Below are 140405 nucleotides of genomic sequence, written 5' to 3'. Positions count from 1 at the left end.
TATGAGTGGTAAACTCAACGGCTATTTCTTCTTTGTCTTTTTAACTTCTTATGGCTGGGGGGCAGTATTGAGTAGCTTGGATGAATAAGGTGCCAAGAGTAAACTGCCTGCTACTCAGGCCCAGAAGCTAAGATATGCATATTATTGGTAGATTTGGGTAGAAAACACACTGAAGTTTCTAAAACTGTTTGAATGATGTCTGTGAGTATAACAGAACTCATATGGCAGGCAAAAACCTGAGAAAAAATCCAACCAGGAAGTGGGAAATCTGAGGTTTGTAGTTTTTCAACTCTTTGCCTATCCAAGATACAGTGTAAATTTGGTCCGATTGCACTTCCTAATGCTTCCACTAGATGCCAACAGTCTTTAGAACCTTGTTTCAGGCTTCTACTGTGAAGGGGGAGCGAATGAGAGCTGTTTCAATCAGGTGTTTGGCAGAAGGCCATGAGCTGGTCACGCGTGTGGCCGTGAGAGCGACCTGCGTTCCAATGCATTTCTAAAGACAAAGGAATTGTCCGGTTGGAACATTATTGAAGATTTATGTTAAAAACATCCTAAAGATTGATTCTATACATCGTTTGACATGTTTCTACGAACTGTAACGGAACTTTTTGAATTTTTGTCTGGACCTAGTGCGCCTCATGAATTTGGATTTGTGAACTAAACGCGCCAACAAAAAGGAGGTATTTGGACATAAATGACGGACTTTATCGAACAAAACAAACATTTATTGTGGAACTGGGATTCCTGGGAGTGCATTCTGATGAAGATCATCAAAGGTAAGTGAATATTTATAATGCTATTTCTGACTTCTGTTGACTCCACAACATAGCGGGTATCTGTATGGCTTGTTTTGGTGCCTGAGCGCTGTACTCAGATTATTGCATGGTGTGCTTTTTCCGTAAAGGTTTTTGGAAATCTGACACAGCGGTTGCATTAAGGAGACGTATATCTATAATACCATTCATAACACTTGTTTCTTTTATCAATGTTTATTATGAGTATTTCTGTAAATTGATGTGGCTCTCTGCAAAATCACTGGATGTTTTGGAAGCAAAACATTACTGAACATAATGCGCCAATGTAAACTGAGATTTTTGGATATAAATATGAACGTTATTGAACAAAACATAAATGTATTGTGTAACATGAAGTCCTATAAGTGTCATCTGATGAAGATCATCAAAGGTTAGTGATTCATTTTATCTCTATTTCTGATTTTTGTGACTCCTCTCTTTGGCTGGAAAAATGGCTGTTTTTCTGTGACTAGGTGCTGACCTAACATAATCACATGGTATGCTTTCGTCGTAAAGCTTTTTTGAAATCGGACACTGTGGTGGGATTAACAACAAGTTTATCTTTAAAATGGTGTAAAATACTTGTATGTTTGAGGAATTTTAATTATGAGATTTCTGTTGTTTGAAGATGGCGCCCTGCACTTTCACTGGCTGTTGTCATATCTATCCCGTTAACGGGATTTCAGCTGTAAGAAGTTTGTAAACTAACAAAGTAGTCTACAAGACAAAACACTATTTATGACTCTGTGTAACACAAAGCAATGAACACTAACTGTCTGTCTCTATTCACTCACCTGTTACCATCCTATCGAACCACAGCTATACATGCATATCTACATACATATCTATGAATGTATGGATCTATGTAAAACATACCCATACCTCACACACCACAATAATATGGCAATCTGTGATTCAAACAGCAACAAATGGATATACCAAATCCCAGATTGCCCCTTTAACTCCCTAGAGTCGATTGAGGTACCGGTGCGTCAATCTAAGTAACATAATAAAAAAATACCCATTAAAACCTGTCGGTTTAAGCAATATCTGTTTATATCTGAATCCGCCGATATCACCCTTCCGCATCTGCGGTGAAAGCTGACAGAGCTAGAGCGGTGTTTGTCAGACCATGAGACATCCACGAAAAGCGATCTTCTCACGAAAACGTCTGTAGCGTCTGAACGGTTTAGCCTATAAAATATGGAAAGATGAGACTCTCACGAACACGTTGGATCCCACTGTGGAAAGGGGAGATTCTCAAGAAAGCAGTATGTGTTTTTCTCTACGACCCACACTAGTGTCACGGGAGTCACCTGAAGGTAACCGGTATCAGTTTAAAATGTCTTATGGAAGTATGGAGGTCATTTTGTGCCTACCAAAAAAAAGGGGTTAAATATACTACCGTCAAAGTTTTAGAACACCTTCAAGGGTTTTTCTTTATTTTTACTATTTTCTATATTGTAGAATAATAGTGAATACATCAAAATTATGAAATAACACATATGGAATCATGTAGTAACCAAAAAAGTGTTAAACTAATCAACATTTTATAATTGAGATTCTTCAAAGTAGCCACCCTTTGCCTTGATGACAGCTTTGCACAATCTTGGCATTCTCTCAACCAGCTTCATGAGGCAGTTACTTGGAATGCATTTCAATTAAGAGGTGTGCCTTGTTAAAAGTTAATTTGTGGAATTTCTTTCCTTCTTAGTGTGTTTGAGCCAATCAGTTGTGTTGTAACAAGGTAGTGATGGTATACAGAAAATAGACCTACTTGGTAAAAGACTAAGTCCATATTATGGCAAGAACAGCTCAAATAAGCAAAGAGAAATGACAGTCCATCATTACTTTAAGACATGAAGGTCAGTCAATATGGAACATTTCAATAACTTTCAACGTTTCTTTAAGTGCAGTTGCAAAAACCATCAAGCTCTATGATGAAACTGGCTCTCATGAGGACAGCCAAAGGAAAGGAAGACCCAGAGTTACCTCTGCTGCAGAGGATAAGTTCATTAGAGTTTCCAGCCTCAGAAATTGCAGGCCAAATAAATGCTTCACAGAGTTCAAGTAACAGACACTTCTCAACATCAACTGTTCAGAGGAGACTGAGTGAATCAGGTCTTCATGGTTGAATTGCTTCAACGAAACCACTACTAAAGGACACCAATAATAAGAAGATACTTGCTTGGGCCAAGAAACACAAGCAATGGTGGAAATTTGTCTGGAGTCCAAATTGGAGATTTTTGGTTCCAACCGCCGTGTCTTTGTGAGACGCGGTGTGGGTGAACGGATGATCTCTGCATGTGTATTTCCCACCGTAAAGCATGGAAGAGGAGGTGTTATGGTGTGGGGGTGCTTTGCTGGTGACACTGTCTGTGATTACTTTAGAATTCAAGGTACACTTAACCAGCATGTTTACCACAGCATTCTGCAGTGATACGCCATCCCATCTGGTTTGGGTTTAGTGGGACTATCATTTGTTTCTCAACAGGAAAATTACCCAACACACCTCCAGGGTGTGTAAGGACTTTTTGACCAAGAAGGAGAGTGATGGAGTGCTGCATCAGATGACCTGGCTTCCGCAATCCCCCAACCTCAACCAACTTGAGATGCTTTGGGATGAGTCGGACCGCAGAGGGAAAGAAAAGCAGCCAACAAGTGCTCAGCATATGTGAGAACTCCTTCAAGACTGTTGGAAAAGCATTCCAGGTGAAGTTGGTTGAGAGAATGCCAAGAGTGTGCAAAGCTGTCATCAAGGCTAAGGGGGGCTATTTGAAGAATCTCAAATATAAAATATATTTTGATTAGTTTAACACTTTTTTGGTTACTACATGATTCCATATGTGTTATTCATAGTTTTGATGTATTCACTATTATTCCACAATGTAGAAAATAGTGAAAATAAAGAAAAACCCTTGAATGAGTAGGTGTTCTAAAACTTTTGACCCCCCTATTCTAGTGACTTTCTCAATCCTGGTTGGGAGATTACCATCTTGGCTTCCTCCAACCAGGATTTCTGGATAACCAGGGAATTTTGGGAAAATTACAAGACTTTTCCAAACCTGGACCTTGGTGAAATGTTTTCATAGCTCAGCTCTGAGCTTCTTTCACTGGCATGTAGCCGCCACTAGAGGGCTCTATTGCCATTGAAGAAGACAGCAGAGACATCTCCTCGATCAGCCTGCCTGGATGACTGGTTCTCATACTCAGGGATGGAGCCAACCCCAACCCAGAGAAGGGGAAGTGTAAACTGGTCAGTGGAATAGGTAAGGGAGTGGAACTGAATGGAAATATATTGTTAGTGGTAATAAGAGGGATATGGTTACAGGGGGTCACAGTTGGCCTGACCTCATCCCCCACGCTCTCCTGGCTTTCCTGATCCTCTCCCCCACTGCCAATGCCTGAATCTGGGCTCTGAGGGGCCAAGAGTTGGGCCTGGAGCTGCAGATTATCCACACGTTCATAGGAGGAAGACATTGTGAGAGAACCTCCTCCAACCCCCATCTCCGTACCCTTTGCCCCTACACTATCCAACCCAGGTAGGGTGAAGGGAAGCTGGGGGAAAGCGGACAGGGAAATGGGTAAGGGGGTGGAGCAGAATGTAAAGTTATTGTTATTGATAAGAGGAAGAAGCGGAACAAGATGGAAGTCCTGAGAGACAAAATGGGGGGTGGATGCAATAGGCCCGACCGCATCCTCCACGCTCTCCTGACTTTCCTGATCCTCTGCCCCACTGCCGATGCCTGAATCTGGGCTTATGAGGGCCCGACGCTCGGCCTGGAGCTTCTCAACACGCCCGTAAGAAGAAACCTGGAGGATATCTTCACCTGCACTGATGCCTTCAAGTACACCTCCATCCCCCATCTCTCCATCCTTCCCTCCACCCAACATCTCTCTATCCTTCCCTCCACCCCCTATCTCTCCCTCCTTCCCTCCACCCCCCATCTCTCCATCCTTCCCTCCACCCAACATCTCTCCATCTTTCCCTCCACCCCCGATATCTTCGTCCTTCCCCCCTACACCTCTACTACTATCCATCATATCTCCTCTGTTCTCCTCCTTCCACTCATCTATCATTTCAGTAGTGCCACCTACTGGTCCGTAAGGGGAGTGTACAGAGCAGGGTTCCAGCTTGATGGAGGTGGATCCAGGCTGGGAGCATTGAGATAAGAAGTAGCTGGAGTTGGAGAAGCCAGAGCAGAAGGAGTGGCCACTGTTGTCCCATCTCTTCTCTTGTGGTGGTGTCGTCCTCAATGGGGTGACGTTGTCCAGGCTGTCGGTGATCTCTACCTGGGAGATGTCTTCACGGTGCGAGGCAGAGTTGATGGATTCAAGGGCAAACAAAGGACCCAGCCAAGCCTGTAGGCACGGACACACACACACACACACGCACACACACACACACACACACAGAGAGAAAGAGAGACATATAGAGGAGAGGTAAATGAAAGGATTATTATTTTTATTTTTCTATTGCAGAGGAGGCTTGTAAGGTGAGGACTGCACTGTCTTCCGACAGGTGGCTTCAATCATACATGATGCTAATTCTTAGACAATGGTGAGGACAGCTCATAATAATGTCTGGTAATAAATATATGGAAACTATGTGTTTTATCTGTTTGATACCATTCCATTCATTAGGCTCCAGCCATTATAACCTAACTACAGCCATTATAACCTAACTACAGCCATTATAACCTAAATACAGCCATTATAACCTAACTACCGCCATTATAACCTAAATACAGCCATTATAACCTAACTACAGTCATAATAACCTAATTACCGCCATAATAAACTAACTACCACCATTATAACCTAACTACAGCCATTATAACCTAACTACCGTCATTATAACCTAACTACCACCATTATAACCTAACTACAGCCATTATAACCTAACTACCGCCATTATAACCTAACTACAGCCATTATAACCTAACTACAGTCATAATAACCTAATTACCGCAATAATAAACTAACTACCACCATTATAACCTAACTACCACCATTATAACCTAACTACAGCCATTATAACCTAACTACAGTCATAATAACCTAATTACCGCCATAATAAACTAACTACCACCAATATAACCTAACTACAGCCATTATAACCTAACTACCACCATTATAACCTAACTACAACTATTATAACCTAACTACCGCCATTATAATCTAACTACCGTCATTATAACCTAACTACAACTATTATAACCTAACTACAACTATTATAACCTAACTACCACCATTATAATCTAACTACCGCCATTATAATCTAACTACCGTCATTATAACCTAACTACAACTATTATAACCTAACTACCGCCATTATAATCTAACTACCACCATTATAACCTAACTACAACTATTATAACCTAACTACCACCATTATAACCTAACTACCGTCATTATAACCTAACTACCACCATTATAACCTAACTACAGCCATTATAACCTAACTACAGCCATTATAACCTAACTACCACCATTATAACCTAACTACAGCCATTATAACCTAACTACCGCCATTATAACCTAACTACAGCCATTATAACCTAACTACAGCCATTATAGCCTAACTACCGCCATTATAACCTAACTACCACCATTACAACCTAACTACAGCCATTATAACCTAACTACCACCATTATAACCTAACTACAGCCATTATAACCTAACTACTGCCATAACAAGGTAGTGCAGAATACAGGGAATAGGGTCCCTTTTGGCACGTAACTTCAGTCAAAAGTAGAACTGACCTTGAAGTTTCCATCGTGCTGGAGGTTGAGGCCCTCAAAGTACCTGGAGGGATCTGGTATAGGAGGATTCAGAATCTTCTTGACCCTGTCAGCAATGAACGGAAATGTAAGGAAGTTGCACTTAACCAACTATAAAACATTACATCTAAAACATGATGTTTACTTTGCAGTCCGTTGGTGTTAAAATACATCACATTTACAATGGACCCCAACCCTTCCACACACACACACACACACACACACACACACACACACACACACACAACACACACAACACACACACACCCACACACACACACAGAGAGACAGTACTCACTTTCCTTTGCAGAGCAGCATGGAGACCAGCAGGACCAGTACAACAACAGCTCCCACCACGGTGACCACCACAAAGTCCTGGTCTAGAACATCAGGACTACCTGAGAACAGGATCAGAGGAACAACATAGAACATATTTAGAACGTACATAACAACACCACTGTTTTACTAAAAGATTGGCATAGAAAACCCTTCATTTACATTTCTGTCTGTAAGTTTGTTTTGAGCATGTGTCTGCCTGTCTAAGAACGAAAGAAAGAAATAGGGAAGAAAGAAGAAGGAACTATTTTTCAAGATTCATATGGAAACACACTACTATGCCTGCCTTCCAAATGGCAACATATTCCCTGTTTAGTGCAGTGCTTTTGGCCCATAGTGCTCTGGACTATGTAGGGAACTATAGGGCCATTTGGGACACAGCCCAAGTATATACAGGCCCACATTCAAATGTGTACTAATAACCAATGACATCACTGATGCTCTATTTACCTGTTGGCTTCATCTGGCCCAGAGTGGAGACCCATGATGCACTGGGGCTCCAGTCGCTCCACTGACAGTCTGGGTAATCGGCTCGAACCCGGACTCTGACCTGGTACCTCCTTCCTCTCTCCAGCATCTCAGGGTCCAGGTCAAAATACATCTGTTTGTTTGATATGTTCACCTCCACAGCATCCTGCAGTAGCACAACATACAGTAGGTCTACTTTTAGATAGTGTACAAAGAGAGAGACACAGTTGTTATTATCTGTCCTCTGTCTCTCGTCCTCCCCCTCTCTCTCTCTCTCTCTATCACCTCCCAGTGATGTAGTTCCTGTTTCCACTGTAGTTGGAAGTCATAGTTGAATATCATTTCTGAAATGGGAGCTCCTGGTGTCCAGGCGATTGAGGCATTGATGATGGTCGGCTTGCCAGGGGGATGCATTTTAACTGCCAAACACAAAACAACACAGTTAATGTCCTCATAGTAGTACTAATATATTACTAATATCACTGTAACAGAACTACTAGTACTAAGTTGAATTAGAAATGTTAGCATCAGGTATGAATTAGTATTAAGTTGTGTACAATGCGTTCAGAAAGTATTCAGACCCCTTCCCTTTTTCCACAATTTGTTACGTTACAGCCTTATTCTAAAATTGATTTAAAAAAATAATTCCCCATCAATCTACACACAACACCCCATAATGACAAAGCGAAAACTGTTTTTTTGAAATGTTTGCAAATTTATTATAAGTAAAAAACAGAAATACCTTATTTACATAAGTATTCAGACCCTTTCCTATGAGAATCGAAATTGAGCTCAGGTGCATCCTGTTTCCATTGATCATCCTTGAGATGGTTCTCCAACTTCATTGGAGTCCACCGGTGCTAAATTAAATTGATTGGACATGATTTGGAAAGGAACACACCTGTCTTCATAAGGTCCCACAGTTGACCGTGCATGTCAGAGCAAAAACCAAGCCATTAGGTCGAAGGAATTGTCCGTAGAGCTCCGAGACAGGATTGTGTCGAGGCACAGATCCGGGGAAGGTTACCAAAAAATGTCTGCAGCATTGAAGGTCGCCAAGAACACAGTGGCCTCCATCTTTTTTAAATGGAAGAAGTTTGGAACCACCAAGACTCTTCCTAGATCTGGCCTCCCAGCCAAACTCAGCTATCGGGGGAGGTGACCAAGAACCCGATGGTCAACCCGATGACAGAGCTCCAGAGTTTCTCTATGGAAATGGGAAAACCTTCCAGAAGGACAATCATCTATGCAATTATCTATACAAATCAGGCCTTTATGGTAGAGTAACCAGGCGGAAGCCACTCCTCAAAAAAAGGCACGACAGCCCGCTTGGTGTTTACCAAAAGGCACATAAAAGACTCACACCATGAGAAACAAGATTCTCTGGTCTGATGAAACCAAGATTAAACTCCTTGGCCAGAATGCCAAGCGTCACGTCTGGAGGAAACCTGGCACTATCCCTACGGTGAAGCATAGTAGTGGCAGCATCATGTGGGGGTGTTTTTCAGCAGCAGGGACTGGGAGACTAGTCAAGATTGAGGGAAGGGTGTAAGGAGAGAAGAACAGAGAGATCCTTGATGAAAACCTGCTCCAGAGCGCTCAGTACCTCTGACTGGGGCTAAGGTTCACCTTCCAGCATGACCTGAAGCACACAGCCAAGACAACGCAGGAGTGGCTTCAGGACATGTCTCTGAATGTCCTTGAGTGGCCCGGACTTGAACCCGATCTAACATTTATTTCACCTTTATTTAACCAGGTAGGCAAGTTCTCTGGAGAGACGTGAAAATAGCTGTGCAGCAACTCTCCCCGCCCACTCTGACAGAACTTGAGAGGATATGCAGAGAAGAATGGGAGAAATTCCCCAAATACATCTGTGCCAAGTTTGTAGCGACATACCCAAGAAGACCCGAGGCTGCAATCGCTACCAAATGTGTCTCAACAAAGTACTGAGTTAAAGGGTCTGAATACTTATGTCAATTTTTTTATATTTTTATACATTTGCAAAAATGTATAAAAACCTGTTTTTGCTTTGTCATTATGGGGTATTGTGATGTCATTATGGGGTATTGTGATGTCATTTTGGGGTATTGTGATGTCATTATGGGGTAGTGTGATGTCATTATGGGGTAGTGTGATGTCATTATGGGGTAGTGTGATGTCATTATGGGGTAGTGTGATGTCATTTTGGGGTATTGTGATGTCATTATGGGGTATTGTGATGTCATTATGGGGTATTGTGATGTCATTTTGGGGTATTGTGATGTCATTATGGGGTAGTGTGATGTCATTATGGGGTAGTGTGTGTAGATTATGAGGGGAAAAGGATTTTATACATTTTAGAATAAGGCTGTAACATAACAAAATGTGGAAAAAGTGAAGTGGTCTGAAGACCTCCTGAATGCACTGTATATTAATAAGCTTTCCAGCATGATTGTATTGCATTTTGTTGTATCATAGTGTATTGATTTTGTGTATTTTGTATGCTGACTTCACAAAACCTCATAAAGTTATGGTATTGTATCATTGTAGTTGGTGTACAATTAATGTAGTAGATTAGTAATAGATGACACATCGTACATAATATCACTCAAATTACTGTACACTTACTGTGGTTAAATGGTTGATACAGGTATTCAATCTGTATCACATAATCTTCTGCTTGTCCACACCGTACACCAATGGATATTTCATCCTCTTCCCAAAAGAACTGAAAGATCATTTACAGAGGCTCAGTTATCCAGGGTTGTTTGCCTATTGGTCTATATATATGCTGTCATTGTTTTATTAATATTATTATTAGAAAAACGTCATAAAAAAATTATTAAAAATATATAAATTCCTGGTTAATTTATTCATCCAGATTAATGTGTTACAAATTCTAGTTTTGATCTATAATAATGCACATATATAACCAAGCATTGGTTTAAACTTGATGTAGTTTTATAAAAACTCACTGGATTGCCCTCAAAGACCAGACTGCCGCCTCTCAAGGTTGTGTTGAAACCGGCCAAGGACTTCATCTCACATTGCCTGTAGTTACAACAGTGAACCATTGTTTCAGTTAGCATCCCAAATGGCACCCTATTCCCTATATAGTGCACTACTTTAGACCAGGACTCTATGAGAATAGGGTTCCAGTGAGGCTGCATCCTTAGTCTTCTTTACCTTTTAAACCCGGGGTATTCACCATGCAGAGTGCACGGCATGTCTGGGGGTATGCATGTGTTGTTCAACACACACGTGATGTTACTGATGAAGTCATTGACACACTTTAGATCTTTGAGAAACAGAGACAGAGAGGAGTGAGAGAGAGGCAGAGAGATAGAGAGAGAGAGAGTGAGAGAGGAGAGAGAGAGAGAGAGGAGAGAGAGAGGCAGAGATAGAGAGAGAGAGGAGAGAGGAGAGAGAGGAGAGAGAGAGGCAGAGATAGAGAGAGAGAGGAGAGAGGAGAGAGAGAGAGAGAGATAGAGAGGCAGAGAGAGAGAGAGAGAGAGTGAGAGAGGAGAGAGAGAGAGAGAGGCAGAGAGAGAGAAAGAGGCAGAGAGAGAGGGAAACAGAGAGAAATAAAAAAATAACAACAGTTTTAATATAAGGCTCTATATCATGTTTTATAAGGCTCTATATCATGTTTTACAAGACACTGTCATGTTTTTTAAGGCTCTATGTCATATTTTTAAGGATCTATGTCATGTTTTTAAGGATCTATGTCATGTTTTTAAGGATCTATGTCATGTTTTACAAGGCTCTATATCATGTTTAATCATACACACTCAAAAGTTTGGGGTCACTTAGAAATGTTCTTGTTTTTGAAAGAAAAGCATTTTTTGTCCATTAAAATAACATCAGATTGATCAGAAATACAGTGTAGACATTGTTAATGTTGTAAATGACTATTGTAGCTGGAAATGGCAGATTATTTATGGAATATCTACATAGGCGTACAGAGGCCCATTATCAGCAACCATCACTCCTGTGTTCCAATGGCATGTTGTGTTAGCTAATCCAAGTTTATCATTATAGAAGGCTAATTGATCATTAGAAACCCCTTTTGCCATTATGTTAGCACAGCTGAAAACTGCTGTTCTGATTAAAGAAGCAATAAAACTGGCCTCCTTTAGACTAGTTGAGTATCTGGAGCATCAGCATTTGTGGTTTCAATTATAGGCTCAAAATGGCCAGAAACAAATAACTTTCTTCTGAAACTCATCAGTCTATTCTTGTTCTGAGAAATGAAGGCTATTCCATGTGAGAAATTGCCAAGAAACGTAAGATCTCGTACAACGCTCTGTGTACTACTCCCTTCAAAGAACAGTGCAAACTGGCTCTAACCAGAATAGAAAGAGGAGTGGGAGGCCCCGGTGCACAACTGAGCAAGAGGACAAGTACATTAGAGTGTCTAGTTTGAGACACAGATGCCTCACAAGTCCTCAACTGGCAGCTTCATTAAATAGTACCAACAAAACACCAGTCTCAATGTCAACAGTGAAGAGGCGACTCCGGGATGCTGGCCTTCTGAAAAACAGCTTCTATCTCAAGGCCATCAGGCTGTTAAACAGCCATCACTAGCACAGAGAGGCTGCTGCCTACATACAGACTTGAAATCATTGGCCACTTTAATAATTGGAATACTAGTCACTTTAATAATGTTTCATATCTTGCATTACTCATCTCATATGTACAGCATATACTGTATTCTATACTATCTATTGCATCTTGCCAATGCAGCTCTGTCGTTGCTCATCCATATATTTATATGTATATATTCTTATTCCATTCCTTTACTTAGATTTGTGTGTATTAGGTATCTGTTGTGGAATTGTTAGATATTACTTGTTTGCTGCACTGTCAGAACTAGAAGCACAAGCATTTTGCTACACTCCCAATAACATCTGCTAACCATCTGTATGTGACCAATACAATTTGATTTGATTTGAGTTACTGCAAGTCATAAAGAGGAGCTGCCTCCACTATTCCAGCACCATTTCAACTTCCACATCATCAAATCACCTCTGCTTCGTCTAATAAAGTGACAACTAAAATATAACCCCCCCAAAAATGTGTCCAATCAACATAAGCTAAATATGTGGCTGTCCATGGTTCTGATTTATGTGTGCATGCATGTGCGTTCGTACAAGTAGAAAAACATGTTGACTCACTCTACTTGTAGAGAAACACCAATGCCATCCTCCTCTCTTTCACGTTGAAACAGTACAAGCTTATTTACAGTACAAGCTTATTTTTTTGTTCTAGGCTACCTGGCTAAAATGCTTGCTTGAACTTCCATCCTCTCAGGCCAGGGGCACAACAACGTATGAATTAATGGTTGGATCGGAATTGCTTTTGGCCAATACAGAGAATTAAGTAAATCCACAAGTCCAAATCCCTACCTCCATCAATGGCTAATTTAGGAAAGGGACACTGGAGGACAACAACAACACACACAACAATTCAGTTGTTTCTGTTAATGATGTTTACTCTCAACGTGTTTTGATAGGAGAGACGCCAAATCCAAGCTGATATCCAAGCTGATATGACACCATACATTATTTACCATTCATTTCTATTAGGCACAAAATAATCACACGTTTGTAGAGTCACAAGCTTGATGTAATCATTGCATGCTATGAATATGGGACCAAATACTAAACTTTTTACTACTTTAACACACATTAAAGAACTTTTGGTCCCCTAAAATGGGTAGACTATGCACAAAAAGTGCTGTCATTTCTAAAAAGGTTCACCCGATATGGATGTAAATACACTCAAAATAAAGCTGACAGTCTGCACTTTAACCTCAAAGTCATTCTACATGTGTTGTAATGCATTGTGAAGGGTATTGATGACTTACAGGACTGTGGTTGGCTGGAGCAGGTTAGTAGGGGGAGGAGCAGGATGACATAGAGACACCATAGAACCTTCATTATGACTTCTTCCTGGTCCTTTTTCTCATTCTAGAACACAGTAGGAGACATGACCTTAGCAACAGGTGACACAGGTGGCTTAGTGTTCCAAATGGTACCCTATTTCTTATATAGGGCACTACTTTTGACCAGGGCTCATTTAACTCTGGTCAAAAGTAGTGAACAATGTAGGGAATGGGGTGACATTTGGGATGGAAGAAAGCCTGAAGCATGAGAAGAAAAAGTGCAACTTTCTATGTCTGTCTGCGTGGTGTGATTTTTCCATGAAAGTAGATCAAGTGTTATCAGTTTAAGCGTAGCCACACACGCATACACACACACAGTGAAAGCCACAGAAACTGAACAGGTGTGCAAGTGGGAGAGGGATCCATACATCCTCATTTACAGAATAGAAACTTATTAGGTCACATAAGGTGAAATACATGTCAGATATAATTAACATCTGGTGAATAGAAGTAACATCTGTTTTACTGTTGCATATCAGTAGACATGAAGGTTATTTGTGTAAAACATATCAGGTGACATGAAGGTTATTTGTGTAAAACATATCAGGTGACATGAAGGTTATTTGTGTAAAACATATCACTAGACATGAAGGTTATTTGTGTAAAACATATCACTAGACATGAAGGTTATTTGTATAAAACATATCACTAGACATGAAGGTTATTTGTATAAAACATATCACTAGACATGAAGGTTATTTGTGTAAAACATATCACTAGACATGAAGGTTATTTGTATAAAACATATCACTAGACATGAAGGTTATTTGTATAAAACATATCACTAGACATGAAGGTTATTTGTGTAAAACATATCAGGTGACATGAAGGTTATTTGTGTAAAACATATCACTAGACATGAAGGTTATTTGTGTAAAACATATCACTAGACATGAAGGTTATTTATGTAAAACAAATCAGGTGACATGAAGGTTATTTGTGTAAAACATATCACTAGACATGAAGGTTATTTGTGTAAAACATATCACTAGACATGAAGGTTATTTGTGTAAAACATATCAGTAGACATGAAGGTTATTTGCGTAAAACATCTTATTAACAAAGTTGCATTTGTTTAAACCAACCGTTCTTACACACTGGTATGCCAGAAACAAGCCAAGCACACACTTAAACACTGTAAACCCATTTAGTAGGTTATTCAAATTTGCATAGCATTTTAGGGGCATTTCAAACATTTACATGTTTTTAATATTGCAGATATTTTGTCTCTTACCTTCAGATATTGAACGGCCCAAGCTGGGTAGCTGGATGAGTTGTGATGGAACTAATTAAAAAACATGGAAAGGGTTGGATGAAGGATGATAGCTCTACTGATGGTGTTACTAACTATGGCATTACTCCAACTCTAGTGAGTCTGTCTGTCTGTCTGTCTGACCATCTCTCTCTCTCTCTCTCTCTCTCTCTCTCTCTCTCTCTCTCTCTCTCTCTCTCTCCCTCTCTCCCTCTCTCCCTCTCTCCCTCTCTCCCTCTCTCCCTCTCTCCCTCTCTCCCTCTCTCCCTCCCTCCCTCCCTCCCTCCCTCCCAATTTCAGTGTGTCAATCATAATCAAGATGATCATCCTACCAACGACCAGCGTCTCTCTGTGACACGTTCTAACACACTCAGGTTCTAGAAATATACACTTAGCCACACACTATACTATCACCTAAAGACGTTTCCAGAACCATGCTAATCATCTGAGACACTGTTGTCCTTTGACAGTCACTATTGCTATTATTGATATCTCTGTATATTATTTTCAGGGCCTGTATTCATAAAGCATTTCAGAGTAGAAGTACCGATCTAGGATCAGTTTAGCCTTTTAGATCATAATATATAAGATTACATGGACAAGGGGACCTGATCCCAGATCAATAAAGCATCTCAGAGTAGAAGTGCTGATCTAGGATCAGTTTTGCCTTTTAGATCAGATATATATATATATATATATATATACAGTAGTTCCGATAGCTGTACATGGGCAGTGTGCTGTTTGCTACCATTCTCTCATGTGTTTTTTTTTAGTAAAAGGTCACTGTGGTTAGAGAGACATGTTATGTTCAGTCTGAGGTGTGAAGTTTCCACTCCTTTAAAAAAAAAAACCCCACCTAAAAACAACCATCTAACAGGTATAAGATGTGTTGACTGGGTGAAGAAGAAGAAGGCTCATAATAATGCCTGGAATGGAGTTCAAGGAATCAGTGTGTTAGATGTGTTTGATACCCTTCCATTAATTCTGTTCCAGCCATTACTAGGAGTCCGTCCTCCAATTTAAAGTGCCACCAGCCACCACTGGTTTCTGTACATTGTTAGCTGTGAAGCCTTGTGATGTCGTGTTCACTGTCGTGTTCACTGTTCACTTTCCAGCCCTAACCTGGTAGCCTGGTCCCAGATCAAAGCTTTCCAGCCTTAACCTGGTAGCCTGGTCCCAGATTAAAGCTTTCCTGTCTTAACCTGGTAGCCTGGTCCCAGATCAGGGCTTTTCCTGTCTTAACCTGATATTCTGGTCCCAGATCAGGGCTTTTCCTGTCTTAACCTGGTAGCCTGGTCCCAGATCAAAGCTTTCCTGCCTTAACCTGATATCCTGGTCCCAGATCAGGGCTTTTCCTGTCTTAACCTGGTAGCCTGGTCCCAGATCAAAGCTTTCCTGCCTTAACCTGGTAGCCTGGTCCCAGATCAGGGCTTTTCCTGTCTTAACCTGGTAGCCTGGTCCCAGATCAAAGCTTTCCTGCCTTAACCTGATATCCTGGTCCCAGAGCAGGGCTTTTCCTGTCTTAACCTGGTAGCCTGGTCCCAGATCAGGGCTTTTCCTGTCTTAACCTGATATCCTGGTCCCAGATCAGGGCTTTTCCTGTCTTAACCTGATAGCCTGATCCCGGATCAGGGCATTCCTGCTATAACATGTTAGCCTGATCCCAGATCAGGGCTTTCCAGCCGTAACCTAAAAGCAGAGAACATACACACACACACATGCATTGCCCACGCAAGCTCGAACACAAGTGCAGTCTTCATGCAAGCTAACACACACACACATATTGTGCATGCACACACACACACACACACGGGCTACAGGTAAGAAAACCACAACGTCCTCGTTTCCCAGAATGTTTACAAGCTGTTTCCAATAACAAACAAACCTCAAACCACTAACACCCCCGTCCCCTGCTCCTCTCTTCTCTACCTCTCTTCTCATCCTCTCCCAAACTAAACCTCACACTAAAACCCCCTCCCTTCTTCTTCTTATGTACACCTCTCACCTCACCCTCCCTATCACTCTCTGACTTCCTTTCTACCAACGCTCACTCCCTGACTCTCCCCTCCTCCCCCTCCCTATCTTCTTTCTGACTTCCCCCTCCCTATCTTCTCTCTGATTCCCCCCTCCCTATCTTCTCTCTGATTCGCCCCTCCCTATCTTCTCTCTGACTCCCCTCTCCCTATCTTCTTTCTGACTCCGCCCTCCCTATCTTCTCTCTGACTCCCCTCTCCCTATCTTCTTTCTGACTCCGCCCTCCCTATCTTCTCTCTGACTCCCCCCTCCCTATCTTCTCTCTGATTCCCCCCTCCCTATCTTCTCTCTGATTCCCCCCTCCCTATCTTCTCTCTGATTCCCCCCTCCCTATCTTCTCTCTGACTCCCCTCTCCCTATCTTCTTTCTGACTCCGCCCTCCCTATCTTCTCTCTGACTCCCCCCTCCCTATCTTCTCTCTGACTCCCCCCTCCCTATCTTCTCTCTGACTCCCCCCTCCCTATCTTCTCTCTGACTCCCCCCTCCCTATCTTCTTTCTGACTCCCCCCTCCCTATCTTCTCTCTGACTCCCCCCTCCCTATCTTCTCTCTGACCTCCCCTCCCTATCTTCTCTCCGACTCCCCCCTCCCTATCTTCTCTCTGACTCCCCCCTCCCTATCTTCTCTCTGACACCCCCCTCCCTATCTTCTCTCTGATTCCCCCCTTCCTATCTTCTTTCTGACTCCCCCCTCCCTATCTTCTCTCTGACTTCTTTTCCACCAACGCTCACTCCCTGACTCTCCCCTCCCCCTCTTCTCTGACTTCCTTTCCACCAACGCTCACTCCCTGACTCTCCCCTCCTCCCCCTCACCCTCCCCATCTTCTCTCTGACTCTCCCCTCCTCCCCCTCACCCTCCCTATCTTCTCTCTGACGTCCTTTCCACCAACGCTCACTCCCTGACTCTCCCCTCCTCCCCCTCACCCTCCCCATCTTCTCTCTGACTCTCCCCTCCTCCCCATCTTCTCTCTGACTTCCTTTCCACCAACACTCTCTCCCCGCCTCCCCCTTCACCTCCCCCTCTTGTCTTTGACTTCCTCTGTACCTGTGGCTGGGTGTGTACATCCTGTCCTACTTAAACACTGGACCAAATCAACCCCTAGGCTACATTTTAACTGGCACCCTTATTCCCTATATAGTGCACTATATACCCTAGAGGCCCTGGTTAAAAGTAGTACACAATATAAGGAATAGGGTGCCATTAGGAACACACTCCAAAGCCCCTCCACAATGAGGACAACGGTCTCCAGTTCAACTCTACTGGAAGCCCACAAGGTGTGCAGGGTTTTGCTCCATTTCTATTTGAACATCCTGTCCTAGTAAACCCAGGCCCAGATCAGCTCCTAGTCCTCTACATAATAAAGCCATAATCAACCCATAGCCCACTCTATAATAAAGCCCTAATCAACCCATAGCCCACTCTATAATAAAGCCCTAATCAACCCATAGCCCATTCTATAATAAAGCCCTAATCAACCCATAGCCCACTCTATAATAAAGCCCTAATCAACCCATAGCTCACTCTATAATAAAGCCCTAATCAACCCATAGCCCACTCTATAATAAAGCCCTAATCAACACATAGCCCACTCTATAATGAAGCCCTAATCAACCCATAGCCCACTCTATAATAAAGCCCTAATCAACCCATAGCCCACTCTATAATAAAGCCCTAATCAACCCATAGCCCCCTCTATAATAAAGCCCTAATCAACCCATAGCCCACTCTATAATAAAGCCCTAATCAACCCATAGCCCACTCTATAATAAAGCCCTAATCAACCCATAGCCCACTCTATAATAAAGCCCTAATCAACCCATAGCCCACTCTATAATAAAGCCCTAATCAACCCATAGCCTACTCTATAATAAAGCCCTAATCAAAACCTAGCCCACTCCGTAATGAAGCCCTAATCAACCCCTAACACAATGAAGATTGAATCAGCTCCTAGCCCCCTCCATAATGAAGTCCTAGTCAGCTCCTAGCCCCCTCCATAATGAAGCCCTAATCAGCTCCTAGCCCCCTCCATAATGAAGCCATAATCAGCTCCTAACCCCCTCCATAATGAACATCTAATCAGCTCCTAGCCCCCTCCATAATGAAGCCCTAATCAGCTCCTAGCCCCCTCCATAATGAACATCTAATCAGCTCCTAGCCCCCTCCATAATGAAGCCCTAATCAGCTCCTAGCCCCTCCATAATGAACATCTAATCAGCTCCTAACCCCCTCCATAATGAAGCCCTAATCAGCTCCTAGCCCCCTCCATAATGAACATCTAATCAGCTCCTAGCCCCCTCCATAATGAAGCCCTAATCAGCTCCTAGCCCCTCCATAATGAACATCTAATCAGCTCCTAGCCCCCTACATAATGAAGCCCTAATTAGCTCCTAGCCCCCTCCATAATGAAACTTGAATCAGCTCCTAGCCCCCTCCATAATGAAGCCCTAATCAGCTCCTAGCCCCCTCCATAATGAAACCCTAATCAGCTCCTAGCCCCCTACATAATGTGAAGCCCTAATTAGCTCCTAGCCCCCTACATAATGAAGCCATATTCAGCCACTAGTCACCTACATAATGAAGCCCTAATCAGCTCCTAGCCCCCTACATAATGAAGCCCTAATTAGCTCCTAGCCCCCTCCATAATGAAAATTGAACCAGCTCCTAGCCCTCTCCATAATGAAGATTGAATCAGCTCCTAGCCCCCTCCATAATGAAGATTGAATCAGCTCCTAGCCCCCTCCATAATGAAGATTGAATCAACTCCTAGCCCCCTCCATAATGAAGCCCTAATCAGCTCCTAGCCCCCTCCATAATGAAGCCCTAATCAGCTCCTAGCCCCCTCCATAATGAAGCCCTAATCAGCTCCTAGCCCCCTCCATAATGAAGCCCTAATCAGCTCCTAGCCCCCTACATAATGTGAAGCCATAATTAGCTCCTAGCCCCCTACATAATGAAGCCATATTCAGCCACTAGTCACCTACATAATGAAGCCCTAATCAGCTCCTAGCCCCCTACATAATGAAGCCCTAATTAGCTCCTAGCCCCCTCCATAATGAAAATTGAACCAGCTCCTAGCCCTCTCCATAATGAAGATTGAATCAGCTCCTAGCCCCCTCCATAATGAAGTCCTAGTCAGCTCGTAGCCCCCTCCATAATGAAGCCCTAATCAGCTCCTAGCCCCCTCCATAATGAAGCCCTAATCAGCTCCTAGCCCCCTCCATAATGAAGCCCTAATCAGCTCCTAGCCCCCTCCATAATGAAACTTGAATCAGCTCCTAGCCCCCTCCATAATGAAGCCCTAATCAGCTCCTAGCCCCCTCCATAATGAAGCCCTAATCAGCTCCTAGCCCCCTACATAATGTGAAGCCCTAATTAGCTCCTAGCCCCCTCCATAATGAAAATTGAACCAGCTCCTAGCCCTCTCCATAATGAAGATTGAATCAGCTCCTAGCCCCCTCCATAATGAAGATTGAATCAGCTCCTAGCCCCCTCCATAATGAAGATTGAATCAACTCCTAGCCCTCGCCATAATGAAGTCCTTATCAGCTCCTAGCCCCCTCCATAATGAAGTCCTAATCAGCTCCTAGCCCCCTCCATAATGAAGCCCTAATCAGCTCCTAGCCCCCTCCATAAGAAATCCTAATCAGCTCCTAGCCCTCTCCATAATGAAGTCCTAGTCAGCTCCTAGCCCCCTCCATAATGAAGTCCTAGTCAGCTCCTAGCCCCCTCCATAATGAAGTCCTAATCAGCTCCTAGCCCCCTCCATAATGAAGCCATAATCAGCTCCTAGCCCCCTCCATAATGAACATCTAATCAGCTCCTAGCCCCCTCCATAATGAAGCCATAATCAGCTCCTAGCCCCCTCCACAATGAAGCTCTAATCAGCTCCTAGCCCCCTCCATAATGAAGATTGAATCAGCTCCTAGTCCCCTCCATAATGAAAATCTAATTAGCTCCTAGCCCCCTCCATAATGAAGATTGAATCAGCTCCTAGCCCCCTCTATAATGAAACTCTAATTAGCTCCTAGCCCCCTACACAAAGACTCCCTAATCAGCCCCTAACCTCTTCCACAATGAGGACAGTGGTCTTCAACCTTGATTCTAGAGATCTAAAGGGTGTGCAGGGTTTTGGTGCAGCCCAGCACTAACACAGAACAAAGCCTGGGCTTCTCTGGGCCCAGGATGGAAGAATCCTTTCCTAGCACATAGCCTAGACACATTTCATCAGCCCCAAGGGATGGGAGAGGTGTGTGCAATATTGTAACAGCTTCGTTCTCTGTGAGTCTCTCAAGTGATAATAGTCATCCTCATCATCATCATCATCATCACTACCGTGATCATGACCTTAACGGTGTAATACTGTGTCTTCCAAATGATCACACTCAGACCCACACATGGCCACACACACAGGCAGAGGAGCTTTTCTTAATTGAACAACACATGGAATCCATAACCAATACATCATAGATGTAGGATCTTCATTTGAGACAGTTTTCTATAGCAGGAAAATGATCCTGCAGCAACTGGAAATGTGAATTATTATGTGGATTATAGTTATAGTTATGTGGATTATGGATATTTGTTGTAGGGGCTGATATATTTTTCGATAGGGCAAATCAAGTCTGACATTTTCAATTGGAAATTACAAGCGTTAGAAGCCTTATTGAGCCTTGATTACACTACAAGTTTGGATTTTCTACTGTGCAGGAAAATTCTAAGCAACAAAAGAGTGATCAAATTAAGATCCTACATCTGTATATGAGTATTCAAAGAGACTCTTACCTTACTGTATAGTGGACCTTCTTGTAGTCTCAGAAACACCGGCTTCTCAATGCTCTACGGTTGAGTTACGTTTCACTCTGAACTGAAGGACAAGTGCTTAATGATGAATCAGTTTCTTGTCTCTCAGTTGGGTCACCACCAGATGATTCAAACCCATTAATGACGAGAAAAACATCTGCCTGCCTTCTCTGAAAAGTAAAGGAGTGAACAGAAAAGAGATTACTGACAGAAAAGGGATTTCTGTGGCTTCAGTTAGTTTCAACTGAAACCACACACACACACACACACACACACACACACACACACACACACACACACACACACACACACACACACACACACACACACACACGTCATCAACGCTGCTATCTGTACTTTTCAGAATCGGGGGTTAAATCAAAAATATTAAATTTTTCAGTTGTTCTTCTTTCGGTCTCTGTTCTTGTTCCCTTTTTGTAAAGAATATGACTCTGGTTACTGTGAAATGTTGAGATGATGCAAAGTGTCACATTAGAACATGTTCTGTTTTTATTCCTTTCTGGAAATAACAGGAGCAAAACCTTTGAAAGTGCCGTGTGGCGAGGGAGGTAGTGAAAGAGAGAGACAGAGACCAAATACGATGTGTTGCTGCCCTCAGCTGGACAAAGTGTGACTAGAGTATGGTCTTGGTGTAACAAGCAGTTGATTTTCACAGCCGCTTTTCACCTCCACAAGCAGCTACGAAAGGAGACTATTTAGCATGTACTGAACAGTCTTCTTTCAACCGTGTCCAGGTGCTTTATTCATATAGAAAAAGGATAAAGAGGTATAATAGTTATTAGATACAAACAAAAACTCAGCCATGTTCTTAACCAATTAAAGATCACTGATTACAATACACACCATCAGGAAGAGGTTTTTAGGGGTGGGGGTATTTTCCTCCCTGTTCTGCTGACTAGTATTTTTCTCTGCTCATAAAGGACTAAGGCACTAATTTGGTGGTAAAAAAAACTAATAATCCTAAATGTTTTATTTTTACGAGTATTATTTTTTAAAATGTGATTCATCAGGGGGCGCTGAAGCACACCCAGCATCCTTACTTCCTGCTGCTATGCATACCATGAGTTTATTCCACATGAAGTACATTCCTATCACTACGGAATGTCTTCCGGTTTAAAGTGTGTGTGTGTGTGTGTGTGTGTGTTTCCGTGTGTGTCTGTGTGACCGGTGGGTGGGTCCACTCGGCCATCCTGTATCTCTGCTGAACAGTGGGTGGGTCTGGTCCAAACGTAGAGACAGATAACAGACTGAACCCGTTCATCTGATGATCATAAACACACAGACACACAGATTCAACAAAGAAATGAGGATGAGTCAACTATTATTTCACAAGGATATGATTTTCCTTGGAGAACTCTGAATGCAGACATGGAAGAACTTCCTGAAATGACTATGTCCATTTACAGGACAAGTTTCGTAGGTGGGAACAGGAGCACAAACTGGTCAAACTGTAACGTTACACTTACTAAAATACACTATTTACAGTTTAAATTCAGCTATTTTAGTGATGCCTATTGCTGACAGGTATATAAAATCGAGCACACAGACATGCAATCTCCATGCCCAGGATTTTGGAATGAGATGTTTGAATGATAAGGCTAATGACTAACTGATGTGAATTCAAACTCCAACTGATCATCACCAACCCCCTCTAGTCCAAACAGTACCCCCCAGACACTGACCTAAAGACAGTTTCTAACTATTGTCCAATCACTCTGTCTCATCCAAACAAACACTATTCTTTTAGTCAGTTAAGAACAAATTCTTATTTTCAATGACGGCCTAGTGCCTGTTCAGAACGACAGATTTGTACCTTGTCAGCTTGGGGATTTGAACTTACAACCTTTCGGTTACTAGTCCAACGCTCTAACCACTAGGCTACCCTGCCTCCCCAATGTTGGAGCTTCCTTTAGTTCAGCAGGTACCTCTACATTGATGTAGATACAGTATCTATGTTGGCCTGAATCTGGATCTGGTTTCACCAACCCAAACACTTCAGTGGAGTTGAAGTAGTGAGATATTGTAGATCTGAGCCATTCACTCTCCTTCAAACCTGAGACAGACAGAGTAAAAAGAGAGATAGGGGGGGGCGGCAGAGAGAGAGGAAGGGGGGAGTGGGAGAGAGAGAGAGACACATGTATATTCTGTAGTTTGATTGTCAGTATTTAAATTGTAAAGAAAAAACAATACGACAATACAGCAAAACAACAAAACAATACAGAGACTGCAATGCATGTGTGTGTGTGTGTGTGTGTGTGTGTGTGTGTGTGTGCGCACAACTAGCTCTCACAGTCTCACGTCAGAATTAGACGTTCATGCATTTTTCTTGAATGTCAAATTTCAAAGTGTTTAAGGTTAAGGCTAGGCATTAACTCCGTAATGGTTATGGGTTGGGTAAAGGGTTGGGATAGGCGTAAAACAAAAATAGGCTCCAGTACCCACATCCTGTACCCTGGTGGGAGGGGGAGAGACTTACAGGCATGTTACATATCAGATAGCCAATCGTAGCTTGTGTGTGTGTGTGTGTGTGTGTGTGTGTGTGTGAGTGGTCTGGGCTGCTCGCAAGCGTGTCTGTGTCCCACATTATTATTCCACAATCCCCTGCTCACCCAGGAAGTACCAGACCAGAGTGCTTCCTCCAGCAAGGATGATGATGGTGACGATAGTGAGGCTAGGAGTGGTGAGGCTAGGAGTGGTGAGGCTAGGAGTGGTGAGGCTAGGAGTGGTGAGGCTAGGAGTGGTGAGGCTAGGAGTGGTGAGTCTAGGAGTGGTGAGGCTAGGGGTGGTGAGGCTAGGGGTGGTGAGGCTAGGGGTGGTGAGTCTAGGAGTGGTGAGGCTAGGGGTGGTGAGGCTAGGGGTGGTGAGGCTAGGATTGGTGAGGCTAGGGGTGGTGAGGCTAGGAGTGGTGAGGCTAGGGGTGGTGAGGCTAGGAGTGGTGAGGCTAGGAGTGGTGAGGCTAGGGGTGATGAGGCTAGGGGTGGTGAGGCTAGGAGTGGTGAGGCTAGGGGTGGTGAGGCTAGGAGTGGTGAGGCTAGGAGTGGTGAGGCTAGGGGTGGTGAGGCTAGGAGTGGTGAGGCTAGGAGTGGTGAGGCTAGGAGTGGTGAGGCTAGGAGTGGTGAGGCTAGGGGTGGTGAGGCTAGGAGTGGTGAGGCTAGGAGACACCTATAGGGTCATCTAGAAGTTTTAGAGGACGTCACAGAGGTCTCGTTACCAGCCTGAAAGGAACATCAACAACACTAACACCACCACACAACCCCCCACACACACAAAATGCTCCCTAACTGTAAACAACATCAACAACAACACCACCACACAACCCCCCCCCCACACACAATGCTCCCTAACTGTAAACAACATCAACAACAACACCACCACACAACCCCCCACACACACAATGCTCCCTAACTGTAAACAACATCAACAACAACAACACCACCACCACACAACCCCCACACACACAATGCTCCCTAACTGTAAACAACATCAACAACAACACCACCACACAACCCCCCACACACACAATGCTCCCTAACTGTAAAGAACATCAACAACAACAACCTCACCACCACCACACAACCCCCCACACACACAATGCTCCCTAACTGTAAAGAACATCAACAACAACAACACCACACAACCCCCCCCCCCCCCCCCCACACACACACACACAATGCTCCCTAACTGTAAAGAACATCAACACCACTACACAAACCCACACACAATGCTCCCTAACTGTAAAGAACATCATCAACAACAACAACACCACACAAACCCCCCCCCACACACAATGCTCCCTAACTGTAAAGAACATAAACAACAACAACACCACCACCACCACACAAACCCCTCACACACACAATGCTCCCTAACTGTAAAGAACATCATCAACAACAACACCACACAAACCCCCACACACACACAATGCTCCCTAACTGTAAAGAACATCAACACCACTACACAAACCCACACACAATGCTCCCTAACAGCTGGCATCAGAGTTTAGAGTTCTACATGAGTAGGATTCTGCACACAGACACAGGTATTCTTTCATCCTAATGGTGATGATTGGGGTAGAGTATGCAAATCTGACTCTAGATCTGTTCTTATGGACAAGGCTTCTGTTTCTGATCTAATCAAGCATTAGGCTACACGATAACTGAAATACTCGAATGTTTCTAGGGAGCTATTATAAATGAGAAAATATTTGTTATTTACTTTATATGGTAGCTAAATCATGTGCCTATTGCCAATCACTACTTCTGCTGACCCATTCTAATGGCAGGTCCACAAGAGCGCGACTTTTTGAAGCCTTGCCCGAGGGCGATCAAACTTCACAAAACCGTTGTTCCGCGCGAGACATTCTTCGTCAAAAAAATACCGGTGGCGTATAGTTGGAGCGCTTAATTTCTACATGTGTCTTGGTTGAACCCCCGTCCAGGGTCAGACATGTCGGTAACGACCACTAGAACGGCAGGAGGAAACAACTCTACCTTTTATTCTTTAAATCCAAAGGTAGGCTAGAGCCCTCGGTCAATATTTCCTAAAGCGCATTGTACCTTCCGAATTCCCATTGGACCAGATAAGCTAGTAGCCTAAACTTGAACCAATAATAACAACAGCCTAAAAGCTCAACTGAATTTATCCTGCACGTAAAAAGTAATTGATTGCGAGACATTTGTTGTCTCTGTCTGGTAACTGTCAAAGCATTAAACATTTAAGATTAGTTCCGTTCTCGTTATTGTAATTATTTCGCCTCTATGGCCTATTTATTGCCTTACCTTCCTACTCTTCTACATTTGCACACACTGTGCATAGATTTTTCTATTGTGTTATTGACTGTATATTTGTTTATGTGTAACTCTGGGTTGTTGTTTTTGTCGCACTGCTTTACTTTATCTTGGCCAGGTCGCAGTTGTAAGTGAGAACTTGTTATCTACTGGCCTACCTGGTTAAATAAAGGTGAAATTAAACAATAAAAAAATGTTAAAAAGCCATCGCCTGTAGCACCGTACATCCTCTCGGGGCATGTAACAAGTAGGTTCTATTGACATCAGCAGTCGACGCCTAACAACAGCAGCACCTGCACCATCATCCGGGCAGCCCGGCCCCGCATCCAACAGAGTCTGTGCTATCTGGTATTGTTGGGACGGCTCTACCCCATTGAAGTCGAAAATCAAATGAGTTAAAGTAAGGGTTAGTGTTAGGGTTTAGGGTATGGACGTCCTAAGGATCCCGGATAACCCTGACCTAATGGTACATTTCAATGTGTCCAAAGGAAGTGTTTGTAGAATTTGTAACGCACACACACAGAGAGAGACAGTTGATTCTTTATTAATTGGCTGAAATATTCTTTTTTTTTTTGTTAAACAACTTTCAGCTATGTTAAACAATACATCCCTTTACCAATGACTATCAATAAGATTGTAATGAAAATTAAGCTGCCTTATAAAAATGCATTTAAAAAAAACTTACAATAATGACAATTTGCAAAATCCCAAACTATTTCATCTGCAACATTTTTAATATAATTTTTTATATAATATTTAAAACATACAATATACTGGCAGTGAAGCCGCTCAACAACTACATCACATTAGTCATCTAACAGACATCCAGAGAGACACACAGAAGCAACCAGGGTCAACGCCCTGCTCAAGGGCACGTCGACAGATCTCCCACAAGGTCAAAAACATGGCCCCGAACCAGCGATCCATCAGCCCCCGGGCCCAAGCTCCCAACCACCAGCCATCCGTGACCCCCCCCCCCCCCCCCCCCCCCCCCCCCCTCATTCCCCACCCCAAAGCCCCCAATGTACCAACAACCAACAAAATGAACAAAAGACAAAACAAGACAAAGGAAAACAGAAAACAACAATGCAAAAAACAAAAGACATCAAGGACAACTAAAATCATAAGAGCGAGGTCAACTGAATATGTTTGGATATGTTTGAGTGCACGTTGAGTTTACGTATGGCACTATTTCCATGTGTGTGTCCGTGTATATGCCTGTGTACAAACACCTGCACAGCATCAGCCTCAGGCAAACTGGCATTAGCTGTAACAACACTGTTAGCTGTAACAACACCGTTAGCTGTAACAACACTGTTAGCTGTAACAACACTGTTAGCTGTAACAACACCGTTATCTGTAACAACACCGTTAGCTGTAACAACACCGTTAGCTGTAACAACACCGTTAGCTGTAACAACACCGTTAGCTGTAACAACACCGTTAGCTGTAACAACACTGTTAGCTGTAACAACACTGTTAGCTGTAACAACACTGTTAGCTGCAACAACACTGTTAGCTGCAACAACACTGTTAGCTGCAACAACACTGTTAGCTGCAACAACACTGTTAACTGCAACAACACCGTTAGCTGCAACAACACCGTTAGCTGCAACAACACCGTTAGCTGTAACAACACCGTTAGCTGCAACAACACCGTTAGCTGCAACAACACCGTTAGCTGTAACAACACCGTTAGCTGTAACAACACCGTTAGCTGTAACAACACTGTTAGCTGTAACAACACCGTTATCTGTAACAACACCGTTAGCTGTAACAACACCGTTAGCTGTAACAACACCGTTAGCTGTAACAACACCGTTAGCTGTAACAACACCGTTAGCTGTAACAACACCGTTAGCTGTAACAACACCGTTAGCTGTAACAACACTGTTAGCTGCAACAACACTGTTAGCTGCAACAACACTGTTAGCTGCAACAACACTGTTAGCTGCAACAACACTGTTAGCTGCAACAACACTGTTAACTGCAACAACACCGTTAGCTGCAACAACACCGTTAGCTGCAACAACACCGTTAGCTGTAACAACACCGTTAGCTGCAACAACACCGTTAGCTGCAACAACACCGTTAGCTGTAACAACACCGTTAGCTGTAACAACACCGTTAGCTGTAACAACACCGTTAGCTGTAACAACACCGTTAGCTGTAACAACACCGTTAGCTGTAACAACACCGTTAGCTGTAACAACACTGTTAGCTGTAACAACACTGTTAGCTGTAACAACACCGTTAGCTGTAACAACACCGTTAGCTGTAACAACACCGTTAGCTGTAACAACACCGTTAGCTGTAACAACACTGTTAGCTGTAACAACACTGTTAGCTGTAACAACACTCTTAGCTGTTAGCTGTAACAACACTGTTAGCTGTAACAACACTGTTAGCTGTAACAACACTCTTAGCTGTTAGCTGTAACAACACCGTTAGCTGTAACAACACCGTTAGCTGTAACAACACTGTTAGCTGTAACAACACTGTTAGCTGTAACAACACCCTTAGCTGTAACAACACTGTTAGCTGTAACAACACTGTTAGCTGTAACAACACCGTTAGCTGTAACAACACCGTTATCTGTAACAACACTGTTAGCTGTAACAACACTGTTAGCTGTAACAACACTGTTAGCTGTAACAACACCGTTAGCTGTAACAACACCGTTAGCTGTAACAACACCGTTAGCTGTAACAACACCGTTAGCTGTAACAACACTGTTAGCTGTAACAACACTCTTAGCTGTTAGCTGTAACAACACTGTTAGCTGTAACAACACTGTTAGCTGTAACAACACTTTTAGCTGTAACAACACTGCCCCTCAGTGTTTGTTTAGTTTTATTTGGACTTTATTTGTTTTACTTTGATCTTTGACCATCATTCTATCCCCCACCAAACGACTCCAATCCCACTTGTCTCCAATTCCACATCCCAACCCTCAGCTTCCCTCAGCCCACCCCATCACTGCTGGCCACCCTCTTCAGCTTTCTATGCACCATATATCTTCCAACTATGCTGTGATGTTTAACATACAACAGTGTTATTTAAATATACAAAAATAATATCATTTTTCAAAAGAGACATTACATTCAAGATGGCCATGTTATACACAACATAATAATACATTCTTCATTTCTACTGAGAGATTTATCAGTATCAGATCAGTATTTACTGTGAGCACAATCATAGTATCATATTGATATCAATAATAGATGTGGTACTGTCATGAGATAGAAAAGTGTTTAGAAGTGGTATGAAAAAAACAACAAGGCCCGGGGGGGTGTGGTATGTACCAATATACCACAGCTAAGGGCTGTTCTTAGGCACGATGCAACGTGGAGTAAATTAGCCAAGGTGCCTTATTGTTATTATAAACTGGTTACCAAAGTCATTAGAGCAGTAAAAATAAATGTTTTGTCATATCCGTGGTATACGGTCTGATATACCATGTATTTCAGCCAATCAGCATTCAGAGCTCGGACCACCCAGTTTATAAAAGCTTATAGACAATTTTCTGAGTATTCAACAGAAAATATATGACTTGAGTGGTAAACTCAACTGCTATTTCTTCTTTGTTTTTTAAACGAACAAAGTAGCCTACAAGACAAAACACTGTTTATGACTAACACAAAGCAATCAATACCAACTGTCTTTATCCTCCCGTTACCATCCTATAGAACCACATTAACTGTCTCTATCCTCCTGTTACCATCCTATAGAACCACATTAACTGTCTCTATCCTCCTGTTACCATCCTATAGAACCACATTAACTGTCTCTATCCACCTGTTACCATCCTATAGAACCACATTAACTGTCTCTATCCACCTGTTACCATCCTATAGAACCACATTAACTGTCTCTATCCTCCTGTTACCATCCTATAGAACCACATTAACTGTCTCTATCCTCCTGTTACCATCCTATAGAACCACATTAACTGTCTCTATCCTCCTGTTACCATCCTATAGAACCACATTAACTGTCTCTATCCACCTGTTACCATCCTATAGAACCACATTAACTGTCTCTATCCACCTGTTACCATCCTATGGAACTGATGATATGAATGTGTATCTATATAATGTACAGCAGGGCTATTCAACTATCTTCTTACAGAGGCCAGATGAAAAAAGGTTTAATTGCAGGACATTTTCCACATGTGATTATTCTTCGAAGAACTGTATAAAACAAGTGACCCACAACCACCAATAAAGCAGTTAAATAATTATTAAAAGCTTCTTAAAAGTAATTAGGTCATTTTAAAAGCATCTGAAAACTAAGCATCTCAGTAAATAAGACAAAGATATGTCAAATCAGATCATGTCAAATTCCAGTCTGAAGGAAGGATGTTTTGAATGAATTTCCCTCAGTCATTAGGTGTGTTGTTTGTCTCTCACTTCTAACGAGTCTTTGTGAGCATCAGAGAGGACAACAGAAGGCATGTATGTGTTCCTTAGAGGTGTAGCTTTCATCATATTTTGAAGCTTAAACTGTTCAAACTCTACTGCCAAATCCATATGAAGAAAACCCATTGACATTCTACATAGGCACCAGACTATAGACAACCACCATAGGGCTTGTCATTTTGGCACTGAACGGCGGGGCGGATATTGGTGGAATTTTTTTTTTTTTTACAGAACTTTTATTAATGTTCAGGGTTTAAATTCCTAAACGGGCCGGATCTGGCGCGTTAGTTGAATAGCCCTGATGTACAGTATCTACTGGAAAAGCATATCTATGAACCTATCTAAAACATTCCCATACCTCAACCACATCCCATTAAAAGGGAAATCTGGGATTCAAACAGCAAAAAAATGAATGTACCAATCCCCAGATTTCCCCTTTTTTCTCTATCCACCTGGAAGCACTGTATCCCTCCCAATGACGTATATAAACCCTGGATTGCTGATGCTACTGTATGTTACTGTCGGCCATATTGGCACTCCTCAGAAAAGCAGTCCTCCATAGACTACGAGTATGAGTCATAATACAGATAAAATTTAGCAGTCAAACAGGGAAATGGTTTCATTTTTCCCACAGGGGATTTTAGAAACACTTCAAATAAGGGCTGTGTTTCCTGTAGTCTTACCCTGATTTAATGTTTTGATAATCCTGTAAATCTCTCTCGGACAAGGTGACTTTTATCAATGTATTCGCCTGTATTTACACCCCCCAAAATGTGATGCTAATTAGCTGCTAATGTGGCTATCATAAAGAACTACAAATACCATGAGGGAAAGGGAATAATAAAAAAATAAATGTTTTTTAAAATGTAACCTTTATTTAACTAAGCAAGTCGGTTAAGAACAAATTCTTATTGACAATGACGGCCTACCGGGGAACAGAGGCTCTAACCACTAGACTACCTGCTGCCCCAAATCTCTGGATTAAGTGTCTAATGTTAGCTAAATGGAGTAATGAATGAATTGGCAGAATCTTTTTAAATGTACAATTCTGGAAACTGTCTTGTGCAAGTTTTAAATTGACACAATACCTGCTAGCAAAAGGTGTCAGCGATGACACCAGAGATGATGTGCAGGACTTGCATGATGTCTATGTTGATGCAAATTAGTATTTTCGAATCGGAGAGTAAATAGAACCGAATATACAGCACCAGTCAAAAGTTTGGACACACCTACTCATTCAAGGGTTTTTCTTTATTTTTACTCTTTTCTACTTTGTAGGATAATAGTGAAGACACCAACACTATGAAATAACACATATGGAATTAAAGTATATTTTTATATTTGAGATTCTTCAAAGTAGCTACCCTTTGCCTTGACAGCTTTGCACACTCTTGGCATTCTCTCAACCAGCTTCATGAGGTAGTCACCTGGAATGAATTTCAATTAACAGGTGTGCCTTTTTAAAAGTTCACTTGTGTCAATTATTTCCCTTCTTAATGCATTCGAGCCAATCAATTGTGTTGTGACAAGGTAGGGTGGTGTACAGAAGATAGCCCTATTTGGTAAAAGACCAAGTCCATATTATGTCAAGAACAGCTCAAATAAGCAAAGCGAACAACAGTACATCATTAATTTAAGACAAGGTCAGTCAATACGGAAAATTTCAATAACTTTGAAAGTTCTTCAAGTGCAGTCGCAAAAACCATCAAGCGCTATGATGAAACTGGCTCTCATGAGGACCCCCACAGGAAAGGAAGACCCAGAGTTACCTCTGCTGCAGAGGATAAGTTCATTACAGTTACCACCTCAGAAATTGCAGCCCAATTAAATGCTTCACAGAGTTTAAATAACAGACACATCTCAACATCACCAGTTCAGAGGAGACGGTGTGAATCATGGCTGAATTGCTGCAAAGAAACCACTATTAAAGGACACCAATAATAAGAAGAGACTTGCTTGGGACAAGATACACAAGCAATGGAAATTAGAAAGGTGGAAATCTGTCCCTTGGTCTGATGAGTCGAAATTTTAGATTTCTGGTTCCAACCGCCATGTCTTTGTGAGATGCAGAGTAGGTGAACAGATTATCTGCATGTGTCTCTGCACCTCCAAGCTGTGATGATCTCTGCACCTCCAAGCTGTGATGATCTCTGCACCTCCAAGCTGTGATGATCTCTGCACCTCCAAGCTGTGATGATCTCTGCACCTCCAAGCTGTGATGATCTCTGCACCTCCAAGCTGTGATGATCTCTGCACCTCCAAGCTGTGATGATCTCTGCACCTCCAAGCTGTGATGATCTCTGCACCTCCAAGCTGTGATGATCTCTGCACCTCCAAGCTATGATGATCTCTGCACCTCCAAGCTATGATGATCTCTGCACCTCCAAGCTGTGATGATCTCTGCACCTCCAAGCTGTGATGATATCTGCACCTCCAAGCTGTGATGATCTATGCACCTCCAAGCTGTGATGATCTCTGCACCTCCAAACTGTGATAATCTCTGCACTTCAAAACTGTGATAATCTCTGCACCTCCAAACTGTGATAATCTCTGCACCTCCAAACTGTGATAATCTATGCACCTCCAAACTGTGATAATCTCTGCACCTCCAAACTGTGATAATCTCTGCACCTCCAAACTGTGATAATCTCTGCACCTCCAAACTGTGATAATCTCTGCACCTCCAAACTGTGATAATCTATGCACCTCCAAACTGTGATAATCTCTGCACCTCCAAACTGTGATAATCTCTGCACCTCCAAGCTGTGATAATCTCTGCACCTCCAAACTGTGATAATCTATGCACCTCCAAACTGTGATAATCTCTGCACCTCCAAACTGTGATAATCTCTGCACCTCCAAACTGTGATAATCTCTGCACCTCCAAACTGTGATAATCTCTGCACCTCCAAACTGTGATAATCTCTGCACCTCCAAACTGTGATAATCTATGCACCTCCAAACTGTGATAATCTCTGCACCTCCAAGCTGTGATAATCTCTGCACCTCCAAACTGTGATAATCTATGCACCTCCAAACTGTGATAATCTATGCACCTCCAAACTGTGATAATCTCTGCACCTCCAAGCTGTGATAATCTATGCACCTCCAAACTGTGATAATCTATGCACCTCCAAACTGTGATAATCTCTGCACCTCCAAACTGTGATAATCTATGCACCTCCAAACTGTGATAATCTATGCACCTCCAAACTGTGATAATCTCTGCACCTCCAAGCTGTGATAATCTCTGCACCTCCAAACTGTGAGTGCTGCATCAAATGACCTGGATTCCACAATTACCCGACCTCAACCCAATTGAGAGGGTTTGGGATGAGTTGGACCACAGCCAACAAGTGCTCATCATATGTGGAAACTCCTTCAAGACAGTTGGAAAAGCATTCCAGGTGAAACTGGTTGAGAGAACACAGAGTGTGCAAAGCTGTCATCAAGGCAAAAGGTGGCAACTTTGAAGAATCTACAATATATTTTGATTTGTTTAACACTTTAACACTGCCACAAGGAGTCGTTAGAGTGCGATGAGCCTAGGAAAGCCCCCCGGCCAAACCCTGGGCCAATTGTGTGTCGCCCTATGGGGCTCCCGCTCACAGCCGGGCTCTGACACAGCTTGCGATGCAGAGTTTTAGACCACTGTGTCACTCAGGAGGCCACAGGCCTTATTTTAAGTGTTTCTAAAATCCATTAAGGGAAAAATGAATGGTGGAAAAACAATTGGAACCGTTTCCCTGTTTGAACGCTAGGTTTTATGGGTATTATAGCACCTCCACTGTGGAGCTCTATTGGAATGGATGGAATTCTACAGTATGTCATTGAAACGTTTCAACGACCAAATGACGTATTTGTAAGTCTTTTTTTGTTGTTGTAGTGGGGACAGTTACATTAGTTCTTTAAAAAAAGTGTGTCTGTAATAGAATACATGTGGTAAAAACAAATGTAGACATTAGTAAATGCATTTCTATAGCTTCCAAAGTATTTTTTACAATGGAGGGGGAGTGCCAAGATGGAGGAGTGGTGGCTTCAAAACAGCCTGTCAGGCATCTAGTGTATATATAAATCATTAGTCCCTCCCTAGTCAAATGTTTTCATAGTTCAGTTCTGAGCTTCTTTCACTGGCATGTAGCCTCCACTAGAGGGCTCTATTGCCATTGAAGAAGACAGGAGAGATATCTCCAACAGCCTGTCTTGATGACTGGTACTAGTACTGGGTCCCAGGGATGGAACCATCCCAAACCCAGAGAAGGTGAGGGGTAGTTGGGGTAAAACATCCAGCGGGATTGGTAAGGGGGTGGAACAGAATGGAAATATATTGTTAGTGGTAATAAGAGGGATATGGTTACAGGGGGTCACAGTTAGCCTGACCTCATCCCCCACGCTCTCCTGGCTTTCCTGATCCTCTCCCCCACTGCCAATGTCTGAATCTGGTCTCTGAGGGGCCAAGAGTTGGGCATGGAGCTGCAGATTATCCACACGTTCATAGGAGGAAGACATTGTGAGAGAACCTCCTCCAACCCCCATCTCCGTACCCTTTCCCCCAACACTATCCAACCCAGGTAGGGTGAAGGGATGCTGGGGGAAAGCGGACAGGGAAATGGGTAAGGGGGTGGAGCAGAATGTAAAGTTATTGTTATTGATAAGAGGAAGAAGCGGAACAAGATGGAAGTCCTGAGAGACAAAATGGGGGGTGGATGCAATAGGCCCGACCGCATCCTCCACGCTCTCCTGACTTTCCTGATCCTCTGCCCCACTGCCGATGCCTGAATCTGGGCTTATGAGGGCCCGACGCTCGGCCTGGAGCTTCTCAACACGCTCGTAAGAAGAAACCTGGACGATATCTTTACCTCCACTGATGCCTCCAAATATACTTCCACCATACAGCTCTCTATCCTTCCCTCCACCCAACATCTCTCTATCCTTCCCTTCACCACACATCTCTCTCTCCTTCCCTCCACCCCCCAACTCTCTCTCCTTCCCTCCACCCCCCATCTCTCCCTCCTTCCCTCCACCCCTGATATCTTCGTCCTTCCCCCCTACACCTCTATTACTATCCATCCTATCTCCTCTGTTCTCCTCCTTCCACTCATCTATCTCTTCAGTAGTGCCACCTACTGGTCCGTAAGGGGAGTGTACAGAGCAGGGTTCCAACTTGGTGGATGTGGATCCAGGCTGGGAGCATTGAGATAAGAAGTTGCTGAAGCCGGAGCGGCCACTATTGTCCAATCTCTTCTTCAGTAGTAGTGCAGTATCGGTCTCCCTCCTCAGGGGGGCGATGGTGCCAATGTTGTTGGTAATCTCTACCTGGGAGATGTCTTCACGGTGCAAGGCAGAGTCGACGGCTTCAAAGGCGAACAAAGGACCCAGCCAAGCCTGTAGGCACGGACACACACACAGAGACAGAGAGAGAGAGAGAGAGAGAGAGACAGTGAGAGAGAAAGAGATAGAGAGTGACATAGATAGAGAGAGAGAGACACACACACAGAGAGGAAAATAAAATGATAATTATTTAGCTAAATGTTGGAGTGACTTCACTCCAACATGATGCCAATGTAAGACAATGATGAGGACAGCTCATAATAATGTCTGGTAATAAATATATGGAAATGTATTTTATCTGTTTGATACCATTCCATTCATTAGGCTCCAGCCATTATAACCTAACTACAGCCATTATAACCTAACTACAGCCATTATAACCTAACTACCGCCATTATAACCTAACTACAGCCATTATAACCTAACTACAGCCATTATAACCTAACTACCGCCATTATAACCTAACTAGAACCATTACAACCTAACTACAGCCATTACAACCTAACTACAGCCATTATAACCTAACTACAGCCATTATAACCTAACTACAGCCATTATAACCTAACTACTGCCATTATAACCTAAATACCGCCATTATAACCTAACTACAGCCATAATAACCTAACTACAGCCATTATAACCTAACTACAGCCATAATAACCTAACTACAGCCATTATAACCTAACTACAGCCATTATAACCTAACTACAGCCATTGTAACCTAACTAACGCCATTATAACCTAACTACAGCCATTATAACCTAACTACAGCCATTACAACCTAACTACAGCCATTATAGCCTAACTACAGCCATTATAGCCTAACTTACAGCCATTATAGCCTAACTACAGCCATTATAACCTAACTACAGCCATTATAACCTAACTACAGCCATTATAGCCTAACTACAGCCATTATAGCCTAACTACAGCCATTATAGCCTAACTACCGCCATTATAACCTAACCACAGCCATTATAACCTAACTACAGCCATTATAACCTAACTACAGCCATTATAACCTAACTACAGCCATTATAACCTAACTACCGCCATAACAAGGTAGTGCACAATACAGGGAATAGGGTCCCTTTTGGCACATAACTTCAGTCAAAAGTAGAACTGACCTTGAAGTTTCCATCGTGCTGGAGGTTGAGGCCCTCAAAGTACCTGGAGGGATCTGGTATAGGAGGATTCAGAATCTTCTTGACCCTGTCAGCAATGAACGGAAATGAAAGGAAGTTGCACTTAACCAACTACAAAACATTACATCTAAAACATGATGTTTACTTTGCAGTCCGTTGGTGTTAAAATAAATCACATTTACAATGGACCCCACCCCCTTCCACACACACACACACACACACACACACACACACACACACACACACACACACACACACACACACACACACACACACACACAGACAGACAGACAGATAGACAGAGATACAGTACTCACTTTCCTTTGCAGAGCAACATGGAGACCAGCAGGACTAGTACAACAACAGCTCCCACCACGGTGACCATCACAAAGTCCTGGTCTAGAACATCAGGACTACCTGAGAACAGGATCAGAGGAACAACATAGAACATATTTACAACGTACATAACACCACCACTGTTTTACTAAAAGATTGGCATAGAAAAGGCTTCATTTACATTTCTGTCTGTAAGTTTGTTTTGAGCATGTGTCTGCCTGTCTAAGAACGAAAGAAAGAAATAGGGAAGAAGGAAGAAGGAACTATTTTTCAAGATTCATATGGAAACACACTACTATGCCTGCCTTCCAAATGGCAACATATTCCCTGTTTAGTGCAGTGCTTTTGGCCCATAGTGCTCTGGACTATGTAGGGAACTATAGGGCCATTTGGGACACAGCCCAAGTATATACAGGCCCACATTCAAATGTGTACTAATAACCAATGACATCACTGATGCTCTATTTACCTGTTGGCTTCATCTGGCCCAGAGTGGAGACCCATGATGCACTGGGGCTCCAGTCGCTCCACTGACAGTCTGGGTAATCGGCTCGAACCCGGACTCTGACCTGGTACCTCCTTCCTCTCTCCAGCATCTCAGGGTCCAGGTCAAAATACATCTGTTTGTTTGATATGTTCACCTCCACAGCATCCTGCAGTAGCACAACATACAGTAGGTCTACTTTTAGATAGTGTACAAAGAGAGAAACACAGTTGTTATTATCTGTCCTCTGTCTCTCTTCCTCCCTCTCTCTCTCTCTCTCTCTCTCACCTCCCAGTGATGTAGTTTCTGTTTCCACTGTAGTTGGAAGTCATAGTTGAATATCATTTCTGAAATGGGAGCTCCTGGTGTCCAGGCGATTGAGGCATTGATGATGGTCGGCTTGCCAGGGGGATGCATTTTAACTGCCAAACACAAAACAACACAGTTAATGTACTCATAGTAGTACTAATATATTACTAATATCACTGTAACAGAACTACTAGTACTAAGTTGAATTAGAAATGTTAGCATCAGGTATGAATTAGTATTAAGTTGTGTACAATGCGTTCAGAAAGTATTCAGACCCCTTCCCTTTTTCCACAATTTGTTACGTTACAGCCTTATTCTAAAATTGATTAAAAAAAATAATTCCCCATCAATCTACACACAACACCCCATAATGACAAAGCAAAAACTGTTTTTTTGAAATGTTTGCAAATGTATTAAAAGTAAAAAACAGAAATACCTTATTTCCATAAGTATTCAGACCCTTTCCTATGAGAATCGAAATTGAGCTCAGGTGCATCCTGTTTCCATTGATCATCCTTGAGATGGTTCTCCAACTTCATTGGAGTCCACCGGTGCTAAATTAAATTGATTGGACATGATTTGGAAAGGAACACACCTGTCTTTATAAGGTCCCACAGTTGACCGTGCATGTCAGAGCAAAAACCAAGCCATTAGGTCGAAGGAATTGTCCGTAGAGCTCCGAGACAGGATTGTGTCGAGGCACAGATCCGGGAAAGGTTACCAAAAAATGTCTGCAGCATTGAAGGTCGCCAAGAACACAGTTACCTCCATCTTTTTTAAATGGAAGAAGTTTGGAACCACCAAGACTCTTCCTAGATCTGGCCTCCCAGCCAAACTCAGCTATCGGGGGAGGTGACCAAGAACCCGATGGTCAACCCGATGACAGAGCTCCAGAGTTTCTCTATGGAAATGGGAAAACCTTCCAGAAGGACAATCATCTATGCAATCATCTATACAAATCAGGCCTTTATGGTAGAGTAACCAGGCGGAAGCCACTCCTCAAAAAAAGGCACGACAGCCCGCTTGGTGTTTACCAAAAGGCACCTAAAAGACTCATACCATGAGAAACAAGATTCTCTGGTCTGATGAAACCAAGATTAAACTCCTTGGCCAGAATGGAGGAAACCTGGCACCATCCCGACGGTGAAGCATAGTAGTGGCAGCATCATGTTGTGGGGGTGTTTTTCAGCGGCAGGGACTGGGAGACTAGTCAGCTTTGAGGGAAGGGTGTAAGGAGAAAAGAACAGAGAGATCCTTGATGAAAACCTGCTCCAGAGCGCTCAGTACCTCTGACTGGGGCTAAGGTTCACCTTCCAGCATGACCTGAAGCACACAGCCAAGACAACGCAGGAGTGGCTTCAGGACAGGTCTCTGAATGTCCTTGAGTGGCCCGGACTTGAACCCGATCTAACATTTATTTCACCTTTATTTAACCAGGTAGGCAAGTTCTCTGGAGAGACGTGAAAATAGCTGTGCAGCAACTCTCCCCGCCCACTCTGACAGAACTTGAGAGGATATGCAGAGAAGAATGGGAGAAATTCCCCAAATACATCTGTGCCAAGTTTGTAGCGACATACCCAAGAAGACCCGAGGCTGCAATCGCTACCAAATGTGTCTCAACAAAGTACTGAGTTAAAGGGTCTGAATACTTATGTCAATTTTTTAATATTTTTATACATTTGCAAAAATGTATAAAAACCTGTTTTTGCTTTGTCATTATGGGGTATTGTGATGTCATTATGGGGTATTGTGATGTCATTATGGGGTAGTGTGATGTCATTATGGGGTAGTGTGATGTCATTATGGGGTAGTGTGATGTCATTATGGGGTAGTGTGTGCAGATTATGAGGGGGAAATGATTTTATACATTTTAGAATAAGGCTGTAACATAACAAAATGTGGAAAAAGTGAAGTGGTCTGAATACCTCCTGAATGCACTGTATATTAATAAGCTTTCCAGCATGATTGTATTGCATTTTGTTGTATCATAGTGTATTGATTTTGTGTATTTTGTATGCTGACTTCACAAAACCTCATAAAGTTATGGTATTGTATCATTGTAGTTGGTGTACAATTAATGTAGTAGATTAGTAATAGATGACACATCGTACATAATATCACTCAAATTACTGTACACTTACTGTGGTTAAATGGTTGATACAGGTGTTCAATCTGTATCACATAATCTTCTGCTTGTCCACACCGTACACCAATGGATATTTTATCCTCTTCCCAAAAGAACTGAAAGATCATTTACAGAAGTTCAGTTATCCAGGGTTGTTTGCCTATTGGTCTATATATATGCTGTCATTGTTTTATTATTATTATTATTATTATTATTATTATTATTAGGAAAAAATGTTTTATTTTTTTATTTTTTTTATGACAAATTCCTGGTTAATTTATTCATTCAGATTAATGTGTTACATTCATGTTATTACTTTTCAAATAGTTTTTAAATCATTGTTTTGATCTATAATAATGCACATATATAACCAAGCATTGGTTTTAACTTGATGTAGTTTTATAAAACTCACTGGATTGCCCTCAAAGACCAGACTGCCGCCTCTCAAGGTTGTGTTGAAACCGGCCAAGGACTTCATCTCACATTGCCTGTAGTTACAACAGTGAACCATTGTTTCAGTTAGCATCCCAAATGGCACCCTGTTCCCTATATAGTGCACTACTTTAGACCAGGACTCTATGAGAATAGGGTTCCAGTTAGGCTGCATCCTTAGTCTTCTTTACCTTTTAAACCCGGGGTATTCACCATGCAGAGTGCACGGCATGTCTGGGGGTATGCATGTGTTGTTCAACACACACGTGATGTTACTGATGAAGTCATTGACACACTGTAGATCTTTGAGAAACAGAGACAGAGAGAGAGTGAGAGAGAGGCAGAGAGATAGAGAGAGAGAGAGTGAGAGAGGAGAGAGAGAGAGAGAGGCAGAGAGAGAGAAAGAGGCAGAGAGAGAGGGAAACAGAGAGAAATAAAAAAATAACAACAGTTTTAATATAAGGCTCTATATCATGTTTTATAAGGCTCTATATCATGTTTTACAAGACACTGTCATGTTTTTTAAGGCTCTATGTCATATTTTTAAGGATCTATGTCATGTTTTTAAGGATCTATGTCATGTTTTTAAGGATCTATGTCATGTTTTTAAGGATCTATGTCATGTTTTACAAGGCTCTATATCATGTTTAATCATACACACTCAAAAGTTTGGGGTCACTTAGAAATGTTCTTGTTTTTGAAAGAAAAGCATTTTTTGTCCATTAAAATAACATCAAATTGATCAGTAATACAGTGTAGACATTGTTAATGTTGTAAATGACTATTGTAGCTGGAAAGATTATTTATGGAATATCTACATAGGCGTACAGAGGCCCATTATCAGCAACCATCACTCCTGTGTTCCAATGGCATGTTGTGTTAGCTAATCCAAGTTTATCATTATAGAAGGCTAATTGATCATTAGAAACCCCTTTTGCCATTATGTTAGCACAGCTGAAAACTGCTGTTCTGATTAAAGAAGCAATAAAACTGGCCTCCTTTAGACTAGTTGAGTATCTGGAGCATCAGCATTTGGGGTTTCAATTATAGGCTCAAAATGGCCAGAAACAAAGAACTTTCTTCTGAAACTCATCAGTCTATTCTTGTTCTGAGAAATGAAGGCTATTCCATGTGAGAAATTGCCAAGAAACGTAAGATCTCGTACAACGCTCTGTGTACTACTCCCTTCAAAGAACAGTGCAAACTGGCTCTAACCAGAATAGAAAGAGGAGTGGGAGGCCCCGGTGCACAACTGAGCAAGAGGACAAGTACATTAGAGTGTCTAGTTTGAGACACAGATGCCTCACAAGTCCTCAACTGGCAGCTTCATTAAATAGTACCAACAAACCACCAGTCTCAATGTCAACAGTGAAGAGGCGACTCCGGGATGCTGGCCTTCTGAAAAATAGCTTCTATCTCAAGGCCATCAGGCTGTTAAACAGCCATCACTAGCACAGAGAGGCTGCTGCCTACATACATACTTGAAATCATTGGCCACTTTAATAATTGGAATACTAGTCACTTTAATAATGTTTCATATCTTGCATTACTCATCTCATATGTACAGCATATACTGTATTCTATACTATCTATTGCATCTTGCCAATGCAGCTCTGTCGTTGCTCATCCATATATTTATATGTATATATTCTTATTCCATTCCTTTACTTAGATTTGTGTGTATTAGGTATCTGTTGTGGAATTGTTAGATATTACTTGTTTGCTGCACTGTCAGAACTAGAAGCACAAGCATTTTGCTACACTCCCAATAACATCTGCTAACCATCTGTATGTGACCAATACAATTTGATTTGATTTGAGTTACTGCAAGTCATAAAGAGGAGCTGCCTCCACTATTCCAGCACCATTTCAACTTCAACATCATCAAATCACCTCCGCTTCGTCTAATAAAGTGACAACTAAAATATAACCCCCCCAAAAATGTGTCCAATCAACATAAGCTAAATATGTGGCTGTCCATGGTTCTGATTTATGTGTGCATGCATGTGCGTTCGTACAAGTAGAAAAACATGTTGACTCACTCTACTTGTAGAAAAAACACCAATGCCATCCTCCTCTCTTTCACGTTGAAACAGTACAAGCTTATTTACAGTACAAGCTTATTTTTTTGTCCTAGGCTACCTGGCTAAAATGCTTGCTTGAACTTCCATCCTCTCAGGCCAGGGGCACAACAACGTATGAATTAATGGTTGGATCGGAATTGCTTTTGGCCAATACAGAGAATTAAGTAAATCCACAAGTCCAAATCCCTACCTCCATCAATGGCTAATTTAGGAAAGGGACACTGGAGGACAACAACAACACACACAACAATTCAGTTGTTTCTGTTAATGATGTTTACTCTCAACGTGTTTTGATAGGAGAGACGCCAAATCCAAGCTGATATCCAAGCTGATATGACACCATACATTATTTACCATTCATTTCTATTAGGCACAAAATAATCACACGTTTGTAGAGTCACAAGCTTGATGTAATCATTGCATGCTATGAATATGGGACCAAATACTAAACTTTTTACTACTTTAACACACATTAAAGAACTTTTGGTCCCCTAAAATGGGTAGACTATGCACAAAAAGTGCTGTCATTTCTAAAAAGGTTCACCCGATATGGATGTAAATACACTCAAAATAAAGCTGACAGTCTGCACTTTAACCTCAAAGTCATTCTACATGTGTTGTAATGCATTGTGAAGGGTATTGATGACTTACAGGACTGTGGTTGGCTGGAGCAGGTTAGTAGGGGGAGGAGCAGGATGACATAGAGACACCATAGAACCTTCATTATGACTTCTTCCTGGTCCTTTTTCTCATTCTAGAACACAGTAGGAGACATGACCTTAGCAACAGGTGACACAGGTGGCTTAGTGTTCCAAATGGTACCCTATTTCTTATATAGGGCACTACTTTTGACCAGGGCTCATTTAACTCTGGTCAAAAGTAGTGAACTATGTAGGGAATAGGGTGACATTTGGGATGGAAGAAAGCCTGAAGCATGAGAAGAAAAAGTGCAACTTTCTATGTCTGTCTGCGTGGTGTGTTTTTTCCATGAAAGTAGATCAAGTGTTATCAGTTTAAGCGTAGCCACACACGCATACACACACACAGTGAAAGCCACAGAAACTGAACAGGTGTGCAAGTGGGAGAGGGATCCATACATCCTCATTTACAGAATAGAAACTTATTAGGTCACATAAGGTGAAATACATGTCAGATATAATTAACATCTGGTGAATACGAAGTAACATCTGTTTTACTGTTGCATATCACTAGACATGAAGGTTATTTGTATAAAACATATCACTAGACATGAAGGTTATTTGTATAAAACATATCACTAGACATGAAGGTTATTTGTATAAAACATATCACTAGACATGAAGGTTATTTGTATAAAACATATCACTAGACATGAAGGTTATTTGTATAAAACATATCACTAGACATGAAGGTTATTTGTGTAAAACATATCACTAGACATGAAGGTTATTTGTGTAAAACATCTTATTAACAAAGTTGCATTTGTTTAAACCGTTCTTACACTCTGGTATGCCAGAAACAAGCCAAGCACACACTTAAACACTGTAAACCCATTTAGTAGGTTATTCAAATTTGCATAGCATTTTAGGTGCATTTCAAACATTTCCATGTTTTTAATATTGCAGATATTTTGTCTCTTACCTTTAGATATTGAACGGCCCAAGCTGGGTAGCTGGATAAGCTGTGATGGAACTAATTAAAAAACATGGAAAGGGTTGGATGAAGGATGATAGCTCTACTGATGGTGTTACTAACTATGGTATTACTCCAACTCTAGTGAGTCTGTCTGTCTGTCTGTCTGACCATCTCTCTCTCTCTCTCTCTCTCTCTCTCTCCCTCCCTCCCTCTCTCCCTCCCTCTCTCCCTCCCTCTCTCTCTCCCTCCCTCTCTCCCTCCCTCCCTCCCTCCCTCCCTCCCTCCCTCCCTCCCTCCCTCCCAATTTCAGTGTGTCAATCATAATCAAGATGATCATCCTACCAACGACCAGCGTCTCTCTGTGACACGTTCTAACACACTCAGGTTCTAGAAATATACACTTAGCCACACACTATACTATCACCTAAAGACGTTTCCAGAACCATGGCCAGAGATGCAACAGTTGAACCATGCTACTCATCTGAGACACTGTTGTCCTTTGACAGTCACTATTGCTATTATTGATATCTCTGTATATTATTGTCAGGGCCTGTATTCATAAAGCATTTCAGAGTAGAAGTACCGATCTAGGATCAGTTTAGCCTTTTAGATCATAATATATAAGATTACATGGACAAGGGGACCTGATCCCAGATCAATAAAGCATCTCAGAGTAGAAGTGCTGATCTAGGATCAGTTTTGCCTTTTAGATCAGATATATATATATATATACAGTAGTTCCGATAGCTGTACATGGGCAGTGTGCTGTTTGCTACCATTCTCTCATGTGTTTTTTTTTAGTAAAAGGTCACTGTGGTTAGAGAGACATGTTATGTTCAGTCTGAGGTGTGAAGTTTCCACTCCTTTAAAAAAAAAAAAACCCACCTAAAAACAACCATCTAACAGGTATAAGATGTGTTGACTGGGTGAAGAAAAAGAAGGCTCATAATAATGCCTGGAATGGAGTTCAAGGAATCAGTGTGTTAGATGTGTTTGATACCCTTCCATTAATTCTGTTCCAGCCATTACTAGGAGTCCGTCCTCCAATTTAAAGTGCCACCAGCCACCACTGGTTTCTGTACATTGTTAGCTGTGAAGCCTTGTGATGTCGTGTTCACTGTCGTGTTCACTGTTCACTTTCCAGCCCTAACCTGGTAGCCTGGTCCCAGATCAAAGCTTTCCAGCCTTAACCTGGTAGCCTGGTCCCAGATTAAAGCTTTCCTGCCTTAACCTGATATCCTGGTCCCAGATCAGGGCTTTTCCTGTCTTAACCTGATATCCTGGTCCCAGATCAGGGCTTTTCCTGTCTTAACCTGGTAGCCTGGTCCCAGATCAGGGCTTTTCCTGTCTTAACCTGATATTCTGGTCCCAGATCAGGGCTTTTCCTGTCTTAACCTGGTAGCCTGGTCCCAGATCAAAGCTTTCCTGCCTTAACCTGATATCCTGGTCCCAGATCAGGGCTTTTCCTGTCTTAACCTGGTAGCCTGGTCCCAGATCAAAGCTTTCCTGCCTTAACCTGGTAGCCTGGTCCCAGATCAGGGCTTTTCCTGTCTTAACCTGGTAGCCTGGTCCCAGATCAAAGCTTTCCTGCCTTAACCTGATATCCTGGTCCCAGAGCAGGGCTTTTCCTGTCTTAACCTGGTAGCCTGGTCCCAGATCAGGGCTTTTCCTGTCTTAACCTGATATCCTGGTCCCAGATCAGGGCTTTTCCTGTCTTAACTTGATAGCCTGATCCCGGATCAGGGCATTCCTGCTATAACATGTTAGCCTGATCCCAGATCAGGGCTTTCCAGCCGTAACCTGAAAGCAGAGAACATACACACCCACACATGCATTGCCCACGCAAGCTCGAACACAAGTGCAGTCTTCATGCAAGCTAACACACACACACATATTGTGCATGCACACACACACACACACACACACACACGGGCTACAGGTAAGAAAACCACAACGTCCTCGTTTCCCAGAATGTTTACAAGCTGTTTCCAATAACAAACAAACCTCAAACCACTAACACCCCGTCCCCTGCTCCTCTCTTCTCTACCTCTCTTCTCATCCTCTCCCAAACTAAACCTCATTCTAAAACCCCCTCCCTTCTTCTTCTTATGTACACCTCTCACCTCACCCTCCCTATCACTCTCTGACTTCCTTTCTACCAACGCTCACTCCCCGACTCTCCCCTCCTCCCCCTCCCTATCTTCTTTCTGACTTCCCCCTCCCTATCTTCTCTCTGATTCCCCCCTCCCTATCTTCTCTCTGATTCCCCCCTCCCTATCTTCTCTCTGATTCCCCCCTCCCTATCTTCTCTCTGACTCCCCTCTCCCTATCTTCTTTCTGACTCCGCCCTCCCTATCTTCTCTCAGACTCCCCCCTCCCTATCTTCTCTCTGACTCCCCCCTCCCTATCTTCTCTCTGATTCCCCCCTCCCTATCTTCTCTCTGATTCCCCCCTCCCTATCTTCTCTCTGATTCCCCCCTCCCTATCTTCTCTCTGACTCCCCTCTCCCTATCTTCTTTCTGACTCCGCCCTCCCTATCTTCTCTCTGACTCCCCCCTCCCTATCTTCTCTCTGACTCCCCCTCCCTATCTTCTCTCTGACTCCCCCCTCCCTATCTTCTTTCTGACTCCCCCTCCCTATCTTCTCTCTGACTCCCCCCTCCCTATCTTCTCTCTGACTCCCCCCTCCCTATCTTCTCTCTGACTCCCCCCTCCCTATCTTCTCTCTGACTCCCCCCTCCCTATCTTCTCTCTGACTCCCCCCTCCCTATCTTCTCTCTGACTCCCCCCTCCCTATCTTCTCTCTGATTCCCCCCTCCCTATCTTCTTTCTGACTCCCCCCTCCCTATCTTCTCTCTGACTTATTTTCCACCAACGCTCACTCCCTGACTCTCCCCTCCTCCCCCTCTTCTCTGACTTCCTTTCCACCAACGCTCACTCCCTGACTCTCCCCTCCTCCCCCTCACCCTCCCTATCTTCTCTCTGACGTCCTTTCCACCAACGCTCACTCCCTGACTCTCCCCTCCTCCCCCTCACCCTCCCCATCTTCTCTCTGACTCTCCCCTCCTCCCCCTCACCCTCCCTATCTTCTCTCTGACTTCCTTTCCACCAACACTCTCTCCCCGCCTCCCCCTTCACCTCCCCCTCTTGTCTTTGACTTCCTCTGTACCTGTGGCTGGGTGTGTACATCCTGTCCTACTTAAACACTGGACCAAATCAACCCCTAGGCTACATTTTAACTGGCACCCTTATTCCCTATATAGTGCACTATATACCCTAGAGGCCCTGGTTAAAAGTAGTACACAATATAAGGAATAGGGTGCCATTAGGAACACACTCCAAAGCCCCTCCACAATGAGGACAACGGTCTCCAGTTCAACTCTACTGGGAGCCCACAAGGTGTGCAGGGTTTTGCTCCATTTCTATTTGAACATCCTGTCCTAGTAAACCCAGGCCCAGATCAGCTCCTAGCCCCCTCTATAATAAAGCCCTAATCAACCCATAGCCCCCTCTATAATAAAGCCCTAATCAACCTATAGCCCATTCTATAATAAAGCCCTAATCAACCCATAGCCCACTCTATAATAAAGCCCTAATCAACCCATAGCCCACTCTATAATAAAGCCCTAATCAACCCATAGCCCATTCTATAATAAAGCCCTAATCAACCCATAGCCCACTCTATAATAAAGCCCTAATCAACCTATAGCCCATTCTATAATAAAGCCCTAATCAACCCATAGCCCACTCTATAATAAAGCCCTAATCAACCCATAGCCCACTCTATAATAAAGCCCTAATCAACCCATAGCCCATTCTATAATAAAGCCCTAATCAACCCATAGCCCACTCTATAATAAAGCCCTAATCAACCCATAGCCCACTCTATAATAAAGCCCTAATCAACCCATAGCCCACTCTATAATAAAGCCCTAATCAACACATAGCCCACTCTATAATGAAGCCCTAATCAACCCATAGCCCACTCTATAATAAAGCCCTAATCAACCCATAGCCCACTCTATAATAAAGCCCTAATCAACCCATAGCCCCCTCTATAATAAAGCCCTAATCAACCCATAGCCCACTCTATAATAAAGCCCTAATCAACCCATAGCCCACTATAATAAAGCCCTAATCAACCCATAGCCCACTCTATAATAAAGCCCTAATCAACCCATAGCCCACTCTATAATAAAGCCCTAATCAAAACCTAGCCCACTCCGTAATGAAGCCCTAATCAGCTCCTAGCCCCCTCCATAATGAAGTCCTAGTCAGCTCCTAGCCCCCTCCATAATGAAGCTCTAATCAGCTCCTAGCCCCCTCCATAATGAAGCCATAATCAGCTCCTAACCCCCTCCATAATGAAGCCCTAATCAGCTCCTAGCCCCTCCATAATGAACATCTAATCAGCTCCTAGCCCCCTCCATAATGAAGCCCTAATTAGCTCCTAGCCCCCTCCATAATGAAACTTGAATCAGCTCCTAGCCCCCTACATAATGAAGCCCTAATTAGCTCCTAGCCCCCTCCATAATGAAAATTGAACCAGCTCCTAGCCCTCTCCATAATGAAGATTGAATCAGCTCCTAGCCCCCTCCATAATGAAGATTGAATCAGCTCCTAGCCCTCGCCATAATGAAGTCCTTATCAGCTCCTAGCCCCCTCCATAATGAAGTCCTAATCAGCTCCTAGCCCCCTCCATAATGAAGTCCTAATCAGCTCCTAGCCCCCTCCATAATGAAATCCTAATCAGCTCCTAGCCCCCTCCATAATGAAACCCTAATCAGCTCCTAGCCCCCTCCATAATGAAGTCCTAATCAGCTCCTAGCCCCCTCCATAATGAAACCCTAATCAGCTCCTAGCCCCCTCCATAATGAAGTCCTAATCAGCACCTAGCCCCCTCCATAATGAAATCCTAATCAGCTCCTAGCCCCCTCCATAATGAAGTCCTTATCAGCTCCTAGCCCCCTCCATAATGAAGCCCTAATCAGCTCCTAGCCCCCTCCATAATGAAGCCCTAATCAGCTCCTAGCCCCCTCCACAATGAAGCTCTAATCAGCTCCTAGCCCCCTCCATAATGAAGATTGAATCAGCTCCTAGCCCCCTCCACAATGAAGCTCTAATCAGCTCCTAGCCCCCTCCATAATGAAGATTGAATCAGCTCCTAGCCCCCTCCATAATGAAACCCTAATCAGCTTCTAGCCCTCTCCATAATGAAGATTGAATCAGCTCCTAGCCCCCTCCATAATGAAGCTCTAATCAGCTCCTAGCCCCCTCCATAATGAAGATTGAATCAGCTCCTAGCCCCCTCCATAATGAAACCCTAATCAGCTTCTAGCCCCCTCCATAATGAAGATTGAATCAGCTCCTAGCCCCCTCCATAATGAAACCCTAATCAGCTTCTAGCCCTCTCCATAATGAAGCCCTAATCAGCTCCTAGCCCCCTCCACAATGAAGCTCTAATCAGCTCCTAGCCCCCTCCATAATGAAGATTGAATCAGCTCCTAGTCCCCTCCATAATGAAAATCTAATTAGCTCCTAGCCCCCTCCATAATGAAGATTGAATCAGCTCCTAGCCCCCTCCATAATGAAGATTGAATCAGCTCCTAGCCCCCTCTATAATGAAACTCTAATTAGCTCCTAGCCCCCTACACAAAGACTCCCTAATCAGCCCCTAACCTCTTCCACAATGAGGACAGTGGTCTTCAACCTTGATTCTAGAGATCTAAAGGGTGTGCAGGGTTTTGGTGCAGCCCAGCACTAACACAGAACAAAGCCTGGGCTTCTCTGGGCCCAGGATGGAAGAATCCTTTCCTAGCACATAGCCTAGACACATTTCATCAGCCCCAAGGGATGGGAGAGGTGTGTGCAATATTGTAACAGCTTCGTTCTCTGTGAGTCTCTCAAGTGATAATAGTCATCATCATCATCATCACTACCGTGATCATGACCTTAACGGTGTAATACTGTGTCTTCCAAATGATCACACTCAGACCCACACATGGCCACACACAGGCAGAGGAGCTTTTCTTGCTTGAACAACACATGTAATCCATAACCAACACATCATAGATGTAGGATCTTCATTTGAGACAGTTTTCTATAGCAGGAAAATGATCCTGCAGCAACTGGAAATGTGAATTATTATGTGGATTATAGTTATAGTTATGTGGATTATGGATATTTGTTGTAGGGGCTGATACATTTTTCGATAGGGCAAATCAAGTCTGACATTTTAAATTGGAAATGACAAGCGTTACAGCCTTATTGAGCCTTGATTACACTACAAGTTTGCATTTTCTACTGTGCAGGGAAATTCTAAGCAACAAAAGAGTGATCAAATGAAGATCCTACATCTGTATATGAATATTCAAAGAGAGCCTTACCTTACTGTATAGTGGACCTTCTTGTAGTCTCAGAAACACCGGCTTCTCAATGCTCTACGGTTGAGTTACGTTTCACTCTGAACTGAAGGACAAGTGCTTAATGATGAATCAGTTTCTTGTCTCTCATTTGGGTCACCACCAGATGATTCAAACCCATTAATGACGAGAAAAACATCTGCCTGCCTTCTCTGAAAAGTAAAGGAGTGAACAGAAAACAGATTACAGACAGAAAAGGGATTTCTGTGGCTTCAGTTAGTTTCAACTGAAACCACACACACACACACACGTCATCAACGCTGCGATCTGTACTTTTCAGAATCGGGGGTTAAATCAAAAATATTAGATTTTTCAGTTGTTCTTCTTTCGGTCTCTGTTCTTGTTCCCTTTTTGTAAAGAATATGACTCTGGTTACTGTGAAATGTTGAGATGATGCAAAGTGTCACATTAGAACCTGTTCTGTTTTTATTCCTTTCTGGAAATAACAGGAGCAAAACCTTTCAAAGTGCCGTGTGTGGCGAGGGAGGTAGTGAAAGAGAGAGACAGAGACCAAATACGATGTTTTGCTGCCCTCAGCTGGACAAAGTGTGACTAGAGTATGGCCTTGGTGTAACAAGCAGTTGATTTTCACAGCCGCTTTTCACCTCCACAAGCAGCTACGAAAGGAGACTATTTAGCATGTACTGAACAGTCTTCTTTCAACCGTGTCCAGATGCTTTATTCATATAGAAAAAGGATAAAGAGGTATAATAGTTATTAGATACAAACAAAAACTCAGCCATGTTCTTAACCAATTAAAGATCACTGATTACAATACACACCATCAGGAAGAGGTTTTTAGGGGTGGGGGTATTTTCCTCCCTGTTCTGCTGACTAGTATTTGTCTCTGCTCATAAAGGACTAAGGCACTAATTTGGTGGTAAAAAAAACAAATAATCCTAAATGTTTTATTTTTACGAGTATTATTTTTTTAAATGTGATTCATCAGGGGGCGCTGAAGCACACCCAGCATCCTTACTTCCTGCTGCTATGCATACCACGTGTTTATTCCACATGAAGTACATTCCTATCACTACGGAATGTCTTCCGGTTTAAAGTGTGTGTGTGTGTGTTTCCGTCTGTGTCTGTGTGACCGGTGGGTGGGTCCACTCGGCCATCCTGTATCTCTGCTGAACAGTGGGTGGGTCTGGTCCAAACGTAGAGACAGATAACAGACTGAACGCGTTCATCTGATGATCATAAACACACAGACACACAGATTCAACAAAGAAATGAGGATGAGTCAACTATTATTTCACAAGGATATGATTTTCCTTGGAGAACTCTGAATGCAGACATGGAAGAACTTCCTGAAATGACTTTGTCCATTTACTGGACAAGTTTCGTAGGTGGGAACAGGATCCTACAGTTGATGGTCAAACTGTAACGTTACACTTACTAAAATACACTATTTACACCCCTTTAAATGAGTGGATTCAGCTATTTTAGTGATGCCTATTGCTGACAGGTATATAAAATCACAGACATGCAATCTCCATGCCCAGGATTTTGGAATGAGATGTGTGAATGATAAGGCTAATGAAAGAATGACTCCAACTGATCATCACCAACCCCCTCTAGTCCAAACAGTAGGATACAGTAACCCCCAGACACTGGCCAGTTTTACATTGATCCTTTAGAATTTGAGCCTACGGGGGTAAGCCAGTTTCTAACTATTGTCCAATCACTCTGTCTCATCCAAACAAACACTAATTTTTTTAGTTAGTTAAGAACAAATTCTTATTTTCAATGACGGCCTAGGAACAGTGCCTGTTCAGAACGACAGATTTGTACCTTGTCAGCTTGGGGATTTGAACTTACAACCTTTCGGTTACTAGGCCAACGCTCTAGGCTACCCTGCCTCCCCAATGTTCAGCGGGTACCTCTACATTGATGTAGATACAGTATCTATGTTGGCCTGGATCTGGATCTGGTTTCACCAACCCAAACACTTCAGTGGAGTTGAATACTGTTGATCTGAGCCATTCACTCACCTTCAAACCTGAGACAGACAGAGGAAAAAGAGAGAGGGGGGGGGGGGGGGGGGGGGGGGGGGGGCAGAGAGAGAGGAAGGGGGGAGTGAGAGAGACACATGTATATTCTGTAGTTTGATTGTCAGTATTTAAATTGTAAAGAAAAAACAATACGACAATACAGAGACTGCAATGCATGTGTGTGTGTGTGTGTGTGTGTGTGTGTGTGTGCGCACAACTAGCTCTCACAGTCTCACGTCAGAATTAGACGTTCATACATTTTTCTTGAACGTCAAATTTCAAAGTGTTTAAGGTTAAAGTCAGGCATCAACTCCGTAATGGTTATGGGTTGGGTAAAGGGTTGGGATAGGCGTCTCCAGTACCCACATCCTGTACCCTGGTGGGAGGGGGAGAGACTTACAGGCATGTTACATATCAGATAGCCAATCGTAGCTTGTGTGTGTGTGTGTGTGTGTGTGTGTGTGTGTGTGTGTGTGTGTGTGTGTGTGTGTAAGTGGTCTGGGCTGCTCGCAAGCGTGTCTGTGTCCCACATTATTATTCCACAATCCCCTGCTCACCCAGGAAGTACCAGACCAGACGGATGATGATGGTGACGATAGTGAGGCTAGGAGTGGTGAGGCTAGGAGTGGTGAGGCTAGGAGTGGTGAGGCTACGAGTGGTGAGGCTAGGAGTGGTGAGGCTAGGAGTGGTGAGGCTAGGGGTGGTGAGGCTAGGGGTGGTGAGACTAGGAGTGGTGAGGCTAGGGGTGGTGAGGCTAGGAGTGGTGAGGCTAGGGGTGGTGAGGCTAGGGGTGGTGAGGCTAGGGGTGGTGAGGCTAGGAGTGGTGAGGCTAGGAGTGGTGAGGCTAGGAGACACCTATAGGGTCATCTAGAAGTTTTAGAGGACGTCACAGAGGTCTCGTTACCAGCCTGAAAGGAACATCAACAACACTAACACCACCACACAACCCCCCACACACACAATGCTCCCTAACTGTAAACATCAACAACAACACCACCACACAAACCCCCCCCCACACACAATGCTCCCTAACTGTAAACAACATCAACAACACCACCACACAACCCCCCCCCCCCCCCCCCCCCCACACACACACAATGCTCCCTAACTGTAAACAACATCAACAACACCACCACACAAACCCCCCCCACACACAATGCTCCCTAACTGTAAACAACATCAACAACAACAACACCACCACCACACAACCCCCCCCCCCCCCCCCACACACACACAATGCTCCCTAACTGTAAACAACATCAACAACAACACCACCACACAACCCCCCACACACACAATGCTCCCTAACTGTAAACAACATCAACACCACTACACAAACCCACACACACACACAATGCTCCCTAACTGTAAAGAACATAATCAACAACAACAACACCACACAACCCCCCCCCCCACACACACAATGCTCCCTAACTGTAAAGAACATAAACAACAACAACACCACCACCACACAAACCCACACACACACACAATGCTCCCTAACTGTAAAGAACATCATCAACAACAACAACACCACACAACCCCCCCCACACACACAATGCTCCCTAACTGTAAAGAACATAAACAACAACACCACCACTACACAAACCCACACACACACACAATGCTCCCTAACTGTAAAGAACATAAACAACAACACCACCACCACCACACAAACCCACACACACACACAATGCTCCCTAACTGTAAAGAACATAATCAACAACAACACCACACGAACCCACACACACACAATGCTCCCTAACTGTAAAGAACATCAACAACAACAACACCACCACCACACAACCCCCCCACACACACAATGCTCCCTAACTGTAAAGAACATCAACACCACTACAAAAACCCACACACAATGCTCCCTAACAGCTGGCATCAGAGTTTAGAGTTCTACATGAGTAGGATTCTGCATACAGACACAGGTATTCTTTCATCCTAATGGTGATGATTTGGGTAGAGTATGCAAATCTGACTCTAGATCTGTTCTTATGGACAAGGCTTCTGTTTCTGATCTAATCAAGTATTAGGCTACACGATAACTGAAATACTCGAATGTTTCTAGGGAGCTATTATAAATGAGAAAATATTTGTTATTTACTTTATATGGTAGCTAAATCATATGCCTATTGCCAATCACTACTTCTGCTGACCCATTCTAATGGCAGGTCCACAAGAGCGCGACTTTTTGAAGCCTTGCCCGAGGGCGATCAAACTTCACAAAACCGTTGTTCCGCGCGAGACATTCTCCGTCAAAAAAATACCGGTGGCGGATAGTTGGAGCGGTTAATTTCTTCATGTGTCTTGGTTGAACCCCCGTCCAGGGTCAGACATGTCGGTAACGACCACTAGAACGGCAGGAGGAGACAACTCTACCTTTTAGTCTTTAAATCCAAAGGTAGGCTAGAGCCCTCGGTCAATATTTCCTAAAGCGCATTGTACCTTCCGAATTCCCATTGGACCAGATAAGCTAGTAGCCTAAACTTGAACCAATAATAACAACAGCCTAAAAGCTCAACTTAATTTATCCTACACGTAAAAAGTAATTGATTGCGAGACATTTGTTGTCTCTGTCTGGTAACTGTCAAAGCATTAAACATTTAAGATTAGTTCCGTTCTCGTTATTGTAATTATTTCGCCTCTATGGCCTATTTATTGCCTTACCTCCCTACTCTTCTACATTTGCACACTCTGTGCATAGATTTTTCTATTGTGTTATTGACTGTATATTTGTTTATGTGTAACTCTGGGTTGTTGTTTTTGTCGCACTGCTTTACTTTATCTTGGCCAGGTCGCAGTTGTAAATGAGAACTTGTTATCAACTGGCCTACCTGGTTAAATAAAGGTGAAATTAAACAATTAAAAAATGTTAAAAGCCATCGCCTGTAGCACCGTACATCCTCTCGGGGCATGTAACAAGTAGGTTCTATTGACATCAGCAGTCGACGCCTAACAACAGCAGCACCTTCACCATCATCCGGGCAGCCCGGCCCCCGCATCCAACAGGGTCTGTGCTATCTGGTATTGTTGGGACGGCTCTACCCCATTGAAGTCGAAAATCAAATGAGTTAAAGTAAGGGTTAGTGTTAGGGTTTAGGGTATGGACGTCCTAAGGATCCCGGATAACACTGACCTAATGGTACATTTCAATGTGTCCAAAGGAAGTGTTTGTAGAATTTGTAACGCACACACACAGAGAGAGACAGTTGATTCTTTATTAATTGGCTGAAATATTCTTTTTTTTTAAACAACTTTCAGCTATGTTAAACAATACATCCCTTTACCAATGATTATCAATAAGATTGTAATGAAAATTAAGCTGCCTTATAAAGATGCATTTAAAAAGGCTAACTTACAATAATGACAATTTGCAAAATCCCAAACTATTTCATCTGCAACATTTTTATACATTTTTAATATAATTTTTTATATAATATTTAAAACATACAATATACTGACAGTGAAGCCGCTCAACAACTACATCACATTAGTCATCTAACAGACATCCAGAGAGACACACAGAAGCAACCAGGGTCAACGCCCTGCTCAAGGGCACGTCGACAGATCTCCCACAAGGTCAAAAACGTGGCCCCGAACCAGCGATCCAGCGATCCACCCCCCCCCCCCCCCCCCCCCCCCCCCCGCCCCCCCAAAGCACCAACAACCAACAAAATGAACAAAAGACAAAACAAGACAAAGGAAAACAGAAAACAACAATGCAAAAAACAAAAGACATCAAGGACAACTAAAATCATAAGAGCGAGGTCAACTGAATATGTTTGAGTGCACGTTGAGTGCACGTATGGCACTATTTCCATGTGTGTGTCCGTGTATATGCCTGTGTACAAACACCTGCACTGCATCAGCCTCAGACAAACTGGCATTAGCTGTAACAACACTGTTAGCTGTAACAACACCGTTAGCTGTAACAACACTGTTACCATCCTATAGAACCACATTAACTGTCTCTATCCACCTGTTACCATCCTATAGAACCACATTAACTGTCTTCATCCTCCTGTTACCATCCTATAGAACCACATTAACTGTCTCTATCCTCCTGTTACCATCCTATAGAACCACATTAACTGTCTCTATCCACCTGTTACCATCCTATAGAACCACATTAACTGTCTCTATCCTCCTGTTACCATCCTATAGAACCACATTAACTGTCTCTATCCTCTTGTTACCATCCTATAGAACCACATTAACTGTCTCTATCCACCTGTTACCATCCTATAGAACCACATTAACTGTCTCTATCCACCTGTTACCATCCTATAGAACCACATTAACTGTCTCTATCCACCTGTTACCATCCTATAGAACCACATGAACTGTCTCTATCCTCCTGTTACCATCCTATAGAACCACATTAACTGTCTCTATCCACCTGTTACCATCCTATAGAACCACATTAACTGTCTCTATCCACCTGTTACCATCCTATAGAACCACATTAACTGTCTTCATCCTCCTGTTACCATCCTATAGAACCACATTAACTGTCTCTATCCACCTGTTACCATCCTATAGAACCACATTAACTGTCTCTATCCACCTGTTACCATCCTATAGAACCACATTAACTGTCATTATCCTCCTGTTACCATCCTATAGAACCACATTAACTGTCTCTATCCACCTGTTACCATCCTATAGAACCACATTAACTGTCTCTATCCACCTGTTACCATCCTATAGAACCACATGAACTGTCTCTATCCTCCTATTACCATCCTATAGAACCACATTAACTGTCTCTATCCACCTGTTACCATCCTATAGAACCACATTAACTGTCTCTATCCACCTGTTACCATCCTATAGAACCACATTAACTGTCTTCATCCTCCTGTTACCATCCTATAGAACCACATTAACTGTCTCTATCCACCTGTTACCATCCTATAGAACCACATTAACTGTCTCTATCCACCTGTTACCATCCTATAGAACCACATTAACTGTCATTATCCTCCTGTTACCATCCTATAGAACCACATTAACTGTCTCTATCCACCTGTTACCATCCTATAGAACCACATTAACTGTCATTATCCTCCTGTTACCATCCTATAGAACCACATTAACTGTCTCTATCCACCTGTTACCATCCTATAGAACCACATTAACTGTCTCTATCCACCTGTTACCATCCTATAGAACCACATTAATTGTCTCTATCCACCTGTTACCATCCTATAGAACCACATGAACTGTCTCTATCCTCCTGTTACCATCCTATAGAACCACATTAACTGTCTCTATCCACCTGTTACCATCCTATAGAACCACATTAACTGTCATTATCCTCCTGTTACCATCCTATAGAACCACATTAACTGTCTCTATCCACCTGTTACCATCCTATAGAACCACATTAATTGTCTCTATCCACCTGTTACCATCCTATAGAACCACATGAACTGTCTCTATCCTCCTGTTACCATCCTATAGAACCACATTAATTGTCTCTATCCACCTGTTACCATCCTATAGAACCACATTAACTGTCTCTATCCACCTGTTACCATCCTATAGAACCACATGAACTGTCTCTATCCACCTGTTACCATCCTATAGAACCACATGAACTGTCTCTATCCACCTGTTACCATCCTATAGAACCACATTAATTGTCTCTATCCACCTGTTACCATCCTATAGAACCACATTAACTGTCTCTATCCACCTGTTACCATCCTATAGAACCACATTAATTGTCTCTATCCACCTGTTACCATCCTATAGAACCACATTCACTGTCTCTATCCACCTGTTACCACCCTATAGAACCACATTAACTGTCTCTATCCACCTGTTACCATCCTATAGAACCACATTAATTGTCTCTATCCACCTGTTACCATCCTATAGAACCACATTAACTGTCTCTATCCACCTGTTACCATCCTATAGAACCACATTAACTGTCTCTATCCACCTGTTACCATCCTATAGAACCACATTAACTGTCTCTATCCACCTGTTACCATCCTATAGAACCACATTAACTGTCTCTATCCACCTGTTACCATCCTATAGAACCACATTAACTGTCTCTATCCACCTGTTACCATCCTATAGAACCACATTAACTGTCTCTATCCACCTGTTACCATCCTATAGAACCACATTAATTGTCTCTATCCACCTGTTACCATCCTATAGAACCACATTAACTGTCTCTATCCACCTGTTACCATCCTATAGAACCACATTAACTGTCTCTATCCACCTGTTACCATCCTATAGAACCACATTAACTGTCTCTATCCACCTGTTACCATCCTATAGAACCACATTAACTGTCTCTATCCACCTGTTACCATCCTATAGAACCACATTAACTGTCTCTATCCTCTTGTTACCATCCTATAGAACCACATTAACTGTCTTCATCCTCCTGTTACCATCCTATAGAACCACATTAACTGTCTCTATCCACCTGTTACCATCCTATAGAACCACATTAACTGTCTCTATCCACCTGTTACCATCCTATAGAACCACATTAACTGTCTCTATCCACCTGTTACCATCCTATAGAACCACATTAACTGTCTCTATCCACCTGTTACCATCCTATAGAACCACATTAACTGTCTCTATCCTCTTGTTACCATCCTATAGAACCACATTAACTGTCTCTATCCACCTGTTACCATCCTATAGAACCACATTAACTGTCTCTATCCTCTTGTTACCATCCTATAGAACCACATTAACTGTCTCTATCCACCTGTTACCATCCTATAGAACCACATTAACTGTCTCTATCCACCTGTTACCATCCTATAGAACCACATTAACTGTCTCTATCCTCTTGTTACCATCCTATAGAACCACATTAACTGTCTTCATCCTCCTGTTACCATCCTATAGAACCACATTAACTGTCTCTATCCACCTGTTACCATCCTATAGAACCACATTAACTGTCTCTATCCACCTGTTACCATCCTATAGAACCACATTAACTGTCTCTATCCACCTGTTACCATCCTATAGAACCACATTAACTGTCTCTATCCACCTGTTACCATCCTATAGAACCACATTAACTGTCTCTATCCACCTGTTACCATCCTATAGAACCACATTAACTGTCTCTATCCACCTGTTACCATCCTATAGAACCACATTAACTGTCTCTATCCACCTGTTACCATCCTATAGAACCACATTAATTGTCTCTATCCACCTGTTACCATCCTATAGAACCACATTAACTGTCTCTATCCACCTGTTACCATCCTATAGAACCACATTAACTGTCTCTATCCACCTGTTACCATCCTATAGAACCACATTAACTGTCTCTATCCACCTGTTACCATCCTATAGAACCACATTAACTGTCTCTATCCACCTGTTACCATCCTATAGAACCACATTAACTGTCTCTATCCACCTGTTACCATCCTATAGAACCACATTAACTGTCTCTATCCACCTGTTACCATCCTATGGAACTGATGATATGAATGTGTATCTATATAATGTACAGCAGGGCTATTCAACTATCTTCTTACAGAGGCCAGATGAAAAAAGGTTTAATTGCAGGACATTTTCCACATGTGATTATTCTTCGAAGAACTGTATAAAACAAGTGACCCACAACCACCAATAAAGCAGTTAAATAATTATTAAAAGCTTCTTAAAAGTAATTAGGTCATTTTAAAAGCATCTGAAAACTAAGCATCTCAGTAAATAAGACAAAGATATGTCAAATCAGATCATGTCAAATTCCAGTCTGAAGGAAGGATGTTTTGAATGAATTTCCCTCAGTCATTAGGTGTGTTGTTTGTCTCTCACTTCTAACGAGTCTTTGTGAGCATCAGAGAGGACAACAGAAGGCATGTATGTGTTCCTTAGAGGTGTAGCTTTCATCATATTTTGAAGCTTAAACTGTTCAAACTCTACTGCCAAATCCATATGAAGAAAACCCATTGACATTCTACATAGGCACCAGACTATAGACAACCACCATAGGGCTTGTCATTTTGGCACTGAACGGCGGGGCGGATATTGGTGGAATTTTTTTTTTTTTACAGAACTTTTATTAATGTTCAGGGTTTAAATTCCTAAACGGGCCGGATCTGGCGCGTTAGTTGAATAGCCCTGATGTACAGTATCTACTGGAAAAGCATATCTATGAACCTATCTAAAACATTCCCATACCTCAACCACATCCCATTAAAAGGGAAATCTGGGATTCAAACAGCAAAAAAATGAATGTACCAATCCCCAGATTTCCCCTTTTTTCTCTATCCACCTGGAAGCACTGTATCCCTCCCAATGACGTATATAAACCCTGGATTGCTGATGCTACTGTATGTTACTGTCGGCCATATTGGCACTCCTCAGAAAAGCAGTCCTCCATAGACTACGAGTATGAGTCATAATACAGATAAAATTTAGCAGTCAAACAGGGAAATGGTTTCATTTTTCCCACAGGGGATTTTAGAAACACTTCAAATAAGGGCTGTGTTTCCTGTAGTCTTACCCTGATTTAATGTTTTGATAATCCTGTAAATCTCTCTCGGACAAGGTGACTTTTATCAATGTATTCGCCTGTATTTACACCCCCCAAAATGTGATGCTAATTAGCTGCTAATGTGGCTATCATAAAGAACTACAAATACCATGAGGGAAAGGGAATAATAAAAAAATAAATGTTTTTTAAAATGTAACCTTTATTTAACTAAGCAAGTCGGTTAAGAACAAATTCTTATTGACAATGACGGCCTACCGGGGAACAGAGGCTCTAACCACTAGACTACCTGCTGCCCCAAATCTCTGGATTAAGTGTCTAATGTTAGCTAAATGGAGTAATGAATGAATTGGCAGAATCTTTTTAAATGTACAATTCTGGAAACTGTCTTGTGCAAGTTTTAAATTGACACAATACCTGCTAGCAAAAGGTGTCAGCGATGACACCAGAGATGATGTGCAGGACTTGCATGATGTCTATGTTGATGCAAATTAATATTTTCGAATCGGAGAGTAAATAGAACCGAATATACAGCACCAGTCAAAAGTTTGGACACACCTACTCATTCAAGGGTTTTTCTTTATTTTTACTCTTTTCTACTTTGTAGGATAATAGTGAAGACACCAACACTATGAAATAACACATATGGAATTAAAGTATATTTTTATATTTGAGATTCTTCAAAGTAGCTACCCTTTGCCTTGACAGCTTTGCACACTCTTGGCATTCTCTCAACCAGCTTCATGAGGTAGTCACCTGGAATGAATTTCAATTAACAGGTGTGCCTTTTTAAAAGTTCACTTGTGTCAATTATTTCCCTTCTTAATGCATTCGAGCCAATCAATTGTGTTGTGACAAGGTAGGGTGGTGTACAGAAGATAGCCCTATTTGGTAAAAGACCAAGTCCATATTATGTCAAGAACAGCTCAAATAAGCAAAGCGAACAACAGTACATCATTAATTTAAGACAAGGTCAGTCAATACGGAAAATTTCAATAACTTTGAAAGTTCTTCAAGTGCAGTCGCAAAAACCATCAAGCGCTATGATAAAACTGGCTCTCATGAGGACCCCCACAGGAAAGGAAGACCCAGAGTTACCTCTGCTGCAGAGGATAAGTTCATTACAGTTACCACCTCAGAAATTGCAGCCCAATTAAATGCTTCAGAGTTTAAATAACAGACACATCTCAACATCACCAGTTCAGAGGAGACGGTGTGAATCATGGCTGAATTGCTGCAAAGAAACCACTATTAAAGGACACCAATAATAAGAAGAGACTTGCTTGGGACAAGATACACAAGCAATGGAAATTAGAAAGGTGGAAATCTGTCCCTTGGTCTGATGAGTCGAAATTTTAGATTTCTGGTTCCAACCGCCATGTCTTTGTGAGATGCAGAGTAGGTGAACAGATGATCTGCATGTGTCTCTGCACCTCCAAGCTGTGATGATCTCTGCACCTCCAAGCTGTGATGATCTCTGCACCTCCAAGCTGTGATGATCTCTGCACCTCCAAGCTGTGATGATCTCTGCACCTCCAAGCTGTGATGATCTCTGCACCTCCAAGCTGTGATGATCTCTGCACCTCCAAGCTGTGATGATCTCTGCACCTCCAAGCTATGATGATCTCTGCACCTCCAAGCTATGATGATCTCTGAACCTCCAAGCTGTGATGATCTCTGCACCTCCAAGCTGTGATGATATCTGCACCTCCAAACTGTGATAATCTCTGCACCTCCAAACTGTGATAATCTATGCACCTCCAAACTGTGATAATCTCTGCACCTCCAAACTGTGATAATCTCTGCACCTCCAAACTGTGATAATCTATGCACCTCCAAACTGTGATAATCTCTGCACCTCCAAGCTGTGAGTGCTGCATCAAATGACCTGGATTCCACAATTACCCGACCTCAACCCAATTGAGAGGGTTTGGGATGAGTTGGACCACAGCCAACAAGTGCTCATCATATGTGGAAACTCCTTCAAGACAGTTGGAAAAGCATTCCAGGTGAAACTGGTTGAGAGAACACAGAGTGTGCAAAGCTGTCATCAAGGCAAAAGGTGGCAACTTTGAAGAATCTACAATATATTTTGATTTGTTTAACACTTTAACACTGCCACAAGGAGTCGATAGAGTGCGATGAGCCTAGGAAAGCCCCCCGGCCAAACCCTGGGCCAATTGTGTGTCGCCCTATGGGGCTCCCGCTCACAGCCGGGCTCTGACACAGCTTGCGATGCAGAGTTTTAGACCACTGCGTCACTCAGGAGGCCACAGGCCTTATTTTAAGTGTTTCTAAAATCCATTAAGGGAAAAATGAATGGTGGAAAAACAATTGGAACCGTTTCCCTGTTTGAACACTAGGTTTTATGGGTATTATGGCACCTCCACTGTGGAGCTCTATTGGAATGGATGGAATTCTACAGTATGTCATTGAAACGTTTCAACGACCAAATGACGTATTTGTAAGTCTTTTTTTGTTGTTGTAGTGGGGACAGTTACATTAGTTCTTTAAAAAAAGTGTGTCTGTAATAAATACATATACATGTGGTAAAAACAAATGTAGACATTAGTAAATGCATTTCTATAGCTTCCAAAGTATTTTTTACAATGGAGGGGGAGTGCCAAGATGGAGGAGTGGTGGCTTCAAAACAGCCTGTCAGGCATCTAGTGTATATATAAATCATTAGTCCCTCCCTAGTCAAATGTTTTCATAGTTCAGTTCTGAGCTTCTTTCACTGGCATGTAGCCTCCACTAGAGGGCTCTATTGCCATTGAAGAAGACCGGAGAGATATCTCCAACAGCCTGTCTTGATGACTGGTACTAGTACTGGGTCCCAGGGATGGAACCATCCCAAACCCAGAGAAGGTGAGGGGTAGTTGGGGTAAAACATCCAGCGGGATTGGTAAGGGGGTGGAACAGAATGGAAATATATTGTTAGTGGTAATAAGAGGGATATGGTTACAGGGGGTCACAGTTAGCCTGACCTCATCCCCCACGCTCTCCTGGCTTTCCTGATCCTCTCCCCCACTGCCAATGTCTGAATCTGGTCTCTGAGGGGCCAAGAGTTGGGCCTGGAGCTGCAGATTATCCACACGTTCATAGGAGGAAGACATTGTGAGAGAACCTCCTCCAACCCCCATCTCCGTACCCTTTCCCCCTACACTATCCAACCCAGGTAGGGTGAAGGGATGCTGGGGGAAAGCGGACAGGGAAATGGGTAAGGGGGTGGAGCAGAATGTAAAGTTATTGTTATTGATAAGAGGAAGAAGCGGAACAAGATGGAAGTCCTGAGAGACAAAATGGGGGGTGGATGCAATAGGCCCGACCGCATCCTCCACGCTCTCCTGACTTTCCTGATCCTCTGCCCCACTGCCGATGCCTGAATCTGGGCTTATGAGGGCCCGACGCTCGGCCTGGAGCTTCTCAACACGCTCGTAAGAAGAAACCTGGACGATATCTTTACCTCCACTGATGCCTCCAAATATACTTCCACCATACAGCTCTCTATCCTTCCCTCCACCCAACATCTCTCTATCCTTCCCTTCACCACACATCTCTCTCTCCTTCCCTCCACCCCCCAACTCTCTCTCCTTCCCTCCACCCCCCATCTCTCCCTCCTTCCCTCCACCCCTGATATCTTCGTCCTTCCCCCCTACACCTCTATTACTATCCATCCTATCTCCTCTGTTCTCCTCCTTCCACTCATCTATCTCTTCAGTAGTGCCACCTACTGGTCCGTAAGGGGAGTGTACAGAGCAGGGTTCCAACTTGGTGGATGTGGATCCAGGCTGGGAGCATTGAGATAAGAAGTTGCTGAAGCCGGAGCGGCCACTATTGTCCAATCTCTTCTTCAGTAGTAGTGCAGTATCGGTCTCCCTCCTCAGGGGGGCGATGGTGCCAATGTTGTTGGTAATCTCTACCTGGGAGATGTCTTCACGGTGCAAGGCAGAGTCGACGGCTTCAAAGGCGAACAAAGGACCCAGCCAAGCCTGTAGGCACGGACACACACACAGAGACAGAGAGAGAGAGAGAGAGAGAGACAGTGAGAGAGAAAGAGATAGAGAGTGACATAGATAGAGAGAGAGAGACACACACACAGAGAGGAAAATAAAATGATAATTATTTAGCTAAATGTTGGAGTGACTTCACTCCAACATGATGCCAATGTAAGACAATGATGAGGACAGCTCATAATAATGTCTGGTAATAAATATATGGAAATGTATTTTATCTGTTTGATACCATTCCATTCATTAGGCTCCAGCCATTATAACCTAACTACAGCCATTATAACCTAACTACAGCCATTATAACCTAACTACAGCCATTATAACCTAACTACAGCCATTATAACCTAACTACCGCCATTATAACCTAACTACAGCCATTATAACCTAACTACAGCCATTATAACCTAACTACCGCCATTATAACCTAACTAGAACCATTATAACCTAACTACAGCCATTATAACCTAACTACAGCCATTATAACCTAACTACCGCCATTATAACCTAACTACAGCCATTATAACCTAACTACCGCCATTACAACCTAACTACAGCCATTACAACCTAACTACAGCCATTATAACCTAACTACAGCCATTATAACCTAACTACAGCCATTATAACCTAACTACAGCCATTATAACCTAACTACTGCCATTATAACCTAAATACCGCCATTATAACCTAACTACAGCCATTATAACCTAACTACAGCCATTATAACCTAACTACAGCCATTATAACCTAACTACTGCCATTATAACCTAAATACCGCCATTATAACCTAACTACAGCCATAATAACCTAACTACAGCCATTATAACCTAACTACAGCCATAATAACCTAACTACAGCCATTATAACCTAACTACAGCCATTATAACCTAACTACAGCCATTGTAACCTAACTAACGCCATTATAACCTAACTACAGCCATTATAACCTAACTACAGCCATTACAACCTAACTACAGCCATTATAGCCTAACTACAGCCATTATAGCCTAACTTACAGCCATTATAGCCTAACTACAGCCATTATAACCTAACTACAGCCATTATAGCCTAACTACAGCCATTATAGCCTAACTACAGCCATTATAGCCTAACTACAGCCATTATAGCCTAACTACCGCCATTATAACCTAACCACAGCCATTATAACCTAACTACAGCCATTATAACCTAACTACAGCCATTATAACCTAACTACAGCCATTATAACCTAACTACCGCCATAACAAGGTAGTGCACAATACAGGGAATAGGGTCCCTTTTGGCACATAACTTCAGTCAAAAGTAGAACTGACCTTGAAGTTTCCATCGTGCTGGAGGTTGAGGCCCTCAAAGTACCTGGAGGGATCTGGTATAGGAGGATTCAGAATCTTCTTGACCCTGTCAGCAATGAAGGGAAATGAAAGGAAGTTGCACTTAACCAACTACAAAACATTACATCTAAAACATGATGTTTACTTTGCAGTCCGTTGGTGTTAAAATAAATCACATTTACAATGGACCCCACCCCCTTCCACACACACACACACACACACACACACACACACACACACACACACACACACACACACACACACACACACACACACACACACACACACACACACACACACACACACACACACACAGACAGACAGATAGACAGAGATACAGTACTCACTTTCCTTTGCAGAGCAACATGGAGACCAGCAGGACCAGTACAACAACAGCTCCCACCACGGTGACCACCACAAAGTCCTGGTCTAGAACATCAGGACTACCTGAGAACAGGATCAGAGGAACAACATAGAACATATTTACAACGTACATAACACCACCACTGTTTTACTAAAAGATTGGCATAGAAAAGCCTTCATTTACATTTCTGTCTGTAAGTTTGTTTTGAGCATGTGTGTGCCTGTCTAAGAACGAAAGAAAGAAATAGGGAAGAAGGAAGAAGGAACTATTTTTCAAGATTCATATGGAAACACACTACTATGCCTGCCTTCCAAATGGCAACATATTCCCTGTTTAGTGCAGTGCTTTTGGCCCATAGTGCTCTGGACTATGTAGGGAACTATAGGGCCATTTGGGACACAGCCCAAGTATATACAGGCCCACATTCAAATGTGTACTAATAACCAATGACATCACTGATGCTCTATTTACCTGTTGGCTTCATCTGGCCCAGAGTGGAGACCCATGATGCACTGGGGCTCCAGTCGCTCCACTGACAGTCTGGGTAATCGGCTCGAACCCGGACTCTGACCTGGTACCTCCTTCCTCTCTCCAGCATCTCAGGGTCCAGGTCAAAATACATCTGTTTGTTTGATATGTTCACCTCCACAGCATCCTGCAGTAGCACAACATACAGTAGGTCTACTTTTAGATAGTGTACAAAGAGAGAGACATAGTTGTTATTATCTGTCCTCTGTCTCTCTTCCTCCCCATCTCTCTCTCTATCACCTCCCAGTGATGTAGTTCCTGTTTCCACTGTAGTTGGAAGTCATAGTTGACTATCATTTTTGAAATGGGAGCTCCTGGTGTCCAGGCGATTGAGGCATTGATGACGGTCGGCTTGCCAGGGGGATGCATTTTAACTGCCAAACACAAAACAACACAGTTAATGTCCTCATAGTAGTACTAATATATTACTAATATCACTGTAACAGAACTACTAGTACTAAGTTGAATTAGAAATGTTAGTATCAGGTATGAATTAGTATTAAGTTGTTTAAATGAATAACCTTCCCAGCATGTTTGTATTGCATTATGTTGTATTATAGTGTACTGAGTTTGAGCATTTTGTATGCTGAACACACAGAATTCATTTTCATGTAAATGGACAATAACGTCACAATAAGAGTCGTTGTAGTTGGTGTACAATTCATGTAGTAGATTAGTAATAGATGACACATCGTACATAATATCACTCAAATTACTGTACACTTACTGTGGTTAAATGGTTGATACAGGTATTCAATCTGTATCACATAATCTTCTGCTTGTCCACACCGTACAACAATGGATATTTTATCCTCTTCCCAAAAGAACTGAAAGATCATTTACAGAGGCTCAGTTATCCAGGGTTGTTTGCCTATTGGTCTATATATATGCTGTCATTGTTTTATTAATATTATTATTAGAAAAACGTCATAAAAAATAATTAAAAAATAAACAAATTCCTGGTTAATTTATTCATCCAGATGAATGTGTTACAAATTCTAGTTTTGATCTATAATAATGCACATATATAACCAAGCATTGGTTTTAACTTGATGTAGTTTTATAAAAACTCACTGGATTGCCCTCAAAGACCAGACTGCCGCCTCTCAAGGTTGTGTTGAAACCGGCCAAGGACTTCATCTCACATTGCCTGTAGTTACAACAGTGAACCATTGTTTCAGTTAGCATCCCAAATGGCACCCTGTTCCCTATATAGTGCACTACTTTAGACCAGGACTCTATGAGAATAGGGTTCCAGTTAGGCTGCATCCTTAGTCTTCTTTACCTTTTAAACCCGGGGTATTCACCATGCAGAGTGCACGGCATGTCTGGGGGTATGCATGTGTTGTTCAACACACACGTGATGTTACTGATGAAGTCATTGACACACTTTAGATCTTTGAGAAACAGAGACAGAGAGGAGTGAGAGAGGAGAGAGAGAGGCAGAGATAGAGAGAGAGTGAGAGAGGAGAGAGAGAGGCAGAGATAGAGAGAGAGTGAGAGAGGAGAGAGAGAGAGAGGCAGAGAGAGAGAAAGAGGCAGAGAGAGAGTGAGAGGGAAACAGAGAAAGAAAAAAATAACATTTTTAATATAAGGGTCGATATAATGTTTTATAAGGCTCTATATCATGTTTTATAAGGCTCTATATCATGTTTTATAAGGCTCTATATCATGTTTTATAAGGCTCTATATCATGTTTTATAAGGCTCTATATCATGTTTTATAAGGCTCTATATCATGTTTTATAAGGCTCTATATCATGTTTTATAAGGCTCTATATCATGTTTTATAAGGCTCTATATCATGTTTTGTAACACTCTATAACATGTTTTACAAGACACTGTCCTGTTTTATAAGGCTCTATGTCATGTTTTTTAAGGCTCTATGTCATGTTTTATAAGACTCTATGTCATGTTTTATAAGGCTCTATGTCATATTGTATCATATATCATACAATGGCAAGAAAAAGTATGTGAACCCTTTGGAACGTGATCAAGACAAAGGAGATGATTGTGGACTACAGTAAAAAGAGGACCGAGCACACCACCATTCTCATCGATGGGGCTGCAGTGGAGCAGGTTGAGAGCCTCAAGTTCCTTGGTGCCCACATCACCAACAAACTAACATGGTCCAAGCACACCAAGCACAGTCGTGAAGAGGGCACGACAAAACCTATTCCCCCACAGGAGAAGATTTAAAAAGATTTGCCATGGGTCCTCAGATCCTCAAAAGGTTCAACAGCTGCACCATCAAGAGCATGCACAAAAAAACATTGATGCACGTTTGAAGTTTGCAAGAGCACAGCGCAGAATGCTCAATGAGGTTAAGAAGAATCCTAGAGTCAGCTAAAGAATTACAGAAATCTCTGGAACATGCTAACATCTCTGTTGAGGAGTCTATGATACGTAAAACACTAAACATGAATGGTGTTCATGGGAGGACACCACAGAAGAAGCCACTGCTCTCCAAAAAAACATCGATGCACGTTTGAAGTTTGCAAAAGTGCACCTGGATGTTCCACAGCGCTACTGGCAAAATATTCTGTGGACAGATTAAACTACAGTTGAGTTGTTTGGAAGGAACACACAACACTATGTGTGGAGAAAAAAGGCACAGCACACCAACATCAAAACCTCATTCCAACTGTAAAGTATGGTGGAGGGAGCATCATGGTTTGGGGCTGCTTTGCTGCCTCAGGGCCTGGACATATTGCTATCATTGACGGAAAAATGAATTCCCAAGTTTATCAAGACATTTCGCAGGACAATATCAGGATATCTGTCCGCCAATTGAAGCGCAACAGAAGTTGGGTGATGCAATAGGACAACGACCCAAAACACAGAAGTAAATCAACAACAGAATGGCTTCAACAGAAGAAAATATGCCTTCTGGAGTGGCCCAGTCAGAGTCCTGACCTCAACCCGATTGAGATGCTGTGGCATGACCTCAAGAGAGCAGTTCACACCAGACATCCAAATAATATTGCTCAACTGAAACAGTTTTGTAAAGAGGAATGTTCCAGAATTCCTCCTGACCGTTGTGCAGGTTTGATCCACAACTACAGCAAACATTAGGTTGAGGTTATTGCTGCCAGGAGTGTCAACCAGTTATCAAATCCAAGGATTCACATACTTTCCCACCCTGCACTGTGAATGTTTGCATGGTGTGTTCAATAAAGACATGACAACGTTATCAACCAAAACAAACAGCAAATGCATCCAACAAGTGTGTAGAGTCACAAGCTTGATATAATCATCGAGTGCTATGAATATACAACCTAATACTTAACCTTTTACTATTTAATACACATATTAGTGAATTTATCCCAATACTTTTGGTCCCCTAAAATGGGTAGACTATGCACAAAAAGTGCTGTCATTTCTAAAAAGGTTCACCCGATATGGATGTAAATACACTCAAAATAAAGCTGACAGTCTGCACTTTAACCTCAAAGTCATTCTACATGTGTTGTAATGCATTGTGAAGGGTATTGATGACTTACAGGACTGTGGTTGGCTGGAGCAGGTTAGTAGGGGGAGGAGCAGGATGACATAGAGACACCATAGAACCTTCATTATGACTTCTTCCTGGTCCTTTTTCTCATTCTAGAACACAGTAGGAGACATGACCTTAGCAACAAATGGTACCCTATTTCTTATATAGGGCACTACTTTTGACCAGGGCTCATTTGGCTCTGCACTATGTAGGGAAAAAGGTGTATATGAATTTTCTGTCTGTTTGCGTGGTGATTAAGTGTTGTCAGTTGTATCAATGCCACACGCATACCAGAGGTGATTTTAGCATAACATCTTGGTTAGGCAAACTGAAACTTTTTTATAGACATGCCAGTAAAGTCATTTGATTATTTTACTAGGCCTATGTGGTCTAAAAGTCAAGGAAAACACCATCACGAGCATCCACTTTTATTTACATTATACTAACGCACAGACAGCGCAAACAAAACAGGCCTCGCAATATCAACTGGAATTGCATACATCTATTACTGAACTTTTTGTGGGAAAAACACTATTGGAATGAGACGAGTGTCACTGTCAAACATGGTTACAGACCCAGCAACATTTTATAGTAAGTATCCCCTCCTCGTGAAGAAAAGCACATGAGCTAATGTAACAGTACTCTTCTTGCGTTGTGTACAATCAGTCATCGACACGGAACTCCAACATGTAGCACCAGTCATGTAGCTTTATTCTGATAAGAACGACACAAAATTGCACGTCATGCAATGCACGTCTCACCATCCAACTCTGCACTCACGCACTGTACAAAATATATGAATATTTGTTGTGCATTTTGTTGTAAAGAATTCCCACCAGTACTAGCTAGCAACTTACTGTGTCTGGTGGGAATTCTTTACAACAAAATGCACAACAAATATTCTCCAAAAACCGCTGCATCTTATGTGTGATGTTCGAATAACATTTACAAACAATTTGATATAAATTGTACATTTAAATCATCACTTGAGAGTATAAAAATCACTTTTGATGTACAGCGCTTTGCAACCAACAACTTACCGCTGGTTTGGTGCTTGTTCACTGGGGCGATTCTAACTGGAACATCCCCCCTCGTAAGCAAGCTACGCAAACCAGCCAATAAGATGCCATGTTGAGTAGGTGAAGGCAAGACAAACTCAAACCAAAAACCCATTGGCTTAACAATAAAGTGGCAAGAGGAATCACCAATATAACCCTGCTACACTAATTATAAAACACAAAGTAAGCAAAACAATGAAATCATTCCAACATTGTCTAAAATTATGAATAAGATACTGTACTGAGATAAACCTATAAGCAATATAGCAATTGGGATGTACAAACCATGGCATAAGGGAACGATGAGCGGATAAGAGGCAAGCAGTCATTTCGATTAAGATATTAATGAGTGAGTAGTCGATATAACTATTTGTTCAGCACTTTTGATATGTACAGGGACAGAGTTCAGAACATTGGCCATTCTTAGAGTGTTCTCCCTGTACACCAAGTCAGAACCTTAGGATAAATAATGGGGGCATATAAGCACACAATGAAAGCGCTTACAATATTCAAAGATGACATTTCTCTAAAACAGGCTATAGGCTACATGTGCACCACCAAGTCAGAACAGTAGGCTAAGTTCTAAGGTGGAGAGGTACCACATTCTTAGGATGAGGTCTTATGGGCTACTAACAGCTGACTACACGACATACACTTTTTATTACATTCTTAGCTACTGTATTCATATCTCCCTGGCATATTACATAATTTATCCAGCAGTATACAAGACATATTTTTGGACACAACCGTTGTTGTACTGTGCTCACTTGAATGTGGCGCAGTGGTCCTTCTTGTGGGAAAACTTTGTCATCAAAGTCAGGCATTCCCTGGATTTATGCTGCTTTCAAGACAACTGGGAATTCGGAATAAAACAAACAATCATGACGTCAGTGTTCTTCAGGTCAGAGATCTAGAAAGAAGCCAGAGTTCCCGACTTGGAATTTCAGGTTGGATGACCGTTCAAAACGTATTTTTCCAGTCTGAGCCTGTTTTAGTTGCCAGTTGTCTTGAATGTGGCATAAATCATGCTGGATTGACTACATGACCAATGTATTCAACCTTTTCTGACTTATGGTGTTGCATGTGAATGTTAATCCATTTAAGCTTGGAAAAGAGAGCCTTTCTGACAGATGTTTTAAATCATTAAACCCAGACTTGGACCACACACCCTCTCTACCGAATAGCAAGCAAAGAAAGCAAAAGAGTGATTGCTTTGTGACTCTTGTAGTTAGCCATTGATTCGTTCCAAACCACTCATTGTTGAATTAGCGATTTCCGACATGTTGTATAATGTTTATGTCCAATCACCGATGAGCACCATTACTTTTTATCTATAATTTGAAAAGGATTTGACAGTAAATTGTCAAGGTGATTCATGATGATGACTGTTTGTCTAGCTTGCTAGCTAAGATTGTGAAAGTATGATGTTGACATCAGTCCAATCAAAGCTACAGTATATGTAACATGATTTGACATTTTATCTGTGGCCAATGACCTTCAACCTTCTTGGAGAGGCATTTCTAATGTAAATCTATGGCAGCACCCAAGAGGGCTTGAACTACCTAGCTCTCCCTGTAGATTCGGCAGTGACATAGTGTCCCCATGAGTGACAGAACATTGAGCCAACCAAGGCACAACTAGAGAAAACGCCTATGCTGTGTGCTTTTGCTGGCCGCTCCTACACCACAGAAAGCACTGAGCTAGGCTGGAACACCTGCATATTGGAGCTGCCTAACTCAAGAAAGAGGCCATGTTTGTATGCAGATTAATTAACTCAAGGAAAACATGTATTTTTTTACATTGTTTGCAAACTGATATGGGATACAAATGAATGCAAAAATAACATGCAAAAAACATGGAATTTTTTAAAAGTATATAATGTGTATGTACAGTTGAAGTCGGAAGTTTACATACACTTAGGTTGGTGTCATTAAAACTCATTTTTCAACCACTCCACAAATTTCTTGTTAACAAACTATAGTTTTGGCAAGTCGGTTAGGACATCTACTTTGTGCATGACACAAGTCATTTTTCCAACAATTGTTTACAGACAGATTATTTCACTTATAATTCACTGCATCACAATTCCAGTGGGTCAGAAGTTTACATACACTAAGTTGACTGTGCCTTTAAACAGCTTGGAAAATTCCAGAAAATGATGTCATGGCTTTAGAAGCTTCTGATAGGCTAATTGACATAATTTGAGTCAATTGGAGGTGTATCTGTGGATGTATTTTAAGGCCTACCTTCAAACTCAGTGCCTCTTTGCTTGACATAATGGGAAAATCAAAAGAAATCAGTCAAGACCTCAGAAAAAAAACTAGACCTCCACAAGTCTCAATCATTCTTGGGAGCAATTTCTAAACGCCTGAAGGTACCACATTCATCAGTACAAACAATAGTATGCAAGTATAAACACCGTGGGACCACACAGCCGTCATACAGCTCAGGAAGGAGACTCGTTCTGTCTCCTAGAGATGAACTTTCTTTGGTGCGAAAAGTGCAAATCAATCCCAGAACAACAAAGGACCGTGCAAAGATGCTGGAGGAAACAGGTACAAAAGTATCTATATCCACAGTAAAAAGAGTCCTATATTGGCATAACCAGAAAGGCCACTCAGCAAGGAAGAAGCCACTGTTCCAAAACCGCCATAAAAAAAGCCACACTACGGTTTGCAACTGCACATGGGGACAAAGATCGTACTTTTTGGAGAAATGTCTTCTGGTCTGATGAAACAAAAATGTAACGGTTTGGCCACAATGACCATCGTTATGTTTGGAGGAAAAAGGGGGAGGCTTGCAAGCCGAAGAACACCATCCCAACCGTGCAGCACGGGGGTGGCAGCATCATGTTGTGGGGGTGCTTTGCTGCAGGAGGGACTGGTGCACTTCACAAAATAGATGGCATCACGAGGAAGGGAAATTATGTGGATATATTGAAGCAACATCAGTCAGGAACTTAAAGCTTTGTCACAAATGGGTCTTCCAAATGGACAATGACCCCAAGCGTACTTCCAAAGTTGTGGCAAAATGGCTTAAGGACAACAAAGTCAAGGTATTGGAGTGGCCATCACAAAGCTCAGTCCTCAAGCCTATAGAACATTTGTGGGCAGAACTGAAAAAGCGTGTGCGAGCAGGGAGGCCTACAAACCTGACTCAGTTACACCAACTATGTCAAGAGGAATGGGCCAAAATTCCCCCAAATTATTGTGGGAAGCTTGTGGAAGCCTACCCAAAACATTTGATCCAAGAAAAACAATTTAAAGGCAATGCTACCAAATACTAATTGAGTGTATGTAAACTTCTGATGTTACGGTTTTCTTGCGGTGATGAAGGAGAGGCGGACCAAAATGCAGCGTGGTTTCTATTCATAGTACTTTAATAAAGACTCTACACATGAACAAACTAACAACACGAAAACCTAACAGCCTATACTGGTGCAACACAGAGACAGGAACAATCACCCACGAAACACTCAAAGAATATGGCTGCCTAAATATGGTTCCCAATCAGAGACAATGATAAACACCTGCCTCTGATTGAGAACCACTCCAGACAGCCATAGACTATGCTAGAAAACCCCACTAAGACACAATCCCAATACCTACGAAAAACCCCAAGACAAAACACACCACATAAAAAACCCATGTCACACCCTGGCCTGACCAAATGAATAGAGAAAACACAAAATACTAAGACCAGGGCGTGACATCTGACCCACTGGGAATGTGATGAAAGAAATAAAAGCTGAAACAAATGATTATCTCTACTATTATTCTGACATTTCACATTCTTAAAATGAAGTGGTGATCCTAACTGACCTAAGACAGGGTATTTTTACTAGGATTAAATGTCTGGAATTGTGAAAAACTGAGTTTAAATGTATTTGGCTAATGTGTATTTAAACTTCTGACTTCAACTGTATATATGCTTCCATAGTTGTACATTTTACCTAATTTCTACCAGCATGTTAAATGTGCAACCAGAGGGGAAACAACTCTGGACCAACTTTACTCCACACACAAAGACACATACAAAGCTCTCCCTCGCCCTCCATTTAGCAAATCTGACCATACTTCTATCCTCCTGATTCCTGCTTACAAGAAAAATTGAAGCAGGAAGCACCAGTGACTTGGTCAATGAAAAAAGTTGTCAGATGAAGCAGATGCTAAGATACAGGACTGTTTTGCTAGCACAGACTGGAATATGTTCCGTGATTCTTCCGATGGCATTGAGGAGTACACCACTTCAGTCACTGGCTTCATCAATAAGTGCATCAATGACATCGTCCCCACAGTGACTGTACGTACATACCCCAACCAGAAGCCATGGATTACAGGCAACATCCTCACTGAGCTAAAGGGTAGAGCTCCCGCTTTCAAGGAGTGGGACTCTAACCGGAAGCTTATAAGAAATCCCGCTATGCCCTCTGACGAACCATCAAACAGGCAAAGCATCAATACAGGACTTAGATCGAATCGTACTACACCGGCTCCAACACTCGTCGGATGTGGCAGGGCTTGCACAGTCGAGATCTGCCCAGACTAAACACCTCCCTCTGCAACTGGATCCTGGACTTCCTGACAGGCAGCCCCCGTGTGGTAAGGGTAGGTAACAACACATCCGCCACGCTGATCCTCAACATGGGGGCAACTCAGGGGTGCATGCTCAGTCCACTACTGTACTCCCTGTTCACTCATGACTGCACGGTCAGGCACGACTCCAACATCATCATTAAGTTTGCAGATGACACAACAGTGGTAGGCCTGATCACCGACAATGACGAGACAGCCGATAGGGAAGAGGTCAGAGACCTGACCGTTTGGTGCAAGGACAACAACGTCTCCCTCAGCGTAATCAAGACAAAGGAGATGATTGTGGACTACAGGAAAAGGAGGACCGAGCACACCCCCATTCTCATAGATGGGGCTGTAGTGGAGCAGGTTGAGAGCTTCAAGTTCCTTGGCGTCCACATCACCAACAAACTAACATGGCCCAAGTACACCAAGAAGGCACGACGTGAAGAGGGTCTACAGCTGCACCATTGAGAGCATCTTGACGGGTTCCATCACTGCCTGATATGGAAACTGCTCGGCCACTGACCTCAAGGCACTACAGAGGGTAGTGCGAATGGCCCAGTGCATCACTGGTGCCAAGCTTCCTGCCATCCAGGACCTCTACACCAGGTGTTGTCAGAGGAAGGCCCTAAACATTGTCAAAGACTCCAGCCACCCTAGTCATAGACTGTTCTCTCTGCTACCACACGGCAAGCAGTACCGGAGCACCAAGTCTAGGTCCAAGAGGCTTCTAAACAGCTTCTACCCCCAAGCCATAAGACTCCAAAACATTTAATCAAATAGCTACCAAGACTACCCCCCTTCACGGTGCTGCTACTCTCTGTTATTATCTATGCATAGACACTTTAATAACTCTACCTATATGTACATATTACCTCGAATAACCGGTGCCCCCACACATCGACTCTGTACCCTGTATTTCGCCTCACTACTGTTGTTTTACCACTGCTCTTTAATTATTTGTTACTTTTATTTCTTTTTTTTGTTGGTATTTTTCTTAACTGCCTTGTAGGTTAACGGCTTGTAAGTAAGCATTTCACTGTGATACCCTCTCCCCATAATACCTGTTGTATTCAGCGCATTTGATTTGATGGGCAGTGTGCTGTTTGCTACCATTCTCTCATGTCTTGGTATTTAGTAAAAGGTCACTGTGGTTAGAGAGACTGATGTTATGTTCAGCCTGTGAAGATGTGAAGTTTCCACTCCTCTGTTATATAAACAACCATCTAACAGGTACAAGATGTGTTGAGCGGGTGAGGAAGAAGAAGATTGTGATGATGATAATGAATGACCTGGATGATATGTTAGTGCAGGGCTGGAACAAAAGCATGCACACCCTGTGTGTTTATATCAGAGGAGGATGGCTCATAATAATGCCTGGAATGGAGTTCATGGAAGGGTATCAAACATACACTGCTCAAAAAAATAAAGGGAACACTAAAATAACACATCCTAGATCTGAATGAGTGAAATATTCTTATGAAACACTTTTTTCTTTACACAGTTGAATGTGCTGACAATTGCCTATAATTTCCACCTGTTGTCTATTCCATTTGCACAACAGCATGTGAAATGTATTGTCAATCAGTGTTGCTTCCTAAGTGGACAGTTTGATTTCACAGAAGTGTGATTGACTTGGAGTTACATTGTGTTGTTTAAGTGTTCCCTTTATTTTTTTGAGCACTGTATATAATCAGTGTGTTTGATGTGTTTGATACCCTTCCATTAATTCTGTTCCAGCCATTACTAGGAGTCTGTCACCAGCCACCACTAGTTTCTGTACATTGTTAGCTGTGAAGCCTTCTGATGTCGTGTTCGATGTCAAATGTACCAACAGTCCTGTGTCCCAATTCAGGGCTTTCCAGCCCTAACCTGGTAGCCTGGTCCCAGATCAGGGCTCTCAGGCTACTGTCCAGGGCCTGTATACATAAAGCCTCTCAGAGTAGGAGTGCTGATCTAGCATCAGTTCTGCCTTTTAGGCCACAGTTAAAAACACAGAAGGGGGGGGGGGGGGTATCTGATCCGAGATCAGCACTCCTACTCTGAGAGGCTTTGTGTATACAGGCCCTGGTGGACTTTGTCCCTCTTATTGGTCTCTGGGTCAGACATTAGGAAGTTCCCTTCAGTGAAGTGAAACAGCACAGCAGACATGATCAACCTCTGACAGAACAGTTTAAAGGTCAGTATCGCAGAGAACACACTCACACATGCCCACGCAAGCACCAACGCAAGTGCAGTCTTAATGTACACACACTCACAAAACACGTTATCCATGCACACACACACACAAGCACATTCTGCATACATGATCACACAGTACTCACACACACATGCTTATATACACACACACACACACAAGCACATTCTGCATACATGATCACACAGTACTCACACACACATGCTTATATACACACACACATGCTTATATATACACACACACAAAAGCACATTCTGCATACATGAACACACAGTACTCACACACACATGCTTATATACACACAAACACACACATGCGCGCGCGCGCACACACACACACACACACACACACACACGGGCTGCAGTTAAGAAAACCACAACGTCCTCGTTTCCCAGAATGTTTACAAGCTGTTTCCAATAACAAACAAACCAAAAACCACTAACACCCCGTCCCCTCCTCCTCTCTTCTCATCCTCTCCCAAACCAAACCTCATACTAACACCCCTCCCTTCTTCTTCTTCTTATGTACATCGCTCATCCTCTCACCCCCCCCCTCCCCCCTTCCTCCTCTCCTCTTTTTTGGCTCTACACTATACTCACAGAAAAATAGGTGATATCTAGAACCTAAAGGGGTTCCTACGCTGTCCTTATAGGGGAAATGAATAATGAATAATAATTTTTGGTTCTAAATAGAACCCTTTTGGTTCCTTTCCACAGAGGGTTCTACATGGAACCAAAAAGGGTTCTCCTGTGGGGACAGCCAATGAACCATTTTAACCCTTTTTTCTAAGAGTATATACCCACTCCCCCATCCTCTCATCCCACCCACTCACTCCCTCACTGGCACTGGAGTATATACCCACTCCCCCATCCTCTCATCCCACCCACTCACTCCCTCACTGGCACTGGAGTATATACCCACTCCCCCATCCTCTCATCCCACCCACTCACTCCCTCACTGGCACTGGAGTATATACCCACTCCCCCATCCTCTCATCCCACCCACTCACTCCCTCACTGGCACTGGAGTATATACCCACTCCCCCATCCTCTCATCCCACCCACTCACTCCCTCACTGGCACTGGAGTATATACCCACTCCCCCATCCTCTCATCCCACCCACTCACTCCCTCACTGGCACTGGAGTATATACCCACTCCCCCATCCTCTCATCCCAACCACTCACTCCCTCACTGGCACTGGAGTATATACCCACTCCCCCATCCTCTCATCCCACCCACTCACTCCCTCACTGGCACTGGAGTATATACCCACTCCCCCATCCTCTCATCCCACCCACTCACTCCCTCACTGGCACTGGAGTATATACCCACTCCCCCATCCTCTCATCCCAACCACTCACTCCCTCACTGGCACTGGAGTATATACCCACTCCCCCATCCTCTCATCCCACCCACTCACTCCCTCACTGGCACTGGAGTATATACCCACTCCCCCATCCTCTCATCCCACCCACTCACTCCCTCACTGGCACTGGAGTATATACCCACTCCCCCATCCTCTCATCCCACCCACTCACTCCCTCACTGGCAGTGTCTGAAATCTGGCTTGCCTACTACTTGCATACTGTGTGATAATCTGTGTACTAATGGTGCTGCATACTATTTAGTATAAATGTATGCAGTCAGCAACAAATAACAGAAAACTAGCTTCATCCTACTGAGAACGTGTCATCTGAAGCACAACTGTGTTGATTCCAGCCATTCCTTCATTTTGGTAGAGCAAGTACCCTCAGCTGATTATCAGCTGTTGTCAGACTCACGTGGATTCCAAAACACGTTTCTCTTCCTCAGTAGTGTGCAGTGGATTCTACTAGATGAAAAGACTAAATTAGTATGACATGCTGGTATTTACAGTTTTGACATTTCACATACTGTACAACTTTTTCACAGCCCAAATGTTACTATTTAGAATGTTGGGGTGTTTAGACATAGCCACTCACATCTCTTGTCACCCCCCATCTTCTCTCTGACTCCCCCCTCCCCCTCTTCTCTCTGACTCCCCCCTCCCTCTCCCCATCTTTTCTCTGACTCCCCCTCTTCTCTCTGACTCCCCCCTCCCTCTCTTCTCTATGACTCCCCCCTCCCCCTCTTTTCTCTGACTCCCCCCTCCCTCTCCCCATCTTTTCTCTGACTCCCCCTCTTCTCTCTGACTCCCCCCTCCCTCTCTTCTCTATGACTCCCCCCTCCCCCTCTTTTCTCTGACTCCCCCCTCCCTCTCCCCATCTTTTCTCTGACTCCCCCTCTTCTCTCTGACTCCCCCCTCCCTCTCTTCTCTATGACTCCCCCCTCCCCCTCCCCATCTTTTCTCTGACTCCCCCTCCCCTTCCCCATCTTTTCTCTGACTCCCCCTCCCCATCTTCTCTCTGACTCCCCCCTCCCCATCTTTTCTCTGACTCCCCCTTCCCATCTTCTCTCTGACTCCCCCCTCCCCATCTTCTCTCTGACTCCCCCTCCCCATCTTTTCTCTGACTCCCCCCTTCCCATCTTCTCTCTGACTCCCCCCTCCCCATCTTCTCTCTGACTCCCCCTTCCCATCTTCTCTCTGACTCCCCCCTCCCCATCTTTTCTCTGACTCCCCCTCCCCTTCTTCTCTCTGACTCCCCCTCCCCATCTTTTCTCTGACTCCCCCTCCCCATCTTCTCTCTGACTCCCCCCTCCCCATCTTCTCTCTGACCCCCCTCCCCCTCTTCTCTCTGACTCCCCCCTCCCCCTCTTCTCTCTGACTCCCCCCTCCCCCTCTTCTCTCTGACTCCCCCCTCCCCCTCTTCTCTCTGACTCCCCCTCCCCATCTTCTCTCTGACTCCCCCCTCACCATCTTCTCTCTGACTCCCCCCTCACCCTCCCCATCTTCTCTCTGACTCTCCCCTCCTCATCTTCTCTCTGACTCTCCCCTCCTCCCCCTCCCTATCTTCTCTCTGACTCCCCCCTCACCATCTTCTCTCTGACTCTCCCCTCCTCATGCTCCCTATCTTCTCTCTGACTCTCCCCTCCTCATCTTCTCTCTGACTCTCCCCTCCTCACCCTCCCTATCTTCTCTCTGACTTCCTTTCCACCAACACTCTCTCCCCGCCTCCCCCTCTTGTCTTTGACTTCCTCTGTACCTGTGGCTGGGTGTGTACATCCTGTCCTACTTAAACACTGGACCAAATCAACCCCTAGGCTACATTCTAACTGGCACCCTTATTCCCTATATAGTGCACTATATACCCTAGAGGCCCTGGTTAAACGTAGTACACAATATAAGGAATAGGGTGCCATTAGGAACACACTCCAAAGCCCCTCCACAATGAGGACAACGGTCTCCAGTTCAACTCTACTGGGAGCCCACAAGGTGTGCAGGGTTTTGCTCCATTTCTATTTGAACATCCTGTCCTAGTAAACCCAGGCCCAGATCAGCTCCTAGCCCCCTCTATAATAAAGCCCTAATCAACCCATAGTCCCCTCTATAATAAAGCCCTAGTCAATCCATAGCCGCCTCTATAATAAAGCCCTAATCAACCCATAGCCCCCTCTATAATAAAGCCCTAATCAACCCATAGCCCCCTCTATAATAAAGCCCTAATCAACCCCTAGTCCCCTCCGTAATTAAGCCCTAATCAAACCCTAGCCCCCTTCGTAATGAGGCCCTATTCGTCCCTTAGCCCCCTATATAATGAAGCCCTAATCAACTCCTAGCCTCCCCCACAATGAGGCCCTAATCAACCCCTAGCCCCCTCCACCATGAGGACAGTGGTCTTCAACCTTGATCCTAGAAATCTAAACGGTGTGCAGGGTTTTGGTGCAGCCCAACACTAACACAGAACAAAAAGGCTGGCATATACTACAGGAGTATATCAAATATAGAATATATATTATAGAGAAAGATATGCACAAAGCTTGAAAAAGTGATTAAAAGCCTTGGGTTCTCTGGGACCAAGGTGGAAGAATACTGTGGTAGCACATAGCCTGGATGTCTCAATGGGCCCCAAAGGATTGGAGAGGCGTATGCAATATTGTAACAACTCCGCTCTCTGTGTAATCATCAGTACCATGATTTTAAATGTTTTATATTTAAACCTTTAACTAGGCAAGTCAGTTAAGAACAAATGATTATTTACAATGACGGCCTACCAAAAGGCCTTATGCGGGTCAGGGGCATGGCAGCAACACAATGATCTTTATCTCAACTGTGTAATACTGTGTCTTCCAAATGATCACACTCAAACACACACACACACACAGGCAGAGTAACTTTGCTTGAACAACACATGTAATCCATAACCACCTGAATACATCATAGATGTAGGATCTTAATTTGAGACAGTTTGCTATAGCAGCAACCAGAAATGTGAATTATAATGGACATTTTTTGTAGGGGTTGATACAATTTTTGTTAAGGCAAATCAAGTCTGATGAAGAGGAAATTATAAACTTTAGAAGCCTTATTCAACCTTAATTACATGACAAGTTTGCATTTTCTACTGTGCAGGAAAATTCTAAGCATTAAAAGATTTGTCAAATTAAGACCCTACATCTGTATATGAATATTCAAAGAGAGCCTTACCTTACTGTATAGTGGACCTTCTTGTAGTCTCAGAAACACCGGCTTCTCAATGCTCTACGGTTGAGTTACGTTTCACTCTGAACTGAAGGACAAGTGCTTAATGATGAATTTCTCGTCTCTCTGCCACCGGATGATTCAAACCCTTTAATGAGGAGAAAAACATCTGACTGCCTTCTCTGAAAAGTAAATGTGTGAACAGAAAATAGATTGTTGACTGAAAAGGGATTTCTGTGGTTCGTTAGTTTCAACTGAAACCACACACGTCATCAACGCTGTGATCTTGCTTCCCTTTATCAGAAGTGGGGGTGGAGAAATTTTTTTTGTTGTAAAAATAAGTTCTTCTTTCGGTCTCTGTTCTTGTTTATTTTTTTAAAAGCATCAGATATTACTTCTGCTATTGTGACATTTTAAGAAGTGTAAAATATTTGTAAAAATTATTCCTCTGAAAATAACAGGTGCAAAAGCTTTGAAAATATCTTGATGTGAGTTAGGTAATGAAAGAGAACGAGCAAGAGAGAACAAAGACGTTTTGCTGCCATCTAGTGGACAAAGTATGAATAAAGTATGGCCTTGGCGTAACAACTAGTTGATTTTCTCCTCCACAAGAAACTGTGAAATAAGACTGTTCATTACATGATAGTCTTCCTTCAACCGTATCCAGGTGCTTTATTTATACAGCAAAGAGGCTTAATAGTTATTATAGATCTTATTTTTAATATCAGATGTGTACAAGAATTCAACCATGTTATTCCCAAATAAAATTAAAATCAGTGACATTACAATATTGATATGACTACAGAATGTCTTAAGGTTTGTGTAGGCGTGTGGGGTTCAGCCCCATCCATCTGTGAGGACCAGACCCACACACTGTTTAGCAGAGGTACTGGATTGTCCAGTGAGGCCACCCACTTCCCCTCGTGTTGAGGAAATTAGTGATGTCATTGTCTGGTGTGAATGATAAGGCTAATGAAAGACTGACTAACTGAAGTCAAACTCCAACTGACCTTCTATGACATGTGATCGTCACCAACCTCCTCTAGTCCAAACAGTTACCCACAGACACTGACCTAAGGTCAGTTTTACATTGATCCTTTAGAATTGAGAGTACACTGATCCTAGATCTGTGGCTACTGGGTGGGGGTCAGGCAGGTTCTAACTATTGTCCAATAATCATCCAACCACAGCGAGCTTCCTCTCCCTCCAAATCACACATTCCTCTTCCTCCCTCATTCAAACACAGGGGAGTGTTTCCCAAACCCCACAGAGATCACATGCTCGGGCACGGCGCGGGTGTACCACTCGGACCACGCCCCGTCGTACACAGACACCCCAGGGTGCCCGCACTCGTGGGCGGCGAGGGCCACGTGGCAGGCAGTCACACCCGACCCACAGGACACGCAGAGCGGGTGGGAGAGGTCGACACCAGCCAGGGTGAACATGGTCTGGAGGTCTTCACGGGGATGGAGGTGACCGGACGGAGAGAGGAAGGAGGAGAAGGGCATGCTGATGGAGCCAGGGATGTGGCCTGGCTCAGTATCTGAAAGAGAGGAGGAAGAGAGTGAGTGGATGACAAAAAGGACAAACAGAGGGAAAGGGTTAGTGCTGCTGGGTGAATTTCCAGTCTAAAAATGCTCCCTCTTCCTGTGTCGTTTCCATGCCAAGAGGTCAAAGTCCCCAGCCGGAGAGACACTTATAGGCAGATGAACACTGAAATGTGTGAAAGAGCACGTACATAATGTGTGTGTGTGTAGGACAACTTCAGAATAAATAAAGTACAGCCACATAAGCCCTAATCGCCATAGAGGTCATTTAGAACACTTCGAACAAATAGAGCGTGACAACAAGGTAGATTAGAACACCTGGAACAGCTAGAGCGTCACAAGAAGGGGTATGCTCTAAACTGGTACAATACCAATCAAGTGCAACAGTCAAATCTACAGAATTGTATTCAGACTACTACTATATGCTGCGTTTCCACTCCGTTCACTAGTGTGTGCATGCGTGTGTGTGTGTATGGTACACAATTGTGCTGACAGATGTTCTGATTTATGACCCAACCTCCATGTTTGCTTATCAGCTTGTGCAAACAAAGGAGGCCTATGGCTTGCGTTTGCAAACGCCATCTTGTGCAAAGCCTTGCTTCCTCTGTCCTCGTCGCCTCAATTCCACTCAAAGCTTATCGGAGGAAAAGGACCGAAGGAAGGACCTTGGATCCTCTCCTCCAATGAGCTTTGGAGAGGAATTGAGGAAACAAGGACAGGGGAAGAAAGGATTTGACAGGCAGTAAGTAACATTTCAGACCAAGTGTGCATCCAAATATCGCACCCCATTTCCTACATAGGGTTCTGGTCCAAAGTAGTGCACTATGGGCCCTGGCCAAAAGTAGTGAACCATCGGATGCAGCCAGTGTACGAGGAGGAAGTCACACGTTCAGCAGCTCTGTGCCTCAAGGCCAGACGAAGTCCACATCCCATAGATAACACAGCTATTATCTATCTCAACATGACAGCTGAGAGAAACTGGATCAACTAACATGAGCAATCTGTCAGTCTATTGTGTTGTTGATCATGGGTCAAAGCTCACTGGAGGAAGAGATCCGAGAGGATTGAAGGAGAGGAGTGGGCTTCTCAGTGGTCAGTAGTTGGTCTAGGCCTATTGATTATAGGTCAAAGGGAGTTGTTTATGTTTACCCCCAAAGGGAGTTGTTGTTTATGTTTACCCCCCCAGTTGGAACCCTGTTGACCGATCAGCAGCATTGATCAAATGCTAAATGAGCTACTAATAAGGTGACATGAGCACACCTCCATACTTTAAGTTATACACCTATTGTAGGCTACACCTTTCTTGTGTCTCTTTTTTTTGCATTTTCTTAATTTTAACTGCATTGTTGGGAAAGGGTAAGTAAGAGACGTATTTACAGTGTGTGAGATGCACACACTGAAAGTGCATTGATGTTGTGTGTGTGCGTGTGTGTGTGGCTCACTGTCTCTGGGTTCTGGATCCACCCCTCTGAATCTCCCCCCTGGTCTGGCATCGACCACCTGAAATTCTTTACTATCCAGGTTATCCAGGATGCCCTCGTACGTCTTCACCCAGGATCGGTTCAAAGAGGCCCTAAATTCGGTCTGCTTGGGTCGGGAGTACCGGTCACTCACTGGAAGTCCCTCGTTCGCCCAGTTTTTGAGTCCTCCATTCAGAACCGAGACAGAACTGTGGCCGAAAACTCGGAACATCCACCAAACACGAGGCGCAGAGAACGCGCCGAAGTTGCTAGCATCGTAGACCACGACGTGCGTATCGTTTCCAATTCCCAAATTTCCAACATAATCTGCAAAAATGCGCTCAGATGGCAGCATATGATCCAGCGGAGATGTTTTGTCGCAACACTGGTCTATGTCAAAGAAGGCTGCACCCGGGATATGCCTCTGTTTGAATTCGCTCTTGGCGTTGCGCCTGAGTTTGGGTAAGTACCAAGACGTGTCCAAGACGCGGAGTTTTGGTCCGACCCGTTGGTCTTTGACGGCATCGAGAAGCCACTTGGATGCGACGATAGCCCTCGCTTGGAGCGCCATGGTTGAACGTGTAATTCCCCACGTTTGCAAATGTGATACAGGTAGAACGAGAGACGGGTTTTATGGAGAAAGAGAGCTGTCCCAGAAGAAATAACACGCCCCCGTTGCACAGCCTGTAGTTACAGTTGAAAGTGAATGGGGGCGTTACCATATGGCCAACAGACATTCATCAAAATGAACAGTAAGGCAACTTTATATAAGTTGGAAACTCGGTATTTCCGTCATGTTTTTTATTTTATTCATATGGAATTGTGCGTAATTTGTAACATTTTATTTACAAAAACATATATAGACAAAAACATATAACAACTTAACATTTACAAACATTTCCAAAAACATTAATGGCATATTTTCCCACCGTACCCACAACAATTCAAATATGATCAGATCATGAACTTTATAAAGCATGTATTTAAATCATGTCTAAATAATAATAAGGCTAAATAACCTCATTAACATGGCCTTGTGTGTTTTCTATTAAATGTCATCCTTTTTCCAAACGCGAAAGGTATTTTGTAAACAATCCGGAACCATTTTGGGATGGTGCACTTTGAAAATAGTTTTCACCCGAGTAGTGATCCCCAAACACTCTTCGCCGGATGTAGAACTCACATGTTATTTTTTTACAGAAGCAAGATAGTTTTGCTAGATTTGCTGGAGAAATCTTAACGTTTACTCACATGTTTGTTATTTAAAAAGTAAAGTGCATATCAACATGTCGGCATCAATGATTCGGAGGGGACTGGAGTTGCTAAGCGATGACATAAAAGGTAAATTATCTACAGTAACCACGGTTTCATTAGCTAGTTGGGCCATTCCTACTTTGAGGTGCATTTTCTGCCCCTATGAAATATCAGTTCTTATTTCGTGTAAAGTGTGGATTTCAAAAGCTTTAAGTATAATGTCAGGTGTTATGTACCTTAAAAACACAAAAATATGGATTCTGAAAGGGAATTTTATGCATTTTTAAAAAGAAATGTCAGTGGATGTTGGCGTTTTGCCACGTCCCCAGGTGTTATTTATCTACTTCCACAAGAAATATAAGCCATAATATTTATAACATCTTTAATCATTAACGTTTTTTCATGATTATTGTATTTATGATATATTTTCTGTGTTTCCCTGATATCACTTCCCACCTTTTTAGTTTGTTGTAATTCTTCATTATAGAAAACAACCCCTTCCTACAATGACACCACATTCAGGAAATGTCATCATTTCTTTGATGGGAAAACTATGGTAGAAAGATAAATAAATATAAACACTTAGCTTTATCTGTTTGTCCATGTTTCATGTTAGTCTGTAGGTCCAACTCATAAATGTTCACCCTGTTAGGCTAAATTATAGAGTGAAAAAAATATATTTGATAGACAAGTTAATCCTGTTCAAGTGTTCACCATTATGCTCAATCTTGCTCATTCACAGAGCTATGGCAAATTTAGGCAAAACATTTCAGCCCAGTTAGGATTATGCACCTAACAAATTGGAAAATGCACCCAAAACGTTCCTGAGCTTGACCAGTATGTTTTTCAGAAACTTAAACATCCCTTTTCTGATAGGAAAAATAACGTGTGTGTTCTAAAGTTTTGAGGTCCAAATGGCACCGCATTGTAGGAATGACTGAGCTAGCTATGTTAGCTTCAATGCCACCAAGATAGTGTCCAGCACAATATAAAAACTAAATAAATACTCTCTTGGTTGCATTGAAGCTATAGCTATCTATGAAACACCAAGGGCACAGGTTGAGAGCAGTTTAGGACAATTCAATTGGCTTTCCAGACGTAGATCTTTAGTTCGGTGATGTTCCTATTTATTGCAGATAAGCGACATACATCTACTTTGCATAATATAATTACCGAAATGTTACAACGTGAAAGAAAGGTGCATTTCATACGTGTTGTAGTGAGACCCATTCTTCAAATAAAATTGTATTTGTCACACGCCCCGAATACAACAGGTGTCGACTTTACTGTGAAGCGCTTACTTATGAGCCCTTCCCCAACACTGCATAGTTAAAAAGTATGGATAAAATATATAATTAGCTTTAAAAAAAGAGGAAAATAGTAGCTAACACAGTGGAATAACAATAACGAGGCTATATACAAGCAGTACCAGTACCGAGTCAATGTGCAGGGGTACGAGGTAGTAATATGAACATGTAGGTTGGGGTAAAAGTGACAAGGCAATCAGCATAGGTAATAAACAGGCTAGCCGCAACACTTGTGAAAGTGTATCTGTGTGTGTGTAGTGTGTTGTGAGTGTGCAGAGTCAGTGCACAAAAAAAGGGAGGGGTCAATGTAAATAGTCCGGGTAGCCATTTGATGAACTGTTAAGCAGTTTCATGGCTTGGGGATAGAAGCTGTTCAGGAGATGTTTGCAGCAGTAGAACTTTGAGGATCAAAGTTGCCAAATCTTTTCAGCTTTCTGAGGGGGAAGAGGTGTTATCGTGCCCTCTTCACAACTGTGTTGGTGTGTTTGGACCATGTTAGGGTTCACATTGTTACAGTATTTATTCTATGCAAAGTAGTGTCATCTGTGCTGACACTTCCTGGTCACCACTGTGTGCCTATTTACACATGACCTATTAGCCCATGTGAAACATCCCTAGACAGACCACATACACAACACACATGAGCAGATAACATAAGCAGTCCAAAATGTCTTCTACACAAACGTCTCTCTCTCTCGCTCCCCCTTTCTCCCTCCGCAGTGTCAGATGGTAGCAAGAAGCAGAAGAGCGCGGCCAAGAAGAAGCACACACAGAGCAAGGTTGAGTTGATGGGCCTGGTGAGCACCAACCGTCAGGGCGTCAGCAGGCAGGTCCGGCGGCTGCAGGGGCGTCTCGGTCCGGGGAAGAGCAAGGCCACCGTCAAAGACAAGAGGATCAAGTCTGCTGTGGGTGAGTGGCTCAACGCGTTCAGAGGCACAAAGTATTTCTGTGCACTGTGCAGAAAAACGAACGCATTCATTTGTGTAGGGGATGGTCTGGTACATATTAATATAGTCTAGTTATTCTATTGCTATGGTCTCTGTTCATGCTATTTCTATGTTCTGGCAACTAGCTAAAATGTTTGTTTTTTCTTGGGTTCAGGATCATGCTCTTCTCTTAGCTATTTGTTGACGTGTGTGTCTGAAGATGAAACTAGTCTGTCTGTGAAATTGGTGTCAGTGTGTCAGTGTATCAGCTTCCTGGTGTAGTCCAGGGGAATTCAACTCTTACCCTACGATATTCGGAGTCTGCTGGATTTCTGTTCTACCTGATAGTTAATTGTACCCACCTGGTGTACCAGGTTTATTTTTCTTGTAATATTTTATTTAACTTTTTTGTTGTTTGTTGTTTTTGTGTAAAAAATTTTAAAAAAACTTAAACATTAATGACATCACACTGGTTCAGACCCACATGTTCCCATGGTATCCACACCCAATGTTGTTTCTCATATGTGTAAGACTATACCCTATATGACTTTGTGTTATGGTGTCCCAGGTCTAAATCAGTCCCAGATTAGAGGGGAACAATGAAAAAATGCAACTGGCTTTGAGGTCCACAGTTGCATTTGAGGGGACTAGTGTGTCTGTGAAGCTGATGTCAGTGTACCAGCCTCATGGTCTAGTCCAGGGATCATCAACTAGATTCAGCCACGTGACATTTTAGAATGTTCTTTTTTCTTGAGCAGATGGTTACGGGGTCGAAACATAATTACAAATCATTTAGACTGCAAGTTAGTGGTGTAAAGTACTTAAGTAAAAATACTTTTGTGTACTACTTAAAGTTGTTTTTGGGGGTATATGTACTTTACCGTAATATTTTTAACTACTTTTACTTAAACTCATTCCTAAAGAAAATCCTGTACTTTTTACTCCATACGTTTTCCCTGACACCCAAAAGTACTCTTTACAATTTGAATGTTTAGCGAGACAGAACACATTTATCAAGAGGACATCCCTGGTCATTACTACTGCCTCTGATCTAGCAGTCTGAGGGTTGGAAAATGCCCCTGGCTATCTATAAATAAAATTTAAAGAACACATTGTGCCTACTGGTTTGCTTAATATAAGTAATTAGAAATGATTCATCATTTTGATACTTAAGTACACTTGAGTCATTTTCTATTAAGGTGTCTTTACTTTTACTCAAGAATGACAATTGGGGACTTTATCAACCACTTCTGCACATTGACCGCAAGAAGTCCAAACATATAATATGACTAAAACATGATCACTTCAAACCTTGCTTACATTTGTATACGATCACATACAGTAACTCTTTATTATATGTGGGAAAACTTTGGAACTTGAAAATGAAAATCACTTGGAGCTGATTGGCTTTTGTTTTTACAGTCTGTCCAATAATAATAAAAATGAAACGCTAATCAAATCAATAGAATCACACGGGCCGCCAGTTGAGGAACCCTGGTCTAGTCTGTCTGTAAACTTGGTGTCAGTGTGTCAGCCTCATGGGCCGACTCCTTACCATCCTCTTTTGTCTCCATCTTGTGTTTCCATAGATTATGCGTAGGCCTTCTGTGCAAACTCCTCAGGTCATATCATTTAGTGTCTGTGTCATGGACTTCATCTTGACCTCTGAACTGTGATGTCATGTCTTTGTGTTTCCAGAGGAGTTCAGGAAGAAGCAGGGGAAGAGCCATCTGAGCTCCAACCTGCTGTACTTCCTAGGGACGGGCTTCAGAGCTACAGACTCCGACACTATGAAGGTAAGAGTCTGACAGTTCAAATGTCATGCCCTCTAACTACTACTACGGAGGAGGATAGTTGGTTGAGGTCTTTGGTCCCTGTCATGACTTTTGATTGATTTGGTAAAATAACTGTAGATACACGTGTAATTTTTTTTTTTACATTTTGAAACGGAAATCAAAAAAGTAGTGTGTTTTTAAAAAAAAATTATTGGAAAGGTCCTATCCCTGTTTCAGTCAACTTTTCTTCTAAGCGCCTAATGAACGTGACCCTCTTATGGGTGAATCACATAGTCTTCATCATCTTCATTTCTTAGACTGTCTCCCCTCTTATTCCCCTTCAGATCGTCAACCAGAATTCGGGCCGGCAGTCTCGCCACCGTCCGGACCGCACGGTCAAGAAAGCCTCCGGGGAGAAGTCTGTGTTCACAGAGGATGAGTTCCAACAGTTCCAGAAGGAATACTTTGGCAGGACTGTGGAGGAGGGTAACTAGACAGATTCTAGTTCCAGAGACTTAAGGCTGCATTCCAATTCCAGAGGTGTGCGCTTCACACTCGTTGCCATGGATTTCTAATTTCACCATTGTTAAAGGTCCAATGCAGCTGTATTTCAATATCGACTATGTTATGGGTAACAATTAAGTATCTTACTGTGATTGTTAATTTTTGACCGTGTTATTTAAAAAGAAAAACACCTTCTTTGCAAAGAGCAATTTCTCAAACAATTATCTTCCCTTGCCTGTCTGGGAGTGGTCTGAGTGGGGAGGGAGAAAACTAGCTGTTATTGGTAGAGAGGTTGGAACTCTCTTATTTGCCTCCTGGTTATGTCACCAGGTCGGCCAAAACTCCATCTCACAAAAACAAGCTGACATTTTAGGCAGTCTTTTCAAACAGCTTACTCTAACAGGGCATTTTCACAGTATTATTCCAACCTCCTAGGAGAGGGGGGGGGGGGGGGGTAGAAAAAAACAGTAAAATCACATTTTGGACTGCACTGGGCCTTTTAAATCCATGGGAGAATGTGGGTTCAGTTCCAGAGCCAATGAGGACTTGGTAAAGAGATCGGACACTTGACTGACTTTAGTTTTTGTCCAAAGTACTTCACTTTGGACTTGGAATGTGATACTGCGCTTCATGGACAACATGTGACTGTTAAGTGGCCTTGAGGCTCTTTCCCAACTTGTTCTATTCATGCAGGAGAAAATAGTCAACTTTCAAAGAAACAAAAGTATTGTTTAAAACTTCATTTTCTACTTGTCTTCAAATCGATTTTCAGAGAATTTCTTGTTTCCTTGTGTTGAGAAGATGAAAGCACGATGAACTAGAGGATGCTGTTTTATTAAGTGAATTTTCAGAAAGTAAATGTCGTGTCCCTTTGATTTGTAAACGATGAATAAATGTATGTAGAACACTGTCATGAAGCCTACACAAACTGAAGCAGCAGTAGGGGTGTGACGGTCATGACATTTTGTGTTAGCCGTTAACTGTCCTGCAAATCATTGCGCTGTCGCAGTTATTTACCATGAACATAAACATGTGTTGTATCTCCGGCCATACAAGTTGCTGATGTGTGCCTTTGGAACCGCTACATTTAAACAGTAATAATTCCATTTAATATTGACCATCACGAAAATGATCCATTGTTTAGGCACATCTTAACTAAGAAACATAATACAAATAAAATGTATTTCAACAATGTATTTTAACGACGTTCACCAAAACAATCGGCTCAGAAAGAGCCGTCCGTTCGAGATCGACCCATCATTAGCCAACAGCGCGCAGATGCAGCACGGGTAAACTAATCTAGGCTACATGATTAGATTATTTTGGGTAAGAGCGAGAATACGTTTATTTATCAAGCATCGGTCACCAGAATAATACCCTTACATACATGTCATTGTGTCCACGGCATATTTAATGTAAATACTGTAGAATTCCATTCATTCCTATGGAAGACTGCGCCTACTGGGGAGTGCCATTATGGCTGACCTGTTGCTTCAAAGCCTTTCAATGGCCAATAACGCACAGCATCACCAATCAAGGGTTTATATTCATCATTGATTTGGCCCCATGTTCCTAAAACACAATAACTACATCAAGCTTGTGACTCTACAAACTTGTTGGATGCATTTGCTGTTTGTTTTTGTTTCAGATTATTTTGTGCCCAAAATAAATGATGGTAAATAATGTACTGCCATTTTGGAGTCAATTTTGTGAATAGAATGTTTCTGAACATTTCTACATAATGTTGATGCTAGTATAATTACAGATAATCCTGTATAATGAGTAAGAAAGTTGAAGCACAAATATCATAACCCCAAGACATGCTAACCTCTCACCAATAACAAGGGAGGTTAGTATATTATCATTATTAACATTTCATTCAAGATTCTGTAATCCTGGTAGAGCATCCACATTATGTAGAAATGTTCAGAAACCCAGTCCCACTCCTCCAACAGTCTTCACCTCTGGTGCCCCACCCAAGGAAAAGCTTTCTGGGCAACCCTGAGGAGAGTGACCCCCTGATGAGATGGAGAATTGGTTCGCCCTCTGTATCTCAGATACGCTTGACCCAGGGGTTGGTGAAGGCAGGGTAAGACACTGTCCATAACTCAAGAGATTCAAATCAACCCACCCCCTCTGCCCTCAGAACAGCTTCAATTTGTCATGCTATGGACTCTACAAGGTGTCAAGTATTCCACAGGGATGCTGTCCCATTTTGACTCCAATGGTTCCCACAGTTGTCAAGTTGTCTGGATGTCCTTCAGGTGGCGGAGCATTATTGATACACACAGGAAAGTGTGTGGAAAAACCCAGCACCGTTAAAATTTGACACAAACCGGTACGCCTGGCACCTACTACCAAACCCTGTTCAAAGACACTTAAATATTTTGTCTTACACATTCACCCTCAATGTCACACATACACAATCCATGTCTCAAGGCTTAAAAATCCTTATTTAACTTGACTCCTCTGGTTCATCTACATTAATTTGAAGTGATTTTAACATGTGACATCAATAAGGGGTCGTAGCTTTCCTGGTCAGTCTATGTATGGAAAGAGGTGTTCATAATGTTTTGTATTCTCACTGTACATGGTCTTAAAAGTGCATTTTCACTTTGTCTCCCATTGACATCAATGCATGGCTAAATGCATGGCTAAATGCATGGCTAAATGCATGGCTAAGTGACCATTCTACTTGAGTGGAAGTTACATTTCTCCTCAGAGTGCATGGTCTCTGAAATGACTTGAATAACTTTTTTTACTCCTCTCAGGCCACCTTCTGTTGACAGAGAGGAGTCCAGTTCAGCTACACAGGAAATGTGTTCGGTGAAACAAAATGAAAGCATCACAGTCAGTCAGCTCTAAATAGGAAATTGGCCCCAAGTGGCATTTTCTTTTTCAATGTAAAAGTACACTGTCTCTACACAGGAAGAAAACATAAAGCGCTCTGTTTGTTTATTACAACCTCAACTAGCGGCAACCGGAGTTTACTAATGTAACCCCGGTTCTATGAACCAAGTGCACATTTTCTCTCGCACCCACCCCTGGTCTGGGAGACCCTGCATTAGTGAGACCAACTGGGTACATTCAGTCTGGTTCAGTTGTGCGTCAGAATGGATACCATGTTTCATCGTCCAATCTGTCGTTGTGAACCAAATCATTAAAAGAGAATAGATTTAGTCATGTTCATTTCACTGAATCTCTCAATGGGCCTCGTAAAAGTGTACCGTATAACTGCACCGGGGATTACAGTTATATGGCAGTGTTTCCCAACCCTGGTCCTCTAGTACCACCAACAATACAGTTAATTATAGCCCTGGACAAACACCTCATTCAACTCAGAGGGCCTGATGATTAGTTGCCAAGTTGAAACAGGTGTGCGTGTCCAGGGTTACAAGAAAAATGTGTACTATTGGGGCTACTCCAGGACCAGGGTTGGGGGGAAACGCTGCATAACTGACTCTGTAGTCCCCGTTGCATGGTGTTATCAAGTTGATGCAGAAAAACCTGCTTTTCTAGGCACTGCCCTCCGAATAGTAGATTGATGCACACAAAGAAGTCTCTCCTATTGTGAGTGGAGAAAGGAGAGGAAGTGTATGAGGTAAACCGTGCTTTAGGACAAGACCAATATCCAGAGACGTTCAGACAGGGGAATACTGGTATATCTGAGATGGCAAAGGTAAGGTACTTTTTCATTTACCTGTGGAGTTTTATGACTGAAGTGCAATTGATAAGCTTATAATTTTAAGTGGAAACTAACATTGTGCAGCAACAGTGTTTGACAGATGTTTGTAGTTCTCTGTTGTGTCACAGTAAATGCATTTTGTTTTTCACACAATCTACATGTAAAAAGTCAGACTGAAAGTGAAAGGGGTGGAATGGCAAGGCGCAGTGTCAACAGCTGAAATGTCTCGTCCAACTGGATAGACGAGGCAATTACATCCAGGGTTCCTTTACCACTGCAAAAAAAAGAAAGCATATTTAGGCAGATTTAAAACTATTGCATTGATAACATTTTACTTAAGATAAATTATGCATTTATGGTAGATGTGTTTTGGGGCTATCATGATGGAACATTCCTACTGGGAGTGCTCAGTTGGTCTTTGCTGGCGGGAGAGCAGGCTGGGCAGGTAACAGGTTGGGTAGAGTACAGTCATACCTGGGTTTTCTTAAAGAGTTGTTGCCTGGCTAGTATACGGAGAATATTTAGATTTATTAAAGTATTTATGTTAACGTCCTGTTATTTTCTACACGGTTTATTGGCCAATTCGTCCTGTCTCCTCCTCACTGTCCGATCAGCCGCCTCGGCTTCTATTTCACACCCACCCATACGTTCTTAACCCCCCCCCCCCCCTCCACCCACAGCCTCCACCTCTGGTGCCCTACCCCAGGAACATCTGTATGGGCAAGCCTGAGGAGAGTGATCCCCAGAGGAGATGGAGCTATGGTCCCTCTCCCCCAGACCCATCTGTCCCAGGGCTTGGTGAAGGCAGAGTAAGAGACTGTCAACCATTGACAACATGAGCCCTGGTCAAAAGAAGTGCACTATGTAGGGAATAGGAGCCATTTGGGACCCTATTCCCTATATAGTGCACTACTTTTGACACGGCTATTGACTTGCATTCCTTACTATTTGAACTGCAGTTTTAACTATGGTATGACTCACCTGACTTCATCCTCTTGGCCCCCTGGGGAGCGTAGGACATCCACCATGGCTCTCCACCTAACTCTTCTCTGAGAGACCTATGGTTTGAAATATAAATGGACTCAAATGTATTTATATTTGAGCTGCAGTGGTATACCATGATGTACAGTATATAACTATAGTGTGAAACTGTTATTGTAAATGTGAATTGTTAGAACCCAGGAACAGCCCAGAAGCTGCCCCCTGTGGCCCAGAATAAGGGATGGTTGAGAGTCCTCCACAAGAAGGTGGTTGTGACCCTCAGGATGGAGTGTCTGAAGGCATCTCATCTGATGCAGCAATATGCATTCTTCTCTTTTACTTTGCTCTCATACAGTATGAATCTTAACACCCACCCATACATTCTTCACCCACAGCCTCCACCTCCAGTGCCCCACCCCAGGAAAATCAATATGAGCAAGCCTGAGGAGAGTAAGCCCCAGAGGAGATGGAGCTATGGTCCCTCCTCTCCCTCACACACATCCGGTCCAGGGGTTGATAGAGGCAGAGTAAGAGACTGTTCATAAATCAATGAATTGGAATCAACCATTGACAACCAGTCAGGTCACCCATGATACAAGTCAGTATTCAATGTCCATCTATGTCTGAGGATGTTGGGAAATGAAGTGGAACCTGGCCACTAGGGGCAACAGTGAGCGCTGTTACCTTCAAGAAGATTTCAGTTTTGCTAGGGCGTTGGGGATGGCGTAAGCATCTGCCCCTGATGCCAAAGGCTTCATGTTCGAATCCAACAATAAAGTTGTTTTCTGTATTTTAGTTTTAAGCCATAACCATTTGGAGTTAATGCCTAACCTTAAACAATTCAGAAGTTTCAGAAGATGTTTGAGAAACATGGATGAACGTCTAACTCTGATGTGAGAGCTGGTAGACGTGTGAAATGTCTTTCTTGAAGGTCTAACCCCAACATTGCAGAAATCAATAACAATGTAATACTAAAAAATAACGTAGAACAAAAAATATAGCATACTACAGGCGACTTTCTCTGTAAGCAGCAAAGCAAGACAACACTGAACTTTCTGTTTTCCCCGTTAACACTAAAAACCTTTCTCTCTACTGTTTGAATCAACACTAGCCACTTTCAATGCAGCATACCGAAGCAAAACGAACCACGCAAGAGTAAATGGCTTGTTTTTAGGTACATGTAGCGACACGTGTTCAAAACTAGAAAAGTATAATTGGTTATTAGCCCAGTTCTAGGTCATTTGTAGTCAGCAATGGGGGAGCGATTGCTTCCTACAAGAGCACAAAACGTGTGCATTTCTGGACATCTTTGAAAAGTTGTATTTTTTATTTTTTTGCTTAAATGGGCAGTGTTGTATTTTGAGACCGGCATGAATAAGCTAAGTAGACAATAGGCAGAGAGTAGCATCAGTGAGTATGTCTGGTCTCCTGAGTGCAGAACACTGAGGCTGTACCCACTTAACTAAAGTGGTCAAGTAGGCTACTGACTATTTCATTATAATGAAGGCCTACTAGAGGGGCTTACAATGAAGACGATGTATCACGTTACATTTTAACATGGAAATAGCTGTTCTATCATTCAGCCTACAGTAGCAGCTAATGTGTGGTGTTCAATGTAGGCTTTTGAAAAAAAAAAATCAGGGCTTGACATTAACCTGTTTATCCACTTGTCCTTCAGACAAGGAGGTGACTGAAAATGTTCTGGTGTTTGATACAAGAAGCCACTTTACAAAATCAAATGCATTGTCACTATATGTAGCTCTCGCTTTGATTTCAAGCGCATCTACTCATGACCGCTCATGCTGTAAACACAGTCCAGTTCAAAGTGAATGGCACAGTCTGTTTGCATATAGGCCTACTGCAGCTCTGATCTGGTTATGGCACACGGGTCTGTGTAGAGTATGGGTCTGTGTAGAGTATGGGTCTGTGTAGAGTATGGGTCTGTGTAGAGTATGGGTCTGTGTAGAGTACGGGTCTGTGTAGAGTACGGGTCTGTGTAGAGTATGGGTCTGTGTAGAGTATGGGTCTGTGTAGAGTATGGGTCTGTGTAGAGTATGGGTCTGTGTAGAGTATGGGTCGTGCCTGTCAATGCTATAGAATTCTACTTTGATGCGTTCTGCCTACAACAATCTCTTGCGTAGATCGTTTTTTATTTCGGTATGTTAAATTGAAAGTGGCTAATATTGTGTTGATTCGATCACAACTCCCACAGTAAAGGGGAAATGTGGATTATGTAACACTAAGGGGGAAAACTCGAGAAAATTGAGTGATGTTCAATCTCATGCTTCTCTGTGTGCACTGATATTTCTTCTGTGCTGCAGTCCCGGGGGTAGCTGCGTGCTAGCGCAGGCATGCAGCTCAGAGGGAACATCGGTTCTGAATACAAAGCATTATGTTTGGGGCAAATCCAACACCACATCACTGAGTACCACTCTTCATATTTTCAAGCATGGTGGCTGCATCATTTATGGGTATGCATGTCATCGGCAAAGACTAGGGATTTCTTAAAATAAATGGAATTCAGCTAATAACAGGCAAAATCTTAGAGGAAAACCTTGTTCAGTCTGCTTTTCAACAGAGACAAATTCACCTTTTTGAGCAGGACAATAACCTAAAACACAAGGCCAAATATACACTGGAGTAGCTTACCAAGACAACTTTGAATGTTTCTGAGTGGCCTACTGTAGTTGACAGGTTTTACTTCAATTGGCTTAAATCTATGGAAAGACTTAAATGGCTAGGGGTGGGAATACTTTCTGAACGCACTGTATACAAAACATTATGAAAATCTGCTCTTTCCACTACATAGACTATCCAGGTTAAAGCTATGATTCCTTATTGATGTCACTTGTTAAATCCACTTCAAACAGTGAAGGGAAGCGGGGGGGACAGGTTAAATAAGATTGTACACAATCCATGTCAAGACATTTAAAACAGTCGTGGCCAAAAGTTTTGAGAATGACACAAATACTAATTTTCACAAAGTCTCAGTTTGTATGATTGCAATTTGCATATACTCCAGAATGTTATGAAGAGTGATCAGATGAATTGCAGTCCCTCTTTGCCATGCAAATGAACTGAATCCCCCAAAAACATTTCCACTGCATTTCAGCCCTGCCACAAACGGACCAGCTGACATGATGTCAGTGATTCTTTCGTCAACACAGGTGTGAGTGTTGACGAGGACAAGGCTGGGGATCACTCCGTCATGCTGATTGAGTTCGAATAACAGACTGGAAGCTTCAAAAGCAGGGTGATGCTTGGAATCATTGTTCCTCTGTCAACCATGGTTGCCTGCAAGGAAACACATGCCGTCATCATTGCTTTGCACAAAAAGGGCTTCACAAGCAAGGATATTGCTACCAGTAAGATTGCACCTAAATCAAACATTTATCGGATCATCAAGAACTTCAAGGAGAGCGGTTCAATTGTTGTGAAGAAGGCTTCAGGGCACCCAAGAATGTCCAGCAAGCGCCAGGACCGTCTCCTAAAGTTGATTCAGCTGCGGGATCGGGGCACCACCAGTACAGAGCTTGCTCAGGAATGGCAGCAGGCAGGTGTGAGTGCATCTGCACGCACAGTGAGGCAAATACTTTTGGAGGATGGCCTGGCATCAAGAAGGGCAGCAAAGAAGACACTTCTTTCTGGGACAAACATCAGGGACAGACTGATATTCTGCCAAAGGTGCAGGGATTGGACTGCTGAGGACTGGGGTAAAGTCATTTTCTCTGATGAATCCCCTTTCCGATTGTTTGGAGCATCCGGAAAAAAAGCTTATTCGGAGAAGACAAGGTGAGCGCTACCATCAGTCCTGTGTCATGCCAACAGTAAAGCATCCTGAGACCATTCATGTGTGGGGTTGCTTCTCAGCCAAGAGTGGGTTCATTCACAATTTTGCCTAAGAACACAGCCATGAATAAAGAATGGTACCAACACATCCCCCGAGAGCAACTTCTCCCAACCATCCAGGAACAGTTTGGTGACGAACGATGCCTTTTCCAGCATGATGGAGCACCTTGTCATAAGGCAAAAGTGATAACTAAGTGGCTCGGGGAACAAAATATTTATATTTTGGGTCCATGGCCAGGAAAATCCCATTGAAAACTTGTGGTCAATCGTCAAGAGGTGGGTGGACAAACAAAAGCCCACAAATTCTGACACACCAAGCATTGCTTATGGCAGAATGGGCTGCCATCAGTCCGGATGTGGCCCAGAAGTTAATTGACAGCATGCCAGGGCGGATTTGGAGAGGTCTTGAAAAAGAAGGGTCAACCCTACAAAAATTGTTTATATCAACTTTGTGTAATTGTCAATCAAAGCCTTTGACACTTATGAAATGCTTGTAATTATACTTCAGTATTCCATAGTAACATCTGCCAAAAATATCTAAAGACACTGAAGCAGCAAACTTTGAAAATTAATATTTGTCATTCTCAAAACTTTTGGCCACGACTGTATGCGTCCCATTCAGAGGGTGAATGGGCTTGACAAAAGTTGTGCCTTTGAAAGGGGTATGGTAGCAGGTGCCAGGTTCACTGGTTTATGTCAAGAACTACAACGCTGCTGGGTTTTTCAAGATCAACAGTTTCCCGTGTGTATCAATGGTCCACCACCCAATGACATCCAGCCAACTTGACACAACTGGGGAGGCAGCGGAGTCTAGATGAATTGAGGCTGTTCTGAGGGCAAAAGGGTTGAGGGGGGGTACAACTCGGTATTAGGAAGAGGTTCTTAATGTTTTGTACCGTGTGTGTGTGTGTGTGTGTGTGTGTATAACTATGGTGTGACTCTATTTTATTTTTTGTAACTGACATCTTAGAAGCCAGGCACCGCCCAGAAACCGCCCCCTGTGACCCAGAGGTCGGTGGGAAGGAATCCTCCACAAGAAGGCGGTTGTGACCCTCCGGATGGGGGGAGTGTGTCTGAATTCATTAAGAAGGTATCTCATCTGGTGCAGCAACACACTTCTCTTTCATATACAGTGAGAGTGAATCCTAACTTCCACTCATGTTGCATTTTCTCTGTCTCCCACTGACATTTAACAAACAACTAAGTGGAAATTCGTCTTGAGCGGAAGTTAGTGCACTTTGACGTGAATTCTGTCTCTGAATATGACTTGAATGTTATTTTTCAGTTTGAAGCTAAAGAGGACCAAAACAAGCAGCTGGTGGTGCGTTGTCCTGTTGGTCCGCCTGCCGTCATCTACAGGGAGGACTCCGTTCCCCCTCTCTACGAAAAGGTTTTGGCTACGCAGGAAACTCGTATGGTGAGACAGAGAGAACAGATGTTTAACACTAAGCTTAAATCAAATAATCGTGTACTGGTCGCGTACACAGTTTAGAAGATGTTGTAAAGTGTGCGGCGAAATGCTTATGTTACTAGCTCCTAACAATGGAGTATAATGCCAAACAAGTAAAGATTGTCTCAACGAATCCAATTAACAACCCAAATAACACTGGAACGGTAATCCAAAATGCAATCTATGTATGTATACTGAGAACTTCCACAATATACTAAGAATGACAGAGTACAGCAGTATATATATTACAGTGAGCTGTCAAGAATCCAGTATATAATACATATGTGGTGTGTATAAAGGTTGTAACTACAATGTACAGTAGTAGAAATATTAGAATGAGCTATACGGAGAATACAGTATTTAATCATAACACTAATGCTTGGTTTTTCCGAGCTGTTCATTGTTCTTCCAGTTCGGGTCGCCTGCCTTCGTTGACAGAGAAGAATCCAATGACTATATCTATGAAGAGGTTTTTGCTACACATGAAACTCGTACGGTGAGACACCTGAAGGGATCAGTCAGCCAGCTACAAAATACTGTTTTTACGTTTTTCACATTATACTTCAAGGGCCTGTTTCCTGGACTTGGATGTAACAGTAAACAAATATCGGGGACACCCAAATTAGTATATGTATTGATTTGTGGATGGCCGTCATTCACGTCATATGTTATGAATTACAATATGTTACAAATTGCAATACATATGTTAGATTCCAATTTGTGGTGGCTGACGTTGGCTAGGTGGCTAATGCTAACGTTAGCTAGATGTCTGTTTGCTAGGCTAGGGGTAAAGGTTAGCTAACTAGTTGCAAAGTAGCAAGTAGTTGCAAAGTTGTCCATGAGGCGATTTGAACATGCACATTTTGGGTTGCTCAACATTCACTTTATACGCCAACCCATCCATCCTCCTTTAGTTTTTGCCTTTAGTAACCTTCTGTCTTATGTAACCATACCAAACATTACAAATCATACACATTTGAGTGCCACTGATTTTCGTTTACTATGTTACATCTATTCTGAGACCAGCCTGATATCCCAGACCCAGATTAAGCCTAGTCCATGATTTTTTTAAAATTTGTTTAAATAATGCTTTTTAAAAATGTAGCATACGCTCTTGTCCAGAGCAACTTTTTTTTTTCTTCATTGGAATCAAAGCCACACCCCTATTGTTGCATGCACCATGCTCTACCAACTATGCCACATGGGACCATTCTCTATGTAGATTATCTTTTGAAATAGTTTTTACTGGGACTAGGCTTGATCTTAATCTGGCAAACCGGCCCGACGTGTCATACTTTATTACAGGTCAAACAAAGTGTCCTGAAATAAAGTTTATTGTATTTCTATTGTTTTAGGTAGCAGTTCAACAGCGGATATGTGCAACCTATGTTCACTGTGTAAGGCCACCTCCTCCATTGCCGTTAAAGCAGTCACTCCCTCTGAAAGGCAGATTCAAAACACTCTCAAAAAGCAGCATTAGTGAAGAGGAAAAAGATAACATCAAGGTATGACCGTGAACCTGCTCCGTGATGATTCCCCTGGGTATAGATCTAGGATCAGCTTCCACTTCCCCAGTCCTAACAGTAACAATTAGGGGGGGAAATATGCTAAACTGATCCACGATCAGAATTGACTGGAAAATTCACCATACACCGTAAAACCCTAAGTGGTCAAAAGACAGGAATGAAACCACAACCACTAGCGGCTGTTGGGCCTATGTATAACCATGAACAGCTCAACTAAGCTGTCAGGCATCAATACATTGTGTATTATATTATTTACATACATGTGGGTTTGTTACATACAGAACCTCCCAAAGAATCATCACTAATGACAATTTGACCACAACCATTTGTCATTCTCATTTCACCCTTTCATTTAATCCTTCCATCAGGATGCAGATCGTCTGATGGAATGGTGGGAGAAGGTGAAAAGTGAACGTGAGCATCACAGCTTCAAAATGTACTTTGTAATTTCCAGCATAGGTTCAACTTTAATATTTTCCTCTGCCTTTTTAGCATGGAAAGATCTGTCTAAAGACCCTACACTGGCCAAGAAGGGAGAAGCAAAGTAAGTTATTTAGTTTAGACCCAGCTAACAAAATTGTGTACATTTGAATATTCTGTCACTAACCACCCTCCATACTGATGACCTTCTATTTCTAGACTGTTCAAAGAGAAAGCCCAGCGGTTCCAGAATGCATTGCAGTTGTACAACCTCCTCCTGACTAAGCATGGGGAGACCCTAAAGCACCACATCATTGACCTCATCAGCATCGCAGACAACTTAGACAAGGTAGGAGTACTATAGACTACTGTACAGGCAACGTAGACAGGGTAGGAGCATGATGACCTACTGTACAGACTACTTAGACAAGGTAGCACTTAAGTCTAGTGTACAGACAACATAAACAAGGTAGGAACCCTATAGAATACTACTGTATACGCTTGTAATGCCTTTGATTTTTAATGTAAGCCTGTAACTAACATCAATTACCCCCAAGCAGATTTAAATACAATTCTACAATTCCATTAGAGTTCATTCCATTCAAATCAACAATTTAATTCTATCCAAGGTTTCCAAGGGAACCAAGATTGCTGGCATCACCGGGGGCGCCACGGGGGCGGTTGGAGGGGTGGCGGCTGCAGCAGGGGTGATCCTCGCCCCCTTCACCCTAGGGGCATCACTGGCCTTGACAGTGGTCGGTGTCGGTGTAGCTGCAGCTGGAGGGGTCACAGGGGCCTCTGCAGTTATTGCTAACAAAGTGAGCTGTTAGAATCCAAACACAATCAAACTATATTTATAGAGCATTTGCAGGATGATGGCACACTTAATATATTAATATGGTTCATGCTTGATTGGACAGACACCAGGAATTTAACTTGGCCTGGGAGCCAAGTTAGTTTCCCATGAAACTCACTCAGATAAATTCACTAAGTTTTCCCTTCGGAACTTAGATACTTAAACGAATGTTGAGAAGTACTGTGCATAACATCACTGTCCAACTCCTCTTCATTCCAGGAAGTAAATTCTTCATCTCTCTTAGGTGAGCAGTGCACAGGACAGGAAGAAGATTGAGTTGATCCTTCAAGACTACCTGGCCCTGATGGGTGACATTGAAGCCTGCTTGAGGTTCATCAATGTGGGCATGGAGCACCTGAGGAAGCACAATCTCTCAACTCTCCAGGAGGTCGACACAGAGGCCGTCAGAGTGGTCAGGTATGATCTTAATAATATACTGCATTTACTCTTGTCTGGAAATATATTATCTTTATTTTATTTTTTTATATTTGCATGTTTTTAAAACTTAACCTAAACCAGGGTGGCCATAGTGACAGGAGTGGGTAGCTCCAGTGCCATAGATGCCAGCAGTAAGGCATCGGGGATGCTCCAAGGCTTTGCTCTGGGCATGGATATCTATTTTACCCAGAAGGAGGATGGCAAAGGTGGCCCGAAGCTGAAGAAGGGATTGGAGTCCAAGTTTGGGAGAAAGATACGCGAAGTGGCTCAGCAGCTGAATGAAGGGCTGGATGAAGTGATCAAGGTCAAATATGAGCTAGTTGAACATAATCTCATCCTCTGAAGAAAGGGAAAGGGGGATACCTGGTCTGTTGCTCAACTGAAATGTCTTCCGCATTTAACCCAACCCCTCTGCCTTAATCGACAGCCCTACACACACACAAAAATGTGGTTTCCTCAAGGCTTCTTTGGGAAGGGTGATGGTTCCAGTGATATTTTAAATGTTGGTGGCGGCTCATTGGACTTGATGTTATGCGATTACATGATTTAAGGTCAGTGTCTTGTGAATTGAGACTGGTTGACAGTCAGTAGTTCTCAATTCTCTCCTCAGGGACCCTGAGCAGTTCCAGCGCTAGCGCACTTGATTCTGTTAATAGACACAATAGTAAAAACCGATGGAATTTTAAAAATATAACATTGCTATTAAACCAGAATAAATAACCTTTTGAGATCATTCTCCATGAAGTTTCTAAAAATAACCATAAGAGTTGTAACCATAACAGAACCCTTTGTCTAAAACTTTTTAGAAATGGTTATTTATAGAACATTGTGGTATGTTGTCTACCAGGTTTCAGTTCACTACCAGGTTTCAGAATCACTGCAACATTTTCCATTGTCAAATCTATTGTCATATAAACCAATGTTGTGAATAAATAAATAATTAGAAGACATAGATTTAGTCATGTTCCTTTTTTTCAAATTTCAATGAATCTCTCAATGGACCTTGTAGGACTGTCTGTATATTATGACTGATAATGTACTTTCCGGTGCAATGATCAGGGCCGGCCCTCTCTCTAGGCAAAATTATGCCCGGCACTTGATTTTTGGGGAGGCATTTTGGCAATTGGTTGCCGCCCTCTGGCGCCCCTGATCGGCTACTACACCGCCCGCGGCACCCCAGCCACCAGCTCATAGCGTTGCTGCTGTTCCCGCCCCCACCCCATTCCTACTTCTCCCGAATCCCACTATCCTTGGTGGTGATGTGTTTATGGGATTATCCAATTGTGAAAAAATTATAAAAATGAATCTGCCAATTAAATGTTTGTTTTAAAATATATTTGTGTGTGACACGATTAGTGATTTAAGGCAGTAGCCTACCATGTAGCTAACAGTGGATATAATTTTAGCTAAACGTAATCTATAGAGAGTTGAAACAATTTGCTACCACGTCTAACCGACAACTATGAGAAAAGAGGCACAATCTCTGAACCAAAGAAATGTGCTGGTGCATTGTATCAGCATGCAGCAATGTCCATCAGTCGGTGTGGAGAATGACAAGCCTACGAGGACGACGAGCCCCGGTTCGCTGATTCTAGCAGCAAAGAGGGCAAACCGGTGGAGTCCCAAGCCATGCACTTCCACCGATGATGACAGCTCTCTGGGCTGGACAAGAACAGGTGCTCGCACCAGGCCAAGCCACACCTCCAAACAATGCCGCCAAGACCCTATCTTGGACCCAGATTCAGATTCTTCGCTCCCCGTCCCCGATGACAGTTGTGGTACTACTGCTAAATCCGACTCCCAGACAAAAAAACATAAAATACTCCTGTAATTTTTTTTGTCTCACCTCGGGTGGCAGAGCTTCCGGGGCATTAGTGATTTTAACTATATTATTGACATTGAACTGGTTATATAGCCTATTAACGAGATGTATTAAAAATTGCGTTTAATTTGTAGCATAGGCCTATTCATTGAGCTACTCTTCTGTTCCTTCTGACTTTTAGCTGAGAAAATAATTGTCTCGCCTTGGGCGGCAGCACGTCCAGGACCGGCCCTGGGCATGATCATGTTGTGGCTCAAGTTAGTGAAGTAGGAAGTTTGATACCCTCCGAAATGTAGATCCAAGCACACAAAATAATAATGATATTTTATTGTGAGTGGAGAGAGGAAGTGTGTGAGAGAAACTGTGCTTTGTGACAAGACACATATCCAGGGAAGTTCAGACAGGAGTGTAGTTGTACATCTGTGATGGCAAAGGTAAGGGCCTTTTTGTATTTGCCTGTGGAGTTTTGTGTCTCGGAGTCTGGTATGATTTAGCACTCAATGCATATCCTCAAATGGATGAGCAGACTTCATGAACGTTTCTTTTGTTCAATAAGTACATACGTTTTTGCCCCAACATACTTTATTATTTGTACTCACTTAGGGATTTATGTCAAACCTTGTATTGACTACATTAACCAAACACAAATGCATTGCAAAAAAATATATATATATATATTTTTTTTATAAGTAGGGCCCTGTGTTTTGTCATGACATGATGCCTGATTATAATGCTGCATTTTTAGCCTTACATAAAAATAATTGATGCAATTGTCTGAGTGCTGGACAATCTGACATAAAACGAAAGAGAGGACAGTTTGATCAAAAAGCTTTAAATGAAGGTTCAAATCCAGGCATGTCATATGATGGCGCAAAACACAAGGCCGAATTTAAGACTTGTGTGTGACACTGTCAGAGTGAAAGTGAAAAGGATGCAAGGCATTATTAATGATTCATTACAAGTTGCACAACTTCACAGCCTAAATGTGTCTTGACTCTTATCCAAATGGATAGACAGGCAACATCCAGGGTTCTTCCTCCACTGCAAAAGACAAATAAAGCAGATTATCAACTGTTATCAAGCACACCTGGGTTGGAAAATATGATTGCCTTCCTCAATAGCAGCCAGTGAATTCTACTAGAGGAAAAGACTAAATTAGTATGACATCCTGGCATTTGAAACATACTTAATTCGACGTGGGACATACAATAAAATGTTATATTTCTGCATACCCCAAAACACTACTATTTAGAACTCAACTACAGTTATTCAGCAGGTGCTTCATCTCTGTCCGGCTCCTTACTATTCACCGTTACAAACATGACAGTATCGATTTAAAGAAGTATGTACACGAGTATTTGCTTTTAACCTTTACACCTTAGCTACTTTTTGAGTGTGTGGCAGATTCATCCCCCCACAGCCTCCACCTCTGGTGCGCCACTCCAGGAACATCTATATGGGCAAGCCTGAGGAGAGTGATCCCCAGAGGAGATGGAGCTATGGTCCCCCTCTCCCTCAGTCTCACTTGGCCCAGGGGTTGGTGGAGGCAGAGTAAGATTGGATTCAACCATTGTCAACATACTGTACATCAAGTTGAATTCCTTTATATTTGAACTGCAGTTTTAACTATGGTATGACTCACCTGACTTCATCCTCTTGGCCCGCTGGAGAGCGTAGGACATCCACCATGGCTCTCCACCTCTCTTCTCTGAGAGTCCTATGGTGGGAAATATACATTGACTTGAGTTCTCCAGAGAACTCCAGACACAGTTCAGAAGTGGCCTCCTATGGCCCAGCAGAAGTTGTCTGTGAGAAGTAATCCTGAAATCACTGTGACTGAAATGGTCAAGAAGGTATCTTGCCACAACATACTCTTCTCTTCCATTTTCTCTCATATATATTTCCATATAGGAGTGAATCCTAACTTCCCCTGAAGTCAAATGTTCACGTTGTCTCCCATTAACATCAACGCAGTGCTATGTAGTAAAAATTTGACTTGAGTGGAAGTTAGGATTTGCCTCAGAAAATGCACTCTCTGAAAATGACTTGCATTACATTGACGGAGAGGAGTCCAATCTTCCACTCTATGAAAATGTTTTGGTTACGCAGGAATCTCGTATGGTGAGACAGACAGAGAAAAGAGATGTTTAACGCTAAGCTTAAATCCAATTAACAACCCAAATAACAGTAATCCAAATGCAATCTATACGTATGTACACAGGGAGCATTTACACATTGTACTGTATACTAAGAATGACAGAGTACAGCAGTATATATATTACAGTGAGCTATGTCAAGAATTAGTATATAATACCTATGTGGTGAGTGTATAAACAGTAACTACAATGCAATGTACAACAGTAGAAATATTAGAATGAGCTATATGAAGAATACAGTATTTAATCATAACACTAATGTATTACCAATACTGTAATAACTGTTTTTCCGAGCTGTACATTGTTTTGTTTTTTCCAGTTTGGGTCGCCTGCTGTCGTTGACAGAGAGGAGTCCAATCACCCTCTTTATGAAGAGGTTTTGGTTACGCAGGAAACGCGTACGGTGAGACAACTTTCTCAGTTTTAGCATTTATGTATCTGAAGGACTTTGCACTGCATTATCTGTTGTGTATGACTTTATTGATGATATATTTAGGCAGATTATTTCTTTAATTGTGTTTTATAAGATATAACACTTTGTCAAAAATTTTAGCAATAAAAAAGTCATACAAAATATGTAGAAAAATAAACAATTGTTTGTTATATTTTATTCTGTCCTATAATGTTTTATTCTATTAATAGTTGAGATTGTCTGTGAATAAGAAGGCATGATGAGGTTGTTAATCATGATTTGTCAGGACTCTTGACAGCTGCTTTTCCAGATGTAGATATTTTGACTAATAACTTTAACAAATGCGCCACTCGATTGACTCAACCTCAAAATATGTAATAAACAAATAACCTTAAATTCATTATATTTACATCTATATTAACAAAATTGAGAGACAATATTTTTGCTCAATAAACTATATTTTTTCAAATTATCTTTCTAAAGAACCATTTCTATATTGTCACGTAGGAACACGTTCCTAATATTGAGTTGCACCCCCCTTTCACCCCCAGAACAGCCTCAATTCGTTGGGGCATGGACTCTACAAGGTGTTGAAAGCGTTCCACAGGGATGCTGGCCCATGTTGACTCCAATGTTTCCCACGGTTGTGTCAAGTTGACTGGATGTCCTTTGGATGGTGGACCATTCTTGATACACACGGGAAACTGTTGAGTGAAAAACCCAGCAGTGTTGCAGTTCTTGACACAAACCAGTGTGCCTGTCTTGCCCATTCCCCCTCTGAATGGTATACATACACAATCCATGTCTCAATTGTCTCAAGGCTTAAAAATCCATCTTTATTCTGTCTCCTCCCCTTCATCTACACTGAAGTGAATTTAACAAGTGACATCAATAAGGGATCATGGCTCTCACCTGGATTTACCTAGTCAGTCTGTCATGGAAATAACAGGTGTTCTTAATGTTTTTTATACTCAGTGTATATCTGTACTATACATTTGTTGTTAAAAATGTCAAATAAATTGACATTTTTATTTTTACTACCCACTAGACCCCGACTTTGAATACTACTGGTCAAATGGAACAGTAACATTGTCTGTTTCTCAAATGGCACCATATAGGGTTATGGTCAAAAGTAGTGCACTACATGGGGAATAGGGTACTAGTTTGATGTACCATAGACAATGGAGAACTCAATGACCTCCTACTTCTTTATTTGGCTTTTCAACCACCAGGTGGAGAGATTGGACATGTATTCAATTGTAATAATGAGTTGTCATCAGAATATAACTAAACCATGTGTTTATAAATTTGAAATTAAGTTACCACAATTTTCGTTTTAATCTGTTGATTAGTTACCGTTGATTAGTCTTCAGTTAAGTTAATAAAGACACTCGAATCATTGAGGACAAATAATCTTTGGAAAAGAGACTCCTCTAGAAATTCAACGTGTCCTTTTCTACCATAAGTAATGGGTGTATTAAGGCTGAAAAACAATTATTTGATCACTTTAGACAAGTTATAATACATTTTGATCGATCTTAGATTGACTTTTATCTAACTTTGTGAAGTCGTCTACTCTACACATTGCAGTCCTTCGTTTTGTGGTCAACAAGTTTCACGTAATCAAACGGAATACACTGGCTTTTTTAGATTGGATGTACAAGTTACCTATGTAAACATTAATTTCCTCTTCAATCTTAATTCAATGTATACATGTTAATTTGACCTACATTTCGTCGGTTACACTATGGCCCTGGACCTATTTATTTCCAACGAGCGGAATAACGATCTAAACCAATCAGAGGCAGTAACTGGATCGGAGTGATACACCACAGCGCTGTTTAACGGAAGGATACGCTTGGGTGTGATGCGGGACTATAAATAATATTGTGACCTCGTTCGACCGTTGTTTCTCTGTGACATTCAACGTTATTTTGTAGCATTCCGAGCGCTCAGTTCTCCTTCGCAAAATGGCAGTTTAACGTGCAGCGGCTTATCCAGCAGCGGCAACAACCCGGCAGTGCAACGGTCAAGCACTGGCTTTTTTACGCAAAATGGCGTAAGTAAAAATTATACGTATTTCTTCTCAGAAAATGTAAAGTCAGTCACATGTCAGCCGTCGGGTAGGTGTGGCTGGCAAGCAGGCTTGGGAAGTTGTTGTTAGCGTTCTAGCTAGCTAACTCTACAATACAATAGCTTATACTGTTCGCTAACTTTACTTCAGATATTTGATATGTCATACTGTCAGCTAGATTTGGGCTGTCTTTGGCACCTACCCAACTGTGGAAATGGTTACTCGTATCAACTGTCTGCCTGAAATAACCAACGTTAGACAGCATATGCTAACGTTATTCAGTGTCGGCGTTTCAGTGCCTTTCAACAAAGTGACAATAAAACCACGTGGATCCCGTGCCATCTACAGTGGGCCATTTTTAAACCGATATCTACGTCATAAATAATCAACTACCCCCTTCTCATATTGAATAACAATCTTGTTATGATTTTTAACTAATGTTATTAAACCCAGGCTCATAAATGGGTGAAGTTACTATGCCAGACATGGCAACGTGGCACTTTCAAAATGGCGTACTTGTGTCCTCTCGCTTTCTACTTTCCTTTCATGACCAGATGGTTGTTGTGAAAATGGCGGTGTCCTCACCCTCCCCTCTCCGTTTCCATAGTGAGTCAGCGAGGAGGCGGTGTTACCGGTCACATCATGACCAAGTTAGGCAACGTTATCCCGTGGCGGTGGGCGGGGAGTTTACCAGCACTGGCGGAATTTCCACTGAAGTATTAGACCAGAATATCTCGTACTATTTTGTGAAATACATGAATGCGTTTTAGGAGATATTAAGTCAAAGTTATTGACTCGACTTGTTCCTTTAGCACTTAGTTGAACAAATGGCCTCAAATTTACCAGGAAACGACCGAATGTTACTGTTGACTTGGTCACTAGGACATAACTTCAAATACCACAGGTTTTACAAGGTATCTCTAGCAGACTGTTTTCATGTGTATTTCCCAGACGCATACTTCCTCTTAAAATACTTCCTCCTAACACTGGGGCATTTGTTTATTTGTCCCTACCTCGGTGGGTGGGAGGAGTTTGAACCGGTGCATTCGTTGAGCCAGATGCCCTGCTCAGTCCAGCTGTGAAGCCAGCTCAAAACAAAAGTGACATAAATAAGCATGTGGAGTGATCTGTAGGATTCTGTGTTTTCACATGCAAAGTGATTGCTTTTGATAAATGGTGCATCTGCCTTCAAAGTGAAAACTAGTTAAATATGTATTATATGGAGAAGCGATGCATGTTTCTGGAAGACACACCATGCTGCCTTTGTTGACAACATGACAGCAGCGCAGATTATTGTTTGATTTGTCAAGGGTGCTCCTCCCTCCCCACTTTCGCGTGATGTGAAGGACTATTCCCCGGTTCAACCCAGGCCAGCGTAATAGAACTTCCTCGATGGGTGTTACAATGAGGGTAGTCAATGAGTAGCACCATTTAACTGACACCATATATATTGATATGATTACCTATCCCTCAAAACAATGACATGTGGCGAAGAAATTCTTGAAGAACGATCTGACCTTAAAGGCCATGTACTCTTATAATCTCCACCCCTCAGATCCTGGTTCCTCTCTAGGTTTCTTCCTAGGTTCCTTCCTTTCTAGGGAGTTTTTCCTAGCCACCGTGCTTCTATATATGCATTGTTTGGGGTTTTAGGCTGGATTTCTGTGTAAGCACTTTGTGACATCTGCTGATTTAAGAAAAGAAAGAGGCTTTATAAATAATTTTGTATTGATTGTTTTCCTTTTTATGTAGCCTAGCTATGATGGTACTAAGGCCCTGTCATACATGACATCTCACCCCTATCCCACCTTCTCTCCTACAGTATGTGTATGTCTACCGGAGAGAATGGGATATGCAAAATACATTTCTGTTGCTCATGTAGTAAATGGTCCAATAAAGTAATGTTCTCTCCTCTGTGGAACTACTTGTCATACTGCAATTTGTAACCCCTATCCCTCCATCTCTCTCCTTTCTGCTTCCAGTTCTCTCAAACCAACCACCCTCAGCTCTGCTGTTGTCTACCACAGCACGATATCACCGTTCCCCCTAACGACGACAACGTCCGAAGACTCTCTGTTATCCCGTTATAGTACCCTGTTACTGTTGACAGCCACCAGAAGAAGCAGTCATGTCCCTGTTGACTTCCCAACTGGTCTTGGAGGACGTTGGGGCCCTGTTACTGGACAACTGGTTTCTGACGGCTGACCCCATGGGGCCCCGTCTGGACCAAGATGAAGAGGATGATCTACCCCCCTCTCTCTCCTCCTTCTCTTCTTCTCTCTCTCTCTCCAACTCTTCTGCCTCTTCCCTCTCTCCCTCTTCTTTGTTTAGTTTGTCTCCTTCCCCCTCCCATCTCTCGTCCTCCGACTCCCTGCCTCCATCCCCTCATCCCTCGTTCCTGGGGAGCAGCAAGGCCGGCTCCGGGGTAGAGGACCACCTGATGCCGTTGACTCCGTGGCTGGACTCTAGCGAGCTGCTCCATGCCCACATGGGAACAAACGTCTGCAGAGGTGAGAACACAGCTGAAAAGAAAACCACAACAAAAACGCACAGCTCAAGTGTTGCAAAAGACATACAAACTCCTCCTTTGTTTGCTGACTAACCCTATACGTGGTTCCATCTGTGGTGTTATCACATCTATTAGGCTTAAACCTATCATTTTAAGCAATCCCCCACCTACGCTCTCCCCTGGGCTCGGTTTGTCATACCAACGTGTATGGTAATCATTAACCATAGAGGTCGTTAGTAACTACCGGTATTACCCGTTTGCACATCCACACGCGATGACAAGCCACCCATCACCTGAACAAACTGGTTTGCACCAGGTTTCCTGGTTATTACAGTAAAACAAGACTAGTGTCAGTGGTGCTTTACCTCCTGTTGTACAGACAGGAAACATTTTGGCAAACAATAGGGTTTTATAGTAGGGATCCAGTATCAGCAACTTCCACGTCCCTTCAAATCATGATTAGACTGGAATATTGTCTTTCAGAGCAGGTTTTTGTTTGGGAAAGGACTTGTTTCAGAGTACCATTTTTTATTTTATATATTTTTTTATTTATTTCTTCTTTCCGTTATCGCTGTACAATAATTATTAAAATTGTCATGTCATAAACATTGAGTATAATATGTTGTATATTTAGATGGAATTTACTTATCGCTTCTTCCCCAGATACATTTTCGGGCATGGACTGGATGGCTGAGAAGATAGACCTGAGTGACTTTGACCTGGACTCTCTGATTGGCTCCTGTTGTTCCGACGCCCCGCCCAGTTCCCCCGAGGATCTCCTGGCCTCCCTGGAGACCCGAATGGACCTAGACCTGATGGACCCCTTCACCGCCCCAATCCCTGCCCCACACGAGGTGCTCTCCCTGGGCATCCCTCTGGCCGACCTCCCCTCCCTGGAGCTCCCTGAAGAAGAGGTAGGGGATGAGGTCAGAGGTCCTGTGGTGACGGTTCAGGATCAAGAGGTCATGGTGAAGTCTGAGCCACAGTCTCCAGCACCCCTCTCCATGGGGTATACCCTCGAGCTGGGGAGCGAAGTGGACGTTGATGTCTTGGAAGTCAAGACCACCCACACTCCAACTACCATCATCTCTGAGCCCAGCAACAGCCTCCAGACCACCGCCCCTATCGTCCTCTCCCTCCTGCCCTCAGGTCACTTCGTGGTGGTCCTCTCCCCTAAAGAGGAGCCAACCATCCTCCCCACATCAACCCTCTCAGCCTCCAGTAGCTGTGATGACCAGTCTGATGACAGCGACTCCGGCATCGACTCTGTATCCGGCTCCCCTCCTCACCACCCATCTCCCTCTCCTTCTCCCTCCATAGCCGGGTCCTCCAGGACCAAACCTTACTCCAAACCTGAACCTGAGACTACATCCCCCACAACCCTCAGCGGCAAGGTCAAATCAGTATCCGGGGCACCCAAGGTCGTGGAGAAGAAGCTCAAGAAGATGGCGCAGAACAAGACGGCAGCGACACGTTACCGACAGAAGAAGAAGGGCGAACAGGAAGTGCTGAGTGCGGAGTGTTCCGAGCTGGAGCAGAGGAACCGTGAGCTGGCAGAGAAGGCTGACGGCATCAGCAGAGAGATCCAGTACCTCAGAGATCTGATGGAGGAGGTCCGCTCAGCGAAGAACAGGAAGAAGACCACTGTTAGTGTGGCGTAGTCAATGGAAATGATGGATAGAAGGGGAATGCATAGAATGAGATCCAGTACCTTGTGGAGGAGGGGCTACGTCCTGGTTGTCCACCCTTCTACCAAAGTGTACATTTGCATACTTGCTGTCTATGATGGGAAGTGTGCATTTGCATACTTTGGGAGAAGATTAGAGAATGGAGAAGGCAGTCTGGTAATGGCTAGAAAGATGATAGAAAAGTTGATGAGATTATTATCAGGGGAGAAGATGCGGACTGATTTTAGTCAGGCGGAGCATCAGTCATGCTGGTCTGTTCTGTATGAACCCTATTACAGTGTTACACTGGTATACATACACATTATTAAACACACACACACACACACACACGTGTTGTATGGTATTGTCTTGACTAGGCCATGGCTACTGCGTAGGTAGGAAAATGTAGAATTACGACAAAGACAAATTAGTATGGCCACACTTACCAAGATCCAACCCATAACCTTCCCCAAAAATACTCCAGTTTCAAAGACCAGTTACAACAACCCCCCCCCCCAACTGTCACCCTACTGTTACTCTTACCCCACTCACCCCTTACCTTCCCCCTTTTTTCTCGTTACCCCACTACTCTTTGACATCCTCTATGCAGCTTTAGTCCAGAAAGGGGCCTCGCCCTGTGACAGATTTTTAATTGTTACACTGAATTCCCTCTGTCACAATGTTATGTTTGGTATGTATATATCTTCACCTGAACTCTACTCTGGCTTCATCAGGGTTCTATTTAACGCTGGGTAGTAGGAAACCATCCATCTCCTAGACTGTCCTAGACCTAGTTGGCAACTCTAGTGTAGCTTTAAGCTACATGTTTGTTTGGCTTGTATAAATGCTTTGCTATTGTTTACTATTAAAGCTCCTTATTGAATCTCAATTGATCTGTTATCTTTTATTAAGAAGTACATGTTATCTTTTATTTGGATTAAGAAGTACATGTTAACTATTAGTGGCAAATCTAAATGCCATGACAAATGCACATTAAATTGATATGCTAGTTTAGTAAAGCACTAGTCGTGTACACATACGACTGATACCATATAAGCGTTGAATCAATTTGATCATGACTAAGCAACAGTACTCTGGTATTTTAAGCCTGTGTGACTGGAATGGCAGGTGATACTGGTCCTGGGAAAAATACTCATGAAGCACATGAGTAGGAGTGCTGATCTAGGATCAGGTCTTGTGTCCATATAATCTTGATCTGAAATATAAACGGGTCCTAGATCAGCACTCCCTACTTTGAAGTTTTATGAATACAGACTGCCACACTCGAGCGCCAACCTAAGCTTCGTGAATATCGGGTCTATTTTAAGCATCTTGGAGTAGGAGTGCTGATTTGAGTTCAGTTTTCCTTTTAAATCACAATGAATAAGAGGACTGATCCTAGATTGGCTCTCGATACATACGGCCCCAAGCATACCTGATTTACATGTAAGATTGCGCAAACAGGAAATGGCTGGGTAGTTGGTAGTGCAAACATCCATGCTATAACTAGTACAGCTATACAACTTGTCATTGTGCAATAGCTAATGCAGGGGTTGGCAAGTACACTACTACACGTTTGAGCTTTTAGAGTGATTAGCTTATAGTATTTATTTTTAAATGTTATTTAAATAATTATTAAACAAGCTATTTATCCTTTATTAAACCATAACATATCAGGATATACAGTGCCTTGCGAAAGTATTCGGCCCCCTTGAACTTTGCGACCTTTTGCCACATTTCAGGCTTCAAACATAAAGATATAAAACTGTATTTTTTTGTGAAGAATCAACAAGTGGGACACAATCATGAAGTGGAACGACATTTATTGGATATTTCAAACTTTTTTAACAAATCAAAAACTGAAAAATTGTCCGTGTAAAATTATTCAGCCCCTTTACTTTCAGTGCAGCAAACTCTCTCCAGAAGTTCAGTGAGGATCTCTGAATGATCCAATGTTGACCTAAATGACTAATGATGATAAATACAATCCACCTGTGTGTAATCAAGTCTCCGTATAAATGCACCTGCACTGTGATAGTCTCAGAGGTCCGTTAAAAGCGCAGAGAGCATCATGAAGAATAAGGAACATACCAGGCAGGTCCGAGATACTGTTGTGAAGAAGTTTAAAGCCGGATTTGGATACAAAAAGATTTCCCAAGCTTTAAACATCCCAAGGAGCACTGTGCAAGCGATAATATTGAAATGGAAGGAGTATCAGACCACTGCAAATCTACCAAGACCTGGCCGTCCCTCTAAACTTTCAGCTCATACAAGGAGAAGACTGATCAGAGATGCAGCCAAGAGGCCCATGATCACTCTGGATGAACTGTAGAGATCTACAGCTGAGGTGGGAGACTCTGTCCATAGGACAACAATCAGTCGTATATTGCACAAATCTGGCCTTTATGGAAGAGTGGCAAGAAGAAAGCCATTTCTTAAAGATATCCATAAAAAGTGTCATTTAAAGTTTGCCACAAGCCACCTGGGAGACACACCAAACATGTGGAAGAAGGTGCTCTGGTCAGATGAAACCAAAATTGAACTTTTTGGCAACAATGCAAAACGTTATGTTTGGTGTAAAAGCAACACCCTGAACACACCATCCCCACTGTCAAACATGGTGGTGGCAGCATCATGGTTTGGGCCTGCTTTTCTTCAGCAGGGACAGGGAAGATGGTTAAAATTGATGGGAAGATGGATGGAGCCAAATACAGGACCATTCTGGAAGAAAACCTGATGGAGTCTGCAAAAGACCTGAGACTGGGACGGAGATTTGTCTTCCAACAAGACAATGATCCAAAACATAAAGCAAAATCTACAATGGAATGGTTCAAAAATAAACATATCCAGGTGTTAGAATGGCCAAGTCAAAGTCCAGACCTGAATCCAATCGAGAATCTGTGGAAAGAACTGAAAACTGCTGTTCACAAATGCTCTCCTTCCAACCTCACTGAGCTCGAGCTGTTTTGCAAGGAGGAATGGGAAAAAAATTCAGTCTCTCGATGTGCAAAACTGATATAGACATACCCCAAGCGACTTACAGCTGTAATCGCAGCAAAAGGTGGCGCTACAAAGTATTAACTTAAGGGGGCTGAATAATTTTGCACGCCCAATTTTTCAGTTTTTGATTTGTTAAAAAAGTTTGAAATATCCAATAAATGTCGTTCCACTTCATGATTGTGTCCCACTTGTTGTTGATTCTTTACAAAAAAATACAGTTTTATATCTTTATGTTTGAAGCCTGAAATGTGGCAAAAGGTCGCAAAGTTCAAGGGGGCCGAATACTTTCGCAAGGCACTGTATAGCAGGGATTGTTAACTGGTGTCCCTCACATTGTTTTTCAGAATACATTTTTAGCATTAAAAATTGGGGCATAAAGTAATAAAATCACTAGGAATTCACCTCAAAAGGTTATTTAGGAAATCTATTCCCCAGTATTTCCACTCATAAATAGAGACGTGATCTTGTAAGGTTTTAAATGATTGTTTCCGTCAAATACAATATCTGTTTGGGCTTCTTACGTCAATTTTCAGAGTACAAATGATTCATAATTATGTTCCGGTGCCCTGATCATCCGCTCAAGAAAGAAATGGTCCTGTGGCTGAATCTAGTTGATGATCCCTGTCTATAGAATCTATATAATATCAGTGTTTGTCATTGTGCTTTAAGGGTTAGCCAGTACACCCTGCTTATACTGTGTCATTAGCTGTTTTACAATAACATTTGTTTAAAAAATAAATATATCCCTAATTAAACAAGTTAATGACTAATCTTCTGAAAATAAGCCTTGGTGCGAGTTGAGCTATTTCAGAAAGTCTTAGAAAACAGGTTTGAACCGGCCAACATTCGACACATTTTCGTGCCATTGGCTGAAGGAACAAAACCCAAAATGCAGAAGTGAGACAGAGAAAGGTGTGTGAGTGAGAAAGAGACGTCTCACAGGAAAGAATCTCTTGTCTATCTCCCCCATTTGTTTTATCTGAAACCAGACAGACTGAGGGGAAACATTTGTCTCTTTCTCTCTCTCTCTCTGTGTGTGTGTGTGTGTGTGTGTGTGTGTGTGTGTGTGGCAAAAAGTTGTGGGTTGACAGCATGTGTCAGTGAGAGAGAGAGAGAAAAAGGTTGTGGGTTAGTGTGTGAGTATGTGCAATGAAAATATGTGTGTGTCTATATGTAAGACTAGTGCACGTGTATGCGAGAGTGTCTGTCCAGGTGTACAAACGTTTGTGTGAAAGAGTTCAGTGTGTTGAAAGAAACATGGCAGACAGATGTGTACATTTAGCTTGGGCAGTAAAACGTCACAGGTTTATTTATTTTACCTTTATTTACAACCATGTAAGCCGGGAGAACAGACACACACAGACACACACACACACAGTCCACAGTAGTGAGGCCTTCCACTCCTGCACAGGCCCTGATAAGAACCACCCTGATAGAGAGAGAGAAAGGGGGGGGGGGGGGGGGGGGAGAGAGAAGGAGAGAGTGGAAATGATAAGGGGAGAGAGGTAGAAAGAAAGCTAGAGTTAGAGAGCGAGAGTAGAAGAGAGAGGGAGAGAATAGCTAGTCAGTTGTTCAACTGAAATGTGTCTTCTGCATTTAACCCAACCCGTCTGAATCAGAGAGGTGCGGGGGGGAGGGGGCCTTAATCGACGTCCATGTCATCGCGCCTGGGGAGCAGTTGTTGTTGGGAGTTAACTGCCTTGCTCAAGGGCAGAACGGCAGATTTATCTACCTTGCTGGCTCTGGATTTTGAACCAGCGACCTTTCAGTAACTGGCCCAATGCTCTTAACCGCTAGATGGAGGGAGAGAGAACAAGTGAGAGACATGTCAAGCCAAGGCAAATGCCATGCAGGGAATGAATGCCTGTTTGAAATGGGACTTGAAATGGCTCCAGACCTGGGTTCAAATACCATTTGAAATCATTTCAAATACTTGATCTGTGCTTGATTGAGGTTGCCTGTTAAAATGGAACCAATAGAGAAGTCCCAAAAGTGCAAAACCGGCCCACCTGTGACCTGGCACTCCAGGCAGACTCAAGCAAATACTCTATTTGAACGTTTTCAAATAGTATTTGAACCCAGGTCTGAATAGCTCATTAGGAGATCATGGGTGTGAGTGCTGAAGATGAGCCTTGACTTGTAGTGTTCATTCCTCATGAATCTACTGTTATTTGGTCTGCGTACCAAATGGCACCCTATTCCCCATGGGACCTGGTCAAAAGGAGTGTACTACATAGGGAATAGGGTGCCATTTTGGGATGCAACCTACCAACCACAATGGGCTTCATTCATTAATGGCTTGGGTTGGCTTGTCAGTATGCTTTTGGTGTTTTGAGCCATTCACAATAACAGGGACTCTCACTGGCGTGTGTGTGTTTCATGATTCACTGGCCCTAAACTAAGGTTTGATCAGGCCGCAGCCACATAGCAGTGACTGGTGGTATGTAGTGTTAATTATAACTCTTGGCTAGAACCCAGGTAGAGGCCTCATTGGTTAACAAAGGCAAAGAAGGTCTGAGTAAGGAATAGTATAGATGTATCTGTCCCCCACTGAGTAGATTCAAAGAGGGACTACAGTACCATGAAACTGAGACTGCATCCCAATGGCACCTATAGGGTTCTGGTCAAAAGTAGCGCACTGTATAGGGAATAGTGCTAATTGGGACGTGACCTCTAGCAGTCCATTGCTACTTCTCACAGACTTGTCAAAATGTTATTTTAGGCACTTGCCTTTCAAAGCACAAAATACTATACCTAACAAACATTATGGGGAAGCAACTTTGATTCAACCAGGTGTGCCCAGTGGGGATCGTCTCTTTCTACCTCTCTCTCCTCTTCCCTTCTTTCTCTTTCCAACCCCCTCTCTTCTGGCTCTCTCTCCCTCTCTCTCACTCGCTACTGTATGTAGGAGTCTAAAACCAGATGACTGGTAGGTCTATTTTCAAGTAGGTCTATTTTAGGCTAACTTTAATCTGAAGCAGGATTTAGCCCAGCGACTCTTCAACGCAGTCAGTCACAGGACAAGCGCACTGGTCTGCGTCATAAAGATGGTTGAGTAGACTGGGTTGACTGAGGGGTAACAGAGACGTGGTAGTGACAGCGTTAGCAATGGCCCTACTTCCCTGAGAGTATATATAGTTCCCTAATCCCCAGCCATCAGCCTGGTAATGAGCTCAGATAATGTCACTGTGACCAGATAATTACACTGTGTGTGTGTGTGAGAGAGCGAGAGTGAGAGAGAGAGAGAGAGAGAGAGAGAGAGCGAGAGATCAGGTAATTAGCCTGAAGGCTCGGGATCAGAGTGAGTCATCTAGGGACATGTCAGTCAGTATACAGACATGTGAGAGAGGAAGAAGGGGGTAGAGCTTAACTAATTAGTTAAATCAAATACAGGTTCAACTGAATGACAACAAAGACAGAATACAATATGTAATTTTATTGAATAGTTTGGGGTAGCCTCATCTCCGTGGAATGCTCCTCGGAGCCAGATGCTGGTGACAAGTTGCCCTATGCTGGAAGAACGGGGACGCGATGACAGGCCTCCCGTTGGTGGTGGGGAGGTGGAAGGTCGTTGAAAGGCTGTTGCTGCAAAACAGCGAGTGGGAGACAAAGTTTGAGTTGACATAAATACCCCCCTGGATTCGTGCTCATTGGTTGAAAGAAAGGAAAGTGATTACTGCACGAGTGAGCCCATAGGTTAATCAGCAAGCGGGGTGGGATTGCCTTCGTGTGCCATGCTCATAGGCTGAAGTGAATAGGTGAATGACATTCTGCATTCTTGCTAATAGTAAAGGAGGAGGAGAGACGTGACACTATGCTGATGAGGTAACATTATAGACACTACCATACCTGCTATGCTGATGAGGTAACATTATAGACACTACCATACCTGCTATGCTGATGAGGTAACATTATAGACACTACCATACCTGCTATGCTGATGAGGTAACATTATAGACACTACCATACCGGCTATGCTGATGAGGTAACATTATAGGCACTACCATACCTGCTATGCTGATGAGGTAGCATTATAGACACTACCATACCGGCTATGCTGATGAGGTAACATTATAGGCACTACCATACCTGATATGCTGATGAGGTAACATTATAGGCACTACCATACCTACTATGTTAATGGAGTAAAATGATACGCTCTACCATAGATACCTGTTATTCTTGTGAGGTAACATTATAATCATTACCAAATGCCTGCTATGCTAATGAGGTAACATTATAAACATGAGGTAACGTTATAGACACTACCATATGAATAAAAGCGATGTGAATTATATGCGTTTATGAATAAAAAGTAACCCTAGACTAGAGTCTCTAAACTGTGTGTGTGTGTGTGTGTGTGTGTGTGTGTGTGTGTGTGTGTGTGTGTGTGTGTGTATGTGTGTGTGTGTGTGTGTGTAAGCGAGAGGTGTGTAATAAGGAACCTATGAGTCACTGTGAAAGAACCAGTGGTATGGTGCCATTCTACACTTCTAGAGAATTGGGGAGGAAGGACTTGAGGTACTGTAATAATATTTTCAAACCTCGACTCAATCAGCAATAAAGATAAACAAAGTAAACTTGTCACGGATAATGTGAACATTTTGGATAATATGATGAATATAAACACAGCATCAAAGACAAACAATTGCATTGCCAAATATGTGTGTCTTCCTTGGGTACTCCTCTTTTGTAAACTTTAAAAGTTTTTCTCTCCGTCCATTGTCTGATTTGTGTTGTGCTTTTTAAGTTAAGTTAGCAAACATATAGAAATGCACACGTGATCAAAGTAGGCCTCCAAGTCTTTATTTCCTAAATGTACACTACCTTCCCGCCTTTTACCTCTAATGCTAGAGTGCCACCTGGCGTCCTTACTGAAAACTACACTTCCCCATGTTTATGAAAACATAATCGTCATGTGACCAGCAAACACTGGGCTTGTTCCGACATTGCAGCCGATTGACTGATCTGGAAATCACCTTGCATCATAAATAACGATATTATTATTTGTAGATCAGTCAGTCAGCATTTGCTTCACGGTTTTGATGCTCCCGAACACGGCTTTTACGAGAAACAGAAAGTTGACCGAACCAAGGTTGTTGTTACGGTAGAACCGTCTACCGTTGTTACGGTAGAAACGACGCTGTTACCCAGCGCTCACCTCCATCATTCTGAACTCTTTTGACTGAACACCGTTTTGAACCCACGTTCTTGCTGCATGCTGCTTGCACGTTTTCTACGAAGGTACCGTAAGTAGGTTGACAAACATTTTTGAGATCCATTACTGGGAGTTACAGGCTAGGTACTGTTTGTAGCACAGATATTTTTCGACCAACCTTTACTTGAATGTCCAGTTTCAGGTGGTGGGTTTGAATGTAGAAAATGCTCAGTTATCAAAATAAAAACATGTTTTGCTCCATTAAGTAATTCAACAATGTGTATGGCGCCATCTTGTCTATTTAAAATATCTAATTGATTGAGACAGGTCCACCCTAAAGTGCAGAATGTCATGATTACACTCTTTTTAAATGTATTTTTTTTAATTTTTATTAACAACAAATCAATACATAAAGCACATGAGGGAACACAAGCATACATAGATTACAAACAATGGACAATCGAGCTAGGGGCGGGGCTGGGGGCGGGACTAGGGGTACAATATCACATTACAATTACAGAAGGACCTTAAGGGACATGCATATACTTACAATTCTAACAGCTTTTTTGTTAGTAGAGCATTAACCGTCTTAAAATACAGTTACATTTATTTTTGTAGGGTACGAAAATGTGGTTTTCTGTTTGTAAATTTACATTTGTGTATATGAAATTTGGCCAAAATAATAATGAAATGAATTACATAAATGTTTCAGCTTATTTCTATTGTATGTAAAGAATCCAAACAGTACATCTCTCCACAATAGTGTAAAATCTTCATAAATGTGTTCAATTATAAACCTACTGATGTCTTGCCACAGTTTTCTTACATGCATACAATGCCAAAAAAGATGCAACACTGTTTCTGGGTGGTCATTACAAAAGGAGCAATTTGAGTTGATGTTTTCCTTAAACTTCTTCATATAGTGGTTGGCAGGATAATATTTATGAATAATTTTAAAGGAACCTTCCTTCATTTTGTTTACAAGTAGGTATGTGTGTATCTCTTCTTACCGTCCATGTATTACAGACTTCCCATCTTTCTGTCTCTCTATTTCCCTCTTTCTCCTCCTTCTCCTGACCTCCCTCTCTTCTTCCCCCTCTGTCTTTTCCCTTCCTCCATCAGGATGTCATCATCTCTTCCCCGACCTCGTCATGTGATCTGGGAGACAGAGGAGCTGGTGGCCTACCTCCACCCCCAGCCCTGGACCCCAGGTAGATGCATCTTATTTACCACAATAGCTAACTGGTCCAGGGCCCGGTTTCCCAAAAGCATCTTAAGGCTAAGTTAATCGTTAGAACTTTCGTAGAAGCATCGCTAAATATCCAAGCTGTTTCCCTAAACCATTGCTATTAACGCTGCACTTGAAAACGCTCGTAATCTAAAGCCTGCCTCAGACCACTCGTAGAACAGCGTCATTAGATGCTCTGTTTGCCCTCCTGTGTCACTTAACATACAGAAAATCTAAACTAAACATGGATCAACCATGTGATTCTATCTCTGCGACCACTGATAACTTCAGAACAAAAGTTGACTACTGAGAGGAAGTTGCCAATGTCTTTGCAGTTGATACAAACAAGCCACGTAGACAAAGATAGCCTACTGTTTATAGCATATGTGTTTTCAATCAATGTGAGACAATATGCCCACAGGAAAGTATAATTCCATCATCCTTTCAGAGCGCATTCATGTAGTGCATTCAGATTCCTATCACCTGAAGCATGCATGTAAACATGTGTAAGAGCTCGGCCAGTATGCATGTGTCTCGTGCATGTATTTTTATCTCGTGCGCCTGCTTCAGGTGATAGGAATCTGAATGCACTACCTGCGCTTTGAAAGGTTGATGGAATTATACTTTCCTGTGGGCATATTGTCTCACATTCCGACCAAAAGGACCAACCACACAGACAACAAGTAAAGTACATTCAAATATAATTGTAATTTTATTCAACATTCTGTCTTGTCGAAGTTGTGAGAGGAAACTGTCCTGATTCAAACGCTCATTTCTGCCCAACGTAGAATTCAATGTAATTCATCGTCAGGATCCCAGCCAAGTAACACACCTCACGTCAATCCATTGCTTTTACATTTTATAATAGTCAGTTGCTACGCAACCACTGAACATGTACAGTGAACTGTGCAATCCTTCTATAGTATACTATCATCCTCTATAGTGCACTGCGTAGGGAATAGGGACCATCTTTATCTTCATATATGGAATATCATTCACAGGCACTACCATCCTGGAGCCGAAGACCCCCAGGGGCCCAGATGAGGAACCAAGCCCAGCTCAGGGCAGTCTCTTCAGGCTGGGTGAGGGAGCCTACCTAAGGTTGCTGCTGGGGGCCAGGGAGGTGGGGGCCCTGCTGTGTGAGAGGCTGGGGGTGAAGAGATGTGCCCTGGTCTGCAGGCCCCACCCAGACAGTAACAGTCCACCCCAGGTCTGTTGTGTTTGTACTCTACACTCTTCTTTTCTACTTTACTATTATTCAACTCTATTCTACTTTACTCTTTTCTATTTTATTCTACTCTTTTAAATCCTGCTCTCTTCTACATTACTCTTATTCTATTCTGCTATTTTCTATTTTACTCTTCTATTCTGTGTCATCTAGTTTTGAATAAAAACTGACAATGTAATGTTTTTGTTCATCAACATAAATTATATTTGTGTTTAGATAGCACCATAATTCTGTCCTCCTTTTTAGTATGAACAGGTAGCCTAGTAATAGTCCCTGTTGTTATTGACTCACAGATCCGGGTGCTGCCGCTACACGGCCTTGACAGCGAGTGGCGCCCCCACCTGGCGGGAGATGAGCACTACACCCACCACGACCCCGGCTACGTCACCTCTAAAAGCGGCCCTCGCTGGACTGACACGTCCCTCCAGGAGATCCAGGCCGAGATTCGGGCCCAGCTCCCTTCCCCCAATGCCCTACCAAACCTCACCTTCCTGGGGGAAGACCCATCACACCCCGGCCTCTTCTCCCGGATCGTCCGTGGAGAGGAGCAGCAGTGGAGGGTGTGGGAGGATGAGGGACACGTGGCATTCCTCACCCCCTTCCCCAACGCCCCCGGCCTCACCGTACTGGTCCCCCGTCGACCTCTGACCTCGGATATATTTAGACTCGAAGAGGCAGATTATACGAGTTTGGTACTGGCAACCCAGAAGGTGGCCAAGGTTTTGGAAGACGGTCTCGGAGCGTGGGGGGTGGGGTTGATATTCGAGGGGTTTGAGATTGACTATGCTCATGCTAAATTGATACCTCTGCTCTCTCCGCCCTCCTCTCACCAGGTTGATGGGGGCTCCACCACCACCACTGGCTCTCCATCTCCTCAGGCCCAGTTTAGTGCCACCTATCCTGGGTTTGTGACCTCGGAGGATGGCCCTGAGGCCAGCCTGGAGTGTTTGAAGGAGTTACAGACCAAAATCACACAGTAATGATAATGTAATGTATTATGTATGTAATTGCATATTATGAAAGATCTGAAACTGGGTGATTATAGTATTGATGTATTGCACTTGACTACGTACATTCCAATTGCATTATTGGTTGACTTGGTAATGTTTCAATACGAAGCCCGTTGATTCATGTACATACTGATTTGGTATACCAAATTCTGTAGATGTGACTGTTTCTGTCAATTATTTTATTATCAACTTGAAATAGGACCACAATCAAGAGCTTTATTTGATAAACATGGTACTGTAAGGGTTTTAAACATATCCTTTGAGAAGTACTTAACAGTAGCATGAAAAAATACATGATTTGTTTGATCAAAATAAACATGTGATTTCTATTATGTTTTGTAAAGTGTAATTTCAGATGATATTTCTAAGAGCACAACAGGCTGAGAAAGAGAAAACGGAAGGAAATGAACCGCCGTCTTTCATTGTCAAATGTTACAATACATATGTCATTACTCGTTACCCCTCTAATTGTATTAAATTAGTACAAACGACCATGAAACCAAGCACCTTCATATAGGGCTAGTTCACTCAAATTACAAAATGAAGTATTGGATTCCTTCAAAGGTTTACATTTGAAGCAGGGGCCAGATAGACTTACCTTGTACAGGGGCCAGATAGACATACCTTGTACAGGGGCCAGATAGACTTACCTTGTACAGGGGCCAGATAGACATACCTTGTACAGGGGCCAGATAGACTTACCTTGTACAGGGGCCAGATAGACTTACCTTGTACAGGGGCCAGATAGACTTACCTTGTACAGGGGCCAGATAGACATACCTTGTACAGGGGCCAGATAGACATACCTTGTACAGGGGCCAGATAGACTTACCTTGTACAGGGGCCAGATAGACATACCTTGTACAGGGGCCAGATAGACTTACCTTGTACAGGGGCCAGATAGACATACCTTGTACAGGGGCCAGATAGACTTACCTTGTACAGGGGCCAGATAGACTTACCTTGTACAGGGGCCAGATAGACATACCTTGTACAGGGGCCAGATAGACATACCTTGTACAGGGGCCAGATAGACTTACCTTGTACAGGGGCCAGATAGACATACCTTGTACAGGGGCCAGATAGACTTACCTTGTACAGGGGCCAGATAGACTTACCTTGTACAGGGGCCAGATAGACATACCTTGTACAGGGGCCAGATAGACATACCTTGTACAGGGGCCAGATAGACATACCTTGTACAGGGGCCAGATAGACTTACCTTGTACAGGGGCCAGATAGACATACCTTGTACAGGGGCCAGATAGACTTACCTTGTACAGGGGCCAGATAGACATACCTTGTACAGGGGCCAGATAGACTTACCTTGTACAGGGGCCAGATAGACTTACCTTGTACAGGGGCCAGATAGACATACCTTGTACAGGGGCCAGATAGACATACCTTGTACAGGGGCCAGATAGACATACCTTGTACAGGGGCCAGATAGACTTACCTTGTACAGGGGCCAGATAGACATACCTTGTACAGGGGCCAGATAGACTTACCTTGTACAGGGGCCAGATAGACTTACCTTGTACAGGGGCCAGATAGACATACCTTGTACAGGGGCCAGATAGACATACCTTGTACAGGGGCCAGATAGACATACCTTGTACAGGGGCCAGATAGACATACCTTGTACAGGGGCCAGATAGACATACCTTGTACAGGGGCCAGATAGACTTACCTTGTACAGGGGCCAGATAGACATACCTTGTACAGGGGCCAGATAGACTTACCTTGTACAGGGGCCAGATAGACATACCTTGTACAGGGGCCAGATAGACTTACCTTGTACAGGGGCCAGATAGACTTACCTTGTACAGGGGCCAGATAGACATACCTTGTACAGGGGCCAGATAGACATACCTTGTACAGGGGCCAGATAGACATACCTTGTACAGGGGCCAGATAGACATACCTTGTACAGGAGCCAGATAGACATACTTTGCACAGGGGCCAGATAGACATACCTTGTACAGGGGCCAGATAGACATACCTTGTACAGGAGCCAGATAGACATACTTTGCACAAGGGCCAGATAGACATACCTTGTACAGGGGCCAGATAGACATACCTTGTACAGGAGCCAGATAGACATACCTTGTACAGGGGCCAGATAGACATACCTTGTACAGGAGCCAGATAGACATACCTTGTACAGGGGCCAGATAGACATAGCTTGTACAGGGGCCAGATAGACATAACTTGCACAGGGGCCAGATAGACATACCTTGCACAGGGGCCAGATAGACATACCTTGTACAGACAGTTTTTTTTTCATACCCGGTAAGCAATGTAATTTAGTGAACTATCCATTTAATCATTATATTACATATGCTTCAGTCATATTGAATCATCATCACTCAGCGTTCAATTATGTTTTGCGGGATCTATTTACAGAGTTCAGCACTCGCAACACATCTGCATATTCCCCTAACGAGGTCTTAAGATCTCTGCCTAACAAGGCTTCTAATTGGTCCCTCAGTGTTTCAATTAAGAGGTTGAATTAATGAGCAGTTAAGTGGTTAATTAGTGGGTTATAAACAGGGCATTACCCGAGGCGATCATTATACAAAGACTGAGGCCACATCTCAATACTCTTCATGGTTACTAGAGAAACAGAAAGACTGAGGCTTCATTTCAATACTCTTCATGGTTACTAGAGAAACAGAAAGACTGAGGCTTCATTTCAATACTATTTCCATGGTTACTAGAGAAACAGAAAGACCGGGGCTTCATTTCAATACTCTTTCCATGGTTACTAGAGAAACAGAAAGACTGAGGCTTCATTTCAATACTATTTCCATGGTTACTAGAGAAACAGAAAGACGGGGGCTTCATTTCAATACTATTTCCATGGTTACTAGAGAAACAGAAAGACTGGGGCTTCATTTCAATACTCTTTCCATGGTTACTAGAGAAACAGAAAGACTGGGGCTTCATTTCAATACTCTTTCCATGGTTACTAGAGAAACAAAGACTGAGGCTTCATTTCAATACTATTTCCATGGTTACTAGAGAAACAGAAAGACGGGGGCTTCATTTCAATACTCTTTCCATGGTTACTAGAGAAACAGAAAGACTGGGGCTTCATTTCAATACTCTTTCCATGGTTACTAGAGAAACAAAGACTGAGGCTTCATTTCAATACTATTTCCATGGTTACTAGAGAAACAGAAAGACAGGGGCTTCATTTCAATACTCTTTCCATGGTTACTAGAGAAACAGAAAGATGGTTAAGGATAGGATTGAGGGAGGGGAAGTTGATCCTAGGTCTTTACCTAGGGGAAACTTCAACCAGGAGCATGGCTTCATTTCAATACTGTCATGGCTTCATTTCGATACTCTGTCATGGCTTCATTTCAATACTCTGTCATGGCTTCATTTCAATACTGTCATGGCTTCATTTCGATACTGTCATGGCTTCCTTTCTTTCAGTGCCCCAAACAGGTGAAAGGGCTTAAAAGACATGTCATCCTTTGACAACAAACATAATCTTGAAGGCAATATTATTAGGGTCTCTGTCATTAATGAACACATATCAAAACTTTTTGCAACTGAAAACTTAAGAAAGCGTTTCTTATTGGACAAGTTCATGATAGTCGTTTTTTGTTTGTCCTCTTTCTTCCATTTGATGCTTAATAAACACGACACAGGTCTACCTCCCGATAACAACCCAGGATTGTAAAGAGACAGGATTTCTCTACACTTCTATCACAGTCTTAGGAAGGGAAGATGGCGTGTAACTCTGAGCAGCGGGGAAACGCTGACATGGCAGCTTGGGCAGTTTCCTGGCCCGGATGAGATAACACAGAGGCTGAATGAAACTGCTCATAGAGAGCACCGTGTAGACCACGCAGGTCAGTGGTGAGTAGGCCTGCAACGTTTTGATATAGAACCTTAACACAAAGTCAACCAGGGGTTGAATGTAGTGAATGCTAATCAACACAAAAACAGTCAGCACTTTTTAAAGGCCTGCTTTTTTGATTGGGTGGAGCTCCTGTCTGCCTGGACCTGATTGGCTCAGGGACTTAAGGACCAGTATGTTGCAGTTTGAGGTGATCGCCATGGCAATGAGGAGGCTCATGATGACCACCCACTTGCTTTAGGCATTCGCGAACTTCAGCGAGAGGCAGTATGAAGCGGCTAGGGAACACGGCAAAAAACACAGACAGATGAAACTTGGGCTTCTTGATTTTCAGAAAGAACAGTGGGTGAAACACGGAGAGGTAGCTGTCCACACATAGACAACATAGCAACAGAGGCCCGCTGAGGTCAGGTGATCAGGTCATTTCACATGCCATGGAATGTATTCATCTTTGGTGAAAGTTCCGGTAGGATGTAAAGAGAGAGAGACAGAGCGTGTGTGTGTCTCCTAGTGTGTGTGTGTTTACCCAGGAGGGAGCATAGAAACAGAGCGTGGCCTGGGAGACCCAGGACGGGAACCATGGCGACCGAGAGGAGGATGTAGAGGGTGTAATGGTCGAAGGCAACTTCTTCTGTGGTGTTGTAGGAGGAATGGCTGGAATTGAGGGTCAGGATGTCCATGGTGATGATGAGGACTCCTTATAATGCTGCCTCTGGGAGTAGAGATGGGTCAGGTTGTCCTTGGTGATGATGAGGACTCCTTATAATGCTGTCTCTGGGAGTAGAGATGGGTCAGGTTGCCCTTGGTGATGATGAGGACTCCTTATAATGTTGTCTCTGGGAGTAGAGATGGGTCAGGTTGTCCTTGGCGATGGTGGTGATGATGATGATGATGGTGATGAGGACTCCTTATAATGCTGTCTCTGGGAGTAGAGATGGGTCAGGTTGTCCTTGGTGATGGTGATGAGTACTCCTTATAATGCTGTCTCTGGGAGTAGAGATGGGTCAGGTTGTCCTTGGTGATGGTGATGAGGACTCCTTATAATGCTGTCTCTGGGAGTAGAGATGGGAATAGGTTTTGATGAAATAGAGTTTGAGCAGGGCTGGAGCAAAAGCCTGCACACCCAGGAGCTGCCATGCTCTTTCTGTACACATACCTATAGACCTACATCTGGTCATACACAATGCCACCCCTGGCATTGTAATGGTGTTCTGATGTTCCATAACATTAGATTCTATCTATTCCAATCAGCGAGGAATCAGTTAGTTCCAAGAACTGGCGGATTTCAGAAGACCCTCAAAACAAATCAAATTGTTTTGGTTACATACACATATTTAGCAGATGTTATGGCGGGTGTAGCTCATGCTTGTGCTCCTCATGTTTAGTATGATGTAACTTCCAAACCTGGATAAAACAGGTCATAATATATACAGTTGAAGTCGGAAGTTTACATACACTTAGGTTGGAGTCATTAAAACTCGTTTTTCAACCACTCCACAAATTTCTTGTCAACGAACTATAGTTTTGGCAAGTCGGTTAGAACATTTACCTTGTGCATAACAGAAGTAATTTTTCCAACCATTGTTTACAGATTATTTCACTTACAATTCTAATCCAGTGGGTCAGAAGTTTACATACACCGAGTTGACTGTGCCTTTAAACAGTTTGGAAAATTCCAGAAAATGATGTCATGGCTTTAGAAGCTTCTGATAGGCTAATTGAAATGTTTTGTGTCAATTGGAGGTGTACCTGTGGATGTGTTTCAAGGCCTATCTTTAAACTCAGTGCCTCTTTGCTTGACATCATGGGAAAATCAAAAGAAATCAGCCAAGACCTCATAAAAAAAATTGTAGACCTCCACAAGTCTGGTTCATCCTTGGGAGCAATTTCCAAACGTCTGAAGGAACTACGTTCATTTGTACAAACAATAGTCCGCACGCATAAACACCATGGGTGTAATGGTTTTCTTGTGGTGAAGGAGGGCCGGACCAAAACGCAGCGTGGTGGTTATTCATGTTTTTTAATAAAGACACTAGACATGAATAAACTAACAAAAACAATACACGTGGAAAACCAAAAACAGCCCTATCTGGTGCAAAACACAGAGACAGGAACAATCACCCACCAACACACAGTGAAACCCAGGCTACCTAAATATCAGAGACAATGACTAACACCTGCCTCAGATTGAGAACCATATCAGGCCAGACATAGAAATAGACAAACAAGACATCCAACATAGAATGTCCACTCAGATCACACCCTGACCAACCAAAACATAGAAACATACAAAGCAAACTATGGTCAGGGTGTGACAATGGGACCACGCAGCCATTATACTGCTCAGGAAGGAGACACGTTCTGTCTCCTAGAGATATACGTACTTTGGTGCAAAAGGTGCAAATCAATCCCAGAACAACAGCAAAGGACCCTGTGAAGATGCTGGAGGAAACGGGTACAAAAGTATCTATATCCACAGTAAAACAAGTCCTATATCGACATAACCTGAAAGGCCGCTCAGCAAGGAGGAAACCACTGCTCCAAAACTGCCATAAAAAGCCAGACTATGGTTTGCAACTGCACATGGGGACAAATATCATACTTTTTGGAGAAATTACCTCTGGTCTGATGAAACAAAAATAGTTTGGAGGAAAAAGTGGGAGGCTTGCAAGCCGAAGAACACCATCCCAACCGTGAAGCATGGGGGTGGCAACATCATGTTGTGTGGGTGCCTTGCTTCAGGAGGGACTGGTGCACTTCACAATATAGATGTCATCATGAGGATGGAAAATTATTTGGATATATTGACGCAACATCTCAAGACATCAGTCAGGAAGTTAAAGCTTGGTCGCAAATGGGTCTTCCAAATGAACAATGACCCCAAGCATACTTCCAAAGTTGTGCCAAAATGGCTTAAGGACAACAGACTCAAGGTATTGGAGTGGCCATCACAAAGCCCTGACCTCAATCCTATAGAAAATGTGTGGGCAGAACTGAAAAAGCTTTTGTGAGCAAGGAGGCCTACAAACCTGACTCAGTTACACCAGCTCTGTCAGGAGGAATGGGCCAAAATTCACTCAACTTATTGTGGGAAGCTAGTGGAAGGCTACCCAAAACGTTTGACCCAAGATAAACAATTTAAAGGCAATGCCACCAAATACTAATTTACTGTATGTAAACTTCTGACCCACTGGGAATGTGATGAAATAAATAAAAGCTGAAATAAATCATTATCTCTACTATTTTTCTGACATTTCACATTCTTAAAATGAAGTGGTGATCCTAACTGACCTAAAACAGGGAATTTCTACAAGGATTAAATGTCAGGAATTGTGAAAAACTTAGTTTAAATGTATTTTGCAAAGGTGTATGTAAACTTATGACTTCAACTGTCCAAATTTTGGACACACCTGTATTGTAAAAATAATAGTGAAGTGATTTTACATGGTATAATAATAGTGAAGACATTAAAACTATGAAATAACACATATGGAATCATGTAGTAACCAAAAAAGTGTTAAACAAATCTAAATATATTTTATATCTGAGATTCTACAAAGTAGCCACCCTTTGCACTCTCTTGGCATTCTCTCAAAAAAATGTAACCTTTATTTAACTAGGCAAGTCAGTTAAGAACAAATTCTTATTTAAAATTACAGCCTACCGGGGAACAGTGGGTTAACTGCCTTGTTCAGGGGCAGAATGCCAGATTTTTACCTTGGGGATTCGATCCAGCAACCTTTCGGTTACTGGCCCAACTCTCTAACCACAGTGCATGTCAGAGCAAAAACCAAGCCATGAGGTCAAAGAAATTGTCCATAGAGCTCAGAGACAGGATTGTGTCGAGGCACAGACCAAAACATTTCTGCAGCACTGAAGATCACCTCCTAGAGCTGGCCGCCCGGCCAAACGGAACAATCGTAGGCCCCTACTATATATATATTATATATATATATACTATATATATATTAAGAATAACTGAGAATCAATATGTAGCCATAGTCTAGTGACTGTAAAAAGTCAATGGATCAATACCCAATAACCCATTCAGACCACACACTTCACAGTACACGACAGGCCCTGTTCCAGAGTGTAGAACGGTGAGTAAACATCATGTGAACTGTAGCTGCCTGTAATATGCCACTGTAAGGGACAGATCAAAATGCACTCGGGGAGTGTCGTCAAACCTTTTAAAAAATATAGATTTTTACAAATATATTTTACTGGGCACAAGGGAGGGTAGTACGTTTTCCCCCTGGTTTACATTTGCTCATCTCCTTGTATTTTCTCTATAAACAATGGGTTGACTTCATTTTGATATTAACCTAATAAAGTTTAGAAATGTTTGTGAAGGTTTGCTATGGTGTGGCTATTATTAAGCTTTAGCTACTGCAGGTCAATTTGAGGTGAGGTGAGGTGAGGTGTGTGTGTGTGTGTGTGTGTGTGTGTGTGTGTGTGTGTGTGTGTGTGTGTGTGTGTGTGTGTGTGTGTGTGTGTGTGTGTGTGTGTGTGTGTGTGTGTGTGTGTGGTTTTGTGTGTGTGGTTTTGTGTGTGTTGACTGGTTGAGAACTAAATGCCCTAAAGGCATCATTCTTCTGCTAACCTGTGTCTACCCTACAAGACAACCTGAGCCTTGTCTGCAAGATCTTGCGTTGTATTTCTCATGTCTCTGGTGCTACTGTTGACTTGCATCACCTGTTGACAGTGTGGAGGGCCTAGTCTACTTGGCCCTCTAAGTTGCATCAGAGAGAGAATATTACATTGTAAGACAGCCAAGACGCGTCCCTACTCACTATATAGTCCACTAGTTTTGACCAGAGCCATATGGCCCTATGTAGGGAATAGGGTGCCATTTCGGACACAGGCTTAGTGTATGGACACCATGTTGTTCATCACATCAATCCAACTCTACACCCCACCCCTACCTTTGAGTCATTTCCCGAAACATAATCACGATACCCCTTTCATAGGCACCGCCCATCCTGTTCAGTGCCATCAACCAATCACGACCTTTCGTTGCGGCTGCGCCAAAGAGAGGCCATAATGTTGAGGTTGTCGAGGTTCCCCAGATTGGTCGTATCCATAAGTGTCATCCTCCTACTGTCTCTCTCTCCCTCCCTACCTCTCTCTCTCCCAGGAGACTGTCTTTATTAAGCATTGGCCCCTGTGAGACGGTGCCATATGGAGTAAGGGTCCGGTTTGGCATACAGCTTGGCTTCTGGGGGCCAACAGAGAGATAGAGAGCTCTGCTACGGAGGATAGTGAAGAGCTGTGGCTTTGCTACTTGGAGTCAGTTGGCGTGCTCGACTCGATAGTTTGTAATCAACAGTCATTGAGTCCAGGGTTAACTAGACATGTAGATTGGAAACGGAAAACACACACTCACTGAAATTGTTTGTTCTACTGAGGGACAGACTGAAGGAGAGTGGAGGAGGACCAGTGAAATAGTTTGTTCTACTGAGGGACAGACTGAAGGAGAGTGGAGGAGGACCAGTGAAATAGTTTGTTCTACTGAGGGACAGACTGAAGGAGAGTGGAGGAGGACCAGTGAAATAGTTTGTTCTACTGAGGGACAGACTGAAGGAGAGTGGAGGAGGACCAGTGAAATAGTTTGTTCTACTGAGGGACAGACTGAAGGAGAGTGGAGGAGGACCAGTGAAATAGTTTGTTCTATTGAGGGACAGACTGAAGGAGAGTGGAGGAGGACCAGTGAAATAGTTTGTTCTACTGAGGGACAGACTGAAGGAGAGTGGAGGAGGACCAGTGAAATAGTTTGTTCTACTGAGGGACAGACTGAAGGAGAGTGGAGGAGGACCAGTGAAATAGTTTGTTCTACTGAGGGACAGACTGAAGGAGAGTGGAGGAGGACCAGTGAAATAGTTTGTTCTACTGAGGGACAGACTGAAGGAGAGTGGAGGAGGACCCCTGAAATAGTTTGTTCTACTGAGGGACAGACTGAAAAAGAAGAGTGGAGGAGGACCAGTGAAATAGCTTGTTCTACTGAGGGACAGACTGAAGGAGAGTGGAGGAGGACCAGTAGAGGGACGTATCATCTCTGTTGAGGTAGGTGAGACTTTGACTTTTTACTGTATTTGATAGCAATTTGTCAGTTTTTATAAGTGGTAATATTGCTCAGAAGAAATGTAAGTGGCTATTCGATGTGAACGAGTAATGCATTATGATAACAGATGTTTTAAGCATCAATGTGAATAGGTGCAGCAAGCGTAATGAAATTATATAAGAGATGTTTTGACGTCAGCCAACAATATGGAGTGATTTTTGTGGCAATTTATTTTGGTATGAAAATCCATTCATACAATAAACTGAACAGATCCGTAAATTATATAAAATACTTTTTATGACAACATGCAAAAGTTAATGTAGTGGAATATAATAGCTTGATGATAGCAGGCAGCAGGTCAAAGTCTGTTGGTCCTCAACTCTGTCATACACAATACAGATAAAATGATATACACTACAATTATATACAGCTATACAGTATATATTATATGCAATTATACATTTGTAACTCATGTCAATTGTTCCCTTTCCCCCCTGTTTAGATCCAAATCTCTTCTCCACTTTGACCCCACCTTCCATGGCGATGATTGCTAACTCCACGGGGATGACCTCCAATGACCTCTCCCTGAACTCAACGTTGACCCTTAGTCCGGAACCTTGGACCCCGCCTCCTTGGTACCAATTCCACGTCTGCTCCGTGGCCCCTTACGGATTCATCTTCTACTTTGGAGTCAAAGTCTTCAACCTGGCCATAGGTGTAGTAGCATGATATACTACATTACCCACAATGCTGTGGTAGTAGGTGTAGTAGAATGATATACTACATTAAACATAATGCTCTGGTTGTAGTTGTAGTAGGACGATGTATTACATTACCCATAATGCTCTGGGAGTAGGTTTAGTAGAATGTTGTTTATGATGAAAATGAAAATGTTACAGTTTGACACGTTCACGTAGTTGGAGTAATAACATGTTCAACTACTTAAGACATTGGCTGGAATCTAGGTTGTACCTTTAGGTTTAGCAAAAATGAACAACTAAGAAAGAAAGTTTCCCTTCTCTCATTGACTTCTCATACCCCAAACCCTGGCCTGATCTGCTTGGTCTGCTTCCCGGAAGTCTTTCAATCTTCCGCCTTTTGGTTGAGAAACTATGTGGCAGCATGATGTACTACAGTACCCATAATGCTGTGGTAGTAAGTGTAGTAGCATGATGTACTACAGTACCCATAATGCTGTGGTAGTAAGTGTAGTAGCATGATGTACTTCAGTACCCATAATGATGTGGTAGTAAGTGAAGTAGCGTGATATACTACAGTACCCATAATGCTGTGGTAATAGGTGGAGTAGCGTGATATACTACATTACCCATAATGCTGTGGTAGTAAGTGAAGTAGCGTGATATACTACAGTACCCATAATGCTGTGATAGTAAGTGTAGTAACATGATGTATCTTTTCACCAGAACCCTATGAAGTAGTGCTCTGTATAGAGGGCTCTGATCAAAAGTAGTGCACTATACAGGGAATAGGGAAAGTAGGACACTATATAGGGAATGGGTGCCATTTTGGACTCAACCTTGGTAAAGATATTCCTGTCACTAACACAGTGGTGTCCCTACTGTCTATGGGGTCTGGTCAAAAGTAGTGCACGACATAGGGAATAGGGTGTCATTTGGGACGCATCCTAACACAGTCCTTATTGATGTAACAGGCACACCCTGCAATATACTGGTCCTGTGGCAGATCTCCAGCAGGAAAAGTGACTCGTCCACGTCTGACATCTTCATCTTTAATCTGGCTTTAATGGACACCTACTTCTGCCTCATGGGGCCTATAGACATTGTCAACAGGCTGGTCCTGGACCACCAAGGCATCTGGTACTTCCAACGCTTTGCCTACGGGGTCAAAGACACAGGACCCCTCTTCCTGGTGGGTAGATAATAAGGCCTATGTTATATAGACCTGGGTTGTGTTATAATCTGGGTTATGTTATACTCTGGATTATGTTATCTAGTCCTGGGTTATATTATACTGTGGGTTATGTTATATAGACCTGGGTTATGTTATAATCTGGGTTATGTTATATAGACCTGGGATATGTTATAATCTCCGTTACGTTCTAATCTTAGTTATGTTATATAGACCTGGGTTATATTATATTGTGGGTTATGTTATAATCTGGGTTATGTTATATAGACCTGGGTTATATTATAATTTGGGTTATGATATAATCTGGGTTATGTTATATAGACCTGGGTTATATTATAATATGGGTTATGTTATATAGACCTGGGTTATATTATAATGTGGGTTATGTTATATAGACCTGGGTTATATTATAATGTGGGTTATGTTATATAGACCTGGGTTATATTATATGGGTTATGTTATATAGACCTGGGTTATATTATAATGAGGGTTATGTTATATAGACCTGGGTTATATTATGTGGGTTATGTTATATAGACCTGGGTTATATTATAATATGGGTTATGTTATATAGACCTGGGTTATATTATACTGTGGGTTATGTTACATAGACCTGGGTTATATTATAATATGGGCTATGTTTAAACCTGGATAGTTCATCCAATGCTTTGCCTCCTGGGTCAAATCACCGCACCACTATTCTTGGTGGGTAGAAAATCTCAAATCTAAACATGACTGTGTAGATCTGAAAAGATTGGTTTGTGAATTAAATGACCTTACAACTGTAGATTTTGATG

The 140405-nt window shown here is 42.7% G+C and overlaps 9 protein-coding genes across 22 annotated transcripts in view; 5 read left to right on the top strand and 4 right to left on the bottom strand.

Moving 5' to 3' along the window:
* Window positions 1–4132: 4132 nt before the first annotated feature.
* On the bottom strand, window positions 4133–14653 carry LOC110495071 (interleukin-2 receptor subunit beta-like). The gene is made up of 11 exons (XM_036942581.1): window positions 14546–14653; window positions 13234–13336; window positions 10551–10662; window positions 10340–10415; window positions 9993–10092; window positions 7671–7804; window positions 7368–7551; window positions 6880–6979; window positions 6564–6648; window positions 4771–5159; window positions 4133–4241 (listed from the first exon to the last, which is right to left on the bottom strand). Exons 2-11 carry the CDS (start codon window positions 13304–13306, stop codon window positions 4133–4135), a joined length of 1362 nt encoding a protein of 453 aa, XP_036798476.1. The 5' UTR covers window positions 13307–13336; window positions 14546–14653.
* A 17699-nt stretch (window positions 14654–32352) lies between these two features.
* Window positions 32353–83792, bottom strand: LOC110495073 (interleukin-2 receptor subunit beta). Of its 7 annotated transcripts, none has more exons than XR_005035441.1 (11): window positions 72190–72217; window positions 71157–71863; window positions 68940–69051; window positions 68729–68804; window positions 68382–68481; window positions 67895–68028; window positions 67598–67781; window positions 67110–67209; window positions 66745–66829; window positions 62855–65413; window positions 32353–33884 (listed from the first exon to the last, which is right to left on the bottom strand). XR_005035441.1 is itself a non-coding variant. In XM_036940151.1 (10 exons), the coding sequence occupies exons 2-10, from the start codon at window positions 71227–71229 to the stop codon at window positions 64139–64141; spliced, it is 2139 nt and encodes a 712-aa protein (XP_036796046.1). In that variant the 5' UTR covers window positions 71230–71259; window positions 83553–83792; the 3' UTR covers window positions 62564–64138. The 7 variants fall into 7 exon arrangements, 4 of the variants coding, with proteins under 4 accessions (XP_036796046.1, XP_036796044.1, XP_036796043.1 ...); XR_005035442.1 differs by having other exon boundaries at window positions 32353–33859; XR_005035443.1 differs by having other exon boundaries at window positions 63180–65413.
* LOC110513456 (interleukin-2 receptor subunit beta) lies at window positions 34040–50993 on the bottom strand. Of its 3 annotated transcripts, none has more exons than XM_036940152.1 (10): window positions 50874–50993; window positions 43526–43628; window positions 40982–41093; window positions 40771–40846; window positions 40375–40474; window positions 38213–38346; window positions 37910–38093; window positions 37422–37521; window positions 37087–37171; window positions 34040–36013 (listed from the first exon to the last, which is right to left on the bottom strand). In XM_036940152.1, exons 2-10 carry the CDS (start codon window positions 43596–43598, stop codon window positions 34739–34741), a joined length of 2139 nt encoding a protein of 712 aa, XP_036796047.1. In that variant the 5' UTR covers window positions 43599–43628; window positions 50874–50993; the 3' UTR covers window positions 34040–34738. The 3 variants fall into 3 exon arrangements, with proteins under 3 accessions (XP_036796047.1, XP_036796049.1, XP_036796048.1); XM_036940154.1 differs by having other exon boundaries at window positions 50879–50993; XM_036940153.1 differs by lacking the exon at window positions 50874–50993 and adding an exon at window positions 44495–44594.
* Window positions 83793–84189: 397 nt separating the features above from the next.
* LOC110494915 (3-mercaptopyruvate sulfurtransferase-like) lies at window positions 84190–87252 on the bottom strand. Its single transcript, XM_021570250.2, has 2 exons — window positions 86531–87252; window positions 84190–85084 (listed from the first exon to the last, which is right to left on the bottom strand). The coding sequence occupies exons 1-2, from the start codon at window positions 87117–87119 to the stop codon at window positions 84774–84776; spliced, it is 900 nt and encodes a 299-aa protein (XP_021425925.2). The 5' UTR covers window positions 87120–87252; the 3' UTR covers window positions 84190–84773.
* A 421-nt stretch (window positions 87253–87673) lies between these two features.
* LOC110494932 (active regulator of SIRT1) lies at window positions 87674–93227 on the top strand. The gene is made up of 4 exons (XM_021570270.2): window positions 87674–87889; window positions 89830–90018; window positions 91734–91831; window positions 92155–93227. Exons 1-4 carry the CDS (start codon window positions 87835–87837, stop codon window positions 92302–92304), a joined length of 492 nt encoding a protein of 163 aa, XP_021425945.1. The 5' UTR covers window positions 87674–87834; the 3' UTR covers window positions 92305–93227.
* Window positions 93228–95703: 2476 nt separating this feature from the next.
* On the top strand, window positions 95704–106465 carry LOC118938193. Its single transcript, XM_036940164.1, has 13 exons — window positions 95704–95993; window positions 96680–96808; window positions 97376–97507; window positions 101800–101919; window positions 102115–102246; window positions 102692–102775; window positions 103635–103784; window positions 104174–104219; window positions 104298–104349; window positions 104445–104574; window positions 104855–105043; window positions 105326–105498; window positions 105601–106465. Exons 1-13 carry the CDS (start codon window positions 95985–95987, stop codon window positions 105860–105862), a joined length of 1608 nt encoding a protein of 535 aa, XP_036796059.1. The 5' UTR covers window positions 95704–95984; the 3' UTR covers window positions 105863–106465.
* A 5346-nt stretch (window positions 106466–111811) lies between these two features.
* On the top strand, window positions 111812–117048 carry LOC110508391 (cyclic AMP-dependent transcription factor ATF-4). Its single transcript, XM_036940167.1, has 3 exons — window positions 111812–111968; window positions 113966–114493; window positions 115156–117048. The coding sequence occupies exons 2-3, from the start codon at window positions 114112–114114 to the stop codon at window positions 116151–116153; spliced, it is 1380 nt and encodes a 459-aa protein (XP_036796062.1). The 5' UTR covers window positions 111812–111968; window positions 113966–114111; the 3' UTR covers window positions 116154–117048.
* Window positions 117049–123583: 6535 nt separating this feature from the next.
* LOC110508389 lies at window positions 123584–128115 on the top strand. 6 transcript variants are annotated; one of them, XM_021588891.2, is made up of 4 exons: window positions 123584–123680; window positions 125440–125528; window positions 126547–126755; window positions 127067–128115. In XM_021588891.2, the coding sequence occupies exons 1-4, from the start codon at window positions 123607–123609 to the stop codon at window positions 127751–127753; spliced, it is 1059 nt and encodes a 352-aa protein (XP_021444566.2). In that variant the 5' UTR covers window positions 123584–123606; the 3' UTR covers window positions 127754–128115. The 6 variants fall into 6 exon arrangements, with proteins under 6 accessions (XP_021444566.2, XP_021444567.2, XP_036796065.1 ...); XM_021588892.2 differs by lacking the exon at window positions 123584–123680 and adding an exon at window positions 124087–124412; XM_036940170.1 differs by lacking the exon at window positions 123584–123680 and adding an exon at window positions 124288–124403 and having other exon boundaries at window positions 125344–125528.
* Window positions 128116–132505: 4390 nt separating this feature from the next.
* LOC110509201 (G-protein coupled receptor 4-like) overlaps window positions 132506–140405 on the top strand; it is a 9495-nt gene continuing 1595 nt past the window's right edge. Inside the window, exons 1-3 of the mRNA XM_036942580.1 lie at window positions 132506–132551; window positions 138221–138433; window positions 139391–139608. Of these exons, the coding sequence (XP_036798475.1) occupies window positions 132506–132551; window positions 138221–138433; window positions 139391–139608 (477 nt within the window). The remainder of the gene's footprint in view (window positions 132552–138220; window positions 138434–139390; window positions 139609–140405) is intronic.

This window comes from Oncorhynchus mykiss, chromosome 13, assembly GCF_013265735.2.
Source record: "Oncorhynchus mykiss isolate Arlee chromosome 13, USDA_OmykA_1.1, whole genome shotgun sequence".
Classification (NCBI taxonomy): domain Eukaryota; kingdom Metazoa; phylum Chordata; class Actinopteri; order Salmoniformes; family Salmonidae; genus Oncorhynchus; species Oncorhynchus mykiss.
This window is presented reverse-complemented; position numbering and strand designations above follow the sequence as displayed.

Coding starts and splice junctions, on each gene's coding strand:
- LOC110508389 (XM_036940169.1), top strand. CDS start 124,378: ATGCTGCTTGCACGTTTTCTACGAAGGTACCGTAA. Junction 125,529..126,546: donor CCCCCAGCCCTGGACCCCAG/GTAGATGCATCT, acceptor TATCATTCACAG/GCACTACCATCCTGGAGCCG. Junction 126,756..127,066: donor ACAGTAACAGTCCACCCCAG/GTCTGTTGTGTT, acceptor ATTGACTCACAG/ATCCGGGTGCTGCCGCTACA.
- LOC110508391 (XM_036940167.1), top strand. CDS start 114,112: ATGTCCCTGTTGACTTCCCAACTGGTCTTGGAGGACGTTGGGGCCCTG. Junction 114,494..115,155: donor GGGAACAAACGTCTGCAGAG/GTGAGAACACAG, acceptor CTTCTTCCCCAG/ATACATTTTCGGGCATGGAC.
- LOC110494915 (XM_021570250.2), bottom strand. CDS start 87,119: ATGGCGCTCCAAGCGAGGGCTATCGTCGCATCCAAGTGGCTTCTCGAT. Junction 85,085..86,530: donor GGATCCAGAACCCAGAGACA/GTGAGCCACACA, acceptor CCTCTCTTTCAG/ATACTGAGCCAGGCCACATC.
- LOC118938193 (XM_036940164.1), top strand. Junction 97,508..101,799: donor CAGGGGTTGATAGAGGCAGA/GTAAGAGACTGT, acceptor CTGACATCTTAG/AAGCCAGGCACCGCCCAGAA. Junction 103,785..104,173: donor AGGAAAAAGATAACATCAAG/GTATGACCGTGA, acceptor TCCTTCCATCAG/GATGCAGATCGTCTGATGGA.
- LOC110495073 (XM_036940151.1), bottom strand. CDS start 71,229: ATGAAGGTTCTATGGTGTCTCTATGTCATCCTGCTCCTCCCCCTACTA. Junction 69,052..71,156: donor CTCCAGCCAACCACAGTCCT/GTAAGTCATCAA, acceptor TGTTTCTCAAAG/ATCTAAAGTGTGTCAATGAC. Junction 65,414..66,744: donor AGCACGATGGAAACTTCAAG/GTCAGTTCTACT, acceptor CCGTGCCTACAG/GCTTGGCTGGGTCCTTTGTT.
- LOC110494932 (XM_021570270.2), top strand. CDS start 87,835: ATGTCGGCATCAATGATTCGGAGGGGACTGGAGTTGCTAAGCGATGAC. Junction 87,890..89,829: donor GCTAAGCGATGACATAAAAG/GTAAATTATCTA, acceptor CTCCCTCCGCAG/TGTCAGATGGTAGCAAGAAG. Junction 91,832..92,154: donor CAGACTCCGACACTATGAAG/GTAAGAGTCTGA, acceptor ATTCCCCTTCAG/ATCGTCAACCAGAATTCGGG.
- LOC110513456 (XM_036940152.1), bottom strand. CDS start 43,598: ATGAAGGTTCTATGGTGTCTCTATGTCATCCTGCTCCTCCCCCTACTA. Junction 37,522..37,909: donor GGGCCAGATGAAGCCAACAG/GTAAATAGAGCA, acceptor TCCTGTTCTCAG/GTAGTCCTGATGTTCTAGAC. Junction 37,172..37,421: donor ATGTTGCTCTGCAAAGGAAA/GTGAGTACTGTA, acceptor CATTGCTGACAG/GGTCAAGAAGATTCTGAATC.
- LOC110495071 (XM_036942581.1), bottom strand. CDS start 13,306: ATGAAGGTTCTATGGTGTCTCTATGTCATCCTGCTCCTCCCCCTACTA. Junction 7,552..7,670: donor AGGAACTACATCACTGGGAG/GTGATAGAGAGA, acceptor GTGCTACTGCAG/GATGCTGTGGAGGTGAACAT. Junction 5,160..6,563: donor AGCACGATGGAAACTTCAAG/GTCAGTTCTACT, acceptor CCGTGCCTACAG/GCTTGGCTGGGTCCTTTGTT.